General features: G+C 42.4%; 1 protein-coding gene across 1 annotated transcript; it reads left to right on the top strand.

The window, feature by feature from the left end:
• Positions 1 to 34,336: 34,336 nt before the first annotated feature.
• On the top strand, positions 34,337 to 120,780 carry LOC124593977 (zinc finger protein hangover-like). Its single transcript, XM_047132325.1, has 7 exons — positions 34,337 to 34,403; positions 65,254 to 65,667; positions 101,506 to 101,770; positions 114,836 to 115,064; positions 116,029 to 116,181; positions 118,363 to 118,497; positions 120,415 to 120,780. Exons 1-7 carry the CDS (start codon positions 34,337 to 34,339, stop codon positions 120,559 to 120,561), a joined length of 1,410 nt encoding a protein of 469 aa, XP_046988281.1. The 3' UTR covers positions 120,562 to 120,780.
• Positions 120,781 to 144,179: the final 23,399 nt, after the last annotated feature.

Raw genomic sequence — 144,179 nt, 5'->3', positions numbered from 1 at the left:
ATATCTGTATGTTATAGCCAGTCTCTCTGAACCTGCGTTGTAACATGGCAGTAGTGCCAAACGTTTCAATTTCTACACTTTCTGCATTCATATCTCCTCACATCTCAGAAAAGTACGTGTTGCATAAGAGGTGTTGACGTTTAAATAATAACCCTTTGTTTCGTGTTACATGCGGATTTTCATAGTCCTAATGTTATACCACTAGCTTTGGAATATTAAATACACTCCTGGAAATGGAAAAAAGAACACATTGACACCGGTGTGTCAGACCCACCATACTTGCTCCGGACACTGCGAGAGGGCTGTACAAGCAAGATCACACGCACGGCACAGCGGACACACCAGGAACCGCGGTGTTGGCCGTCGAATGGCGCTAGCTGCGCAGCATTTGTGCACCGCCGCCGTCAGTGTCAGCCAGTTTGCCGTGGCATACGGAGCTCCATCGCAGTCTTTAACACTGGTAGCATGCCGCGACAGCGTGGACGTGAACCGTATGTGCAGTTGACGGACTTTGAGCGAGGGCGTATAGTGGGCATGCGGGAGGCCGGGTGGACGTACCGCCGAATTGCTCAACACGTGGGGCGTGAGGTCTCCACAGTACATCGATGTTGTCGCCAGTGGTCGGCGGAAGGTGCACGTGCCCGTCGACCTGGGACCGGACCGCAGCGACGCACGGATGCACGCCAAGACCGTAGGATCCTACGCAGTGCCGTAGGGGACCGCACCGCCACTTCCCAGCAAATTAGGGACACTGTTGCTCCTGGGGTATCGGCGAGGACCATTCGCAACCGTCTCCATGAAGCTGGGCTACGGTCCCGCACACCGTTAGGCCGTCTTCCGCTCACGCCCCAACATCGTGCAGCCCGCCTCCAGCAAGACCGCTACGGTCGCAGGTCCGAATCCTGCCTCGGGCATGGATGTTTGTGATGTCCTTAGGTTAGTTAGGTTTAACTAGTTCTAAGTTCTAGGAGACTAATGACCTCAGCAGTTGAGTCCCATAGTGCTCAGAGCCAGCCAGGCCGCCTCCAGTGGTGTCGCGACAGGCGTGAATGGAGGGACGAATGGAGACGTGTCGTCTTCAGCGATGAGAGTCGCTTCTGCCTTGGTGCCAATGATGGTCGTATGCGTGTTTGGCGCCGTGCAGGTGAGCGCCACAATCAGGACTGCATACGACCGAGGCACACAGGGCCAACACCCGGCATCATGGTGTGGGGAGCGATCTCCTACACTGGCCGTACACCACTGGTGATCGTCGAGGGGACACTGAATAGTGCACGGTACATCCAAACCGTCATCGAACCCATCGTTCTGCCATTCCTAGACCGGCAAGGGAACTTGCTGCTCCAACAGGACAATGCACGTCCGCATGTATCCCGTGCCACCCAACGTGCTCTAGAAGGTGTAAGTCAACTACCCTGGCCAGCAAGATCTTCGGATCTGTCCCCCATTGAGCATGTTTGGGACTGGATGAAGCGTCGTCTCACGCGGTCTGCACGTCCAGCACGAACGCTGGTCCAACTGAGGCGCCAGGTGGAAATGGCATGGCAAGCCGTTCCACAGGACTACATCCAGCATCTCTACGATCGTCTCCATGGGAGAATAGCAGCCTGCATTGCTGCGAAAGGTGGATATACACTGTACTAGTGCCGACATTGTGCATGCTCTGTTGCCTGTGTCTATGTGCCTGTGGTTCTGTCAGTGTGATCATGTGATGTATTTGACCCCAGGAATGTGTCAATAAAGTTTCCCCTTCCTGGGACAATGAATTCACGGTGTTCTTATGTCAATTTCCAGGAGTGTAGTTTCTGTTCTCAAATCGTATGAGAAAATGTAGCTTTCTCGCCTGTTCTTATTTGATTAGAACCTATTTCTTCACTTATGATTGACAGCGAAGCGTGGGGTAGCCCCCACCCCTTCGTCGGAGGTTCCGCCTCGGGCGTTTCTCCCTCGGGCATGGGTATGTGTGTTGTCCTTAGCGTACGTTAGTTTAAGTTAGATTAAGTAGTGTGTAAGCTTAGGGACCGATGACGTCCGCAATTTGGCCCCATAGGAACTTACGGTGAAATGCTTATCAACAGAGCGGTAAAGCGAAGAAAGACAGCGTCTGGGGTACTTTCTATGTTAATTCTGAAAATCCGTTTCGGCGTTCATTCCAGGTCATCTTCAGATTCAAATCTAATTACTCCCAATCGCAGTTCGTCAGCAGGACGCGGACTCAGATGGAACTGGTCTTAACTGAATGCTTGCCCTGCTGGCGACCTAAGATCCGCAGTAATTAGATATGAATCAGAGAATAGCGGTAAATCGAATAAACATAAAAAGTTAGCCACACGGAGTCTGTCTTTCTTCATTGCATTACAAACGGTCACGGTGCCCTCAGACGACACGCATTCAGTTACGAGAGCGAAATAGGCTTCAGAAACACTAGCAAAGCGGCTGACACTGTTTTCTTAGACAGAATCATCTCGGCATTCTCTGCTTTCTTCAGGCAGCACGGCTGTCGTAGACTGTCCAAATGACGGACCACTCTTGTACGGTTGGAACTTCCGCAAGAAAATGGTTCAAATGGCTCTGAGCACTATGCGACTTAACTTCTGAGGTCATCAGTCGCCTAGAACTTAGAACTAATTAAACCTAACTAACCTAAGGACATCACACACATCCATGCCCGAGGCAGGATTCGAACCTGCGACTGTAGCGGTCGCTCGGCTCCAGACTGTAGCGCCTAGAACCGCACGGCCACTCCGGCCGGCGACTTCCGCAAGCACCTCTGTCATAATAAGAGCTGCAGCTCTGAAATAGAAAGACCTGATATTTGCAGTAGGCTACTCTCGCCCTAGTTGCATGATTTTTCTGTCCCCTTGTTCCTCTTGTGGTCGGGTACTTCAGTGTAAGGTTGTCTCACCGTATCAGTAATTTGGTGACGAGAGCGGATGCAAAGATCATACAACGAACACTTACATAAGAACGCCAAGCATCACCCACAACAAAAAAGCGGTGTCATTAAAAGCCTTGTCGACAGAGTCTAGAGAATTTGCACACCAGAACACATAGATGCCAAGTTAAAACATCTCAAGCAGGCTTTCGGAAAAAAGTGGCTACTTAGGAAAAGAAGTAAATAGAAATCTACGCCAGATAACAGTAGACCGAAGGACAAGGATAGAATACAGTGGCGGAAGAACATAATTTTTTACCTTTTATTAAAAAAGTAACTAATCAGCTCGAATTTTTTTTTTTACAGAGATATGACATCAGACCGGTTTTTAGACCAAGCAAATACTTCAAGCCATCAAATCTTTAAAGGATAAACGATCTTCTCTGTCGGCATGCAGGGTATATAAAATTCCGTGAATGTATGGTGTGGTCTACACTGGAACTACCAATAAAAGAGTGAATAGACGGCAGAAGTAAGCCGGCACGGTAGCTCAGCGTGTTCGGTCAGAGGGTTAGCTCCCTCTGTAATAAAGAAACTGAGTTAATCGATCCACAACGAACTTAAACAGATGTCTTACGACGGCCGCCCCGAGCGGATGCAACAAACAAAATCGAACAAAATGAGATTTAAAAAAAAGTAACATAAAGGTTTTCCCTACTAGTAAAAGTAGAAAAATCAACTGTAGCAGAGAATGCCCTTCAGTCGGAGGTGAGGTTTTCCGAAATTAAAATTTTATCTGCAATAACGAAGTATTATCCACAACTGTGTAGAGACGTCATCAAAATGTATAAACATGGTGATAATTTTAATAGAAAATAAATCATTAAATTTTGTGAAACAAAGACAGTAGATTTACGAATCGACAGATGAGTTTTATCTTTGACAGACAACTTTCCACGGTTTGGTTTTATCTGTGACAAGGATTATCTCCGCCGATAACTTGTAAACTTCTTTCACCCCTTCGTTTCACGCTATTTATCTAGCTTCCGACGTCCGACCTGCCAGTCGACTAGAATCAGTAGAACTAGTAGCACCTCTGAAGATGTCCAGCACAGCTGTGAACGAGACGTCAGGAACGGAAAAGCTTCACGAACCACGACCGTGCTGACATGGAGAGCTAGGCGACTTTCAGCTGGCAGACAGCTACAGGTCCGGGTGGTTCGGCGTGACCCCCTTTTTGGCGCGTGGCCAGGGCCTCGGTCAAGGCCGGGCGGGCCGGCAAGTGGAGCTGGATGTCACCCAGTGGCGCGGGAAAGCGTCCGCCCCGCGTCGCATTCCTGCGGCCCTCGTCCTCCGAGCAGAGGCGGCGCAGCGGCGCGGCCACGCCGGCTGGCGCGCTATCGACCGCGGGCCGCGAATCTAGGCCGATCGGATTAGCGCCGCCGCGCCGCGCCGGTCGATGCTGTGGTCGCCACAGGCGCCACGCCGCTGCCACACCGGCCCACGACACAGCTAGGCGCTGCTACCTCTGAAATCGCGTGACAGGAAGGTTTTTCGTCCGTCTAGTGTCGAAAATCTCTCTCTCTCAGTGAAAAGTCCCTTCCGGTTACGTGCTGTGTATGAAATCAATAATAATTAACAGTTAAAAAAAAGTTCAAATGTCTGTGAAATCTTATGGGACTTAACTGCTAAGATCATCAGTCCCTAAGCTTACACACTACTTAACCACACACACATGCCCGAGGGAGGACTCGAACCTCCGCCGGGACCAGCCGCACAGTCCATGACTGCATCGCCTAAGACCACTCGGCTAATCCCACGAGGCAACAGTTTAAAAATTCATGTTCGCAAGATACTGACACTAATTATTTACCAAAGTATGGAGAACTCGCAGAAACCGACCTCGGTGAGGAAATGAAACAGACTTTTTTAAATTCTGAACCACTCCCGCCGGAGGTTCGTGTCCTCCCTCGGGCATAGGTATACTTGTTGTTCTTACCATAAGTTAGGTTAGTTTATGTAGTGTGTAAGTCTATGGACCGATGATCTAAGCAGTTTTGTCCCTTAGAAATTCACAAACACTCATTTGAAATTCTGAAGGTAGCAGGTAAAAAATACAGAGAACGGCATGTTATTTACAAAGGATGCAGAAACCTGACGGCAGTCATAAGAGTCGAAGGGCATCAAAGGGAAAAGTAATTCTGTCAGAGACAGCAAAATACTTAGAACAGCAGTTGAACTTAGAGTACAGTGCCTTGAAAGGAGAATGTAAGAGTAGCACCAACAAAAGCAAACAAATATAGTCGAATTAACTCAGGTGATGCTGACAGAATTGGATTAGGAAATCAGACGATAAAAGTTGTAGACGAGTTTTGCTATTTGGGTTGTAAAATAACTTATGATGGCCTAAGTAGAGAAGAGACTTGCTCATCTTTCTTTTTGTTTCGTTTGCTATCCGTCCAGTGATAGCATTCAACACCTGTCATCATCCTATTAGCAACTATGAGGGTCAGTCGGAAAGAAATGCACACATTAAAAAAAAATACAACTTTTGTTCTCCATCTTCATTATTCACGGAGCTCGTAGAAACATTCTTCCTGGTTGTATTCAAATTTAATACTACCTGTTTCCGCAAGTCGCCCTGTCATGGAACTCGCTCAAGACAGCTGCTGTAGTTGATGTTCATCTGAAGCAACGTCCTGTTCTAGAGCTCCTGTGTTGTGAGAATGACACAGTAACCAACATGTAGGTTGAAGAAAGCGTGTGGGGTGGCGCTGTTGATGGCCGCACAGTAAGTGGCTGGGCAAGCGGATTATCCGGTGAAAGTGGGGACACCAAAATTCTGAACCTCCCGTGCAGTGGTACAATCACTGCCCAGTGCACAGACTCCTGGCGCTGTGCAGTGTATTCACAATCAGCTTTTGGCTTGAAAACGCATAACGGTGAACGAAATGTCAATCCGAATGGGAGTATGAGAAGCGAGTGCGTGCAGAATATTGATACAGTTGTAGCTGATAAAGGTTTGTGCCAGGTGGGTTCCTTGAATTTTGGCGGATAGCCAAAAAAAAAAAAACCACGAAAAACAGTGTACACCGAACTTTTGTAACAGTACGAGAATTCTAGAGATGACTTCCTTGTTGCAATTGTGACGAGAGTTGAAACCTGGTTGCACCACCAAAGCCGAAGAACTTCAAAAACGCTCCTTCAGCAGGAAACGTGACGACTACTGTGATTTTTGATTCATGCAACTGTCAGTTCTGATGTGTATGTGGCAACTCTTAAAAAACTTTCGCTTGAACATGTCGCAATCGACAAAATCGGAAAAAAGCGATGTTTTGCTGTTGAATAATAAGACCACCACATATCGGTGAGAAAACTGTCACCGAGATCATAAGATTCCAGTGAACAACAGTGAGACACCCTACAGCTTTGCTGCGGCACCACGTGACTACGACCACTCCGTTAACTGAAAAAACAGATTAAATCCCTTCGCGTAACGAAATTTGAAGACGAAGACTCCTTTGTGCAGGCAGGAAGACAGTGGCTCGAACGAGATAGTCCCGACGTCTATCGTGCAGCTGAGCGGTCTAAGGCGCTGCAGTCATGGACTGTGCGGCTGGTCCCGGCGGAGGTTCGAGTCCTCCCTCGGGCATGGGTGTGTGTGTTTGTCCTTAGGTTAATTTAGGTTAAGTAGTGTGTAAGCTTAGAGACTGATGACATTAGCAATTAAGTTCCATAAGATTTCACGCACATTTGAACGTTCTACCATGCAGGTATACTGGTCTAGTTTCACCGTGGCTTAAACATTTTTAACGGATGGATATTATGTGGAAAAATGGCAATTTGTCTCTTGAGAAGATATCAACGTACGGTAAAAATATCAAACGTATGGGAAATAAATTGAACATTTAAAATATAGAATATACATATCTTTTGGAGCGTCCTTCGAGCGCTCCTGATTTGAAAAATCGACGTAAATGCTTGAGTTCCAAGGTCATTTACTTGGACTCATCGACAACAAAACGCTGAAAATATATGTTTATAAAACAGCATTGACAACATATCCAGTGAAATGTTGATATGTTGATGGCCACTGCTCACTACTATCGAGAAAAGCCTTACCAATAAGTATTCTGTTCTCAGGTGCGACAATAGATGTTCGATTATCGTAGCAATGAAAACAAAAATGGGGAACCGACGAATTAAGAGGGTAGCTAACGATGAACATCGAGTGAATTGTAGGAGATATTCTCACTGACTCATTAAGTTTTCGTTTAGTAAAAAGAAGTTCACTTTTAAATTAAGATTTTAGTTGGATACTAACATTTGTTGGGTTTTTGGCTAATATCTCATCTTGACCGATGGTAATAATCTTAGAAAGTTTCCGTACACTACCAGAGAATGTATTCTAAGCTCAGAGTATAGTAGAACAACAAAGTTTCCTCCAAAGAAGTAGTATGGCTTCAACAGAGAACAGTCAAATGAAACACCTAATGTTTTGCAAATATATGCCTCTTAACTGATAGATTCCGTCTTCCTTGACTTCTCAAAGGCGTTCAACACTGACATATTTTCAAACAACAACCGAAATATGATGAAAGGGGCAATTTTCACAGTTATGTGATTGGAAGAGTTCTTGGATGACTTAGCTTAAAAACCAGTACATTGCATTAGATTGCCAACCTTCAACAGAAGTGTAATAGATCGCTAATGTCGACAATACACAACGCCAGATAAAATAAGTGAAGCACCCAAAAAGGAGCCGGCCGCGGTGGCCGTGCGGTTCTGGGCGCTTCAGTCCGGAACCGCGGGACTGCTACGGTCGCAGGTTCGAATCCTGCCTCGGGCATGGATTGTGTGATGTCCTTAGGTTAGTTAGGTTTAAGTAGTTCTAAGTTCTAGGGGACTGATGACCTAAGATTACAAAATAGAGCAAAATTTACTAAGAAATTGGCAGTATCAGTCCATATATCAGTGTAACGTTGCACTCCCTGTGTCCTGGATGCATCCGTTGATTCGGTAAGGCAGGGTCCCATAAAGCCTTTGTATCCCCGTCCTGTGGCTATCTGGCCACCAGCTGATGTAATTGGTTGTTGATATCCTGGGTACTGGCATGGGATGGCGTTGACGACCGGGCTGGCCCAACACATTTTGTATGTGGGACAGATGCGGGGATCTTACTGACCACGGGAGTACCCCAACAGTTCAAGGAGACACGGGCCATGGTGGACGAGCGTTGTCCTGTTGAAAAATGGCACCAGGATTACATCACATGAGAGGTAACACGTGGCCTACCGCCGTGTGATCGCAGTTCCCTTAGTCACTACCAGACGTGACGTGAAGTCATAGCTAATGGCTTCCCATAACATGACGCCAGCAAAACAGCTGTACCTCTCGGAATCATAGGAAGAATAGGACATCTCCTCAGGTCGCCACCAAACTCGCCGACCACGGACGTCTGGGGTAGTGCAGAAACCGCTATTGGTTTCTGCACACATTGCGACACTATTCATCAGAATTCCACGCTTCCCGGTCACGTCACCACTCCAAACGCAGACGTTTGTGTTAACAATAGCGGACGGTAAGTCCCTAGTCCGACTGCTGCTCGTCTCCCATCGAACGTGTGGGATGACACAGAACGTTGCAGGGAATCCATTACTTGTTCCCGGATGGCAGGCGCAGATGTGAAGGAGTTAAGATGGCTGGGTGCTCGATACGGCGATTCTCCCTTGTGGTCGACAGGCGCGATAGACCAGAACCTAGACGACGAATATGCCTGTTATTAAATTCCCATGCAGTCCAACAAGGGCCATTGTCACATCCGAATGCCTCACAAACCGAATATTGCGCGATTTGAGCAGCCGGCCAAATGAAGACTCGCAAAGGGGCCCATTCAAACTCCGTCATGCAGTGACAACGTTTCCATACATGAGTGCGCGGCACTCTGTGTTTTCACAGTGATCAGACAACATCTGACGCTCTTCACGCCCCTTACGACCCTACCAGGCCCGGCAACAACAGTAATCACGAGCTACACTAATGCACTCTGGTGGCAGTTCTACCTGTCACACAGAATAGCAGTTCTGATCATTTAATACCCGCCGTTGGTGTGTACGTGTACGGTGTTACATTGATATCCGACCCAGTCTTGTGGGTGCTTCACTTTTTTTGTCAGGCTATGTAGATACATTGTTTGTGATCGAGCTGAAACCGCGTTCCCAGCTGTGTGTCTTGGAAACGGGCGCTCACTACTGTACTCCTTTTCCTGAACGTGCCTAAAGCGCCGAACCAACTTCGTACTACAGGCGTTATTCCACCTTGTCTCCATAGTCACAGTAGATACATTAAGGGCGGAAGGGTATAGTACAAGTCTACTTGACTACGAGTCGACACCAGTGTCAGTTAAATATATACATACTTCCATGAAGACTCACAAACATATGAACAAAAAGCTCACAGGTCGAATGGAGCAAAAGGCAAAGAAACTGGCGGAGAAAGAGCCTGTACCGGAAAGCTGTTACTAGTCACGTAAACAACATTTGGTCTATCAACCAAAATCACACACCTGAGTAATCAGACGACACAAGTGAAGAAACGAATAATGTAATTGAGGGCGAGCGAGAGAGGTGAATGATGGCGAACAGCAGTAGAATGTGGTACCGGGACATGGAGACTTCGGAGGTGAGGATGCGGTCATCATTACGAGGTGCCCTCGTTATTCCGGATGACTATCACAATTAGAGAGCAACAATATCATTAACTGAATATCAAATAAAACACCTTTCAGCCGTCTTATTTTCAGACTGTTACTTTATTTGGCTACCAGTTTCGGCGGTTCACTAAGACATCTTCAGGCCCCTTCGTACAGACAACAATGGTAACAGTATGAAACAGATAACAAAAAGAAGGTGGTGCAAGTCTTATATAAAATGGTAATATGTGTTAACAATATCAAACAGCACAGGGAGTTACATAAAGTTAGAGATAAATTAAGGAATAAAATAAGAGGACAGTCGCACACTGTGTTAACTTTAACTAGGGAGCAAAGTATATAGTCATATAATCGTAAAAAAGGACCTAGTAAACGTTTCTCCGACTAACACGCTGTGTATTATCGGCTCTTCTGGTGCCTGTAGTTCTCAAACTGCCTCAAAATCCCTCCTAAATGGCACGACAATGTTGTCTGGAGAATGACTGTACCAGCCACGAACCGTTGCTCATTGTTTGACACCTCGGCTTTCAAAGAAAACGACCGATTGCGCAGATGGTTCTGCTTTTCATAGCCTACCTAACTGTGCTCATTTGCAGTTTTCGGCAGGTTGCTTACTTCAGTTAGGCTGGAAGACACTGACGTCTTGTAACGGCCAGAACCGCAACTCGGCCGCCTCTCTGATACATACATCTGCGAAGGTCCATTCAGACGTAGCAGAAAGGGATCCCTTAAGACGTAAAACGCCATTTTGGCGAAAACTGCCAACTTATGAACTAACTGCAATTTCGACCAGCAAAATTATAGGCTGTAGCTATATGCCAGGACATTATTACTGCCTACTTGATACCTCTCGTTCGCCCTCGCAACACACATAAAGTATAATCAAATTAAAGTCAAAATTAATTGCTATCATTGCTAGCCTCAAAGGTTTGTTAATCTCTAATTATGCTATTTGTGATGTGGTCTGCCAATTCTGGAGGGTGTGACATCATAACTTCGTCAGACAGCGTCGCTTCGACGTTGTTCTCAACAGGAAAGAATCGTCGCTAGATGATCGTACACAAATGTAGAGCGTCTTGGACGATATTTACACTTGGTTTACCGAAAGAAGCTATCTTTAGGTGGTGTGGTGGTGGTAAATTCCTATAGGGCCAAACTGCTGAGGTCATCGGTCCGTAGGCTTACACACTACTTAATCTAACTTAAACTAACTTACGCTAAGGACAACACACACACCCATACCCGAGGGACGACGCGAACCTATGACGGAGGAGCCGCGCGAACTGTGGCATCGCGCCATAGACCGCACGGCTATCTCGCGCGGCCGAAGCTATCTTTAAATGTAGTTCAATGCAAGCGGATATCCATAAACAAGAGAAAGAAGAATATAGCATTTCTTCCTCATGATCCGTGGAGTAATTGAGCCGAAACCTCTCGGTCGTGAAACAATTCACTGCAGCATTAACAGAAGTCTGATGAAGAATAAAAAGACACGAAGCTTAAGACATTATAGATAAAAAATGAAACTTTACACGGAAAAGCGAGGATCTGTTGCACAGAGTGGAAGGTGCATAGCACAAGAAAACAGTTCACCGTGGATTTAAACATCTGGTGTGTATCAGTAAAGAGTTTTCAGCTGAACTGGAAGGCTTTTGAACGTAGCACGCTCAGGACACTACTCACTTTCCAAAAAAATTGCTGTGGAAGTGAAAGTCATTTTATTGATTTCGAGTATTCACTGAGCAAACGTTAAGGGGTTTAATTCGCACTATAACGACATTTTTAGCAATCTGAACAAATTTATATTTGCATCGGTCGTTACATCTCTGTTCCTGATGTCGCTTAATTATGAGCGGTTGTTGGCTGTGAATTATTCAATTCAACACTATTTTCTTATACGGAATTTTGTCAGCGGGAAGAGGAGACGAGACCCCTCAGTCGGATTGTGGAGTACTTGTTTGTTTCCCAACCTCTCTGCAGTCCATTACGGAGCAAGAGTTTGAGACATCATTAATGGGCATCCCACTGTCAGTTGTGGTCGACAAGTTCGGAGCAGTTAAGTCATGTGCTTGTTCTGGGTTTCACCTTCTTTCTCGTCCCATCTCTACCATAATCAGTAATATCAACATCATTATCAGTGTGAAATACAGTGTTTGATCATAAATGACGTGTTTCACACCAAAAGAAACCAGGGTTGTGAATCAGTAATTAGGGCAACTGACGTATGGGTTAGAGTAGACACGAGAGTGACGCCACGTATCTTCACTTTACATTGGGAAGCTGTACTGAAAAGAATGTGTATTGTAAGGTAACGCCACTTTCCTATTACAACCAGTTATGTCTTTACGACCAAATGGTGGTTATAAGATTCACCATTATCACTAGCTGATCAGTTTCTCGACTCTGAGATAGCTTGTGGAAAAGAATAGCAATGTTTGAATTTTTTGTCTCCTGTTGTCATGTCGTCGCAAGATGGCAGGAAGATAATTTTGAGCCGGCCGCGGTGGTCGTGCGGTTCTAGGCACTGCAGTCCGGAACCGCGGGACTGCTACGGTCGCAGGGTCGAATCCTGCCTCGGGCATGGATGTGTGTGATGTCCTTAGGTTAGTTAGGTTTAAGTAGTTCTCAGTTCTAGGGGACTGATGACCTAAGATGTTGTCCCATAGTGCGCAGAGCCATTTGAACCATTTTCGATAATGACAGAGATGGAGGCTGTTATCCGGTGGGAATTTGCGCAAGGAGTCATCATGATTTCTGATTAGAGTTGATTCAGGTACTACATCAAACGTATAGGGGTTGCTCAAAAAAACGAAAACACTGCGAGAAAAGCATGCCTGAACATAAATGAAGATGCTAGCCAAGCCTGCAGTTTGTGCTGTTCTACTGAGCCACGAACAGCGCCTGAGCAATGACATGAACACGTTGCGTCATTCGTGGTCATAACAGTGTTTTGCGTGGTTGAGAGTGCATTACCTCTGAGCTAAGTGAAATGGAACGTGGGCAAATTATTGATATTCGTATAATGCGTGCTTCCGTAACCAGGGTAGGCGATTTGTTTGGTGTTTCAAGAGGCCCCGTATCGAAGATTTCTGCAAAACACAAGGAAAGTAGAAAGACATCATCCATGACGCCACAACTCGGAAGAATGTGTTAGTTAAATGATGATGGTCGGTCATTGAAGAGAACTGTGACGAAAAATAAGATGAAAATAGCTGAGAAAGTAACGCAGAATTCCAGAATAAGATTTTCACTCTGAAGCGGAGTGTGCGTTGATATGAAACTTCCTGGCAGATTAAAACTGTGTGCCGGACCGAGACTCGAACTCGGAACTTTTGGCCTTCGCGGGCAATTGCTCTAGCAACTGAGATACCCAAGCACGACTCATGCCCCGTCCTCACCGCTTTACTTCTGCCATTACCTCGGCTCCTACTTCCCAAACTTTACAGAAGCTCTCCTGCGAACCTTGCAGAATCTGCACTCCTGAAAGAAAGGATATGGCGGAGACATGGCTTAACCACAGCCTTGGGGATGTTTCCAGAATGAGATTTTCACACTGCAGCAGAGTGTGCGCTGATATGAAACTTCCTGGCATATTAAAACTGTGTGCCGAACTGAGACTCGAACTCGGGACCTTTGCCTTTCGCGGGCAAGTGCTCTGCCATCTGAGCTTGCAGAACTAGCACTCCTCTCTCCTTTCAGGAGTGCTAGTTCTGCAAGGCTTGCAGGAGAGCTTCTGTAAAGTTTTGAAGGTAGGAGACGAGGTACTGGCAGAACTAAAGCTGTGAGGACGGGGCGTGAGTCGTGCTTGGGCAGATCAGTTGGTAGAGCACTTGCCCGCGAAAGGCAAGGGTCCCGAGTTCGAGTCTCGGTCCGGCACACAGTTTTAATCTGCCAGGAAGTTTCATCACGCAGAACTGAATGTCACATTCACGAACTCCTGTCAGCACGGACGGATCTCCATAAGAAGTGAATTACAGAGTGAGCTGGAATTCCAAAACCACTTATCAGTGATGCAAATGCTCAATACAAGAAAACGTGGTGCCGAAGCTCATAAAACCTGGACTATGGAGCAATGGAAGAATGTAATTGGGTCTAATGTGTCTTGTTTCACAGTATTTGCAATTTCTGACGGAATTTTGGTCCCAAAAGTGAAACTAGGCTTGGATTCGGTGATTATTTGTGCAGCCACACGGCGTTACCCCATGGGCCCCGTTGCTATTCTTCAAGGTCGCATTACTGCCAAGGATTATCATTTTCGCTCATCAGGCCCATCCCATGCTACGTTTGTTCGCCAATAGTGATGGCTTGTTCACCCCAGTTCACACAGCTCTCGTCGTCCAGAACTGGTTTCGTGAGCACGAAGATGAAATACCGGATCTTCTGGCTAACATAGTCACCAAATGTCACTATTACTGAGCCTGTGTGGTCTACTTTGGAGAAGGGCGTGTGTTCATCATTGCTACTGAACTTGCCACTGTTTTGCAGGAAGAATGGTATAAGATTCCCTTGGAAACCACAATGGACCTGTATTTACCCATTCCGAGACGACTGGAAGCTGTTTTCAATGCCAGCGGTTTTCGTACACCGTATTAGGCATTGTAATGTGTTGTGTTTTGGTATTTCTATATTCTTGTCCACCCCCTGCACGTTGTGACAGGGATTCGATCACATAAATGTATTTTTTTCAGTATCACGCAGATGGAAATGTGTTTTGTACAAAACCAAACCTTTCGCACCGGGTTGGCTGACTACTGACTTTCAGTGAATGCTGTTAGCTTGGCTATGGAAAGAAGTTACGTTCTATGTGAACTCAAAGAAACTATAGTCTCTAATCACCTCGTGTCGACGGCTCGTTAAAATCTAATCCTCCGTCCTTCCTTTATAAGCAAGTGGACGAAGGGATCGCGGACCGTTTGCTACACTCCTGACAGTGAACCTACCGTAACCAGGAAGTCGGTGCTGGATTCCCGCCCGTTACAAAGCAGCAGGTGGCTGGTGCTGCTTGACCCTCGGTAGCAATTATGATTTCAGCTTAGCTATAAAACGCAGTACAAGCAACTCGGCGCGTCCAACGAACTACACAGCGTTGTTGTGCACCGCGCAGAGCCAGTCACTGCCTTCCAGTTCTTGATAACTTGTTGGTATTCACTTGCCACACTGCACAGCTATCATACTGAGACGTGCGAAACGTACAGACCCGTCACTAAAATAGTTTGTCTTTTACTTATTCGCAGGAATTCTAGTTCTATCTTATACATCTTCAACATCAGGTGTCGAAGAATGAACCTGTAGGTCTGCTCCGGTAGCTAATTTAAAGCTGATGCATCCATCACTTCTGAGGTCATTTCTCGTGTCTTTTTCACGTGTGGACGCAATTTAGAGTCTTCCGAAACAGCGTTTACCAGAACGTTCTATACATAAGTCCAGACCAGATTTTTATGCGTTGTTCTTTTTTCCTGTTAAATTGACTATATCCTGTTCCTATTATCATGCATTAAAGTGTAATCTGCAGCAACATGCAACAATCTTAATTTCGGCTGCCTCAGTTCTCCTCTTCATCTGTTTGCTGACATTGCATGGTTCTGAGCTATATAAAAATTGCAGGGACGGCTAACAGTTCACAGAATTTCAGGAATGCAGTTTTAATATTCTCTTTAAGCGTCACATGAAGACCTTATTGTAAAGATTGTAATTTTCTTCTGATATCGTTCTGTCTGATGTAGACTATGTTTATTCCCAAATATTTTAAATCTTTCACGTGTTTCTTTTGTAATCTCTTAACGCAACCTTAGCTAGCAATAGTATTTTCCATGATTAGACATAATATTTCATCTTCAATGAGAATTTTTTATTTCATTTACGGCGTACTTAATGTATAACTTAAATAGAGATCTCTCTTATACGTTGGTTTCTTACGAGATAGTGCAGTAACGTTTGTAAAGTATGTAGCACACAGAATGAATAACCCAGATAAATAAATACTCGAAGGATAAGCAAGACCAATGTAACAGTAATACGTGGTCAATACACGACTGATGGATCATGACCATGTAAATCCATGTGCGCCCTTTCTTACCTGAGCGGAAGCCACTGAAGAGCCGACAAGTGACGTCGAAATCAGCAAATTCCAATAGTCTCTGCGCCATTAAAGCGATCGGCTTCAGCGTGGTGGTGAGTTCGAGCGGCACAGAATTTATCTGAAAGACGAATTGTCATACAGGATAAGCTTCTACGAAAGTGATACATGTGATGAGACGGTGGATAGAAGAGAGTCACTCACAGTGACTAGTGGCACTGGCCCACCCGTTATGACCACTGTATGGATGACCAGCAACTCGTCCACATGGCCGTAACGGCGTGGCTCATAGCTCGAGTACAGCAACAGATGTGTACGTGCCAGCGTCGACAGTCCGACGCCGACTGTTGCAGGCTGGACTGGTGGCACGAATGCCACTGCGTCTGCCTCTGTAGTGGAGAAACATCTACGCCTCAGACTGTAGTGGGCAGCACAACCGCATCGCTGGCGTACTGTACTGTGCAATGTACTGTCATCCAGTGAGTCCTGTTTCAGCCACCACGACAGTGGAGGTAGTTACGTACTGGATGCTACCATACAGGCTAGTCTGGCACACTAAGTTGTTCAGCAGCACTGCAATTTTGGGGGAGCCGTTCAATAAAACACGCCTTCTCGACTGTAGAGTATTTAACATAAATGTAAAAGGCGGCTGCTACAACTTTGAGTTTTTAGATACCGAGGAATGCGTCTCCTTCAGGCAACTCCACATCTGAACACGCAGCAGGGCGATGTCGGAACACGTGTGATTTTCCAAGCCTTCTTCTTCAAAGGGTACAGCTGCTTCCCTGGCTTGCGTGTTTGGTTTATACACTCCTGGAAATTGAAATAAGAACACCGTGAATTCATTGTCCCTGGAAGGGGAAACTTTATTGGCACATTCCTGGGGCCAGATACATCACATGATCACACTGACAGAACCACAGGCACATAGACACAGGCAACAGAGCATGCACAATGTCGGCACTAGTACAGTGTATATCCACCTTTCGCACCAATGCAGGCTGCTATTCTCCCATGGAGACGATCGTAGAGATGCTGGATGTTGTCCTGTGGAACGGCTTGCCATGCCATTTCCACCTGGCGCCTCAGTTGGACCAGCGTTCGTGCTGGACGTGCAGACCGCGTGAGACGACGCTTCATCCAGTCCCAAACATGCTCAATGGGGGACAGATCCGGAGATCTTGCTGGCCAGGGTAGTTGACTTACACCTTCTAGAGCACGTTGGGTGGCACGGGATACATGCGGACGTGCATTGTCCTGTTGGAACAGCAAGTTCCCTTGCCGGTCTAGGAATGGTAGAACGATGGGTTCGATGACGGTTTGGATGTACCGTGCACTATTCAGTGTCCCCTCGACGATCACCAGTGGTGTACGGCCAGTGTAGGAGATCGCTCCCCACACCATGATGCCGGGTGTTGGCCCTGTGTGCCTCGGTCGTATGCAGTCCTGATTGTGGCGTTCACCTGCACGGCGCCAAACACGCATACGACCATCATTGGCACCAAGGCAGAAGCGACTCTCATCGCTGAAGACGACACGTCTCCATTCGTCCCTCCATTCACGCCTGTCGCGACACCACTGGAGGCGGGCTGCACGATGTTGGGGCGTGAGCGGAAGACGGCCTAACGCTGTGCGGGACCGTAGCCCAGCTTCATGGAGACGGTTGCGAATGGTCCTCGCCGATACCCCAGGAGCAACAGTGTCCCTAATTTGCTGGGAAGTGGCGGTGCGGTCCCCTACGGCACTGCGTAGGATCCTACGGTCTTGGCGTGCATCCGTGCGTCGCTGCGGTCCGGTCCCAGGTCGACGGGCACGTGCACCTTCCGCCGACCACTGGCGACAACATCGATGTACTGTGGAGACCTCACGCCCCACGTGTTGAGCAATTCGGCGGTACGTCCACCCGGCCTCCCGCATGCCCACTATACGCCCTCGCTCAAAGTCCGTCAACTGCACATACGGTTCACGTCCACGCTGTCGCGGCATGCTACCAGTGTTAAAGACTGCGATGGAGCTCCGTATGCCACGGCAAACTGGCTGACACTGACGGCGGCGGTGCACAAATGCTGCGCAGCTAGCGCCATTCGACGGCCAACACCGCGGTTCCTGGTGTGTCCGCTGTGCCGTGCGTGTGATCATTGCTTGTACAGCCCTCTCGCAGTGTCCGGAGCAAGTATGGTGGGTCTGACACACCGGTGTCAATGTGTTCTTTTTTCCATTTCCAGGAGTGTATGTCGCACACTAAGATTCTATACAGCATTTGCAGCTGAGTTAGCTCCCATTTGAACCATAATATACCTTAAAGACATTAAACAAAAACTCGGCCTGTGGCTAGAAGAAATCACGGATCACACCCGTTTACAAGAAGGGTATCAGAAGTAACCCACAAAACTACAGCCCTGCCTCATTGACGTCTATATCTCCCACACTCCTTGAACATACTCTGAGCCCAGACATAATGAGTTATCTCGAATAGGAAGACCTCATCCATGCCAAGAAGAATGCATTCCAAAAATACGACGATCCGAAACCCAAACTGCGCTTTTCTCACGTGACATCCAGATAGCCATTGAACAAGGCAATCAGGTAGATGCAATATTCCTTGACTTCGGAAAGGTATTTAGCTCTGTACCACATCAAAAATTATTAACAAAAGTAAGATTATATAAATGATTCAACGTAATTTGTTATTGAATTGAGCATTTCTTGGTAGGGAGGCCTCAGCATGTTATCCTAGATTACAGTCACCGACAGAAGTAGTAGTTTCTACAGGGGTCTCGTACCTTATCCTCGTGGTCCCTACGCGAAATGTATGTTGGCGGCAGTAGGGTCGTTCTACAGTCAACTTCAAATGCCGAATCTCTTAACTTTCTCAGTAGTGTTCTTCAAAATGAATGTCACCCTCCCTCCAGGAATTCCCACTTGAGCTCCCGAAGCATATCCGTAACACTTGCATGCTGATCGATCCTACCGGTAACAAATGTACCAGTTTGCCTTTGAATTGCTTCGATGTCTTCATTCAATTCGACAGCGCGCGGATCCCAAACATACGAGCAGTACTCAAGAATAGGTAGCTTCCTATATGCGGTTTTCTTTACAAATGAACTACACTTTCCTAAAATTCTCCTAATAAACCAAAGTCTACCAGTCGCCTTCCATACCACAGTCCTCACATGCTCTTTCCATTTCATAACGCTTCGCAGCTTTCCGCCCAGATATTTAAACGACGTGTCGGTGTCAAACAGTACACTACTAACGCTGTATCCGAACATTAAGGATTTGTTTTTCCTGCTCATCCGCATTAACTTACATTTTTCTACGTTATGAGCCAGCTGCCATCCATCACACCAACTTGAAATTTTGCCTGGATCATCTTGTATGAACCTACAATCACTTATCTTCGACATCTTCCTGTAGACCACAGCATCATTAAGGAACAACTGCAGGTTACTGTCCACCCTGTCTGCCAAATCACTTACATGTATAGAAAATAGCAACGATCCTGTCACACGTCCCTAGGGCACTCACCATTGGCTCCAATGAACACACGCCGTCGACGACAACATAATGGGTTCCATTACTTAGGAAGTCTTCGAGCCAGACACGTATCTGGGAGCCTATTCCGTATGCACGTACCTCCGTTAACAGTCGGTACCTTCGTTAACAGCCTACAGTGGGGTATCAAATGGTTCAAATGGCTCTGAGCACCATGGGACTTAACATCTGAGGTCATCAGTCCCCTAGACTTAGAACTACTTAAACCTAACTAACTTAAGGAGATCACACACATCCATGCCGGTGCAGGATTCGAGCCTGCGACCGCAACAGTAGCGCGGTTCCCGACTGAAGCACCTAGAACCGCTCGGCCACAGCGGCCGGCTAGTAGGATATCGAGTCGAATGCTTTTCGGAAATCTAACCACCTCACAGTGGTTTGCAGATTACGTGTGTAGATGTATTGTAGTCGGAAAAACGTCTCGGATACAGTTGTTTAACGCGCACGTCACAATGCTTCCCAACGATAGTTACGGCACGGACTCGCATATAAACCGCATGAAGGGGGGAAACTAACCGGGAATTCTATATTGCAAGCTGCGGCATTTGCAGATCATGATTCGAGCAAATATGGCTTTACACCATACTGGCTTCTCAAAATTAGAAGTCGTATACGATTCTGTAATTATAGTCATTTACATGTTGCTGTGAGTCCAACCTGTGCCAGTTCGTTGAATCCAGTCACTCGTATCCTTCTTGGTGTCCGGTGTTTCACAAACCTAACTGCTCATGAATAATTTTACTGCTGTAGTTGCAATTTTCATTTATTTTCTGGTAAGTCCCTGAGCGACGTCTTTAGTGTTAGATACAAACGAAAAATTCAGTTGTTACTTCAAAGTAACTCAGGTTTTACTGCAAGAAACAGAGTCTTATAATTTATAAATTCATTTGATTGGCAATTTTCAATTCATTTCCGATTATTTTCTCGAAGTACAAAATAAACTGAGAAATTCGGAGCACATGAAGGATTATTTTGTCATTCATACCTTGGTATATCTTAAAGCTAAATCACATTCCAAATAGCGAGTTGTTCTATTGTTGCGCGGATAATGTGTTGCCTCATATTGTTCTTTGACACATTGTTCACAGCAAGATAGAACAAAGCACTATATCAACTGGACAAAGCTGGAGGATGGAATCGAACGCGACCTCGTTGAAGGAAGCAACCCGGCATTCACTACGAGTAAGATAATATTGGCCACTGCAATCATCAGTGTCAGACGGAGAACAGTACATGTTTCCCTGAATACATTTTGCGAAGGGTTACGTGGGTAAATGCTAAGAAGTTACAGTATTGCATTTTCTCGTTTGAGATGTTTCACTTAGCTGCTCAGCTGGTTTACAAAGCTTGCGTTTTACGTAAGTAAACTAACATACTCGTACAAAAGTATAAGGACCGATTGCAATTGATTAGGGGGAACTGCAGATACTCTACTAGATACGTCGGTGCAACAGTTTATTGTTCATCCATGTGTAATCGGGTTTATATGAGGGATATAGTAAGAAAACACCGAACGAGGTATGCAGCTTTTCTGCTGACTAACAACCCCTAAACGCCGTAAACTCAGTGGACGTATAGAGGCAGGTAGCTCGAGTTGAAGGGAATAAGCATTAACTAAGTATTGTTAGAACGGAAGGAAGCTAACCTCAGCATTCTTTTTTTAATTTTCCAAATTACACACAGTCGATACATTACCGCTATCTTGACTAACAGACGTAATAATATTCGCCAATAACTGATAAAAATGGAACACTTTGGATACGTACTTTTGTTAATGACTGTTATGAAATGTGTCCTGGCCGAGTTGATGAACTTTGAGTTTAAGCAAAGCCGACATGTTTGAACGGTGATTATCCCGTTTGCAGCCCCCGTTTCACAGAAGGCAATTAGCGGGGAGGCCGTGGAGCGTGAAGCGCGCCCTGCTACAGTTACACAGTGGGGACACCAGCAGGCAGGCGTCTCTGAGCAACAGCACCAGCCGTGCAGTCCGTTCCGCTCTGTATGGCTCGCGGAAGTCGCAAAACGGTGCGCTGACGTCGGCACTGCGAAGCTCATGTCACCGTGCCGTCCTTACGGCGATTTCCCTTCGCTATAACGCTGTGACGAGGAAACAACCGGTGTTTTCTGTGTTATTTGCACTGTAGATCGCCTAGCTCATCGGACATAATATAAATCAACCCATTAATAGGGCAGACAGGTAGAACAAATGGTCATGTGAATTTCTACCCCTGGCGCTAATCACGGCAGTGAAGTGATGCTTAGGGGGGTATAACGGCATCAGGGCAATAATATGATCCGGCGGTGATACGTGACAGAATAGTAATAACGAGATATCGTGTTTGGCCGTGCCCATGACCACATCGTGAATGAAGAGGACCAATTTATTGATGTATCAACGCGGAATGTCCAGCGTGTTTACAAGGAATAGTGCGCCATTCGCAGTTCTGTAGCACGGCCTAATAACAATGGTCGACAAAAAGTCATAATCGAGAGGGACTGGAGACAAGTGTAAAGCCTTGCCCATGACAGTCGGTTTTAAATCCGACAGAAATTGCTGCTGTCAGTGAATACAAGTCTATCACAACCAGTTTCCGGTCGAATATTGGGAAGAGGACTGTATTAAACGGCTCTTGTTCGCAGTGACACACACACTGAGGTGACAAATGTCATGGGGTACCTCCTAATATCGTGAAGGATCTCATTTTGCCCAGCGTGGTGCAGCTCGACGTTACATGGCCTCAACAAGTCGCTGGACGTACCCTACAAAAATATTGAGCCACGCTGCCTCTATAACCGTCCATAATTGTGAGAGTGTTGCCCCTGCAGCATTTTGTGTACGAACTGATCTCTCGATTATGTCCCATAAACGTTCGATGGCATTCATGCGGGCGATGTGGTTGGCCAAACCATTCTTCAAATCAATAGTGAACAATTGTGGCCCAGTGACATGGCGCACTGCCATCCATAAAAATTCAGTCGTTGTTTGGTAACATGAAGTCCGCGAATGGCTGCAAATAGTGGTCTCCAAGTTGCCAAACATAAACATTTCCAGTCAATCATCGGTTCACTTTGACCAGAGGAACCAGTCCTTTCCATGTAAACACAGCCCACATCATTATGGAGCCACCACAAGCTTGCACAGTGCCACGTTGGCAACTTAGGTCCATGTCTTCGTGGGTGTGCGTCACGCTCTATCCCTACCATCAGCTGTTACCAGCTGAAATCAGGACTTATCTAACGAGGCCACGGTTTTCCAGTCGTCTAGAGTCCAACCGATATGGTTATGAGCCGAGGAGAGGCGCTGCAGGTGATGTCGCGCTGTTAGCAAATGCACATCAGTCGTCTGCTGCCATAGCCTATTTACGCCACATTTCGCCGCACTGACCTGACGGATATGTTCGTCGTAGGTGCGACATTAATTTGTGCTGTTATTTCACGCAGTGTTGCTTTTCTGTTAGCACTGACAACTATACGCAAACGCCACTGCTCTCGGTTGTCAAGTGAAAGCTGTCGGCCACTCCGTTGTCCGTGGTGAGAGGTGATGCCTGAAATTTGGTATTTTCGGCCCATTCTTGACACTGTGGATCTCGGAATATTGAATTCCCTAACGATTTCTGAAATGGAATGTCCCACGCGCCTAGTTCCAAGTACCATTCCGCGTTCAAAGTCTGTTAGTTCCGGTTGCGCGGCTATAATGACGTCGGAAACCTTTTCACATAAATCAACTGAGCACAAATGACAGCTCTCCCAATGCAGTGCTGTTTTGTACGCGATACTACCGCCATGTGTGTATCTACATATCGCTATCCCATGACTTTTGTCACTTGAGCGTGTAGCCGTACACGTCTTGAGCACTAGACAAAACAGAAACTGGACGGCAGTTGAGTGGAGGCACTCAATGTGGCATGATGAACAGTGGTTCTTTCTCTTTTCAAATGACGCAAGGCGTCGAGTGCACCTTTTTCCAATGGTCGTTTAATGCGCAGTGTGTGGAGAGTGTCATTTGGGGGGTGTTATTCGTACCACAACTTGGCTCCAATAATTCTGGTTACCGTGTACATCAACTAGGATGTTTATTTTAACATTCTCGTTGAGCATGCGTTGCTCTTTGATCTCTATTTCCAATGTGAGAGTACTGCGGACACACAACTCCCAATAGGGCAAAAACTGTGTTCACAAGGCTGTATTGATTCGTTGCTCTTTTGACGAACACAAATCGTGTATCTCTTCGAGTTGTCCGCCGAATCAGCCCACCTCAGTCACACAGAAAATGCCCAGGACTATTTGCAATAGCGAGTGAAAAGTAGCAAACATCACCCTCGCAATTTGGTGCCTCTACATGATTTGATCATCAATGAGTGGAGTCTACTGGATATTCTTGAAGGAACCGTGGGCTCTTCTCCTTGTCTAATTGAGGTCATTATCAAGACTGGAGGAAGTGTTACACGATATTTTTAGAGGATGCCCGACACCAGTAGAATCAAAATTACACAGAAGATAGACGATCACAGACTAATTTGAAATAGCACCAGTGTTTGTTGATACTTCACCGATACTCTCCAGATTGTCTGAGGTGTGCATTTCACGGGCAGGTTGACGGTGACGTACTGATGACCCTTCTCTCAAACAGTTCCATGTCATTTCCTAAAATTCCTCTGTGCGCAAAATCTTTATCGAGAACTCTGGCTAACTTCCTGGGCCTTGAAAGACCCAATTACTCATACTTATCCATGACGGTAAATTCCTCCCGGTTACGAAATTCTTATTGCGAAAGTATTCTCCGTCGATTTCTAGTTCTACTTCCTGCTGCACCATACATTAAACGAGTGTCTTCACGTTTCTGTAACGAGTAATGCTCCATTTGTGACAGTCAGTCATGAACTAGACAGAAACAATCTCCACTGTGGCCACATTACAATCGATTGCGTACTGCTTTTCAACGTCGATGCGGAGGTCAGTTGTTTGTTACGGAACAAGAGAACAAGTACGTGCCTCGCACGCATTGCTTATTCAAGATCTCGTATCACATGAAATATTCATTTCCGACTATTGATTCCTCGTTTCCAAACACTCAGTTCAGGATCCTCAGACGTCTGTATAATTTTCATGTTAAAAGCTAGGGACGATCTGTGCGTATGGAAGTCCTCAGTTGATTAAAAAAGGACGGTGATTCAGTAGAGTGCAGGTAGAGGATATTAGATAAGAAGCAGGAACAACATAAGTGCGCGTAGCGTACACTAGTGCGTGAAAAAGCATGGAGGGGCATGTCAAATGGGTAATGATACATATAAAAACCTGAGTAACAGTATCCATTTACGTACCTTAATAGGAATTTTACCTTATCGACAGAACTATGTTCAAAAGACGAAAAAAAAACCAGTGAACGAAGACTGGGATATATTATTTCAGAAATATTTACACTCCCATTGTTGTTAGCTGGAACCGGAATTGGAAGCGAACTGGAAGATAAAAGAATCATGTCTTACAATATCTTCATAAAACTTTATCTTTCTGCTAGTATTTGACGCTCCTTCTGCAGCCAGTCCTTTGGGAAAGCACCACGTACTCATACACATGCCGTGCCTGACAAAAAAGTGAAGCAACCAGTAGGGGAGGAAGAAATGAAATGAAACTTCATGGGTTGAGAGGCTGTGTGATGTTTTGTCTGTGATTACAAAATCGCGCCAAAATCACATAGAACTTAGTAGTATGAAAGCACCCTATAAGTATGACATTGCACCTCCTCTGGCCTACATACGTGCACTGATTGGGTTGGGAAGGGTGCCATAAAGCCGTTGTATTCTCTCGAGATGCAAGCTGGCCAACAACTGTTGTGACGAGTCCTTGACATCCTGGATACTGTTACTTGGATGGAGTCCACTTGCGAACTGGTCCCATAAATCTCCTATCAGGGGCAGACCTGGGGATATTGCTGGCCACTGGAGTACTCTAACATCGCTCAGACAATTCATAGAGACACGGACCATGTGTGGACGAGCATTGTCCTGTTGAAAAATGGCACCATTATTACATCACATGAGAGGTAACACACGATGATACAGACGTCTATGACTTACCGCAGTGTAGAGTTTCCTTAATCAACAAACAACGGACTTGGCGCGAAGTCACACCTGATGGTTTTCCACAACTTGATACAGCTGTGCCTCTCGTAAAAACAGTAGGAATGGGACTTCTTCCCTGGTCCCCGCCATACTCGCCGACCACGGACATACGGGGTAGCGCAGAACTGCGATTCATTTCTGAACGCAATGTGACGCCATTCATCAGCAGTCCATACTTCCCGGCCAGGCACCATTCCAAATGCAGCATTTTGTGTTGCACTGTTAATTACAGCGTGCGCATGGGACGATAGTTCCCCAGTCCGGCTACTGCTCGTCTCCGACCGATTGTCCGGGATGACACAGAATGTTACAGGAAGGCCATAACTTGTTCTAGGTGCGGATGTGAAGGGGTAACCGACCGGAACCTCGACGACTGGTATACCTGCCCTCACATTTCCAAGCAGTCCAATATCGGACCACTGTCACATCCGAATGCCCCACAACTCTTGACATTCCAAGATTCGATCAGCCGGAGAGACACAATGGTCCCCTTTCAAAAACTATCAGGTGCTGACAACGCTGTCGCACACGAGCAGACGGCATTTTCTTGACCTTCAGAGTGATAGTTCAACATCAGACGCCGTTGACGCCTCTTATACAGGGTGATTTGTTCCACCGTGTACTCGTACAAACTCTAGGGATAGATCGGTAAGAGAATACGGAACAAAGGACATGTAATGAATTTATGCCCGGAAATTCATGGTTTCCATGCTAGAGACCAATTATTCAATCATACATTGTTACGAGACTGAAGTCTAATACGCGCTGTACCATACTGCCACAGTTACAATATGTGTTGAAAATGTTTTCAACGTGCCTCAATGCATGGGTGTACGCGCTGTAGCATGTTCTCTTTCACACGTTCACATCGGCCAGGCTGCATCCGAAAAGTGTCAGAGGCAGCATGAATACGCTGCTCCAGTGTCTCCACATCTGGAATGGGCTCTGCATACACAGTACTTTTGAGATGGACCCACAAGCAGAAATCGCACTGGTTGAGTTCCGGTGAACGAGCAGGCCATGCAACTGGACTCCCGTCATCCGATCCATCGACCAGAGAAGACACGATTGAGATGCGTCCAGACGTTAACGGCGAAGTAGACTGGAGCACCAGGAGCCTCATAACCCTTCGAATCATCAATGGCACTTCTTCCAGCAGGAGAGGCAAAGTCACCCGCAAGAAATGCCTATAAACACGGCCTGTTAGGCGACCTAGAAGGAAGGTTGGTCCCAAAATACTGTCGCCAGTTATCCCGGCCTACACATTCCGACTGCACCGATGAAGATGCTTCGCTGTTACCATACCATGAGGATTCTGCAAACTGTCCCACAGGTGACTGTTATGAAAGTTGAAGATACCACTCCGGTAAAGATGGCCTCATCCGTGAACAGGAAGGATGACATAAATTCCGGAATCGTGGTTACCTGATGAAGAAATCGGTGACAAAACTGCGCCTGATGTGAAAAGTCTTACGCTAGTAAGTCCTGTACACGCTGTAAGTGATAAGTGAAGTAACAATTGTCATGGAGAATGTTGCACGCGGTCGTCTGGCTTACCCCGTACTGGCGGGCCAACTGCCTGGTACTGACACGGCAGTCGCCTTCCACAGTGTTAATCACGTTTTCCTCTAAGTCTGGTGTAACAACTTTTCGGGTGCGTCCTTCATGATTTCCTACTCCCTGAAACGACCCTGTCTCAGACAAACAGCGAAACAATTTTGCAAACACTGAATGCTGTGGTTGTTGTCAGTGGGGATAGCTCTCCTGATACAAACTTTCTGATCGCCGCCCGTTGTCATTTGCCTTTCCGTAAGTAAATTCTATGTCGGCAAGCTCTCGATTCGAATATGGAACCATTGTGTACAACGCTGTATCACATCCACTACAAGGTGAATCAGCAAGAGAAGTGAATCGGGCACAACATTACCAGTTACTGTGGCAGGAGAGGGCCCTAGGGCATGACGTTTGAGAAACCATGTATACTGTGTCTGTGGCCGCGTGGTACAGCGCGTATTTGACCGCAGTCTCTGTAACAAAATATGACTGAATAAATGGTCTCTAGTATGGAAACCATGCATTTCCGGACATAAGTTCATTAGACCAATTTCGTTCCGTACCGTCTCACCGATCAGTCCCAAGAGTTTGTGCACGCTGAAAAAATCGCCCTGTATACTCTACTAGGTCTAGTAACAACACTAAACATGAACAACATCAATTCATTCTAGTGGCTGTTGTACCTGTCACAGAGAACTGCTAATGTAATCCAATACATACCCGCCGATGGTGTGTATGTGTAAGACGATACATTGGGAGCCGTGTCTCCAGGGTGCTTCAATTTTTTGACCGCGCTGTATACACTCTGCAAGGCACTGCACATTCAATGCCAGCGGATACTTTCGATAGAGATGAATGAAATCACCGGTTATGTTTCTTCTGCACAAAAACTAAATGAGGCCAAAAATGTAAGCCAATACGTCTGCGTGTATGTATTCTACATGGCTATCTCTTCTCCGAGGCATGAAGTGCGATCTTTCTCTGTGTTTCAGTAGATGCATTAAATTTCTTTAATATAATGGATAGGTCAACTCAAATATAGACTACTCAGTGATGCTTCGTGGGACGCGCTATGACAAAAGAAAACATCGGTTTGGTTATCACAACAAACTGTCTTTTTTTCTATTGCTCGTTTTTTATTACAGAGCGACTTTTTGTCGACCTTCAACTGTGGCACCACGCTATGAGAATAATCATCTAAATTCATCGAAATCGATCAGATATTGGACGAGCATTTTGCTACAAACGTTTTCTTGCACTCCGCGGGGAGGCAAAGACTCGTTTTTGCACGGCCTCAAAGAAAACGATGAGCAGAAATGTTTTGAGCAGTGTAAGTAACGAATGCCAAAGTATATGCCTCAACTGAGTGCTAAATTGAGGCGCCGCCACTAACTGGACATATGCAGTAAATATACATATTATTATATGTTATTATACTTGTATATTTCGTATCAGATTTTGTGTTTGACATTTTGTTATAGAGTCCAATGATAGTTCTGAAGTAAAGTGCTCGTCCGCTGACACTGAGTTAACCAGTTTTGACGAAGCTGGCTACAGCGTAAGGACATAGTTCAAGATCGATAAATTATCGCGCACTAAAACGCTATGACAAACAATTCCTGTCAGACATTTTATCTTGGGAAAGGCCAAAAATATTATTGAAGACTCTTAGAAGATAAGGTCAATATTAAATACAGCTGTACATTCGACGTAAATACGTACAATAATGAAATTTGACGTTAAATACCTGGAAATGTTTTGGTAGAATCGTTTCATTCCTATAACGCCTCTTTTCTAGGTCTCAGATCAGGATTCCATAATCTATATTCAGTCGGGGTAATTAGTGTTTTCCTGCTTCATTATTTTAACTACATGAGAAATGCCAAACTTTAGCAAATCGTACATTACGAGAATAAATTTCACGCTGCATTCTTCATGCTCGTATAGAATACGTTGGACAGCTACTTTCATCTGTTCACTGGTGACAGGAATTGCTACATTCAGTAAACAGGGTCGTGAGGAGGCCCTTCGGCAGCAATGGAAAGAACAAACGACCCTAATCTTCGATAGTAATTCATGCCGCATCACCATACGCGAATGGAGACCCGGAACAGAGATCGTTTCTTCGGACGAGCGGCTGCAGCCAGTAGAACGGTACTTATTCTTAGCTTTGTCTCTATGTCAGTATAGCCTCGTCAATACGGGTATCGCCGCAGACGGGACACTAATATTTGGATTCGGAAGGGCATCTGCTGCAGCAACTCTACACAAGTGACTCAGCTATTCGCTTAACAACAACCGAAGGCCCAGAAGGTGATAAATTAAGTGCGCTGGCGGGTGAAATGGATAGTGATTCTGTGCGGGTTGAAGACAGGCTGGATAGAGCTCTAATGCGTAAATTTAATCGTTTGAGGCGAACCCACCACCTCGTATTCAATGTTCAATGATAGTCTTGACATAGTTTCAGCATCGCAACCTTCTTCCGAGTCTTCATCTTAGCAGTGAAGAGGATAATTCTCACGCAACGTTGTCAAAACATTGTCACCATCGGTACTGAAGACAGCACAATACGTTTACCTAGACGCTTTTAACCTTCATAGATCATTTTCTTGTTCGTGAGTGTGGTTTTTAGACGGTCATTTTGACTCAAGCTTTGTAGATTAAGACGGCGCATTAGTTAATGCTGTGGACTGGCGTTTCGGCAGTCCGGAATTAGACTTTTCATGGTTTCCCTAAATCGATTAAGGAGAGTGCCAACACGTTTCCCTCGTATCCTTGTTCTACTATTCGTTTTGTTTTTCTCTCTAATGACCTCTTCGTCGACGGAACGTTAACAGTGTGTTTTCTTCCCTCCTAACAATTTAACGATTTCAATGATCACTTCGAAGCCGTCGGCATAATATTTTTAGACTGAATTGTATTTAAGGATTAACAATACCGGGTAAACTGTGCATTTTTCTTACTTTTAGGAAGTCAAGTTCACTTATAATTGCTCTTCGATTCTACAATGAACCTATCGGAACATAACCTACTAAAAACTACCAATAATTTATGATATTGGCAGACATTAGCACACGTTTATCAGTACCGTTGTATAGGTGTTTATTGCAGACATGTCGGCAAACGCTTACATCACTCCCTTCAAACGCCGGCCGAAGTGGCCGTGCGGTTAAAGGCGCTGCAGTCTGGAACCGCAAGACCGCTACGGTCTCAGGTTCGAATCCTGCCTCGGGCATGGATGTTTGTGGCGTCCTTGGGTTAGTTAGGTTCAACTAGTTCTAAGTTCTAGGGGACTAATGACCTCAGCAGTTGAGTCCCATAGTACTCAGAGCCATTTGAACCATTTGAACTCCCTTCAAACAATATTACAGCGCTAGCTGAAATTTGATTCGTAAGCCGGACAATATGACTGCCATTCCCTCTACAGTTTTGAGAAAAAATCATGGTGGTGGAAGAGTTCATTTGGAACTAACAAATCAATTTCTATCATAAAATGACATCATTGTCACAGTAACTAATTCATTCTGTCTGGATTAAAATATAAAATTTCTTCACATTACCAGACGACCAATCTTCTTCACACCGTTACTATCAAGAAGCACTACTACACTCTTTGAATTATGAACTTAATTTGCTTCAGATTTATTGTATGATGTAGGCAGATGGACTCCATATTTCACAGAGAACTTTTCAGTCAAGGTAAAATTACCATTCAGTTACATGTGAATATCCTCATCTAACAATAACGATTGCCAATGTGCATATGTGGTTGGTAAACTTGTAGTATTTAATGATTCAGTGTTTCAGGAAATTGAATTTCAGGTATTTATGCAGCTGCCTGCAGTTATAGAGAGCCTAGACGTAACATAATGTTACGAAACCTCTCTTTGCAGTGTTACATAAAGATAAGGAAGTTTTGCACACAGACATAACAATTAAGTTCGAAACTACAGGTCTGTTCTTTGTTGTTGTTAAAAGGTCTCAGCACCGATCTGCTTTCGAACTCATCACCCGATCCTCACTTGTCAGGAGGGGCGTCTTCATTCGCTGTGATAATAGAAATACTGCCACTGACAATCTCAGCATCTTGAGAGCGTGATGACGTCCGTAGTTAGTGATCTCCTCACAATTCATACCAAGATTTTAATCTAATATCGGACGATGATTCGCGATCGGACCCTCTCCTTCACTGAGTAAAGAAGCATTGACTCAGGAGATTCATAAAGAATAATATCGTGATTTCACTCAACTATAAGCGTCTGCAGATGAGATTCCCCTCAATTCTCCTTCTTTTCGCACGCACTTTATATTTGTCTTACTAGTAAAGCATTGTCTTCAATGTAGCTTCATTCCTCCATCGAATGTAACTGCTGTCGTTGCTAATAGTGGCTGTGGTGACGGTCTTCCTACCAATCTAAAGATATTACTCATTATAACTTAGTAGTCTTACTTGTTGGTTATAGGAAGCAGCCTCTCAAAGTATCAACAGTTATCCTGCGTGATTTCTTTCCGGATTTTCCGGCTTGTCTGACTCAGAAAAATTGCATTAATATAGTAGAGCTGTTCATACTTGGTGAAATCATCCGATAAAGGTACCTACAGGTTCGGAGTGCCAGGATACGGTGCGTGTCTGTAGAAACACAAATTGCAATGTATTTTCTTCTGTTTCAGAATAGTAACGACGTTTTACTGCATTAGGAATGCGCCATAGAATAACTTTCTCGTATGTTTTTGTTACACTACACAAACATTGCTTTTCTTATCAGCACTGTTGTTGCGTCTGAAAGATTTGGCAAACAGTATGCACATGAGATGGAAAATATTCTTGTTTCACAGTATAAAAGGTGAACAAGGTATGCATTTTAGAGCCTATTTTTACTAGATATTTTGTTCTTGTTTTGGTTCATAGTACACCTCTAAACGTTGCCTGTCCTAAAATCTTAGTAACAACAATACTGGTATATGTATTCCACTGTCAGACACATCAGAATGATACCTTTCGATTCGTTCAGTTCCGGACCATGGTACCTTACTTCAAATAAATCCCTTCTCCAATATACCTGAAAGTTTGTAACACCATCATGGAATCACCCTGTTTGTCACCAGTTGCCAGTATCAAGCAGACTGATGATAATGCTTTCATAAGCACCCCTCCTATTCCTAATGGATTCTGGGAGACAACTATTTGGAACTGTCGGGTATGTGAATGGTAGGCATAGAATTAAGAGGCCATTTTTTGATGTGCTTCCATTATCAATGTCTCCATACAATTTCTGGGCGACATTATGCAGCGGGCTTAATATAACATACCATTTTCTAGTCATGCCTAATGCCCACTCTGTTCGCTATTGTAGCAGCTAGAATTGGTTTCTCATATCTGGGGAATGGGAGTGTTCCGTCTGGAGATAAATGGAAAGTCTTTATCCTTCTACAGGGGTTGTAGCCTGGGCCAACTGGATTAATCTTAAGGGAGAGTAATTTTCCTATGACAGCCAGTGTTTTCCAGCACCTTGTGGAAGTTAACTTCTGAATATCCTGTCAGGATCGCCAGGTAAACTTTCGTTTCTTCTGCATCTCAAAGTCAGGCTAACATTATTCATGGATTTTCTGTGTCGCTGAAGTCAAATTTTCTCTTGAAAAAGATACACTCGATTTCTGTTCACATCCTTCTCTAACTAATCAAGAGCCCTGTCACTAATGATCTCATCATGGATCATGGGTGGATCATTAAACCCCAATTCTCCTTCCTTCTTTTATCGACAGGACGTTACACTCTAATCCTCTTTCTCTTTCTTTCAAAGTCCACAGATAGTTAAACCGTAGCGTCCTGTTCTCTCCTTTGTTACTAATGCTCAAGAATGCCACTGCCAACTTCAACGGTTTTTGTGGATGCTATAGACAGATGCTATGTTGTTAATCGGATCTGATGCCTAAATTCTTCCGTAACGTACTCATAAGAATATAAAACGTGGCCAAGCAATGTTTTCCTTGTTAGCACTTTCTTCCTCTAGACCAGAGTCTTCAACCACCCCTTGCAAACGATAGCCGACCGGAGTGGCCGTGCGGTTCTAGGCGCTATAGTCTGGAGCCGAGCGACCACTACGGTCGCAGGTTCGAATCCTGCCTCGGGCATAGATGTGTGTGATGTCCTTAGGTTAGTTAGGTGTAATTAGTTCTAAGCTATAGGCGACTGATGACCTCAGAAGTTAATTCGCATAGTGCTCAGAGCCATTGGAACCATTTTTTTGCAAACGATAACTCCAGAGATGGAAGGTCGAATGATCTTGGTTGCTATGCTACCGACCCAGGAGTGCATGCTTCAGTGTAGCAATGTGACACTAAAACTAAAAACGCGTTGGCAGGTACGCTCTAGCTCATGTTGCAGGGCAAAATCATAGAACTACCCTACAGTAAATTCTCCGGGAACTGCAGATTTCGTCGTTCTTTACGCTGATTGTTTGTTATAACTGAACCAGTGAGGACGTTCACGACACCATATATCAACTGAGAAATAAATAACTGCCTGAAGATTTTCATCCACCCATGAGTGCTGCAGCTGCTGTTCACTTTATTACAAGTATACACTTATTTTTAGTAAACAGAATCTCTGGAATGAATTCGTTCTGAGCTAAACATCCATTCGCAAGATTCCTACTGTCTCGGGCCATTACACACGCTAGCGATGGAAGGTATTCAAGCCTTGCTTGGAGGAAATAATATGGATCAAAACGAGAAAAAATGTTCGATAAACATTGGATGTAAAATGCATATCTTAAAAATTGTGGGCACGTAAGGCATCCAGTTTAGACATTTTTGTGTATTTTGATCCATACTACCACCTTCCAAAATACGGAAAGCAAAGAGCTTGCAGTAGAAAAGATGTGTTTCGCAGTAGCAAAGGTGAACAGTTTTCACACCTCTTAAGGCATGCATTTTAGAGCTCATATTTATTGCACTGTTTTTCTTGTTTTGGTCTATACTACTTCGTCTGAAAGTTGCCTACAGTACAATGTTAGCAACAGCAGTGCAGGTATGTATATTTCACTGTCAGGGATATCAGAACGATTTTTGGTTCAAATGGCTCTGAGCACTATGGGACTTAACTTCTGAGGTCATCAGTCCCCTAGAACTTAGAACTACTTAAACCTAACTAACCTAAGGACGTCACACACATCCATGCCCGAGGCAGGATTCGAACCTGCGACCGTAGCGATCGCGCGGTTCCAGACTGTAGCGCCTAGAACCGCTCGGCCACTCCGGCCGGCTAGAACGATCTTTCCCTTAAAACTTTCGTCTCGGTCGTTACCGGACGAGGGAACCTTACCTCAAAACTTACTGCTCTCGAGCACCTCTGGAAGTTCGTAACGTCATCACGTAATCACCCTCACGTCTGTTTCTTCTTGAACTGCGTGGTGTAAAAAATCGTATCACTGTACGGAGTAATGGGGCCAGCAAGAGGGATGTCAGCGGACCGGTATTGGGCAAGTGTGTTAGGCGGCGTCGGCGCAGGTGCGGGACGGGACTTAGCGGCCGGGGAAAGCGGACGCGCCGGTATTTGGTGCGACACACTTGCGGCGCAGCCAAGTGTGCCATGTCCGGCCGACGCGACCTCTGCGGCCTTCCTGCCGCCTTGTCGTCTTCCGGTTCACACCAGGCCTCAGCGGCAGCTTCACAAATCTGCCTCCGAGACCGGAGTCCTCTCTCAAATTTCTCGCACTGACATTCCGGTTTTACAGTAAGTAACTACTGTGCTTCCCGAAGAGCTTGTCCCCAGCGGCAATGCGTGCCAGAAAAGGCTATTGGCGCCAATTCCTTCCTGATCGGTTGAGCGAGGTGACGTAGCGGTAAGACACTGGGTTCGTTTTTGGGAGGACGACAGTTGAAATCCACCGTCCGGCCGTCCAGATTTTGGTTTTCTGTGCTTTTCCTAAACCGCTTAAGGTGAATCCCGGGATGGTTAACTCAGAAAGACACTGCCAATTTCCTTCACCATCCTCTCCGTACCCGAGTTCGTGCTCCGTCTCTACAGACTCGTCGTCGACGGGACGTTAAACACAACCTTCCTCCTTCTTCCGGATAAAGATGTCAGAGGTGAGCCGCGCAACTGTGTCCCTATGTATTGAATGTGGAAATATCAATCGATGTCTATTATCATTAGTTCGTAATCCGTATGAAAGGTTCAGAAACGAGATGAAGTAGATTCAGAATGTAAATTACAAGCAATAAACAACTTCTTCTACATAAACGCTTAAAAAAAATGAGAGACACAACGCGAAGGAATTATCCGCATATGGGACGGAATATGACGTAAATGTACAAAGAAACAAATTATTACAATTTCAGAAAAATTAGACGATTTATTGAAGCTAATCAGTAGCTCACTGGTCCACCTCTGGCCCTTATGCGAGTGGTTATTCTGCTTGGCACTGATTGACAGAGTTGTTGGGTGTCCACCTGAGGGATTCCATTCCAAATTCTGTCCAATTGGTGCGTTAGATCTTCATACTCCCGAGATGGTTGGAGGGCTCTGCCCATAATGTACCAAACGTTCTCAACTGGGGAGAAATCCGGCGACCTTGCTGGCCAACGTAGGATATGGCAAGCACAAAGCAGTAGAAACTCTCGCTGCGTACGGGCGGGCATTATCTTGCTGAAATGTAAGCCCCGAATGGATTGCCATGAAGGACAACAAAACGAGGCGTACAGTATCGTACACGTACCCCTGTGCTATAAGAGTATCGCAGATGATAACCAAAGGAACCCAGCCACGAAATGAAATGGCACCGCGGATCACCATTCGTGGTCTTCGGGCCTTATGGCGGACGACGGTGACGCTGGTATCCTTCTGCTATCCGGAGCGTCTACAGACACGACTTCGCTGGCCATCTGGGTTCAGTTCGAATCGGAACTCATCACTGAAGCCAACTGAACACCGGTCAATAAAATTTCAGGCCGAATGAATATAATGATGTTCTATTCTACTCCATTAGTAGAGCGAAGGAACATTGAATGTCTAAACACCTAAGTACGCGCCCTACTCTCTTACACCACTTTCTCGTGCTTCCTGTGCGAGATACGAGCGAAGTGAAGTATTAGTAAGACACTGGACTCGTATTCAAGAGGATGGTGGTTAAAAGTCAGTTCGGCCATTCAGATTTGGGTTCTCCATGATTTCCTTAAATCGCTTAAAGCAGATGCCACGATAGTTTGTTCAGCAGTCTGAGCTTGATTTGGTTTCGTTCCCAGTGTCCCCGTCATGGACGGGTCGGTAAAACCTAGTCTTCCTTCCAACGCAAGATACACAAATATCGTAGTAAATAGCAGCACAGCCTTCCTCGAATATAGGTTTTCCAAATTTGCCCAATAGGCTTTCGCGAGAGCAACGACATCTAAATGAAATGACACGTTGCCCTGCTCCCAAACATTATCTTCTAAGTTCCCCGAGCATCTTTGGTACATTTTCATGTTGGGCTATACCAGTACAATCCGAGCAGCACGTCTCCGTAATAGTTCGAGGTCATAACTACTCGAGTAGTCTAAAACTGATCCACTTATACAATCTCATATATATTTTTGATACTATATGCATGTATGGGTACTCACTGATGTCGTCAAACAATAAAAAACTTTCTGGGTGATACAGTTCACCCAAACATTTCAGTCTCTTGCCAGAGTTTGCTCCAGGATCACGCATCTTCAGGTACTGAACATAGAGTTTAGGTAGAGCAAAGAAGCCAGATCTCGCATGTTCTCTCGACGCGATTGATTAATAGTGTGTCGCCGGGTCATCCGCCGAGCTGTTGTTTCCATTTTACGAACAATATTTCGACAACTGGCTAGGCTGTCTTCTTCAGGGCTTCGAATATAATCATGAAATGAAATACAATGAGTCCAGTATTGTGGTGCAAACGCCAAGTTTCTGGGAAGTACTATTGAGGAGTTAATCGAAATAAAGATGTCAGAAAACCTAATAAACAGGGAGGGCGATTTCTATTTAAATAACGTTCAGGATGCGGAATTCAATTTATTAAAATCTCGCCGGTCATCATATACATGAGAATTTGAAAACGCTGAGAGAATTTGCGCTTCATGGAATATCAGCGCCGGCTCTAAGAAAACGAATGAGCATCAATGGGCGTAGTGGACATCAGGAATCTAACTCGGCTCTAAATAGCGGCGTAATACCAACAATAGCCACAGTCTGGTTGGAGTCCAGGCAGCGAGTACACATAACAGCAAAACTCGCAACTCGTGAAGAGGACGGATCGGTCGGTCGTCGAGATATTGTGCAGAAAATGGAAACGAAACTCGACAGAACACCCGGTAGCAAGCATCATCAAGAATTCTTCACACCGAAGCACCGATAACCGAAGAGAAGGATAGTGTTCAGTCATTCGAACAGCATACTAGTGAAGAAGATCCCAGCAATGGGGCTAAAACAGTGAGGTGGAGATCCTCACGTTGCATTAGGTTGGACACATGATCTGTTAGAAAGGTGCCATCCTCGTTGACGATACTAATTCCCTGCGGGAGAAGGTAAAGATGTTAATTAATATTTTTCGCCAGAAGTTTGTGAGAACAGGAAAATCCAGAAAACTTGGAAGAAGTGTTTACGTTATCACTTTACGCATTTAGTTCTTTTTCTTCACTACTTGCGGGTGTTGTTCTTTAATTATATAGCAGCATCACTACCTACTCTAAAACAGATGCTTTTTCCATCACGAACTGCTGTAGTTAATATGTAAGTAGCTGTGATTGCATGTGTTGCTTATCAGCCCTTGACTAACAACTTGCCTAGTAATCTCGAGCGTATATAACTGTAGCTCATATTAATTAGCATTGTCGCAATACTTGTCTAGCCATTTTCGGTTCGATAACTGACGATAACCGGTCGATTTAGTATGATCCCCACTCTGTCTCCCTTTCTCTCTTTGTGTCTCTTTCCCTCTTTGTGTGTGTGTGTGTGTGTGTGTGTGTGTGTGTGTGTGGACAAGACAGCGTCTTCAAAGCGTGACTCCCAAGTACATTCCACTTCCAGGTCACACGGCCCTTCATACTCGACGCTCTTGTTCTCAACGGCTTGCGGAACTACTGAGCATTGACCTAGGACAGACACCGTAAGTGACGTCACTATATATGTGCTGGATCCCCCACCCGTCCCTATTCTTCAAAGACCTGCTTGCCACTGAACTTCACGGCATTTAATATCGCTGCCTGTTCGATCCTTGTTCTTTTTACTTGTGATTTGACTTGGTTTTGCGTCAGTGATGCTGAAACGGCAGCTGTCTTATCCATATTTCCCACTAGTAGCAAGTCCAAATGTAGCCTGTGTAGGCAGCAGTAGTTATAGTGAGATGAAGGGGCTAGACTAGCGTGACGCGCTGCGTCAAGGGATTCTTCAAACAGCAATCACCTTTCTTAGATGTCATACTCGAATTTTTCCACTGATAGCCTCACTTGATTAGAATCATTTCAGGGCTCTGGGAGATTTGTGTATCATTCAAATCTTCCAAAAATTATAGATGAGTTACTATTCTTCGAAACAGTGCGTCTACATCGTTTCTTCTTTGTCAAGATAAACTTTATTCATGGCTAGCCTACCGACTGTAGTCGGCAGTATGATTGGAATGAGAACTGCGAACTATTTGTGAATTGATTACTTATGCTCTTCGGTGCCCTGTTTTTCATACTTAAAGATTTCCGTCCTTTCGAAACATTTCGCTGTGTTTCGTGTAGCTGTAGTTTTGTTTACAACGTTTGTGCGGAAATGTAGCACGAACGGCAAACAGTTTAAACAGATGGATAGATCACGTAACTAATGAGTAGGTACTGAACAGAGCTGAGGAGAAAAGAAATTTGTGGTACAACCTAACTAGAAGAAGGGATCGGTTGACAGGACACATTCTGAGATATCAAGGGATCACTAATTTAGTACTGGAGGGAAGTGAGTGTGTGTGTGTGTGGGTGGGAGGGGAGGGTGGGGGGGGGGGGTTAAATATTGTATGTGGAGACCAAGACATAATTACAGTGTGCAGATTCAGAAGAATCTAAGTTGCAGTAGTTACTCAGACATGAAGACGCTTGCGCAGGATAGAGCTGCAGGACAAACCACTTTCCGAACTGAAGACCACAACAACAACATTTTTTATTCCTCCTGTAGAGTGATCGTTTATGATGATATTGCTCAATGTCAGAGACAATGGACTTTAGTAGTTCGTGACCCGCCTGACACCGAAGGCACCACAAGTCGGAATGGGGAAATGATAGGGCAGTACATAAGGCTTCTGCCTACCCGTTATGACGTTGTGTAACGGGTGTTCGCGTGTTACATTGCTTGCGTACTGTTTACTTGAGCTAGAAGCAGGTATGAACCCAACAACCCACTCACTACGTATAGGGAGTCATTTAGAAACAATCTGTAAACATGCTGGTGCCACCAAAAAAAAACAATTATTTGTTCTGGACACAGACTGCCTCTGCCTCTCTCTCACCTCAATTCTTAGATACAAATGCGTAATGCGTTATTAAATAACCAAGCGCTCTTCCGCATTTTACAGTGCTCTAGTTTCTTCCAAGCGCTGACTACTCAGTACCTACTTTCCTTTCACGCAGACTGAGGAATCATGCTTCATTTGTGCATCCCATATGTTATACTTAACTGCATAATCTCGCTTTCTGTAGTTCCTCAGAATTTATCCTGATGTCGATGTAACATTAAACTGATATCTTCCTTTCTGATCTTACTCTGAAAGAGTACGACTCGGCTTAGTTCCTCTAAATCGTTTTAGGCGAAAACCGGAATAGTTTCTCCAGTGAGGTCCTTCCATCGTTCTTCTTCTGGACTGACGCTCGACCACTAGCGGTACTGGTGTTGACTGCTCGTCATATCTGATCGTCCCTCCTCCAGAACGTATTCTCTGCAGCACGCCATCTACTTCCGAAAACGAAATCGTTCTTTCTACGTAGCCAAGCGAACAGCGCGTGGAACTGAAGAATGATATCTTTAAACCCCCTATCAGTTATCCGTCTCTAAAGAGTTTCTATCCTTTCTTTCTTCCTTCGCAAGGACTTGTAACAGAACAGTTTTACAGACGCTGTCATACCAAAATACTCAAATTTCAACACTAGACCACCTTCAAGGAAGTAAAGGAGATTGGTGTTCAACATGCATTCAACGACGAGGGCATTAAAGATAGTGTACAGGTTAAGATAACACAAGTGTGGAAAAAGAAATCACAATGGACTTCTTCCATGATGAGGAGGTCGTCATAGCCCCTCTTAACCACAATTCACCCCTTCTATTGACGTCTGTGCGATGGTGATCAGAACCAAGACACCCAGCGCTCAAACCACGCTGTTTTCTTACGGGTGGGCGAGGAAACATTTCAAAACCGACATGGAAAGACCTCAAGGGGTGTTATAAAGGGTGACAGTGAAATCACTCCTTTCCTGGGACGTTGACTCCCACACATTCTGCGGTCGAAAACGACAGTTCGCAATGCGTTGAGCAACAGGAGGCATTCTTGTCAATCTTTGATATTCTCGCAACTTTCAACTCTTCTATAGGCCATTGTGGGGATGAATCCGCATTTAACGTGATCACACCCCTTTGGAATGCAGTGCGGCAGCAATTTTTGCTGTCGTGTACAGGTTATAACCACCAGGGAGCGTTCATAACCATTCAACGGAATTGGAACGTGATTCTAAGCAGCAAAGGGTACTTTAACGTGCGGGATTAGCCGAGCGGTCTCGAGCGCTGCAGTCATGGACTGTGCGGCCGGTCCCGGCGGAGGTTCGAGTCCTCCCTCGGGCATGGATGTGTGTGTTTGTCTTTAGGATAATTTAGGTTAAGTAGTGTGTAAGCTTAGGGACTGAGGACCTTAGCAGTTAAGTCCCATAAGATTTCACACGCATTTGAACTTCTTTTTTTTTTTTTTACTTTAACATTCTCGTAAATAAACTGGCAAAGGGTATGTGTAATACCCTCCAGTTTGGCAGCATCCCCGGTGCCACCGACGCTACTTTGTTGCGCACCTTACAAACGTACCTGTCTGAAACTTTGAAAGCTGCTCTAGCGCCTGAAAGTAGAAAAACCAATCCAAAGGTTTTCGAAGGGGTTGCCTAGCCCTCAGGCGAAAGGTACATTACTAATGGGCTCAATAGATGTGCGTGGTTGGCACTGAGGGTGTTGCCAAACCGGGGGGCGGGGGGGGGGGGGTCTTAAGGGATCCTTCGCCATTTTATTCATGCGCATGTTCATGTTGCACTCCAGCGTGACCACGCCACTGGAGGATGGAAAACAGGAGGTTTGGAAAATCAAAAGTACCTTTTGCTGCTACGGATTACGTTCAGAGTTCATTAAATGGTTTTGAATGGTCCGTAGTGGCTCCAACAAGTACAGGAGAGCAAAAATTGCGGTCGCACTGTACCCCGAAGGGGCGTGATCACATTCAATGCGGATATTGTAGCACAGTGTCCTTAGAGAAGGTTTGAAATGTCCAAGGGTGCCAGCAGTTTCAATGGTTGCCAAGAACACCTTGCTGTTGCCCACCATACTGCGAGCTGTCGGTTTTGACCGCGAAATGATTGGGAATCAATACCCTACGGAAAGGGGCGGTTTCATTGTCACCCTTTATGAGACCTTTTCGTGCCGATTCTGAACGATGGTGTGTCTGAAATGTTTTGCTCTGCCATCCATAAGAAAACGGCGTGATTTCAACTCTGGGTGTCGCAGTTCTGTTCGCCATCGCAGTGACCCCAAAAGAAGGGGTGAAATATGGGTAAGAGGGACTGTGACACCTTTCCATCATGTGATAAGTCCACGGAGGCGTTGGGCAGAATTGTGATGAAATTTGGTGCCAATGTAACATCATTAACCCACCTGACAGCTCACATGACCTCCCGAGCTGTGGCAATTTATCCCATGTGTTGGCGCCTTGCTGTTGGAAGCGTCTCCGAGTCCATGGGCGAAGTCACAGGATGCCACGTACCATTACAGAGAAAAGATGTAAGCACCTTTGAACCAAATTTCAAACTTAAACGTAGCGATGGGAAGCAATTACGGGGTTTCGAAAAGTAATCCTTTAATTCCGTTGCGCAGTGTAGGTGTGGCCGGTTACTTTTGATCAGATAGTGTACTAAGGGGGGTAGGACGTCAAACGGGCCGACTTGGAGCAGGAGAGTCACCACAGAACATTTTAGTTTCTGCTGTCTACAAATAAATTCATAAAACTTTGTCACCATGACCAGGAAGGATTGAGGACTGACACTCATCGCAGTGGAAGTTCCAAAACGTAGCAAAATACCTTTTTTTACCTGTGAAATTTCATCATTTTTTCACTTATTACTGGCTGCATTTGTTGCTGTAGATACACTTTTCTTCCTAAGTAAGAGAGATTCTTCGATGAATTTTTCATCGCATACAAACAGTAGTTACAGGTGTATGAAACTCTAGAATTTTCCAAATCTATTAAGAAACTGTGGAAAAAATTGAAATAATTGACTATAAAACTTGAACTTTTTCTAACCATGAAGTTTAAAATGTAACAGTTCGTTCATTTTTTCATAAATTAAATAACTTCTAGAGTTTCATAAACCTGTAACTATGGTTTGTATGCTGTGCAAAAGTCATCGAAGAATCTCTCTTACTTAGGAAGAAAAGTGTACCTATAGCAACAAATGCAGCCAGTAGTAAGCGAAAAAATTATGAAATTTCACATGTAAAAAAATGTGTATTGTTACGAAACTTCCTGGCAGATTAAAACTGTGTTCGAGATTCGAACTCGGGACCTTTACCTTTCGCGGGCAAGTGCTCTACCAACTTTTTTTGTAATTTTTTTTCCAAGTTTAGATTGCACGAGTGTTACCACTTTTTTTAAATCTCATTTTGTTTTTTTATTTTGTTCGTTGTATATGATCGGGGCGGACGTCTCATGACACCCGTTCAGGTTGTTCGTTGATCCGTTCACTCAGTTTTTTATTACAGAGGGTAGCGAAACCCTCTGACCGAACACGCTGAGCTACCGTGCCGACTACCAACTGAGCTACCCAAGCACGACTCACGACCCGTCCTCACAGCTTTAGTTCTGCCAGTACCTCGTCTCCTACCTTCCAAACTTTACAGAAGCTCTCCTGCGAATCTTGCAGGTCCTGAGTTCGAGTCTCGGTCCGGCACACAGTTTTAATCTGCCAGGAAGTTTCATATCAGCGCACACTCCGCTGCAGAGTGAAAATCTCATTCTGGAAACATCCCCCAGGCTGTGGCTAAGCCACGTCTCCGCAATATCCTTTCTTTCAGGAGCAGGAGTACTGCAAGATTCGCAGGAGAGCTTCTGTAAAGTTTGGAAGGTAGGAGGCGAGGTACTGGCAGAAGTAAAGCTGTGAGGACGGGCCGTGAGTCGTGCTTGGGTAGCTCAGTTGGTAGAGCACTTGCCCGCGAAAGGCAAAGGTCCCGAGTTCGAGTCTCGGTCCGGCACACAGTTTTAATCTGCCAGGAAGTTTCATATCAGCGTACACTCCGCTGCAGTGAAAATCTCATTCTGTGTTTTGTTACGTTTTTGAGCTTCCACTGCTATGAGTATGAATCCCGAATCCTTCCTAGGCATGCTGTTAAAGTTTTATGAATTTATTTGTAAAAGTATAGACAGTGGAAGTTAAAATGTCCTGTGGCGCCTCTCCTGCTCCAAGTCGGCCCGTTTGACGTCCTATCGCCCCTTAAACTAATACTGTTTCGCAGAGTCCGTCGTTAGAGTTGTGCGTGATGTTATGGAGGCTGACGGCACGGTTTGCGATGTGTTGCAGAATGAAGTGGGTGCTGTGCGTGGCGCTGCTGGCCGCGCTGGCCTGTGCTGTCTGCGACGCCGCCCCCGCTGCCGCCCCCGCCGCCCCCGCAGAATCTTCGCGGGCCGCCGACGACGAGACGGGCCGCCAGCAGGCGGGCGCGCCCGCAGCCTCGACTGACGACGACGACGACGATGACGATGACGAGGAGGACGTCGACCTGGACGACATAACGGACGACGATGACGACGACGACGACGAGGACGAGGGCGCCGCGGCGGCCGCCGACGACGATGACGACGACGACGAGGACTACCTGGAGCGCTTCGTGGAGGACATCCTGGGAGGTGGGTCGTAGCGCCGGCGACCTAGGCCTCTGCTGCGCCCGGATCCAAGTTCGCGGCCCTCCGCGCCAGGCTGCTTACCCAGCCGTGCCCCACACGAGCCACGCGCGTCATCACACGGCCAGTAGCGGCAGTGCTACCCGTCCCGACAGCCAAACCTCAGGTTCTTCACGAGAACGTCTGAACTGTAGGCAATGAAACGGGATTCAGATACTGAACTCTACGTTGGGTAGAATCAGTCATTCCATCCCGATTACCTAGGAAACGTAGGATCAGTTTATTGTAGATCATAAGGATTCCTTCTGCGAAGGGATTACGTATTTATTTACGGTCAGAATACATCATCTCGTAAACTAGTCTCCCTTCTCCACCATTCAAACACATTCAATAACACAGTAGTTGTAACTTATCGCTTAAAACTGTAAGTTATTGTAATTAAGCTTTCGATTCTTTATATACGAGGGTTGTCCAGAAAGTAAGTTGCGATCGGTCGCTAAATGGAAACCACAGTGAAAATCAGAAACATTTTACTTGCAAGAGTCAGATACATTTTCCAGATAGTTCTCTACATAGTCGCCGCTCCGACTTAGACATTTGTCAGAGCGTTATACCAAATTTCCAACACCGTGGTCATAGAAGGCAGTCGCCTGTGCTTTCTGATAATTCTCAATGCTGGTCTATAACCCGTAGCCTGGGCTCAAATGTTGTCTTCGTATCCAGCGTTTTATGTGATACTCAGGACGAGCCAGTTAGGGCTGTGTTGTGGGTGATGGAACACTTCCCATCGAAAAGGTTGCAGGAGAGTCTTCACTGCCCCTGCAGAGTGCGGCTGAGAATTGCCATGAAGAAGGAAGTGCGTGGCAGTTGTGTTAGGCGGGCTGCATTCATTAAGGCAAAGCCTCTCAGCAGGCCCTCCAGCTTGGCGGGAGACATCGTTGTGCTAGGCACCTTTACTAGCTCACAGTGCGCTCACAACTGAAAAGAGCGTCTTGATGCGATCGATGGTCATACTAGAGACACTACCCAACACATCTGTGCAAAGCTTCACCTGCTTTTCACTGTGGTATCCATTTCGCCACGGATCGGGACTTTCTTTCTGGACAATCCTCGTGTAACGATATCCACCGTCGTACGCGTGGTTGTATATTTAATTATTTAAATTCTCTCTTACTCTTCCAAAAAATAATAAAATTCCTATCTTGTTTTTTCTACACTCCGCATTCTGTAGCACATGTGGCCTGCATTTACCTCCAGATAGGAACAATGAGGCACTGAAATGTAGTCACTGAAGAAAAACCGATCTTGATGCATAGTTCTTGATTTGCTCGAAAATGTGTTGTTTGGTGAAAAATAAATTCTCGCACGCAGGTAACAGAATTGGAGTTCCGTGGATTTTAGCAAAGAAGGCTTTTAAATAAATGACACGTCTATGTCGTGCTATATTGGTCCCATCGGTTGAGACGTACCACATTTCCCCAATCTTCTGCATGGTTCGGGTGTTACACTCTTTTTTGCTAACTTCTATCCATAAACACACAATTTTATGATAAGAACATGCGTGCTTTCAACCTCTCAAAGACTGAAAATGTAGCTCCGCTTTAAATAACCTGATTTTTCTTCTGTTGTGTAAATGAGGAAACAAAAACTACTTCCTCTCACCGTAATCAGTTAATTGTTTTGGGACGCTTGGGAAACTGCCCGAGATTCTAGTCCACTAATGAAGCACTATTTATTAACTTATTTCATGTAACAAGCTATACAATCCATTTGTAACTAACAAAACGTGTCAATAAAACGATTTTTTAACTGTGTGTTTGGTGCTGGTTAATACTTCTTCCAATAACCTTTCCTTAACATAAATGATCAGTTCCTGCGAAACGTAGATTGTGCCTCTTTTTGTATTGCAGTGCGTGTTTTTCACGGTATTGTTCGCCTGGCGATTATCTATAGAGTAATGTACAGCATCACACTCAACTACACTCCATTAGTATTTCTTGATTCCGATGCAATGTTACTTGTGTTCATACAAACAATCGGTGACGAAGTGACAAGTGGTGATAAAAATACCTGCAGCGACTGCTCGAGCAGAAAACTACGCACTACAACGCCCTATGCATGAAATATTTGAACTACTTGGAGAAAACAAATAGAGACAGTTTTGAATAAAATTAAAAAATAGCGTGTAAATGAAATTCCTTGGGAATTATATCGTATTTTTATGGATCCTGAAACTGTCATGTTCCGGTCTCAGTAGGCAAGAGTTAAACCAATCAGTACTTAAAAAGTATTAAAAGTCGTACAGCCCTGCCCATGCACTCTAGGTATAAGAAAACATACACACTCAAAGAAAGAGAGTAATTACTTATCTTTCTTGTCTATAGGTTCAAATTCTATTAAACATAATATTTATATGAAAGATTTTTATTATCAATGAAAGGAGATTTAACTGGAGCAGCAATGCGAGAAATGTTACATTTTGTACGAAATTGTTCCATGTATACTTATCAGATGTTCGTTCTGCCTAAACTTAACAGGCGTTATAGGATGTCGGTTCCGCCTTTTTGCAAACACACTGCTTTTTCTTTTTACCCAGACATGTTTCAGCAGCTTTGTGCCATCTTCAGTGGGTTTTTTGTTTACTGAAAAACTGTAAAAAGTGAAAATATTTTAGGTTATAATTTATTTAACAAATTGAGGTCTAAAGAAAGATTTTGTTCGTTTTGCTTCTTAGCGTAATTTTAAATTATGTAGTTTTGCAGGAACAGCTCTATAGTGTCGTGCACTGATAGCTTGTCATCTGTAGACCAAAAGATGTAAATGCAAATTTCGTCGACAGTTTAACACATCCCTTGATTTTGAAAAGCATGATTTTTGGCGTATCAAAATGGTTTGCGTATATATTTGTTACTACTCACGCTTTGTTGTGGCTGATTCTTCTTCTTTGGGTAAAAAGAAAACGCAGTCTCTTTTCAAAAAGGCGGAACCCATAGACTATAATTTAACTGCAAATATGGATAGATAGGACGACAGCTGCAGATCCAAAAGATGAATATTTAACAGGCGTTGTTGTTGTTGTGGTCTTCAGTCCTGAGACTGGTTTGATGCAGCTCTCCATGCTACTCTATCCTGTGCAAGCTTCTTCATCTCCCAGTACCTACTGCAACCTACATCCTTCTGAATCTGCTTAGTGTATTCATCTCTTGGTCTCCCTCTACGATTTTTACCCTCTACGCTGCCCTCCAATACTAAATTGGCGATCCCTTGATGCCTCAGAACATGTCCCACCAACTGATCCCTTCTTCTGGTCAAGTTGTGCCACAAACTTCTCTTCTCCCCATTCCTATTCAATACTTCCTCATTAGTTACGTGATCTACCCATCTAATCTTCAGCATTCTTCTGTAGCACCACATTTCGAAAGCTTCTATTCTCTTCTTGTCCAAACTATTTATCGTCCATGTTTCACTTCCATACATGGCTACACTCCATACAAATACTTTCAGAAATGACTTCCTGACACTTAAATCTATACTCGATGTAAACAAATTTCTCTTCTTCAGAAACGCTTTCCTTGCCATTGCCAGTACACATTTTATATCCTCTCTACTTCGACCATCATTAGTTATTTTGCTCCCCAAATAGCAAAACTCCTTTACTACTTTAAGTGTCTTATTTCCTAATCTAATTCCCTCACCATCACCCGACTTAATTCGACTACATTCCATTATCCTCGTTTTGCTTTTGTTGATGTTCACCTTATATCCTCCTTTCAAGACACTGTCCATTCCATTCAACTGCTCTTCCAAGTCCTTTGCTGTCTCTGACAGAACTACAATGTCATCGGCGAACCTCAAAGTTTTTATTTCTTCTCCATGGATTTTAATACCTACTCCGAATTTTTCTTTTGTTTCCTTTACTGCTTGCTCAATATACAGATTGAATAACATCGGGGAGAGGCTACAACCCTGTCTTACTCCCTTCCCAACCACTGCTTCCCTTTCATGTCCCTCGACTTCTTATAACTGCCATCTGGTTTCTGCACAAATTGTAAATAGCCTTTCGCTCCCTGTATTTTACCCCTGCCACCTTTAGAATTTGAAAGAGAGTATTCCAGTCAACATTGTCAAAAGCTTTCTCTAAGTCTACAAATGCTAGAAACATAGGTTTGCCTTTCCTTAATCTTTCTTCTAAGATAAGTCGTAAGGTCAGTATTGCCTCACGTGTTCCAGTATTTCTACGGAATCGAAACTGATCTTCCCCGAGGTCGGCTTCTACCAGTTTTGCCATTCGTCTGTAAAGAATTCGTGTTAGTATTTTGCAGCTGTGACTTATTAAACTGATTGTTCGGTAATTTTCACATCTGTCAACACCTGCTTGCTTTGGGATTGGAATTATTATATTCTTCTTGAAGTCTGAGGGTATTTCGCCTGTTTCATACATCTTACTCACCAGATGATAGAGTTTTGTCAAGACTGGCTATCCCAAGGCCGTCAGTAGTTCCAATGGAATGTTGTCTACTCCGGGGGCCTTGTTTCGACTCAGGTCTTTCAGTGCTCTGTCAAACTCTTCCCGCAGTATCGTATCTCCCATTTCATCTTCATCTACATCCTCTTCCATTTCCATAATATTGTCCTCAAGTACATCGACCTTGTATAGACCCTCTATATACTCCTTCCACCTTTCTGCTTTCCCTTCTTTGCTTAGAACTGGGTTTCCATCTGAGCTCTTGATGTTCATGCAAGTGGTTCTCTTATCTCCAAAGGTCTCTTTAATTTTCCTGTAGGCAGTATCTATCTTACCCCTAGTGAGATAAGCCTCTACATCCTTACATTTGTCCTCTAGCCATCCCCGCTTAGCCACTTTGCACTTCCTGTCGATCTAATTTTTAAGACGTTTGTATTCCTTTTTGCCTCCTTCATTTACTGCTTTTTTATATTTTCTCCTTTCATCAATTAAATTCAATATTTCTTCTATTACCCAAGGATTTCTACTAGTCCTTGCCTTTTTACCTACTTGATCCTCTGCTGCCTTCACTACTTCATCCCTCAAAGCTACCCATTCTTCTTCTACTGTATTTCTTTCCCCCATTCGTGATAATTGTTCCCTTATGCTCTCCCTGAAACTCTGTACAACCTCTGGTTCTTTCAGTTTATCCGGGTCCCATCTCCTTAAATTCCCACCTTTTTGCAGTTTTTTTCAGTTTTAATCTACAGGTCATAACCAATAGATTGTGGTCAGAGTCCACATCTGCCCCTGGAAATGTCTTACAATTTAAAACCTGGTTCCGAAATCTCTGTCGTACCGTTATATAATCTATCTGATACCTTTTAGTATCTCCAGGGTTCTTCCAAGTATACAACCTTCTTTCATGATTCTTAAACCAAGTGTTAGCTATGATTAAGTTGTGCTCTGTGCAAAATTCTACCAGGCGGCTTCCTCTTTCATTTCTTAGCCCCAATCCACATTCACCTACTACGTTTCCTTCTCTCCCTTTTCCTTCTACCGAATTCCAGTCACCCATGACTATTAAATTTTCATCACCCTTCACTATCTGAATAATTTCTTTTATTTCATCATACATTTCTTCAATTTCTTCGTCATCGGCAGAGCTAGTTGGCATATAAATTTGCACTACTGTAGTAGGTGTGGGCTTCGTATCTATCTTGGCCACAATAATGCGTTAACTATGCTGTTTGTAGTAGCTTACCCGCATTCCTATTTTCCTATTCATTATTAAACCTACTCCTGCATGACCCCTATTTGATTTTGTGTTTATAACCCTGTAGTCACCTGCCCAGAAGTCTTGTTCCTCCTGCCACCGAACTTCACTAATTCCCACTATATCTAACTTTAACCTATCCATTTCCCTTTTTAAATTTTCTAACCTACCTGCCCGATTAAGGGATCTGGCATTCCACGCTCCGATCCGTAGAACGCCAGTTTTCTTTCTCCTGATAACGACATCCTCTTGAGTAGTCCCCGGCCGGAGATCCAAATGGGGGACTATTTTACCTCCGGAATATTTTACCCAAGAGGACGCCATCATCATTTAATCATACAGTAAAGCTGCATGCCCTCGGGAAAAATTACGGCTGTAGTTTCCCCTTGCTTTCAGCCGTTCGCAGTACCAGCACAGCAAGGCCGTTTTGGATATTGTTACAAGGCCAGATCAGTCAATCATCCAGACTGTTGCCCTTGCAACTACTGAAAAGGCTGCTGCCCCTCTTCGGGAACCACACGTTTGTCTGGCCTCTCAACAGATACCCCTCCGTTGTGGTTGCACCTACGGTACGGCTATCTGTATCGCTGAGGCACGCAAGCCTCCCCACCAACGGCAAGGTCCATGGTTCATGGGGGGGCCTAACAGGCGTATGTAAAAGAATAGAAGCTTTCAAATTTGGCGTTACAGAATTATGGAGAAAATTTGACGTTACGGAAGTATGGTGAAAATTGGACGTATAGATCCAGTACTAATGAGGGGGCACTGAATCGAGTTGGGTAGAAATGAGATTTATGGCACAGTTTGGTTAGAAGGTGGAATAGTTTGATATGAAAGATTGAGAGGTAAAAAAAGGAATAGCTAATTCGGTATTGGTGAGATTGGGGGGGGGGGGGGATTCAAATTGTGGGAGTAAGCCACGACTTGAATACAATACTAAGGTTCAAATGCATGCGGATTGCGGTAGTTATGCAGAGATGAAAAGACTTGCACAGGATAAACTAACGAGGAAAAGGTGCATCAAACCAGTCTTCGGGCTAAATATTACAACATGGGCAGCAACAACAACATATCTAAAGGTTTTGTGAAATTTATGAAGGAATACTAGATTCCAGCTAACATGCCGACACAGGAGAACCCCGCCAGGGTAGCCATGTGCGTTAACACGCTGCTTCCGGGGAGACGAACCAGAGGATAGAACCCGGTAGGTGGATTAACTGCAAGAGCCGGAGAGCTGGGCAGCCTGGATGTGGCCTTAAGGCGATGTGTGCGGTCAAGGTGAATACTGGGCTTGTAACAAAACGTTTAGAAAAAACGTTCTCAAACTTTCGCGTGGGATAAAACTTAGACGCAGACAGATGGGATACACTGATTCCGTCCCGGGAGGGGGTGGGTGGAGGGGGCAACAGAAAAAGCATCTGGCCACCCTCTAAGAGGCAAGAAAAACTGACAAGACACTTTCATTTCCTTACGAAAATTGTCTTGTCTGTACTACATTCACGGAAATAACAATTCGAAGTAATTTACCTTGTAAAGCAGTTTGGATATTGTATGGAAGTTGTACTTAATTTACAAAAGTTTCTGTATCTGAAAGAATAGCAAGAGAAATTTAATAGGGTAGTCTCTACAGTCGGACTCACATACGTTAGCATTTATCGAAGAAAATGAATTGTAGAATTAGATGTGTCATTTACTTTGCAAGAAAATATTTTGGGTATTCCAAGGAACGATTATGTAGCAGCTTTTCGGTAGCGTGGCAAATGCTCTCGTCAATTTATAAAGTGGAAATAGAAACACCAGAGGCGAAGAAATCAGAAAGATAATAAAATACACTGAGAAACATAATTAAAGGACCCCTTTTTCGAAACACCGTGATAGTCTTCCATTGCGACGTGTGAGTTTGCACGTTGAGTCAAAGGTGCCAACAACGTATGTCTGTAACGGTGCGAAAGTGTGGCTCCCTGCGACGACACCATTGGGCTCGATGATTATCCAAACAGCATGGTGTGGATACTTGCGAAAAAAAAGGTCAGAGCTCAGAAGTTAAGGCGACGTAGAAGGTAGGTTAACGACATCACTTTGGCACCAGCTTTCACCACAATTCAGTCCAATGCCACCGTGGACTTCTCACATTATGGGAAGGTCGTCACACCCTCTCTTATCCATGTTTCACCCATTATTTTGACACCTCGGCAACACTTAGTGTTGAAATCACACGGTTTTCTTTTGGATAGCCTAGGAAAACATTTCAGATACATCACCACTCAGAACCGACACGAAAAGGAATCAAGATTGGCTTAAATGGCGTCAATGAAACAACCTCTTTCCTTGGGGCGTTGATTCCCGCACATTTCGCTGCCGGAAATGAGCTCTCAGTGCGACGAGCAACACGACAACATTCATCACAACCTTCGACGCTACTAACACCCATGGAGGTTTCAGTCCCTCTCTAAGGACACTGTGGAGAAAATCTGAACGTGATCCAAAGCAGCAAAATGTGCTTATCGTTTTAGAGACCTCCTGTTACTGCAAGCCCTACTGTGGCGTGATCACGAGGTGCTGCGACGTTGATATATGTGTGAATACAATGGAAAAGGCTCCCTCTAAGATCTTTATTTTGGCAACACCCTTGGTAGAACCCATCCACATTTATTGAGAGTTTTAAAAATATGTTTTTACAGAGAAAACCTGCGAAGTGCCCCTAGATGCCTGCAGGAAGGCAACCACTTGACCCCCTCAGATGCCAGTTGCCTGCCTGCAGGCGTCTGGAATACTTCGCAGGTTTTTTTCATAACGGCTCTGAGCACTATGGGACTTAACATCTCAGGTCATTAGTCCCCTAGAACTTAGAACTACTTAAACCTAACTAACCTAAGGACAGCACACACATCCATGCCCGAGGCAGGATTTGAACCTGCGACCGTAGCGGTCGCGCGGTTCCAGGCTGAAGCGCCTAGAACCGCTCGGCCACCAACGGCCGGCTCACAGGTTTTGTCTTTAAAGGTATATCCTTAAAACTTTCAATAAATGTGTGTTGGCTCTACAAAGGGTGTTGCCAAAATGAAGATCTTAGAGGGAGCCTTTGCCATTGTATTCTCACTTCTGTCAATGTCACAGCCCTCTGTGATCAAGCCACAGCAGGGTGTGAAACAGGGCAGCTGTAGAAACAAAATCAGTCTTTACTGCTTCAGATCATATCCAAATTCCGTAGAATGATTTTCAATGGTCCATAGTGGTTCCATCCTGTACACGAAAGCAAAAATTGCATCATGCTGCATGGCTACGATCTTGTTCAATGGGTATGCATCCCCACAATGTTCTCGCGGTGGGGGGGGGGGGGGGGAGGGGGGGGGAGGGAGGGGGCTGTACGTTTTGGGATGTCAGCAGAGTCGAAGGTTGACGTGAATTTGTCCTGCTCCTTATCACACTGAGAGCTGTTTAGACCGCGAAATGTGCGGGAATTAACGCCCCAAGGAAAAGGAGTGGTTTCTTTGACGTCTTTTATGCTACTCCCTGAGGCCTTCCCGAACCTGATCTGAGCGGAGGTGTGTCTACAATCTTAGAATCTTTTCTCCAGCCACCCACAAGAAAACCGCATGATTTGAAGGCAGGGTGTCGCCGTTCTGACCTCCATCGCAGAGGCTTCAAAAGAGCAGGTTAAATGTAGTAAGAGGGGGTGTGACGACCTTCCCATCACGTGACGTTGGGCAGAATATCGGTGAAATGTGGCGCCAAAGTGACGTCATTAACCCGCCTTACACGGCACATGGACTTATGAGCTCTGGCCCTTTTTTCGAGTGTGTCGACAAGTTGTTTGAACTGTCGTCGAGGCTGGGGCGACGTCGCTGGTCGCCATGCTTTTGCAGCGTTGCAGAGAAACGTTGTAGGCACCTTTGAGCCAAATTTCAAACTTGTACTTCGCAATTATGGTGTTCCGGAAAGTGGTTCTTTAACTGTGTTGCACAGTGCAGATTATAGACACGTTTATCGCGCCTTTGAATGATGCACGAAATCATGAATAGCAGCTGAGTTGTTCACACGTTAGTGACGCGAGGAGATCACTTTTTGAAATTTCAACAGAGAAATATCCGGTAACAGTTTTAAAAATTCTAAAATCCAGAAACTTCCCGGTAGATTAAAACTGTGTGCCGGACAGAGACTCGAACTCAGAACCTTGCAAGGTTCACAGGAGAGCTTCAGCGAAGTTTGGAAAGGGGAGACGAGATACTGGCAGAAATAAAGCTGTGAGGACCGGTCGTGTGTCGTACTTGGCTAGCTCTGTCGGGCGCCCCCTGTAATAAAAAAAGACTGAGAGAATGGATCCACGATGGACTTGAACGGGTGTCATGTGACGTCCTCCCCGACCAAATGGAAAGAACAATAAAGGCAAAGGTCACGAGTTCGAGTCTCGGTCTGACACATACTTTTAATCTGCCAGGAAGTTTCATACCAGTGCACACACCGCTGTAGATTGATGATTTCTTTCCAAAATTCCAATTTACACTGAAATTTCAATTCTCGATCGCCTTATCCTCTGCAGTACATGGTTTTCAACAACATTCAAAGGTACGTCGAATGTTCCTCTAATCAACTTTACTTCTATCTCTGAGAAAAATCGTTTCACAAAGCATTTTATTGTTCTCTTCCTTTTATTTATTTTTAAGTCTTGCTGGAGATAAATAAAATGTTCAGTATTCTGTTATTATTAAGAATATGTGGATCAAGACAAAGAAAGTTTCATTTTATGGTATAATTTGCCATTTTTCGACACTTCATTTACTTAGCTAGCAGCAGCTGTTCGTGAAATATTTCAGTTTTCCCCTCAAGTCACTAATTATGTTAGCTCAATTATTTTGATTACTTTCAAGCAATTAATCTATCTATCTCTCTCTCTCTCTCTCACTCTCTCTTTTTTTTTTTGCAAAACTAAACCTCATTCTGGTCAATTTCGTACCCCATTTGCCTATTTGTCCGTTCCCCACTATTGGTGTGGCTACCAGAAAAGTATTTTTAGCGCTCTGCGAAGCGACATTTACTTTTGTCCGAAATGTCTTATTTTATCTGTAATGTAGAGAAGTGAACCAGGAACTTTTTAATACGTCAAATACAGGTTATTTTGTGTCACACTTGCTACATACGACCACAGTCAGGTCTAGAAATTTCTTGAGCTGAGTAGCAATGTAGTTAATAATTTGGCACTACAGGTTCCCTTGTGTAATTATAATTTGCAATGATCAGCAGGCACAGTTTCAGAAGGGTGAGTGGGATTTTTAGAGAGCTATTCATTTAGAAATTATTAAACGTAAAGATCACGGAAGTCAAAGATGAGAGAGAGAATCTCCATATTCCGTTGGACAGATTGTTTGACTGGCTTGTCACGGTTAAATGTTGTACAGTAGCATCAGTAATTTTTTCGCTGTTTAAACGTATAAGCAGTTGACTGTCCTGTAGTCCGCCCCCGGTAGCTCTGAGTGGTCACCGCGAGACTGTCAATCCAAAGGGCCCGGGTTCGATTCCCGGCTGGGTCGGAGGTTTTCTCCGCTCAGGGACTGGGTGTTGTGTTGTCCTAATCATCATCATTTCATCCCCATCGACGCGCAAGTCGCCGCAGTGGCGTCAAATCGAAAGACTTGCACCAGGCGAACGGTCTACCCGACGGGAGGCCCTCGTCACACGACATTTTTATTTTTACTGTCCTGTAACTCAGAAATCATATAAGGCTCAATGTTGGACAGTAGGTAACTCTTGCTGACGCTCATACTCTTTGGATACTACTTTTGTCTTTGAAAAAACCACGTTGAATAGATTACAAAACCGGTTTTAGAGACCATTAAGACATCAATAGCCCCTCATTGTCAGTAATGAGACTGTCACAGAGTTAATGTCACTGTTCAAGCTCACAAAACAGCTGGACACTAATGCAACACGACAAATAATTCCTAAGTAATGGAATCAGTCTCATTTCTTTTTTGACACATCAAGTAAAATTTTCAGAACACTAGCCAGTTAGACATTCGCCAAAGGAACTAATCCATTCAGCTTATCACCTTGCAGCTTTTACGGACACGTGTAACACGTAGTGAAAATTTACAGAATTCAATCTGAACTGCAGCTGTTAGTTGATAAATTGACCAGTTTTTCGATAAGGGGAAGATGACCTTCGATATGTTTGACATCGGAAAAAAAGCTCTGCAGCATTGTAATCGTGTATAGGTGCTCAAAGAAAATTTGTGTCACGACAACTATATTCACAAGCGAAATGACCGCTTTTGACAGAAACCATCTGCCTCATCGAGCTGATAAAGAAAGACTGCTGCCTTAGAAGTGATAAAACTTGCACATTATACTAGTAGTGACCGCTACCTGCTTCGTACCATAGCCGTCACATTAAAACCCCTCTCGTAACGTAAGTAAAACTAGAGGATGGTGGTATATGAGAAGAGCTTTGGTGAATTCCATGAATAATGTAGGAGGATTAGGGTTCAACGTTCTGTACCCGTGGAGCAAATTGCACGAAACAGCAAGATACAGTACGGCAAAAGTTTGAATCAGCCGGACGAATAAGAAGAAGAAGAGTAATTCTCCGATGGCGAAGCCAAATCATCTATTATATTCGTTAAGGCTAAATATTGAAAACCCAAATACTTCCCCCCATTTCGTAACTCCGTTTTATAAATTCTCTCCCTCCCTCCCTCCCTCTCTCTCTCTCTCTCTCTCTGTCACACACACACACACACACACACACACACACACACACATACAAAATACAAACTACACGTCTCCGTAACTCACAGGACGCCACCTAAAACGGTTATACTTTCCAACAGGCGCGTTAGGCATGTTATTCAGTTATTCATAACGTATACATGTCACCTACAGCTTAGGTCGAAAACTTTCAGAGCATTCCTTGTAACAAGAAAATTTATTATATGTGCATAAAAGTGCGAGTACTTCCTTCATTCCAAAACAGAGCTAAGCGATCAACGGGTACAATGTATCAGCTACTAAAATCGTTAATATACAATTATTAATCGATATGAAGTAAGAAGTAGTTGAACAACCTCCTGAGAAAGCTGACGCATTCCTCTCATGTAACAACGTCTAATGCAGCTTTGGACTTACTTCATTTTTAAGACAGCCACCATTCTAGGTTGCATTCCACTGGATGAAAATAAGAAGAAAGTAATGATGCCCCATTAATATCAAAGTAGGGGTCTATATTTCTTTATTAACATTTGACCATCTTGGTCAAATAAACCATTGACTCTTGGCTTTACAGCTAAATCAGTGCAGGTTGTTGACCATAACAACAGTTTTTCAATTGCTGCTGCTCTTTGCACTTCAGAAATCATAAGGAATTTTGTCACAGAAAATTCTCCTAAGCTGAAAATCAATAACTATAGGTTCCCTTAGCCAGTACTCTCAGTCAGAAAATCAATATAAAAGTCCCCACAAACAGTCGTTCTATAGTTAAGTCTGCGTAACCTTATTAAAAAAATGTTTCCAGCTGCTTCAGAAAGCTTAGGTAACATCCTCATGGTGGTCCGTAAACATTAACTATTACAAGTATGTGTATTTCCTATCCTCTTTTGTGGCACAGCATTCGAAGAACTGTTCTGTAGGATAATCATTAACCGGAAAGATCTGCTACAGTTAGCTTGCACACTTCAAGAAGAATCCGATCAATTTCAAAGATTTCTATATGACAGCCTGATATGTAGCGATCTGCTTTCATCCCATATATCCTTCCAATATCCTATTTGGATATAGGAGGTTAGTTCTTTTTATTAATGAGGCTTCTGATGTTTTCGTTAGCTGTGCAAATAGTCTGTTACCAGAATCATTCAGATACAAACAAGGCCTTGTGTGACGTACATCATTTACATCCAAGTTACGGAAATACTGAAAAACATGAACTGGTAGCCCCCTTGAAGATGAAGGACAATTCTCCTGCAAAAGTTCACTTACAGGGTTTCGGAAACCAATATTAAGTGAAGCTCCAAAAGTAAGCTCCCGTAGGAATCATGAAGACAATATTACACTGACTGCAGCGTGCACCGAGGTCTTTTCACGCTCAATACTCAATTCAAACAGAAAGAAACCCCGACACATGGTGTTGTGCTAGGTGTCCTTAGCTATGCATTTCGTTGCGGTTTTTCAGAGATTGTATGCAGATGTAAAAGATTTTTAGGGAAGGAACAGCCTTGTAATGGTGTGGTAGAACTTTTCTTTGGGGAATTTCATATCGGACCTTAATAGCGCCGCTACCCCAATGCTTTGTGTGACAAGTAACATCACGGGATAACATCTCGACACTCAGCGTTGACTTTAGCTGCTGCACAAGCTGTCAGATGTAGGTCACGCCTCTTCCCACGGTCTGGTAGCTGCTGGCGCGGAAGTCCCGGGTTCGATTCTCCTGGCGTGGAACGGGGTCCTCTAAATCTCGCGAAACCAGCAACTAGATGAGTGCACTTTTTATTAAATAAATAGTGAGACTAACATGAAGGGCGCCAAAATATTGACACCATGCAAGGAGCCAAAGACCATTCTTTTATTTACTTACTAGACATTCACAAATTCTATTCCGATTGAGCGGGTTTCGTGCTATATTGTAGTACATTACTCTGTAAAAAGCATTTGCAGTCGTCTGTGGTTCAAGGACATTGACTTCATGCAGCACATAATTGGATAATTGATGACTAGTATTTGTTAGTACGTCAGATAGGGTCTGGGAGACAGAGTCTTGCCCGCGCTAAAAGTGTTGCGGTGGAAACTGGAAACTTTAGACGTCAGAAGCAGCTTTACATTCATTGCGAAATTTGTTCTCAAAGACATTAATGGGTGATCCATGATTTTGGAGGTAGAGGCCCCCGAGCTCGATGATGTCTATAAATCAGATTAAATGGAAGACATGACCGATTCTGGACTTTCTAAGTGTTACCAGCCTACTATTTTTCACTGTGGAAATGATTTGAGTGTGCACCTGAGAGCTGAAATCTCTCATTTTTTTATACCAGTAACGCACAGTTAAAAGATTACGATACATGGCTGGGAGCTCTGTAATCCACTATCACGTTCTGCCTCTGTGGCAGAAAACAGGAACATCAAAAGTTTTAATGTACGAGAAAATAGTGTTCTCAGTTTTAGTAGAATAGCAGGAACGCTGCAGCGATCATAGTTATAATGAGTTGCTTGTGTGCAGCCTAAAATGAAGGACTCTGAGATACTGAGGCTCACTTCGTACTTTTCAGAGTTCCGAAACTCAGTCGGTAAAAACGGGAACCCTTACAGGATCGCTTTTTTGTCAGTGTGTCTGTCTGTCTGGTCAATTGTTAACAATCATTTTTCTCAGGAATCGGTAGGCATATCAAGTTGAAATTTGTGTCACATACTAAAGGCTGTGGTTCCTTGACGGAGCAAAAAATTTAAGCTTCTAAGTCAATGCAACCAAGAGATCAGTCATTTGTGTCACATATTTTGATACTCGCAAATCCACTCATTAAAACTTATAGGGTACTTCCCGTTGACCTAGAATCATGAAATTTGCCAGGAAGCAAGGTTACACAGTACAAGTAAAGTAAAAAGAAACCGAAAACTATTAATTTGTAATTATATCACACGAAAAAACATTTTTGTCATTTTTTTTTTGTCCATCTGTCTGTCTGTCCGTCTATTAAGACCTCATTTTCTTAGGAACGAGTGGGCGTATCAACTTCAGATTAATCTCACACGCATAGGTTTGCCGTTCCTTGGTAGTATGAAACATTTAATCTTTTAAGTCAGTGCTATGAAAAGATATGATTATTTATGTCACATATTTTTATACTCGCAAACTCACTCTTCAAAACCTATAGGAAAAGTCCCATTGACATAGAATAATGAAATTTGACAAGAAGGAAGATTTCAAAGTATAACTAAGACAAGAAATTCTAAAATTGATAAACTGTAATTATATCACACAAAAAGTACCTTTTTGCCGTTGGAACTTGCATTGCGCCCATAGAAAAATATTACTGCGTGCAAATATAAAATATAAGTTGAAGTCCTGATTTAGTAAGTAAACGAAAATATTTTATTAGATCTTCTCCCTCTACATGTATAAACTGAAGTCATCTGCTCGCTTCTTTACGTATGTACGGCTAGTCTCAGGAACTACAGCAGAAATTTTGATTCGGACTTCCAATGCCCGCGACCGATATCTCGCCAGTATCGATACCGATAACAGGCGAAAATCGTTGAGATTCCCGTTTCCCGGGATGGAAGAACTACTTATATGCATTAAATTTGTACGTAGCCCTCAGTGCATGAGACCAACTGGCCAATTTTAGTGAAAATCGTCCCTAAAGTTCTAGAGGCGTAGTTGTCTCAGAATTGACTGGATCGATAGATAACTGAAAATTAAGGATTTTTCGTTATCATATAAGGGGTTCAAAACGCATATCTTCTGAGAAATCGAGAAAACTGACTTTGCGAAAGCCGCTTATATACCAATTAGGCTAGCAGCTGCTACGGCTCTGGCAGAGCGACCAAGGCTGTAGAGCGAAGGACCTGTCTTCGATTCCCACACGCGTTCTAGTTTTTTTCGTATACGTTTTTCTCGGTATCGAAATTGGTAGGAATAGGATGGTTAATAACATAAATAAATCAATAAGGAATAATTCTAAACCTGTGGATGCAATAATGATCTGTAGTATCATTCAACTTTCAGAAAGAAACTGGTACACCTGCCTAACATCGTGTAGGGCTCCCTCGAGCACGCAGAAGCGCGGCAACACGACGTGGCATGGAGTAACTAATGTCTGAAGTAGTGCTGGAGGTAGCTGACACCATGAATACTGCAGGGCTGACCATAGATCCGTAAGAGCACAAGGGAGAGGACATCTCATCTGAACAGCACTTTGCAAGGCATCCAAGATACGCTCGATAACGTTCATGTCTAGGGAGTCTTGCGGCCAGCAGAAGTGTTTAAACTCAGAAGAGTATTCCTGGATCCACTCTGTAGCAATTCTGGACGTCTGGGGTGTCGCATTTTCCTGTTGGAATTGTCCATGTCGGTCGGAATGCACAATGGACATGAATGGATGGAGGTGATTAGACAGGATGCCTACGTACGTGTCACCTGTCAGAGTCGTATCCAGACACATCAGGGATCTCATATCACTCCAACTGCACACGCCCCACACCATTACAGAGCCTCCACCAGCTTTAACAGTCCCCTGCTGACATGCAGGGTCCATAGAGACATGTGGTTATCTCCATACCAGTACACGGCCATCCGCTCGAAACAATTTGAAACGAGACTCGTCCGAGCAGGAAACATGCTTCCAGTCATCAACAGTCCAATGTCGGTGCTGACGGTGCCAGGCGAGGCGTAAAGCTTTGTCTCGTGCAGTCATCAAGGGTACACGAGTGGGCCTTCGGCTCCGAAAGCCCGTATCGATGATGTTTCGTTGAATTGTTCGCACTCTGACACTTGTTGATGGCCCAGCATTGAAATGTGCAACAATCTGCGGAAGGGTTGCACTTCTGTCACGTTGAACGATTCACTTCAGTCGTCGTTAGTCCAGTTCTTGCAGGATCTTTTTCCGGCCGCAGCGATGTCGAGGATTTGATGTTTTACCGGATTCCTGACATTCGCGGTACACTCGTGAAATGGTCGTATGGGAATATCACCACTTCATCGCTATCTCGGAGATGCTGTGTCCCATTGCTCGTGCGCCGACTATAATATCACCATCAAACTCCCTTAAATCTTGGTAACCTGCCATTGTAGCAGCAGTAATCCATCTAACAACTACGCCAAAAGCTTGTTGTCTTATAGTATATAGGCGTTGCAGACCCCGCAACTGTTTGAAGGAATGTCAAGGCGTGTAATAAAGTGGATAAAAGAGCCATTGTAAGTCTATCAGGATTAAAATTTTAAATATTCACTATCCAAGTTCTTTGACGAATATAGAGGGTCTTTCACGAGTCCTATCACAGGCTTCAAGGGTTTGTAGAAGGGACTAATCAGATAAAGTTTTAACTGGGAATCCACGTCTCAAGCGTAGCGCTTGGATGTAAAATCGGTTTGAAGGTCGGATCGAAGATCAGATCGCGGTACGCAAAAAGCAGAAACAGTGATCTCTGACATGTGCACTCTACAGAAGCTGTTCCGTCGCATGCCCGCGTACGTAGGATCCACACCCTGGCGCGCGTCCGTGAAGCACCGCAACCAACCCTCATAGTTTCTCGCAGCCGTTGTTGGACGAAAACGGCATGTGATGGACGAAGGCGACCAGAATTCGTTCTCGATGCATGCGTTATGCGTCTGTTGCATTTCGTACCGCACCATTAAGTGGGAGTTTTGAAAGGGATCTGATCTTCCATCTTTTTTTTCATTCAAATGGTACATTTCCGGACTCGGGTTTCTTTCATAACATTGTCTAATTAGTTCCCTCTACAACCCCTGGAAGCCTATAACACGAGTTGTAAAACCACCTCTATTTACCTACCTTGTTGCTATTCGTTGTTGATTTATTTACTTCGTGAACCGCTTATCACCACCAATTTCGATACAGAGAAAAATACATACGAAGAAAACTGCAGAATGCATCTAGGAATCGAACAAATACCCTCCGCTTCTGACCCAGTTTCCTTGGTTGCTCGGCCGGCACCTCTTTCTTTGACAGGTGTTAATCTTACGGGTGCATAACGACCCAGCCAGTTTTCATCCGATTGCGTTGCATAAACTTTAGTTCTAATTTTCTCAAAAAAATGAGATATAGTGAATTCAAATATTTTAGAGCCCTTCATTTTAGATGTTACACAATTGGTCTGCCAAACACAAAATGAATATTGTGAAAAAAAAAGAAACGTACTTGTGCCATCAGCAGTATGTTTATTCTCTACCGATTTCAATCAGTACAACCATCTTCACAAGAGAAAACTGTAAGGTACAAGAAAGACGCACATAAAGTATGTACAAGCATAATACAAAATGAGTCATTAAAAAGCTCATATTATAACAATAGTACTTAGACAGTGCACATCATTTGATCAAAAATATATTCGTCAAATATTACCCTCTATTTATTCAGAATGTTCTGCAAACCAATCGCGAACGATTTTGACCTGGTGAATTGGCACTTTGTCATCCATAAAAATTTCGTCGTTGTTTCGGAACATGAAAGTCATAAATGGCTGCAAACAGCCTCCAAGTAGCCGAAGATAACCATTTCGTCAATGAACGATTCAGTTGAACCAGAGGACCCATATAAACACAGCCCACACCATTATGGAGCCACCACTGCCTTGCACAGTGACTTGTTGACAAGTTAGGTCCGCGCCTTCGAGGCAGCTGCGCCACACTCGAAGCCCACCATCAGCCTTACCAACTGAAATCGAGACTCATCTGATCAGCCAACGGTTTACCAGTAATCTATGTCCAAGAGAGGAGAAGACCTGCAGGCGATGATGTGCTGTGTCGGTCGTCTGCTATCAAGGCCCATTAACGCTAAATTATGCCGCACTGCCCTAACGGATACGATCGTCGTACGTTCCACATTGATTTCTTCGGTTATTTCACGCAGTGTTGCTTGTCTGTAAGCACTTACAACTCTACACAAACACTGCTGCTCTCGGTCGTTAAGTGAAGGCTGTCGGACCCTGCATTGTAAGTGATTTGAGGTAAAGCCTGACATTTGGTATTCTCGGCACACTCTTGACACCGAAACTGAATGTCCCATGTGCCCGAATGTCCCAGCTACCTTTCCGCGTTCAAAGCCTCTTAATTCCTGTCATGCGTCCATAATCACGTCGGAAACATTCACATGAATCACCTGACAACAAATGACAGCTCTGGAAGTGCACTATCGTTTTATTCCTTGTACACGCGATGCTCCCGCCTCTGTATATGTACACTACTGGTCATTAAAATTGCTACACCACGAAGATGACGTGCTACAGACGCTGAATTTAACCGACAGGAAGAAGATGCTGTGATATGCAAATGATTAGCTTTTCAGAGCATTCACACAAGGTTGGCGCCGGTGGCGACGCCTACAACGTGCTGACATGAGGAAAGTTTCCAACCGATTTCTCATACTCAAACAGCAGTTGACCGGCGTTGCCTGGTGAAACGTTGTTGTGATGCCTCGTGTAAGGAGGAGAAATGCGTACCATCACGTTTCCGACTTTTGATAGCCTATCGCGATTGCGGTTTATCGTATCGCGACATTGCTGCTCGCGTTGGTCGAGATCCAATGACTGTTAGCAGAATGTGGAATCGGTGGGTTCAGGAGGGTAACACGGAACGCCGTGCTGGATCCCAACGGCCTCGTATCACTAGCAGTCGAGATGACAGGCATCTTATCCGCATGGCTGTAACGGATCGTGCAGCCACGTCTCGATTCCTGAGTCAACAGATGGGGACGTTTGCAAGACAACAACCGTCTGCACGAACAGTTCGACGATGCTTCCAGCAGCATGGACTACCAGCTCGGAGACCACGGCTGCTGTTACCCTTGACGCTGCATCACAGACAGGAGCGCCTGCGATGGTGTACCCAACGACGAACCAGAGTGCACGAATGGCAAAACCTCAATTTTTCGGATGAATCCATGTTCTGTTTACAGCATCATGATGGTCGCATCCGTGTTTGGCGATATCGCGGTGAACGCACATTGGAAGCGTGTATTCGTCATCGGCTTACTGCCGTATCACTCGGTGTGATGGTGTGGGGTGCCATTAGTTACACGTCTCGGTCACCTCTTGTTCGCATTGGCGGCACTTTGAACGGTGGACGTTATATTTCCGATGTGTTACGACCCGTGGGTCTACCCTTTATTCGATCCCTGCGAAACCCTACATTTCAGCAGGATAATCCACGACCGCATGTTGCAGGTTCTGTACGGGCCTTTCTGGATACAGAAAATGTTCGACTGCTGCCCTGGCCAGCACATTCTCCAGATCTCTCACCAATCGAAAACTTCTGGTCAATGGTGGCCGAGCAACTGGCTCGTCACAATACGCTAGTCACTACTCTTGATGAACTGTGGTATCGTGTTGAAGCTGCATGGGCAGCTGTACCTGTACACGCCATCCACGCTCTGTTTGACTCAATGCCCAGGCGTATCAGGGCCGTTATTACGGCCAGAGGTGGTTGTTCTGGGTACTGATTTCTCAGGATCTATGCACCCAAATTGCGTGAAAATGTAATCACATGTCAGTTCTAGTATAATATATTTGTCCAATGAATACCCGTTTATCATCTGCATTTCTTCTTGGTGTAGCAATTTTAATGGCCATTAGTGTATATATCGCTACTTTTGTCACATCAGTGTACGTAATCTGTATATAAGAGTGATGGGACCCTCACTAATGGAAGTGATGCGCTGTCATTTGCAGATGACGACGACGATGACGATGACGACGTTCCAGTGCAGCCGGTGGTGGCCGCGGCGCCAGCGCAGCCCGCCGCCCCCGCGGCCGTCGCTCCGGTGCAGGTAGCGCCTGCCGCTGCCGCCCCCGCCGCCGCCGCAGCCGCCGCCGCCGCCGCAGCCGCAGCCTCCGAAGAAACGGCCGCCTCGGCGGACTACACAGCGCCGGGTGAGCAAGCGCAGCCGCTGCAGTACGACGACGCGGAGGCAGACGCCGAAGCGGACAGCCAGGCGGAGGCGGAGTCCGCCGAGGAGGCGGCGGAGGCCGTGCCCGACGCGTCGGAGGTGCGCCCGGAGGCGGTCGCGGCGCCGCCCCCCGCCGTCCAGGAGCCGGTCGGCGCCGGCGGCGACGACGACGACGATGACGACGACGACGATGACGACGACGACCTGGGCGTCGGCGACCTCGACGAGGACGACGACGACGACGATGACGACGACGATGACGAAGACGACGACGAAGACGACGACGATCTGGACGTCACCGACGACGTCATCGAGGCGAAGAGATCACGTGAGTCCGCAAAAGCCAATCTTGCCTGATTACGCGCCCGGTCGCGGGGCGCCCGGCGAACGTACGAACACTCTCGCGCGTCTCGTTATTTATTTTAATTTATATATTTATTTTAAATATTTATTCGACGCCTACGTGTGGAAGATGAGAAGTGAGCGGTTGGCTTCGCAACTACGGAAGAGACACGCGTGGACTTCTCACAGACTACCTTTTTTTTTGTGGTGCGAAAAGGGCGCTACCTTTGGGCTGAAAATAACTCGACCAAAGTAGAAAGACTATTAACCTTCTTCTGTTGCCCTGTACACTCGGAAATCTGTGCTGCCTATAATGTACGCATGGAGGATGAGTCCTGGTTTCGCGACCAGTAAATGTCACGTTGTGTGGTGACTGTAGATGCTCAGGGATCTAATGTGTACATTTTTACTGACTGAATCCGTGTAATGTGTCAGAAATTACAGAGTGATTCAATACACAAATTTTAATCAAAAAATGTGTTGTTATTTGAGCAGAAACATGTACCTGTCGAAAACCTCAAACTACTAAGCGGCGTGACATCTACTAATTCACGATAACTGTTCTTATAAGACTAATAATCTACTAACGACCATCTAGCACATTTCAATGTAACACTGATAAAACAGTACGAACATTTTAACCCATAAACATAAACATCTGGTTTCGGCATGAAATATCACTTCATTGTTTATTAGCTGTGTAACTGGCTTCTCATCTAACTGTTTTCGAATAACTGAGGGTGCTTCGATTTGTTAACACTTGAAATTCGGATACGCCTTCGTAAATATGTCCTTCTTTTAATCAAGGAAGTTCAGTATAGTTTTCCATTTGTCCTCTACCTGAGGTTGTGAAACTGTTGGTTATTACCGTTCAAAATTTCCTGCGAACGATTGCATGTTTCCCTGGTTGCGACAACTGTCACTGGCTAAAATCTCTAATATTAAAAGACCCATTTTTAATCCGCCTATAAATGCTTCTAACTACATATGAAATGTATTTCACAGTTCAATTCTCTTCAGATTCCAATTTGTACTCCTAAACTGTCATAGGAAAGGGACGAACATTTCCTTAACACAGAATAAGTCAAGGATTCTCTCCCTCTCTCTTTATTTCTTTTCTTGTCAGTCAAGTGATGTCAAAGTTTTATCATTTCGATCTATAGGCCGTTTTGGTCCTGTCTTGCAGGGCAATTTCTGTTAGCCTGGGTAAGATCATGTCAGTTTAGGGCTACGTGCAGTCAGGAAACTTCGTATTTTTTTCTTACTATTTACAACTTTCTATCTGTCATGAACTACACGTTTACTGGAAGATCAAATAATAAAATTTGCAACACGAAAGAGACGACAGGTCTTTCAATGGGATAAAATTAAAAGAATTGCTTACAGCTCTCACTGAGTTTATTACATCAACGAACATGTACGGTTTAATCATTATATTTGAACTGCTCTAGTACGATTTGTGAACCGACTGAAAGCGTTAACTCATCACTGGCTCCTCTTCCTCCTTTCCAAAGATCACAATGACTCTCCCACAATGACAATAGCAGTCCAGAAAATGGATGTAGTGCAAACTGTGGCCTTAGTACAAGTATAATATCGTAGCTGGAAACGAAGTTGTTTTGCTCTTGGAGGATCAGTGGCAGAAAAATCCAACCTCCATTAGAATCTCAAGCCTGCGTCCGTTCTCTATTTCTACAGCAATGCTGGCGGCCACTGGCGCAAGACCAAACTTCAAGTCGCTTCTTGAGGTATGCTAGAGACAGCAGTTTTAAACTGTTTTAAATCGGTGGATAACTGCCAAGTTTCCTATCCTCTGGGGTTCATCCCAGTCGGTACTAGAAATTTTTTTCCCTCTAACTTTCATCTGAGGCAATAACATGTAATGTGAAACATGCGAAGTTGTACTGTGGTTCGGAATCCATGATGAACTGTAGGTATCCCTGTAATTTGTCTGTGTAAATCAGTTCAAAGATGGGGTAATGCAAGAGCATATCACTTGCAATAGAAGCATGCCTAGTGAAACAGTGCGGTATTGAAACTAAGCTTTAGGTTGAGGACAACTTAATATATTTTAAATGACCAACACGGATCATGCTCAGCTAAGACTTATAGTATATCAGCATTTGACGTTTGAGTTGGTTTAAAAACAACTTACATTTACATAGTACCTCACTGGTGCCTGTTAGAATAGCGTACGGTCCTCAACATTTATATGCAGCCAAAGAAACAGAACTGCCGATCACAGAGTCCATACAAGAGGCTCAGGTGCTTCTCCTGTTCCTTTTCCCCCACTTCTGCGCACATGATTTATTTAGAAGAGCTCATATACGATCACTTATTGCGCAGAATCGTCTGTTTCGACTTCTTCGGCTGGCGTCTGTTTCATTGATGATCTGCCGCTTCACCACCACTACTAGCTTACATTCTCAAAGAATTATCCTTCATCATCCATGATGAGAATATCAGCCACTCGCGCTGACGAAACGCCTGCTTATCAGTCAAACAATCATCGGGAAGAACCAGAAGAAATCGCTTCCAGGCAACAAGCAAAGAATTCGCAGTGAAAGTCGGATTGATTACACGTGAATCACTTGCTTCAACTGGTGGTGTTTTTCAAACGAAGGCGCCCGTTTTCAAACAGAGCTGCAATAACGTTGCATTGCATGATAGGGGTTGCCTGAGGGGAAAAAACCTCTTCTCTATAAGAAGCTCCTTCTTTTGAGTTTGTCAGAAACATCAAGACTCATTCCGTACAATCCAGCATGTTCTCTCCCCATTCCTTGTAAGCTCACCGTCAATTTTTACGAATGAGTGCGTTGTATAAGCTGCCGCACGTTACTCGATTATAGGAGGAGGATTTTGTGATCTGTTGCTAGACATACGTAATTGCGATCTCAATCTACAACGACCAATCATTTTCTTCTGAAGCATTGTCTAAAAGGAGGCGAGAAACGTGAAAATGAATGCATGGCTCTTTCTCATCGGCGCTTGTGCCAGATTGTATTTGCTCTAACCTCTAACTTCAGTAAGAGTGTGGCCACCGCCGTCGTTCCTGGAGAATTGGACAGTCCTATTAACAACAGCGAAGTTAAAACTGTGACCTTATAACTGACACCTTGTGCTTCCTGTTACTAACAGAGAGTGGTGACTTGGCTTCGTACGCTTCTAACGCCTGACTAACACTACACTGACAGACTGGACCATCAGACACCCAACAGACTACCGCCGCCAAACCGCCAACCGCCAACCACCAGGTAAGTCCGGACTCCAGCTCAGCAGCATCGTCACAACATCTTCGGCGGCAACCTCGAGGTAAGTGACCAACACCTGTTACAGGACACCGAGAATTCAATAAGGACGTCGTAGATATACATATACACACACTATCCGATCAGTAGTATCCAGACTCCTTCGCCTTCATGACGACGCGAACTCTGCTGGCCACACTATCAGGAGCTGTCTGAATGTCTTCGAAGGAATGGCAGCTCATTCTTCCTCAAGATCCGAAACCAGAGAAGGTAGTCATGCTGGACGCTGGGGTCTAGAGTGAAGTCGACGTTCTTACTAATAGGGGCTCTCGGCAGGCCAGTCTATTTCTGGGATATTACTGTCCACAAATCATTATCTCACAGATGCTGCTGTATGACAGGGTGCATTATCATGCTGATACAAAAAATCATAACAACGAAAAACACGCCCATAATGTTACACTACCTCCTCCGCACTTAACTGTTGACACTATACATGCAGGCGTGTAACGTTCTCCAGGCATTTGCTAAACTCAAACCCTTCCATATGACTGGGGCAGGGTATAGCATGATTCATCACTTCAAATTACTCGTTTTTAATCATCCACTGTCCAGTCCTCAAGCTTCTCTTGGCACTGACTACGCAAACGTGTGGCCTGCGAGGAGCTGCTCGAACATTTTAACCCATTCTTTTTCAATCCCTGCGCACAGTCATTGTGCTAGCTGGTCTGCTGGTAGCACTCTGAAACTCACGAGTGATTCCTTCCACTGATATTATGCAATGCTCGACAGTCCCTTTCCGTCAGTACATGACGTCTGACTGGTCTTCATTTTACTGTGGTTGCTCATTCGCATTTCCATTTCACAATCGAATCACCAACAATCGATTTGGGTAGCTTTAGAAAGGTTGAAACGTCTCTGATTGATCTGTTACTCTGCTGACATCCAACGACTAGTTCACACTCGAAGTCGCTGGGGTGCCCTGACCTACCAATCCTGCTGTTACTTCTTCTCTACTGACAACACAATACTCCCCTCCTTCTTTTGTACTTGCGGGTCCACCTCTCGTGACGTGTAAAAAATGGTTCAAATGGCTCTGAGCACTATAGGACTTAACATCTGAGGTCATCGGTCCCCTAGAACTTAGAACTACATAAACCTAACTAACCTAAGGACATTACACACATCCATGCCCGAGGCAGGATTCGAACCTGCGACCGTAGCGGTTGCGCGGTTCCAGACTGAAGCGCCTAGAACCGCCTGGCCACACCGGCCGGCTCGTGACGTGTAGTTGTCAATTCCACATCACATAGGGGTGTCCCGATACTTTCGATCAGATAGTGAACATACCCAGCAAACCAATGTACAGTACTGGCAGAGTGTAGTTCGCCCCAAAATTAACGGTTTACTGTCCCATTACATTCGCCTATTGAGGTCTCTATGCCAGATATAAGATGCTGACGGCAGAATGGTGGCACTATCTTTCTCGAATAAAAGTTCTCTAATTTGGATAAAATCGTTTTGGGCATTAGGCCGCGTAATTATGAAACACTAAAACAACTTCCTTTAGGTTGAAACTTCCTGGCAGATTAAAACTGTGTGCCGGACCGAGACTCGAACTCGGAACCTTTGCTTTTCGCAGGCAAGTGCTCCACCCAAGCACGACCCACGACCCGTCCTCACAGCTTTACTTCTGCCAGTACCTCGTCTCCTACCTTCCAAACTTTACAGAAGCTCTCCTGCGAACCTTGCAGAACTAGCACTCCTGAAAGAAAGGATATTGCGGAGACATGGCTTAGCCACAGCCTGGGGGATGTTTCCAGAATGAGATTTTCACTCTGCGGCGGAGTATGCGCTGATATGAAACTTCCTGACAGTTTAGGTTGTTTCTCGCTTTATCTCCTGGTATTCACCAAAGAATTTTCTTCCTCCAACTACTATCCATTCGTGTAGCTGCGTGTTGTGCTCTCTCCCGCTTAATTTTCATTACGGTCATAGTTATATCTTGTACTCGATATTCGATGTTTAAGTTAATACCTGAAACGTGGCAGTTGTTGGTTGTAGTACAGTATAGAGGGAAGATAGATCTCGCCATATGAAAATCAAACAGACATTTGGAGAAAAGAGAAGCAGCTGTGTGATTATCAAGAGCTCAGACGGCAACCCAGGACTAAGCAAAGAAGGGAAAACCGAAAGGTACAAGGAGTATATAGAGGATATACAAGGAAGATGAACTTGAAGGCAATATAATAGAAATGGAAGAGGGTGTAGATAGAGATGAGATGGGCGATATCATACTGCGAGAAGAATTTGACAGAGTACTGGAAGACCCAAGTAGAAACAAGGCCCCAGGAGTAGACGACATTCCTTTAAGTTATTGAGACCCTTTCGAGAACCAACCTCATGACAAAATTATTTGTTGTACACGATATATGGGATAGACTGTACACCCTCTGTCCTAAAGAAGAATTTAATAATTCAAAATGCGAAGAAGGCTAGTGCTGACGTCAAAAATAAGGTAGACATCTTTGTCTCAAATAATTCACTGCCACAGCGAAGTTACATAACGAGATAGCGAGAAAAGAAAAAAAATCTTTTCGGGCGTTCATTGTAGCCTGTTTTTCCGGGTCACCGCGAGGGTGAGGAAATGCGATCATTACTAAGTGTGTTTCTGTCCATGGAGTGTATTATGTAATGAAACAGGACATCAGTCCGATGGGTCATATGGCAGTCACAGCGCAATGATGCCATTTGTAGTACCGTTGAGGCGTCCGTTGGTATGAAAGTTTTCATTATACATTCAAACCCGAATGGCTTCCGGTTGAACTAATTCTTTGAAGTTTCCTCTTCCTTAGACATAGTTGAGCACTAATTGCCATGATCTAGTTTCTGTTTCGAACTATTTGAAGATTTTTATTAAAAAAACATAATTTTTCGGGAACGGTCTAAAAACAAAAATTTTCTCTTTGCGTTTCGCCTTCTATCTGAGTTAGAGTTATTCGCTGCGTTATCGTCCGTTAGAGTTCAGATTCTATTTTCACGTCCTCATCAGCGTCTGTTAAGCTCCAAATGCACAACGCAAGAACAGGTGAACGATCGATGAGACCTACTTACTGCGTGTAATAACTGGAGGGTGAACCGGCCAATAATCGCGCAGACTCTGCCGCGCCTGCGCACTAAGGTGATGTGTTCACTCCCTCACTGTTTCACTGTTACGAAACGAACGAATGCTAATTAAACAACAGTAAAGAGGTCTCCATTGGCGACCACGATGATTAGCGTTCGTACACTTTTTTTTTTTTTTTTTTTTTTTTTTTTTTTTTTTGCTACTGGTACGGATATTCCTTGAGACAAGGCAAGTTTAACTCTACCATCGGCAATAATTCATTAGAGCAGACTTCCCTCTATGCGTTAGTTTGAGCTTCGCTTGTTGCTCAGCATCAGTGGCATACCGAATTAACTCTGCCAAACGTCCGCTCACGCGTGGCACACACTCGAAAGTCACGAGTCACGAAAGGGAGCACAGTGCGTCGGGCTGCACGTGAAGCCATGCATCCCCAGAGTCAGGTGTAAGAGCCTGAACAGACAACACATTGTTCAACACATTCTTGCCGTTGCGGAAGCCCGCGAACAACAATATGTTTGCTTAACATCTGTGGTATTCACGCTACACGTACTATTAAGGCGTTCAGAGTTTTTGGGTGGTTTACACTTCCAATTTTCGCTCATTCTCATCGCAATTTTCAGTCAAAATACCCCGTATTTCATGGTTCAATCAACAAGATCCAGTTTTTATTGTTCGGAAGTCAAACTTGAGAATTTGTTCGAGAGAAGGATGATGGAAACTGTCATATCCGTATCTGGAGCTGCTGGCTTGCTACTGAATGAACAATGTCAACTGTCTGCGAAATGGCTTTATATACCAGAATTCGAAGCTATGTGTTGAAACTTATTTTAGATTATGCTGGCGGATCTTGGAAACAGTGGAATGGGGTCTTTATCCTTTCCTCGCTAGAAAGTGTGCCGCACAAGTGGCCGAAATAAAAAAAAATTCAATATCCAAATATGATTTCTGAATGAAATGCCAGTTGCATAATATTTCCTCATATAGGGTGATCCAGCTACCTCTACCTATCGGTTTTATGCCATCTTAAACACCTTCAAACACCACTTGCACAATTTTTACATTCCCTCCTTCGCAACGGGCAAACTATTAGCGCTACGGAAAAAATAAATAGGACCTTTTTGTAGAATATTTAATGCAGTTTTATTTTGTACTGGGATACATTTTCGCTATAGGGCGGAGATTTCGAACTATTCAAGAAAAACGTACGAAAGTGCCCTTCAAACACGTTTTTCATGAATAACTTGAAGACTGTGGCTTCCAACGAAAACACACCCCAGTGCAAAACTTAACTACATTAAACTTCGTACAAAAAAGGCCGTCTTCATTTCTTAAGGACTAATAGTTTGTGCTTAGAACGCGAGAGAATGTAAATATCTCGTGCTTGGTATCTGAAGACATTGCAGGTTGCATAAAACCTATAGGTAGGAGCAGCTGAGTCATCCCGCATACAGAATGCAGATGACATTACTCTTACCCGCACTGTACAGTTGCGCTGAAATAGTAATCAATTGCATATCTGAGTATGTACAGAACTGATCCAAAAAGCAAGTACCGTTCGCGCATGCCTCCCACGCATCTGACAACGCGATGGTCGCACTTGCGCAGTTGCATCCTTCAACTCGAGAAAGAAATAGCTTATCCATTTTGTTTCACTACGTTAACGTTTGAGGGCATTCTTTCACGGTAATCACGTTAAAAACTATGCATCGGTCGGTCAGCTGTGAAAGAAGTGCCGTTTTCAAGTTTATGAATGTGACAGATGTTCGACTGTGAGAAATTTATCATCAGATAAGTGAAACTTATGGAGAGAACGCGATGAGTGAGGCAGTGTCCGAAAGTGGGTTTCGATGTTTAACGAAGGAAGGGATAATGTCCAAAAGGAAAAGGGCAATGGACGCCAGCTATTGATTACCGTAGTATTGGTGCGCTGCATCCACGAACAAGTTCGTTGCAAAAGGCGAATAAATATTTATGATGGGTCGTGATCTATATTACACAAAACTGTGACTGAACACAAAGGCACCGATACGATTGTTTGTGAGGAAGAGAGAGAGAGGGGGGGGGGGGGGGGGGGGGGGGAGGGGGTAGATCTCGGGATATGGTGTATTTTTAATATTTTGGAAGACGAATGGCGACTTGTGAGTAGCCACAACAAATTTTCAGACCCCAGTATGTTAAAAACCTGTGTATTACTGACTTTTAAATCTCTTTTTTAAAGGAAAACACCGAAATGCACTTTTTTTCTTTCCCTGGGAGCTAGGGGGGAAGGGGAGCGGTTCCCCCCTTGCTCGTAGGTACGGGCGCCCTTGACTGAACATTTGCACTACAAAAAAATCATGTGCGCGATGGGTACCAATAACACTAACTGTTGCTCAAAAACGGAAACGCATGGGAACATCCTTGGAGTTTTTCCGGCGTTATGTGACTGAAGGAAATGATTTTTTGAAAAGGATTGTCACAGGCGATGAGATATGGATTTGTTACGAGCCATCTGAAACGAAACGACTGTCACTGGAATAGCGGCATACTGATTCTCCAAAACCCAAAACAGGCACCTCTATCTTCAAGAAAAATCGTGTGCACTGTGTTTTGGGACTGTCGAGGATTTTGTTAGTGGACTGGATGGAACGACACGTGACAATCTGTGAGACACTGAAGAGTTACGGCGCGTATACGTGACGGGCGAGGACTACTGACTTGCGGTATTATTCTCGCGCATGAGACCGCGTTACCGCATGCTGCACTCGTAACGAGGACGCTTCTTGATTCATTTCGCTGGGAACAATTCCGTCGCCTTTCTTACAGTCTCGACCTAACTCCATCCGACTTCCATTTGCTTTCCCATCTCAAGCAATCTTGCCAGTTAGCACTTTGCAAGTAATGGTGAGATCAAGGTAAACGTCCAAATCTCGTTCAAGTCGCAAGCGGCCGAATTCAACGAAGCAGGTGTGTTGCAGTTAATGACAAGGTATAACACATGCCTCATTCGCATGGTGAATATGCCGAAAAGAAGTTTACGGTGTTTTTTGTAACAAAATACACATGATGACAAATTGCTGACCTTCTCTGATATCCAAAGAGTACTTGCTTTCTGCATCAGCTTTCTACTACACTTTATGCCAGTTTGACGTTTGTTGAATGTGACGTTCATACTGTTGCAGTTTTAATGGCCAGCAGCATAAGATTCTTGTGTTACATGATATTGAGGCAGAAGCCAAGAATCAGACTATGTCCAAATGATCGTGAAGGAACGTGTAGAGCCTCTAGTTGTCACAGCCAGACATCGTACTGCTTCAGCAGTTAAATCTGCACCTGCAGACGTACGAAATAGATCCATAAACGTATTCGGTTTCCGTAGCAGGTGACGCATTGGGTGCGTGACAGGTGTGGTGCGCGGCAGGCGGTGCCCTCTAGCGGTATGGGGGGAGGGGGGGGGGGGCAGCCAACCAGCCAGCAGGTAGCAGCGGGACGTCGACCTCTGCTCGTTGTCCCACATCGGGATAACGGCCTCCGGCACCTACAGCCGCGTCTCGAGTCGATATCACTCGAAGCACAGCCATTCACTTTTTACCCTTCCATTTACGCCGCTGCGTAAAGGAGGCACGCCGGAAGAAGTGATTGGCGGTTTAGATATTTTCGAATGAACGTTCCACTAATCTCGGGGCGTAGAGGAAAACAGCAACATCTGAGTTATTGTCTCAGCCACATTGAGGTCATGAGACACGAAGCACTAGCACGGTTTTTGACGAAGACCGGGGGGGGGGGGGGGGGGGGGGTCATCCGTAGTCTTATTGAAAATAAATAAACAAATTAAAAGAATCCGTCGTTAATGCACACACCAAAACAAGTTTTGCATCACCTCGGTTCCGAGAGTTCCGAAAATTGTGCAGAATATTTGAATAGAGAGCAACATAAACGTCATTTCCGTCCTTTTTATTGCTCATGAAAACTACACATTGCATGTTGTACCCCCAGACAGCGAGATCTTCAGAGGTGGTGGTACAGATTGCTGTACACACCGACACCTTTAATACCCAGTAGTACGTCCTCTTGCATTGATGCATGCCTGTATTCGTCGTGGCATACTATCCACGAGTTCATCAAGGCACTGTTGGTCCAGATTATCCCACTGCTCAACGGCGATTTTGCCTAGATCCCTCAGAATGGTTGGTGGTTCACGTCGTTCTTAAACAGTCCTTCTCAATCTATCCCAGGCATCTTCAATAGTGTTCATGTCTGGAGAATATGCTGGCCATTCTAGTCGAGCGACGTCGTTATCCTGAAGGAAGTCATTCACAAGATCTGCACGATGGGGGCTCGAATTGTCGTCCATGAAGACGAATGCCTCGCCAATATGCTGCCGATATGGTTGCACTATCGGTCGGAGGATGGCATTCACGTATCGTACAGCCGTTATGGCGCCTTCCATGGCCACCAGCGACGTAAGTCGACCCCACATGCTACCCCAAAACAGCAGGGAACCTCCATCTTATGCCCTCGCTGGACAGTGTGTCTAACGCGTTCAGCCTGACCGGGTTGCCTCCAAACACGTCTCCGACGATTGTCTGGTTAAAGGCATATGCGTCACTCATCGGTGAAGAGAACGTGATGCCAATCCTGAGCGGTCCATTCGGCATGTTGTTTTGCTCATCTGCACCGCGCTGCATGGTGTCGTGGTTGCAAAAATGGGCCTCACCATGGACGTCGGGAGTGAAGTTGCGCATCATGCAACCTATTGCGCACAGTGTGAGTCATAACACGACGTCTTGTGGCTGCACGAAAAGCATTATTCAACATGGTGGTGTTGCTGTCAGGGTTCCTCCAAGCCATAATCTGTAGGTAGCGGTCATCCACTGCAGTAGTAGCCCTTGGGCGGCCTGAGCGAGGCATGTCATTGACAGTTCCTGTCTCTCTGTATCTCCTCCATGTCCGAACAGCATCCTTTTGGTTCACTCCGAGCCGCATGGACACTTCCCTTGTTGAGAGCCCTTCCTAGCACAAAGTAACAATGCGGACGCGATCGAACCACAGTATTGACCGTCTAGGCATGGTTAAACTGCAGACAATACGAGCCGTGTACCTCCTGCCTAGTGAAATGACTGGAAGTGATCGGCTTTGGACCCCCTCCGTCTAATAGGTGCTGCTCATGCATGGTTGTTTACATCTTTGGGCGGGTTTAGTGACATCTCTGAACAGTCAAAGGGATTGTGTCTGTAATACAGTATCCATAGTCAACGACTATATTCATGAGTTCTGGGAACCAGGGTGATGCAAAACTTTTTTTGATGTGTGTAATTTGGTGAAGACAAGTAAACCAAAATTACAACTTCGCTCATGCGGTGCGAACGTCTTTTTCAGTGTGATATGCTGCGGAGGTAAGGTTAAAGAAAAACCAAGACTTGCTCATAGCATTCGGCAACCTAGAAAAAGCGTTCGATACTGTGAAAACGTACAGGATTATCAAAATTCTGAGAAGAATAGAAGTAAGCTGCAGGGAAAGACGGCCTATATACAATATGTACAAGAACCAAGAGGGAGCAATAACAGTGGAAGGCAAAGTGTGAAGTGCTCGGTTTGTGAACGGTGTAAGACAGAGTTGCAACCTTTCACCCCTACTGTTCAATCTACAGGGTATTACAAAAAGGTACGGCCAAACTTTCAGGAAACATTCCTCACACACAAAGAAAGAAAATATGTTATGTGGACATGAGTCCGGAAACGCTTACTTTCCATGTTAGAGCTCATTTTATTACTTCTCTTCAAACCACATTAATCATGAAATGGAAACAGAACGTACCAGCGTGACTTCAAACACTTTGTTACAGGAAATGTTCAAAACGTCCTCCGTTACCGAGGATACATGCATCCACCCTCCGTCGCATGGAATCCCTGATGCGCTGATGCAGCCCTGGAGAATGGCGTATTGTATCACAGCCGTCCACAATACGAGCACGAAGAGTCCGGGGGTTGCGTAGACAAGAGCTTTCGAATGCCCCCATAAATGAAAGTCAAGAGGGTTGAGGTCATGGAATTGGTCCGCCTCTACCAATCCATCGTTCACCGAATCTGTTGTTGAGAAGCGTACGAACACTTCGACTGAACTTTGCAGGAGCTCCATCGTGCATGAACCACATGTTGTGTCGTCTTTGTAAAGGCACATGTTCTAGCAGCACAGGTAGAGTATCCCGTATGAAATCATAGACGTGAATCGAGAAAGTAGAGTACATACTGACGAAACTAAAATGAGCTCTAACATGGAAATTAAGCGTTTCCGGACACATGTCCACATAACATCTTTTCTTTATTTGTGTGTGAGGAATGTTTCCTGAAAGTTTGGCCGTACCTTTTTGTAACACCCTGTATACATCGTATAAGCAATAAAAGAACGGTTCAAGAGTGGAATAAAAATTCAGCGTGAAAGGATATCAGTGATAAGATTCGTTGGTGATATTGCTATCCTCAGTGAATGCGAAGAAGAATTATAGTTTTTGTTAGAGGGAATGAACAGTCTAATGAGTATAGAATAAGGATTGAGAGTTAAGCGGAAAAATACAGAAATAATGAAATGTAGCAGAAAAGAGAGTAGCGAGAAACATAACGTCAGGATTGGGGATAACGAATCAGACGAAGTTAACGTATTCTGCTATCTTTAAAGCAAAATTACCTATGACGGACGAAGCAAGGAAGACGTAGAAACAGATCAGTACAAGCCAAGAGCGCATTCGTGTCTAAGATAGGTCTGCCGGTATCAAGCATTGGCCTTAGTTTGAGGAAGAAATTTCTGAGAATGTAAGTTTGGAGTACAGCACTGTGTGGTAGTGAATCATGGACAGTGGGTTCAAATGGTTCAATATGGCTCTGAGCACTATGGGAGTTAACATCTGAGGTCATCAGTCCCCGAGAACTTAGAACTACTTAAACCTAACTAACCTAAGGACATCACACACGTCCATGCCCGAGGCAGGATTCGAACCTGCGACCGTAGAGGTCGCGCGGTTCCAGACTGAAGCGCCTAGAGCCGCTCGGCCACTGCGACCAGCCATGGACAGTGGGAAAACAGCAACAGAAGAGAAGCGAAGAGTTCGATATGTGGTGCTGTAGAAGAATTTTGAAAGTTAGGTGGACTAATACGGTAATGAATGTGGATGTTCTCCACGGAATCGGCGAAGAATGGAAAATATGGAAATGACCTCCATGTACTTGAGGGAACAGAGGGTAAAATGTGTAGGAGAAAACAGAGATTGCATTGGCTCTGAGCACTATGGGATTTAACATCTATGGTCATCAGTCCCCTAGAACTTAGAACTACTTAAACCTAACTAACCTAAAGACATCACACAACACCCAGCCATCATGAGGCAGAGAAAATCGCTGACCCCGCCGGGAATCGAACCCGGGAACCCGGGCGTGGGAAGTGAGAACGCTACCGCACGACCACGAGATGCGGGCAAACAGAGATTGGAATATATCGAACAAATAATTGCAGACGTAAGGTACAGTGCTACTCTAAGATAAAAAAAAAATGTCGTATGAGCAGGGCCTCCCGCCGGATAGACCGTTCGCCAGGTGCAAGTCATTAGATTTGACGCCACTTCGGCGACTTGCGCGTCGTGGGGATGAAATGATGGTGACTAGGACAACACAACAGCCAGTCCCGAAGCAGGAATTGAACCCGGGCCCTTAGAATTGACATTCTGTCGCGCTGACCACTCAGCTACCGGAGACGGACTACTCTAAGCTCAAGAGGTTAACGCAGGAGAGGAATTCGTAGTGGACCGCATCAAACCAGTCAGAAGAAGAACGAAGTTGCGAATTGAGGTAAAAAGTTTGTTTACTATCACTTTAAAGCGCATTAAATGTCGTCAGGTGTCATAAAATGTCAGTCCAACGTATTTGATATAAATAATACCATGTCAGCAATAACAAAATGTAATATGTAATGTGCTATTACTGCCGTAGTCAATAAAAGCGTCGCAAGTAGATAATGATATGGTCAGTGTCGTAAATTGTGAAAAATGGGGTTCGTTACAGATCGCTGTGCAACGTTCGTGTCGATGGGTACTTCGAACCGCTAACAGCGTATTTATGTCTTATTTCCTTTCGCGTCTTGAGCGAAGGAAAAAAACTATCCACGAGCGGTAGCCATTAAGTTTTAACTATTATCTCAAAAGATTCACTTTCTTTGTTTGTTTGCAGTTACATGTCTGCTGTTCTGATAAACACTGAAATTTCCTTTGCATAGTGCCGTAGCAAGCCGCGAGAGTAGCCAAAACAAAATGGCACTGTCCGCTGAAACAAAATGAAATGTCGTGTGGCGAGGGCCTCCCGGTGGGTAGACCTGATCGCCTGGTGCAAGTTTTTGAGGTGACGCCACTTCAGCGACTTGTGCGTCGATGAGGATGAAATGACGATGACTAAGGCAACACAAACACCCAGTCCCTGAGCGGAGAAAATCTCCAACCCAACCGGGAATCGAACACTCGCCCCCCGGCACGTAAGCCGGCGCGCTGTCTTCTCAGCTACGGTGGCGGACACTGTTCGCTGATAAAGTCGAATTGGTTTTGTTTGCAGTAGCGGCGTGTTGCAGTACGGTGGCACATACATTTCAGTGTGTACCGGGACTGCAGAAATGCTTTTCTCATGCTCCCTACGCGAGTATGACAGCGGAAGAATTGCCCAACACTTTTCTGCGTACTTGTCAAGCTTGCAAGTTATGCTTTTCTCATTCTCCCTACGCGAGTATGATAGCGGAAGAATTGCCCAACACTTTTCTGCGTACTTGTCAAGCTTGCAAATTACACGCTGTCCAGTCACGTTAAAGTGACCACCTCTCGAAAACTCAAATAGCCGCCTTTTGGAGCGAGGACCGCTACCCAACGCGCAAGAAGAGAGTTAATGGGGATCTAGAAGGTACCATCAGGGATGTGGAACCATGCCGACTCCAGTGTCGTAGCCAGCTGCGTTGGGTTTCTCGGTTGAGGATTCAAGGCGCAAACAGCCCGGACGAGATGGTCCCACAGATTACCAAATGGTTCAAATATCTCTGAGCACTATGGGACTTAACTTCTGAGGTCATAAGTCCCCTAGAACTACTTAAACCTAACTAACCTAAGGACATCACACACATCCTGCATGAACCGTTCCGACGATTGTTGCAGGGCGTTTGCTTCCAGACGTTTCACACCATACACGCCAATGGGCATCTGTCCGATGGAGCATAAAACGTGATTCATCTGAAAAGGCCACTTGTCGCCACTCAGTGAACGTCCATTTCCGGTATTGGCGTACAAATTCCAGCCTCCGTCACTGAAGAACAGCAGTATGGTTCCAAGAAACGGGCACCTGCTGTGAAGGGTCATAGCAGCAACATTCGCTGAACGGTCGTTGAGGAGACACTGTTGATAGCCCTCGGTTTATCTAGGCGGACAGTTGCTCAACAGGTGCACGCCTATTCGTCCTTTCACATCTACGCAGCCGTAGTTCTCGCCTGTCATCCACGGCTCGTGGTGCACCACAGTTGCCTCGGAACCAGTTTTGGAGTTTGAGTTAAAAACTTGTAGATGCTCTGTCCACTGCTATGTTTCCATTTCCTGTATGTATTGTAGTTTTGGTGCTGTTATCTTGTGAAACCCTGGAGACCCTTATGAATAACCCTGTATTTATGAAGACCCTGACTAACCTTGTAATGGTTACGATGAAACGATACGTTTCTGTTTCGATACAAGTAAAAAAATAGTTTTTTAGAATGTAACTTTACAACTGTGCCCCCTAGTTCGGCTTCTAATGCCGTTTTGAATGTAATATTTATACAACAAATTTATGTGGAACGAATAGTGTTACAGGTCACTGTCTCTAGAAGCCATATGAAGTAGATCAGACAATGCACAGAGAAACGAAAAAAATATTTTATATGACGACAAAAGGCGGTCATCTACGCTAAAAGAACAAACACACAGTTATAAACATTCCCTAGCACTAATTTCTTAGCTTATAGCTACTACATTGTTTCGAAATGACCTTTGTACTCTTCACACCGCACAGGCACTGATGTCATCAGAGATGAATTTAATGCCATTCTTTCTAGTTGTATTTAAAGGGACGATTAACTGTGAATCATTCAGACACTGATGAAACTGTATATCGAAGACGCACCTTGGAAACAAATAGTACATTCATCCACGCGAGTGTATACAACCAAAAATCTACTTCCAGGTGTGAGTTGATGGTTTTTTAGCCGGAGCCATTTTCTGTAACATTCTTCGAGTTTGACATACCATGACGAAGGCCACGTACGCTATTGACTAGGATTTCGGTTAATTTTACAGTATGGTGTGATCTACAGACGATTATTACGGAAATTGCAATCATACTTCGATTGAAAATTTCTATAATTCACTTATGTATTAATGACCTGTCGTCACGATAATTGTCCGCCCCGATAGCTGAGTGGTGAGCTCGGCGGTCTGTCACGCCAAGGGGCCCGGGTTCGATTCCCGGCTGGGTCTGAGATTTTCTCCGCTCAGGGACTGGGTGTTGTGTTGTCCTCATTATCATTTCATCATTATCAGTGGAAGGCAACGGGAAACCACCACTGGCATCATTTCCCCAGACGCTCATGCGGTGGACCTCTCTGGCGAGGCTTTACTCATGACAAGACCTGCCGTAAGGCACAAAGTTAAGTCACGATATATAGGGAAAAACCTTATAGCCCCACCACAGTTAATCTTAAACCACGTTTGCGGCCTTCCGACAGAATCATTCTTTCACCCCACGCACAAATATCTTGAGAACATATGTTAGACATCAGTCTGGCACAGGGTGGGGCAACAAAAGTGGCCCAGAGAACATAGTTCCAGAGCACAAGGAAACACAGCAGAGGAAATGAAATACGGTATTAACCTGACTATAGCTGGTTCTGAAGGTGACCACAATTCATGTCTTGGGACTTCTGGGCATTTGTCAGCAAGTTGCCGAAGGCGTATCGAAGCAGCACTGCTGGAATTGCTGCGATCTCATCCGAAATGTTCTGCCGCAGTTCTTGAAGACTACGAGAGACGTTGCGATACACCCTAGACTTGAGGGCTCCCCACACAAAGTAATCGCATACTGACAGATCAGAAGGCCAGGTTGGCCAGCTACGGCCGCGATCAGACTGACCGCTGCTAACACCTCTGTCAGACGTGGAGACTGTGTAAATGTGCTCCAAGATTCGGCAGGCTGAAAGGGCAGTTACTCCCTCCTGTTGGAAGTAATGTTGGCCTTTTCCTCATCCGTTAATACTGCCACAGATAGTTTCAAAATGCTGGAAATGTAACGCGCGGAAGTCAGCGTCTGATGAAAGAAGATGGGACACTGCACACCAAACACCAGCCTTCTAATCACGCAATAGTGTTTCGCAGAAGTTATGAGGATTCTCCGATGCCCAGAACCTGTGATTGTGTCAGTTGACATAACCACTCAGGTGAAACCAAGTTTCGTCCGACATAAAGAACAGAGCCATGTCCGTGCCATTCATTGTTGCTCAGTACACAGCCACTCACAAAACAGGAGGCGCTGTGGAGCGTCTGCTGGTTTTAATGCATCAATAAAAGACACTCGGTAAGGATGCATGTGCAGGTCCAGATGGAGTATTGAGCAGGACATTACACTTTTAAAAGCTATTAACGTTAGTTGACATTGCGGATTCGACTGATGCTAAATGAATATTATTTTAAAATTACGGGTGAGTGAGCGGGCCGCACAAGTAACCGATTTAGACCGCATCCGGCTCACAGGTCGTAGTTCGACGACCACCGCTCTACGGCTTATGCTTATGTATGCTGTATCACTGATCAAAGGTGTCTGTTACTGCTCATTAATAACAAGAATGAGACAAATACGAACATATCATTTTAATGTCCAACCGAGTGTGTCCAATATATACCATTCCATTTCTGATGTAAAATGAATTTCCAATGAAATACGGATCCAGGTAGCATCGTTATTCTCTGCTTTCGTCGACAACAGCACCCTGCGTCTGGCACTCAAATTATAGGCAATCTTTCTGACCGTGAAGTTACTCGCATTGCAGCACGGAAAGCGCTACGTTCAGTATTCCATGCTGATCCCCTTTTACCATCTACACGACGGGACAAATCAAAGTGACCAGACTAGTGTTTACGACTGGACGTGAATGCATGCATATAACCACACCTCGTGATGCATATACCATGTGTACACCCGCCACGTGGTCCACACCGGTTCAGAGTATAAGCTGCGCTGTGTCAGTGTGAGTGGAGCAGTGCAAGGGGACGATGATACTCACAGTGGAGCAAAGTGTTCGTTGCGCAAAGTTCCGTAACAACACTGTCGTGTACAGTTGTTTGATGAGAAGTTTAATGGTGTCAAAGTGCCAGCAAAGACTGCCACACAACATGAAACTTCCTGGCAAATTAAAACTGTGTACCGGACCGAGCCTAGAACTCGGGACCTTTGCGTTTCGTGGGCAAGTATCATCTGAGCTACCCTGGCACGACTCACGATCCGTCCTCACAGCTTCAATTCCGCCAGTACCTCGTCTCCTAACCTCCAAACCTCATCTCCTACCTTCCACAAGGTAGGAGACGAGGTACTGGCATAAATGAACCTGTGAGGAGGCGTCGTCAGTCGTGCTTGGGTAGCTCAGATGGTGTGGCTCCCCCAGTCGAAGGTTCGAGTCCTCCCTCGGGCATGGATGTGTGTGTTGTCCTTAGTGTAAGTTAGTTTAAGTTAGATTAAGTAGTGCGTAAGCTTAGGGAACTATGACCTCAGTAGTTTGGTCCCATAAGACTTTACCACAAAAAAAATGCCGGCACGGTAGCTCAGCGTGTTCGGTGAGAGGGCTGCTCGGCCTCTGTAATAAAAAAACTGAGTAAAGGAATCAATGATCAGCTCGAACGCATGTCTTCTGACGTCCGCAGGGTCAAACGCAACGAAAAAAAAAAAGATGGTAGAGCACTTGCCTGCGAAAGGCAAAGGTCCCGAGTTCGAGTCTCGGTCCGGCACAAAGTTTTAACCTGCTAGGAAGTTTCATATCAGCGCACACTCCGCTGCAGAGTGAAAATCGCATTCTGTAATGCCACACAACGTTTAGTCCGAAAATGGCATCAGACAGCATCTATTTTGAACAAGTCGGAAAACATTCCTAAACGTGGCCGCACACAGCAAGAAATGTGGCTGCATTTCACCAGAAAATGCTTCAAAGCCCTACCAAATCAATCCAATGCCTGTTGCAAAAGACCGGCATAACACGTCGATCATGCAGACGAGTATTCCTCCTGGACCTTCACATGCGTAACTACAGAGTGTCTGTTATTGACGCATTAAAAAGAAAAAAAGCAGATGCTCCTCACTGCCTCCAGTTTTGTGAATGGCTGTTCACTGAGTAACAATGAATGGCTTGGACATGGATCTGTTCTGTATGTCTGATGAAATCCGGTTTCGCCTGAGCTGTTATGTCATCTCACAGAATCAAAGGTTCTGGGCAGCGCAGAATCCCCATAACTTCCACAAAACACCATTGCATAATTAGAAGCCTGGGGTTTGGTGTGCAGTGTCTGTACACCGTCCCATCTTCTTTCATCAGAGGCTGACTTCGTCGCGTTACATTTACAACATTTTGAAACCATTTGTGGCAGTACTAACGGAGGAGGAAAAGGCCAACAGTTTCTCCCAACACGATGGAGTAACTGCCCTTTCAGCCTGCCGAATCTTGGAGCGCATTTACACAATCTTCATGGCTGACAGAGTTGTTAGCAGAAGTCGGTTTGGTCGCGGCCTAGCTGGCCACGCTGGTCTCTTGATCTGCCAGTATGCCATTACTTTGTGTGAGGAGCCCTCAAGCCTAAGATGTATTGCAGCAGAACATTTCCGATGAGATTGTAGCAATTCCAGCAGTGCAACTTTGATCCGCCTTCAGCAGTTTGCTGACAAGGGCCCAGAAGTGCCAATAGGTGAGCTATGGTCACTTTCAATGTCTGCTATAGTCAGGTTAGCACTGCATTTCCTTTCCTCTTCTGTGTTTCTTTGTGCTCTGGAACTCTGTTCTCGGGCCACTTTTGTTTGCCCCACCCTGTAGATAACTGCATCATGTGCTAAAATTCTGGGGTTACTATTAACATTGTCTGCATGGTCATTAATGTACAACGTGATCAGCAAGGGTAGCAAATGCACTTCCCTGGGGCACAGCTGAAGTTATTTCTGCATATATCGATGACTCTTCATCCAAGATAATATACTGCGTCCTCCCTACTAAGAAATCCTCAACCAGCCTGAAATTTAGTTTGATACGTCACTAGTTGAGGTATTCTGACATTGGCCTCTCAGTATATATATTGTTTACTATCGTTTCTTGTTAACAATATCAGCCTATTACCAAGAATTAGCAGCTTTCACTCAATTAATGCTGGGCAGAAATCCAATCTGCATTTGGATCGCACTTCTTTGACTCTTGTGCAGAAAGGTGTGCAGTATACTGCTGCATCCATTTCCGATAAGCTACAACAAGAATTCAAAAATCTTAGCAGTAATCCAAGCGCTTTCAAATGGAAAATGAAGAGTTTCCTCATGAGTCACTCCTTTTATTCTGTTGATGAGTTCCTTGAAAAATTAAGCTGATTCCTATATTATATTGTGGATTGCATTTACATAGACATTTTATTTTATTTCTTATTGCTTTTATGTCGTAATTTCGTGAACTGACACGTTCCATGACCTCGAAGATTTGCTCCTCAATTTGGACCTACGGGACTAGACGTGTAAAATAAAAGATAATTAAAAGTCATGTGATCGTACTTTTGGTAATAAGCGTAGGTGTGGTGCTGCATCAAACGCTTTTCGGAAATCAAGAAATAGCGTATCTACTTGACAGTCTTGATTCATGGCTTCAGGATGCAATGTGAGAAAAGTGCAGATATATAGACATGCAGACCGAACAAGAAATTAATTCTCCCTGTGAGATATCACGGTGGTACTGTAATGCCGCTTCTGGCCTTGACAATGGCGAGGAAGAGAGTCAACAACATTCTATGTGTATGCCGCATCCAGATGAGGTTACTCACTGATAATGAAGCACCAAATTACAGGGATGTCGACCGCTACGTTTCACCAGCTGTTCTACATATCCTCAGGCATTACGCATGGGTTCAAGGCTGAGTGATACACCGGACCATTCAGTATGAAATAGGACGGCATGGTGGCTGGGTGTTCGTCGCACCAGGAAAATATGCATGCAGCCCCATCTGCAAGGCTGTTGTCATCCTGGAAGAGGGGATCATTCATCCTGAAGACGCAGAAAAAAAGACAATGCTTGGTCATCGAGAATGATGAAGTTAACGTCTTTGTTCATGTTCGTGGTAATCCGAATAAGTGGACCCAAGTCATGGTACTAAATCAATCCGAAAATAAACAGAACTATCTGCAGCCTGAGCAGCATCCTCTACACAGTGCAGTCCAAAAGCCTCATTAAACCGTTAGCGCACTCGACGTGTTGAATAACTTATAAACGGTAAAACTGCGCGTCGTCGGAGCACACTACAAGTGTCAAGTCAGGTACTGTCAGTTTCTGGTTTTTGACCTACTGCACACATCAGATTTACGTGTCATTGTGAGAAATGGCCTTTTGTGAGGTACCCAATTCAAAATTGTCCGTTGCATACAACTACCTTCACGATGTTTGCATGGAAACTGGTTGACACTGACCTGCATTCATTGACAGCAGCATTTTTTGTCGGGATTGACAAGGAGTGACACACCTTTCCAGTCTAAATCGGTTAGAATATTTTTATGGTCACTGTTCTTAGGTTGTGTTACATGACAGCGAGTGGTACAACATTCCTTGCAGACACGCTGTGCTGTCTCGTTGAAACACCGAAAATAGGACAACTCCATTCACGGTGTGGTCATCGGTACGTCCACACACGATAGCCCCTTTCTACCATTCTGTCACGTCCCCATTTGACCCGTCTTACTGCACTGATTCCGTACAGTCGACTGTCACATACACACCGCTTCATTCTCCCGACTTACGTCAGCGATGGAGTCTCACGTGACGGCCTGCCAGAAGTTCTACGGCATCTACAATGCTCCAAAATGACCATTGTGCTCTTTCAAGGCGGTGACTAATATTCTGCCCGAGGAGCTTAACTATCAAACCATTTACATGACTCAGGCTGGGGCAAATAAAAGTGGCCCAGAGAACAGAGTTCTAGCATACAAAGAAACAAAGCAGAGGAAAGGAAATACAGTACTAACCTGACTATAGCAGATGAAGTGACGACCATTCATCTGTTGGCACTTTCTGGCTCTGGTCAGCAAGTTGCTGTCCGTCCCCGGTAGCTGAGTGGTCAGCGCGACAGACTGTCAATCCTAAGGGGCCGGGTTCGATTCCCGGCTGGTTTCTCCCCTCAGGGACTGGGTGTTGTGTTGTCCTAATCATCATCATTTCATCCCCATCGACGCGCAAGTCGCCGAAGTGGCGTCAAATCGAAAGACTTGCACCAGGCGAGCGGTCTACCCGACGGGAGGCCCTCGTCACACGCCATTATTATTATTATTAGCAAGTTGTTGAGGCGGATCAAGACTGGACTGCTGGAATTGCTGCAATCTCATCCGAAATGATCTGCTGCATTTCTTGAAGACTATGAGGGATGTACTGATACACTTTAGATTTGAGGGCTCCCGCGCAAAGTAACCGCAGACTGTCAGGTCAAGCGACCCGGGTGGCCAGCTAGGGCAGCGATCAGACTGAACTCTGCTAACAACTCTGTCAGGCGTGAAGATATGTAAATGTCCTCCAAGGTTCGGCCGGCTGTATAGGCAATTATTCCGCCCTGTTGGATATAACTGCCGGTCCTTTACTTCTCCGTTAATGCTGCCACAAATGGTTTCAAAATTGTAATCCCTCGTCCGGACTACTTTTGTTTACCCCATCCTGTACCTTGACCTGTCACTATCACTACCAATATTCGCACACAAAACTAGTGTTGCTATTAACAGTTGTATTCCTGCCTGCTATACCGTGCTGGACAGTTTCTCAAAGATGTCATCCCAAAATGACGACTACTCCGAAATGGTTTTATTGTGTGTTGGCGGATGTGACCTTCAACATAGTTCCGTAAGAAGAAACTCGGCAAGTCCCAGTTTTCCATTTGTACTTCCGCTGTTCGAGCAGGGTCCTCAAAGCTCACTGCAAGTAATCCAGTCAGCAGCGACAGTCGCTGCACACTTAATGCTGTCTGCAGTTATCGATGAACGTGCGAGTCATACGGACTGCGCCTTTAAAGAGTTAGCGAGAAACGGATCCTGCAGCGACCGTTGACCTCAAATGTCGACGTTGGCGATTGAAGAGGTGGCATTCACTGCACAGTATTCAGCACGTGTCGTGGGCTTTTCGACATTTCCTGTTTCCTAACATATCTGCCACCATACATAGTTCAGTCAAAGTCAGCTGCTTCATGTCTAAACTTGCTAAATGCGACCACAATATAAATATTAAGTTGAGTAAATTCCCCTCTATAAAAGTTTATGTAGACAGAATCAATGAAATATGTAAGCAAGCAAACAGTTAAGAGGCTAGATACGCATTGCATGCGCTAAGATATCACTGACGAAAAAAAAAGAAAAGAATAAATTTTCGAAATGCTTTCTTTACAAATGCTGAAAAATAAATTTTAGGTAGTCTTTCGGAACATTAGCTTGTCGAAAATGATTAAAGCCCCCCTTGATAAATAATTAAAAAATAATTTCTTTTTTAATTGGCATCTGAGAAGGACCTAATATAGCTCTTATCGTACATATAAGGTTTAATACATTTTAGAACAATATGCACATAGGATTTGATACAAGGCACATCAGCATATAATTACAGTAGAATCTTCTTAAAAGTTGAACTGCTCTTCTAACAAAAAGGCATACAAATGTCTTTCAAGCGTAGCAGTACGGTTACACATGTCAGCAAACGTTGTACATAGTAGGTGATTCGTAGCGCTGTATCTGTTCGCGGAGCCACAAAAGGTGTGGTTATGTAGTTGACATCCTCTCCTTTATCGCAGTCACACACTGAGGATGCGGCCAACACAGAACGATGTAGATGCTTCCTGTGAAAGAAGTGGTTGAAAGTGAGGCGCTTTATAGTGTTCGTGAGTCTTCAGAAGCATCGATTTTTCTCATACCGTAAGTTAGTAATCAGCAGCGAGTTTACTTTGGCATAACCTTTACCTTTATTCTCGGAGATGTCTTGCCATTCTGTGTCCCTTATCTCTCTGATTATTAGCCTGACAACGTTTAAAAAGTCTGTAGTTGGTAATTCCATGTGTTCCATCTCTCTGTAATGGATGGCTGCTTTATTTAGCTTGTCTACTGTTTCAGTGCCAGGATTGCCCCAGTGTGATTTTATCCAGCACAAGGTAACATCCTGATTCCTAATTACGACCTTTGATATCAGATTCGTTATGTCATATGCTATCGGATGGTTGGATTGTCCACTATCTAAGTGCCTCAGCAGATCTAGTATTGATCTGCAATCAGAAAGGATGACGAACTTACAACCTACGTGATTCTCAGCGTACAGAGTTGCTCGATATATAGCTAAAAGCTCAGCTGTTATAATTGTTAGTATACTGAATCTCATTCCATTATGACAGTTGCTATCCCCGTCAAAAATAAATGAACTTACTCGCAGATATGAATTAAACGGATATAGTACGAGGATAGTGTGAGGTTGGACTAAAACAAATTGGTGCACAACTTGCAATCGCCTCAAGCGCTAGTGGAGTGTAGTGTAGCATCAGCTTGGTTGATGGTCGTTGGTAAAACTTGGTGCAGTACATAATAACACTGAGGGGCTCGGCGAGTGTAAAGTTTCCATCAGCACCGACGGTGTCTCATGCTTTCACTTTATAAGACACCGTGGAACCGTTTAAAATTTAAACCTAGACATGGTCGCATGACAGAAATTGTACATTACCACTTCTACTCCACCGGTCATTCTACAGCTATCTACCTTCTTAAAAGATGTTGGCTATAGTGATACTCCTACTCCTGATTCGAGACCATCTTACATTAATCATCTTAGCCATGGATGTGGAGAAGGGGAATGGGGAAAGAAATTCAAGAATGATTGATGTGCTGTTGAAATAGAAATGCAGGACTCCTATAAAATCCAAGTCGTAGACGGCTAAAGCAACAATATTGACAGACAGTGTCTACTGATAATGTTTGACGTATGACAAAGTGAAACAGGTGAACTTTTTTAGAAACCATGTTACCATGACCATGTACTTTCTATCAGCGCTCACAGTATTCACAGGGCCTTATCTGCTTAAGCATATAGTATAATATAAAATACAGAATTGCAGAATGGCAGTATTTAGCAATGATTACAGCAGAACAATATGTTTTCTCACTGCAATATAGAAGAATGCACTGAAATGACATAAATGATAACTGACAATCAAACGAAACATCTCCAACATGAGCAACAGAGCTAACGACAAAGATGCAAAAGGAACTGAAGGAAATACTTGCAGGCATCTCGTGTCAATTAGAGGGTAAACTTCTACAGGTTCCGTAGTGACTGAGGTAATGTTTTATTAAGGTTAGGACTTCTTTTAGTCGTTTTGTTAGAATCTGTTTTTAGGTCTCGATGGGGCATTACCTAAATGTTACTGCTGAGTGTAGCTGCTCTTACAAACAGCAGTCCATACAAGCAAACCAATTGCGTCTTTACCTGTGGTTACTCATACTTTAGGTACTGGGGCTATGCACGGTTCTGTTTAAAAAGACCGGCCGCAGTGGCGGAGCGGTTCTAGGAGCTTCAGTCTGGAACCGAGAGACCGCTACGGTCGCAGGTTCGAATCCTGCCTCGGGCATGGATGTGTGTGATGTCCTTAGGTTAGTTAGGTTTAAGTAGTTCTAAGTTCTAGGGGACTGATGACCTCAGATGTTAAGTCCCAGAGTGCTCAGAGCCATTTGAACCATTTTGTTTAAAAAGAATAGTTTGATGTAATCATAGGGTCAAGCCGTGAACGTCTGCTTTCATGCCCCACAGCTAATTTGCTGCAAATAATAACCTGTAGCTGTAATGCTGCAGTCAAGTAGTCTATGCATTGGCTAGAATTTCGAGTGAATAAAATACACAGAAATATAAAATAAAAGATAACTGAATAATTTAATAAAAAGGGTTCTACTCTAACGTCTGTAATTGATGTATACGACAGAGAATAATGCTGGATAATGTGAATTCAAGAACTTTCCGTCTTCAGGCCACGAGTGGCCTACCGGTACCATCCGACCGCCGTGTCATCCTCATGGAGGATGCGGATAGGAGAGGCGTGAGGTCAGCACACCGCTCTCCCGGTCGTTATTATGGTATTCTTGACCGAAGCCGCTACTATTCGGTCGAGTAGCTCCTCAACAGGCATCACGAGGCTGAGTGCACCCCGTAAAATGGCAGCAGCGCATGGCGGCCTGGATGGCCACCCATCCAACTGCCGACCACGCCCGACAGTGCTTAACTTCGGTGATCTCACGGGAACCGGTGTAGCCACTGCGGCAAGGCCGTTGCCATATTAGGGTAAAGTACAGACAAAAAATACCCTTATCAAATGCAGTAAAGTTAAAGGTTCAGAGTACAACATGATGATTCACAAATTAACGCACTTGATACGAAGATACTCTGCCTATTCTCAGTTTCATAAATCAAATGGTGAAAGCCCTACTATGGAGCATATTCAGACCTAGCGAAACATAAAGTCCCCTCAGAAGTATGATAGCGACCGTTCACTGCCCAGGAACAATCACCTACATGACTGAATAGCACACGTTCCTTTACACAGGTCTTCCTTCTTCCACAACTCCACGCAAAATGTCCCGAATCGCTCCCTTGAGCTTTTGACTCGAAAAGCCCCCATTTCCATTTGACTCCAGTAGAGTTCCGCCACTGTCCAACTGTCATTGGCTGAAGGCCATCCCCACCGAAAATACATCACTCTACAGATATGATTTGATTTAACATGGCCACTTCCTGGAATAAACAACAACATTTAAATAAAGACATGTTATAAACATTCTTTCACACTCAGATAATTTACAATAATTATAAATAAAGGTTTTTCCGTAAAAATATATGCCAGAATTCTTGTGCAAGTGCGCTCATGTTAAATGACTGTAGATTATCGCTAAACATTATTTAAACAATCATTTATGCCTTTTTAACAGAAGTATCTTTCAGTTTTCTTTTCAGTTGTAGTTTCCGTCAACACATGCCATTGGCCGCTTTTAAATTAGCGCAGTTTTTTAATAGCACTTGCACTCAACATTTAAATGAAATTATTGGCAAAATAGTAAACTATTCATTAAATAAAAAACAAGTATAAAAAATGTGAAATACTCATGCTGCATTCATTTGCTGTGTAAAAATGGAGAATATGATGTTCTGACAAACATTTGCATAATGAAAAAGAGGTAAAAAAACTTCGTAAATCAATAAATAAAATAGATACAGATATGTAGCTTTCAGTGATAATAGCTGTAGTACAATGCTATCATCTGGGGTATCGTTTGTTGAAATCGTATGAAGGGATTAAAAGTTGTTAATTCAGAGGTTCTTTGTGTAAATGTTTATTCACTGTGAAATATTAAATCTGCAGTTTTAAAGACATTGAAATATAGTTGTGTCTTTTGATAAGCCGCAATTTTCGGAAATCGCAGGTGTATTCAGATTTTCACTAACATTTGACTGTGCGCTATTGTCGAATCTCAAATAACTGTAACTTTGTCATCTTTAAGTTTTTCTGACACTCCGCCATTTCCTGGAGCATCTTCTGCACAGAGTACCTGCGAATAACAGCTGTTGAAATTCCTAGCTTTGGGATTTTTCCCCACATCTGGTCTTCGCTAACGCACGTGGCTCTAGCGGAAATGGCAGCCCGTCCAGCCGCATTGTGCTATCGGCAGTAGGGCTGCACACCTTCACAAACAAATTCAACTTACATTGTACCAGTTCTAGGCGGCCGACTAGCTTCCCTACATACTCGTTACATTACATCGAGCTAAAATTCAGTTTGTATAGTAAGGGCACGTATAACGCCCATTCTATTAAGTATGTGGGCTAGTATGATATCCGTGTATAATATTATATGTAGTTGTAATTACCTCTCCAAATCTGTTCAGCAGTTGCCCATATAATTCCTCCACACTACGGTTTTGATTCCTCACAAGGTAAGCAACGTTGCAGAGGGAGAATCTCATCTAATGTTACAAACAAATGGGCTTGCTTTGGAAAATCACTAAAGATATACAATATTCATCAGAACAGTCAAAAACTTGATGGCCTACTCTCACAAACAGGAAACTGTGCTGGGAAAGGACAATAATACTTGACAAAGAGGGTAATACCATCTGATGCCCTGTGGTGACCTATGATAACAGTGGTGACACTTAGGGCTACTCACAAGAATTTCAGTTTCTACTAATAGAGTATTACAAAGAGGAATTGTTTGAAATGGACAGTTAGGTGCTGGTGCTACATGAGTTGTGCCATACAGAGAATGACAATGGCATCACCAGACTGTTTACAAGAGATGCATTTGCTGCTAACAGTGTATAACAAAGTTAATGTTGCTTCAGTATTACTGCATGCTATGATGATTTGCAAAGATCTAAAATCAATGCACATTTTTATTTTAAGATACTAGCTAACATTATCATAGAGTGCTTGATGCAGATGCTGATTTAGATTCTTCAGTGATACATCTCTTAGTTTTCCAGATGCACTGTAGGTCAATTGTGTGTTTGTTCCTTTTAGTAGTTCACAATCAAGTCACCTACTTATTTATGTAATTAAACTGATATTATGTTTATAAAGACATTATTATTGGCTTAATGTTAAAGACTAACCAGGAAAGAGAGGGAGAGAAGTTAAAAAAAAGAGAAATAAAAAGAAGGCCAAATTGCATCTCTAATAACATTATTAGAAGTACAGTTCTAATGACATAACCGTTGAGGAAAAGGTCAGCAAATATAAAAAGAGAGAGAAACTGAAAAAAATGACAAGTTTAAAAAAAAAGGCCAAGATGCGCATGACAGCTTTCGCTCTTGTTTCACAATATGTAATCAATGAGTGGTCCAAATCAATAAGTTATTTTGACCTTTAATCTTCAATATTTTACTGTTGGACAGTGTAACATTTTATTTAAATTTCCACACCATAAATTGAGTGTCCACTTATTATTCCAACCATTCTTTTCATGTTTCATGCTTGAATTGAAACACTTTCATTCCTAGATTATAATTTTCAAAGAGATTATTTTATCCCAGCGCCATGCATTATTGAGACAAACACAGGCAAGATTTTATACCATTTCTCATTGCACAGATAGATTTTTCAGGTTGTGACACAAACATCATCAACCTAATTTCTATGGTTATTGTAACAACTGGGAAAACACTGTGCTTAATATTTTCTAATGTGGATTACATTACCATAATTATTTTGCATTACTGGTGGAAGTTATAACTATGGCATAAAACACTAAGTATAGAGATTATCATGTTGACTGCTGTTTATTTAGGAATGTACCATGTGATGACCCCCCAAAAAAAGTTCATTCCATGAAATGACAGTATCTCAGGGATGTGTTGATCATATCAACAATACCTCTTAAACTATGAGACTGTAAATAAATTTGATTGCAGACAGCAGCACATAATCAGGTGATCATAAACTGTATGCTACCACCTTTCTCTCCCAGTTAGATGTTTTGTAACAAATGAGCTCTTTTTATACCTCTAGACTTTCACCTTATTCCTCTAAGTTTTATTTCACAGCACTACCACTGTTTAAAGATTTTTTATGGGAAAGTTAATTAATAATATCATTTGAAATTGTCTTTATGTTACATGCTCATATTTTATTTGGGTAATATTCCATTGTTTCTCATCTTTCAAAAACCTGGCTTACCTTTTCCTCTAATTTCTACAATTCACACCTTTCCCATTCTAACAATCCGAGGAGTTGATTCATAGTAAGTAGACTATATTTTCATCAGGTTTTGGGCAAAAAAGTAATCATCTAAGGGAAACATCATAACCAGGTATGTGGATCTATTAATAACATAAATTCAATAAGTATTTTTTTTCAAAAGCAGCACAAGTGGTGTACTCAACATAGACTATTACCAAATGAAAGAAAAATACATATAAATATTATGTCAAATGTGTCCAAATGAATGAAAAGTACATGTACATTTTATCTGCAGAAACAGCTTTACTTTCCAACAGTTGATGATGCAGTATTGCCACATTTCTAGTAATACTAATGAAGATATCTTATAACCATTATGGTGTTTGAAATTATGAGGAATCTACCTAGCTGAGTCTTCTGAACAACAGAATTATTTTTTGTCTTTTGGTGGTAACACAATAAGAAATAATAAAATTTCTACTATGAATTCATTCTTACGGATATTATGATGAACAACAGAAATCTAGAAATTTGTTTTTGACCCTTTCCAATATGTAAAATTGTGTCTAATGACAAAAACTACAAATAGATTTTATATCATTTCTAGAATTTAGAAGGTGCTCTAATTCAGGTGTAAAGATTTAAGACAAAATGTCAACAGATATAAAACTGCAAGTTACATATCTATAGAGCTTCTACAATAACCATCTATCCATCCATCCATCTATTCATTCATTCATCTAAATATGATCAACCTTTTCATGACCCTACAAAATACATGAGCTGCAATTATTTAAATTTTTTTAAATACCTGTTGTTCCATATTATTAAAGCAATAGTTTAAAGGTTTAAAAATTCAGCAACACTAGTCCACCAGCATACATTACACAGTAATCATCATGGGTTGTGCAAAAATATGTTTCACTCATGTGTATAACTATTAAACAACAATACCATTCATAACAGCAGAGATACAAGTTAAATAAAAAAGGAATAATGATTATCTTTGATGAGGGGGTACCTTTATTTGAGTGGGGTTGGAGATACATTCCCTTTTTATGAATATTAATTCTAAAATGAAATGACTTCTGTTTGTTTCAAATAAACTAGATCTAATAAAATAATACAATATACATCTAAAACATTGAGTGAATGGTATCATAAAAAACTACAATGTGCAAGAAAGATTCCCTGTCATCACACACTTAACACATATTTGACATTGTTTATATAGTTGCTGAAATTTGAGAGTGAAAGATATTTTGGAATCAGTTGAACCGTGTATATCACATCTTTTAATGATTGGTAAATGTGATGCAGATAGCTGTGTACTATAACTGTGATGTTTGTCTACCCTATTCTGACTCAAACTGATATCGTCAGATTTCAGTTTTTGTGATGGTGATTTACAAAAAATATTGAATCTCAGTGGTGTGACACATGTTAACTAAATTTCCTCTATTGTTGACCTATGTAGCTTGTTTCATATCAACCAGTGTGAGCAACAGAAATCAGTTATAGACCTTCTGTTTGCTCAAATGTTTGTGAATGACAGTGTTAAAATTGTCCTACCTAATATTAAATTTCTCTAATGTGAGTCTTAGAAATTCTCATCAACCACAATATTACATGTTAATGTGCTCACTGACAATTATACCACTATCAATAGTTTCTTTTCCAAATGAAAAGAGTACGCGTAAGTCACAAACATATTTTATGCTCTGTACACTTGTGCCAATATGTTCCCATAGATCTTCTTCAAACAATCTGTAATAAAATTTGATGTTTGTGTATTGCTCAATTGTATTATGACGAGACTCTTCTTACTCTGTAAATGCGACTGGCCACAGCACATGAATATGCTTCAGTTTAGTGTGTTCAGTGGTTTGTTACAACTGTCAAAATCTGTCTCTGTGCAAACTCCTTTAACACATCAAAATTTCTGGCAGGTTAAAACTATGTGCCATAAAGGGACTCAGAACAGTGGACTTTGCCTTTCACTTGCAACTGCTCTACCAACTAGAGGCAGGAGACAATTTACGGATGGTAATAATGCTGTGAGAGCGAGTTGTGAGTCATGCTTGTGTAGCTCAATTGGTTGAGCACTTGCCTGTGAAATGCAAAGATCTTAGCTGCAAGTTCTGGTCCAATACACAGTTTTAATATGCCAGGAAGTTTCATATCAGCTCACACTCCACTGCTCGTGAAAATTCATTCTGGACCTTTAAGACATGTTGGCATTTGGATATCAGGCAGCTCATTGTACCTTTTAGATGCAACATGTACTGCCCGAAAATTGTTACTGGACTATTTTATTCCTGTACATCTTGACTCATTACATTTTGCAAAAAATACTCCTTTCCTGAATCTCCAGAATGTTTTGCAAGTCACATGTGGAACAATTCAATGCAGAGCTTAACAGATTGCGGCAGCATGTAAGTCAGTAACACATGGAACATTTCAGTTCCATTTGGCTGGTATATCCCATAAATTATGGAACAGTATCCACACAATCCCTGCAGTTTCCAGTATTCACAACAGACTTCTTTTAGAATAAAAGAGAAAAAAAGCTACAGAGTAAAAGTAGTACTACTTTGTGCAGGTGGTACCACACAGTTCATAAATATTTAAAGAAAGTCCTATTTTGTACTACCAAAAACTGCTGCTAAAAGAAATACTTCTTCACTATCAGTTTGGGATAAAATGATCATCAATGAACACCATAAAATGATTACATCAATCTGTACATTGTCATAACTATATATTCTGGTGACAATAATGACAGAAGATATTATAAAACCTTCAATTTTACAATTAATACACTCAAAGTAAGTATTATGCACAAAAATTTAATATGTGAAACAATAAATAAAGAACACATGAAACATAATAAAATGTCCACCAATAGGAACAAAAAATAATAACAAGCACAGGTATAATATTCTTTGACTTGCCCTAGATTAAATAACAAAATCTAAAAACATCAGCTAAGAATCAGATTAAGAGAAAGGCAGATATTCAAGAAAAATTATGTTATTTTCAGATTAGCATGACAATTAAACAATGGCCACTGTACACATTAACTTGCAGCTTGAATGAATCACATAAAAAACTGTATTTTGTTCTGAAACCTCTGCTGAGTGGGTCAGTTCATTTGTTTTTCCTATTAAAGGTACATACATTGATGAGACTGCCACACCAGAAGAACAAAGTGAGTGGCCATTACAAAAAATTTTCGTGCAAACATCAGTCCAGCTTCCAAAGTGACATCGCCTCTTACTAAGTTTTCTCTTCTTCCACAAGATGACAACAACATTTATGAAAAGATTATGTAACATCAGTAGGACCTTATTGTAAAGCTGTTTTGTAATGCCATTTAGCCTGAAGATGAGGTATAACCCCCGAAACATGTCACAACATAAATAAGTAATACAATAGTTGACGAAGTTTGTGACTGATAGTGGTAATTTAAAAAAACCTTTACATATTTCTTGAGACAGTCATGGTTGAAAAATAGTCAAAATGGCTTCAAATTCTATTATTTAGTTGTTTCACTACGTCAGTTTTTTTTTTTTTTTTATCTTGTGATCTGGAAATACTGGGACAGTGCTCAAATGGTTTAAATCATACCTAACTGGAAGAGTGCAGAATGTTGAAATAAGCAGTTCACATAATATGCCAAAAACTGGTGAGTTCTCAAACTGGGAAACAATCAAGAATGGAGTACCGCAAGGTTCGGTCTTGGGTCCTCTGCTGTTCTTAATATATATTAATGACTTGCCATTCTATATTCACGAAGATACAAAGCTGGTACTTTTTGCCGATGATACAAGTGTAGCTGTCACACCCAACAGACAAGAATTAACTGGTGAAATTGTAAATGATGTTTTTCAGAAAATCATTAATTGGTCCTCTGCAAATGGGCTCTCAACTTTGACAAAACACAGTACATTCAGTTCCACACAGTAAATGGAATGACACCTTTAATAAATACAGACTTTGATCAGAATTCGGTAACTAAGGTAGAATATTCAAAATTTCTAGGTGTATGCATTGATGAGGGGTTGAACTGGAAAAAACACGCTGAAGATCTGCTGAAATGTCTGAATTCAACTATTTATGCTATTAGGGTCATTGCAAATTTTGGTGATATACATCTCAGTAAATTAGTTTACCATGCCTATTTTCATTCTCTGCTTTCGTATGGCATCATATTCTGGGGTAACTCATCATTGAGCAAAAGAGTGTTCATTGCACAAAAGTGTGTAATCAGAATAATTGCTGGAGCTCATCAAAGATCATCCTGAAGACACTTATTTAAAGAGCTAGGGATCTTCGCTGTAGCCTCACAATATATATATTCACTTATGAAATTTGTTATTAACAATCCGAACGAATTCAAAAGTAATAGCAGTGTACATGGCTACAACACTAGGAGAAAGGATGATCTTCACTACTCAAGGTTAAATCTAACTTTGGCTCAGAAGGGGGTACATTATGCTGCCACAAAAGTCTTTGGTCACGTACCTAATAGCATCGAAAGTCTGAACTGAAATATAGCCATATACCATTTAAAAGGAAATTAAAAGAATTTCTTAATGGCAACTCCTTCTACTCATTAGATGAATTTTTGGATGTAGTAAGTGGGTAATTTCCCCACCCCCTACAAAAAAAAAAAAAAAAAAAAAAAAAAAAAAAAGTGTCATGTAATATTTTGTGTAATGTAATATCTTGTATAGACACCTTTTATTAACCTGGCATGTTCCACATCATTACAAACTGTTGTATTCATGATCTATGGAACAAGTACTAATCTAATCTGCAAATGAATACATACACACGCTTCAGAGCCAATTTTTGTTTGCTGTGCCATCAATTTTGACATAACGAGCTCATGCAAAACTTTTGGTGCTGTGTGTACATAGACCTATGCATTTTAAAGCAATATCATTTTTTTCAGTGTTACAGCATAGTCATGAATTGTGCTGCATAATCACTCTGCAGTATTTGCAGCTGTTGTGTTACACTATCAAAAGCCACTGGATTGCCCTTATGTTGGCTCTCCTCCCTTTAGTTGTATTTATTGGATTTACTTATTATTTACTGGTAGGAGCCACTGACATTAATGGTCATGCATTAAATCAGATGCCACACAAAATAATCTTCAGTATGCACAAGTATAACAACAATGCTAACTGGATATCTTTTGCACTCGATCAAGGGTAAAAAGCATAATCAGTGAATGAATGTGAGTACTAACTGCAAAAAGATTAGAGCGAGAAGGCCAGACGTCTTTGTTAATGCTAAATCAAGAATTTTTATGCCAAAATTATCTTAGGAGAGAGCAGCAATATATGTTCTGTATCAGCTGTATTATAAGCAGTTAAAAACCATTATTTTATTTTCACCATATCATGAAAATTACCACTGAAAATTTGTTATTTTATTTTGTTTCATTTTGTTTTATAGGAGCGATGGATGGTAACAATGCTGTTCCACCTATTTATATAACTAAGTACAATCGTTTTGTGGATAATATCTTAGATCGAATAAATCAGGTTCTGCGGAAGAGTTATGATCCAGTTAATGTACGTTTACATTCAAACAACAACACCAAGAAAAATGGCACAGCAAGTAGTAGTAATAAAAAGAAAAATGGCAACAAAAAGAAGAATAACAGTGTTCGCAGACCAACTAGTGGGCAACGAAAACCACATATTACAGGCAGAAAAAGGTAACTTATAGCTAATTTTTGTACTTTCAATACCTAAAAACATCAAGCAACTAAGAAAATGTAGTAAATATGTTATTGGTGTCTTTATTATGTTTTCAACAAAAATAATCAATTTTTGACAATGTAATTGGAATGATAAAAAAAAATCTGCTACAAGTAGCAGCAGGAGTAAACACATGTAAGAGTTAAGGAAATGTGCAAGCTTTCAGAGCCAGTGGCTCCTTCTTCTGGCAGAATGGCTGAAGGGGGAAGAACAGGAATGAAGCAAAAGAACAGCCGAGGATTAGGAAATGGGGAGAGTTATGGAAAAGTCACCCAGAATGCTGCATCAGAGGAGACTTACTAGAAACTATAAAATTACAGAGAGCCAGATTGGTTGGTCAGTTCTTAGCTTTAGAACAATTATTTAAGTATTGTCAACAGACACATTTAAAACTTAAAAATCAACCCTGCTTTCAAGACTATTAGTTTATTCCTCAGTGAGCAAACAGGGATTTGTATGCCAATTAAAGCCAGTAATTGAGAAAAATATTTTCTGCCTGAGAATATTAACCTATTTTCTTTCTTGTAAGAATATCCTCAGTAAGAGTGCAACAGCAACAGTACCTTCTTTCATCCCTGAGGAAGGAACTAATAGTTGCAAAAGCTAAGATTAGTTTTTTTTTCTTTTAAATGAGTTTTTTAAGAGTAACTGCAAATTGTTCTTGAATATTATGGCAAACATTCAGGAAATCAGGTTCCAGCAAATTATTGTGCTTACAGTGAGATATTTCACAATGTAGTTCTGGTGTTGGTTCATATGGGCTGTGGACCTCATATTAGTTAAGGAGGGAATGAAAGAGAGTTTACTGACACCTGATCATTCTGTGGGCTTAAAATCTGTCAGTCACACTGCTTGCAGTTGTTTGAAAAACACATTCATTAGGAGAGACTGACTTGCTCATGTAGCTTGATGCAGAGCACAGAGCACACTAGCTTAAGAGAGAGGAAGGTCAGGCAGAGCAGGGATGAACCTTTACACCAGATTAACAAGTTTCTTGGATAATTTTGAAAACCTTCACTCCTTTTTGTCTTATGAAATTATCTGCTGGTGCACTGAACCTAAAGTAAATAAAATGTTTATACAGAGGAAGCAAGTAGTAACAATATTATGTAAAGTGGCTGCACATCTTGCACAATTCTTGTTAAGGGTCTTCAGATTCTTACACTCACTTTCCAATGCAGTTGCTCCTTAATCGTTTTTGTTGCTGAGAATAAAATTAAGTTTCAACTGAGCCTTGATGTACACAACCACAATTCAAGATAAAAACTATTTTAATGTAGTCTTTCCCTCTTTGTCTATGGTTTTAAGTGGACTTATGTGCACTGGTGTCCGCTCTGGTAGCTGAGTGGTCAGCGTGACAGACTGTCAATCCTAAGGGCCCGGGTTCGATTCCCGGCTGGGTCGGAAATTTTCTCCGCTCAGGGACTGGGTGTTGTGTTGTCCTAATCATCATAATTTCATCCCCATTGACGCGCAGGTCGCCGAAGTGGCGTCAAATCGAAAGACCTGCACCAGGCGAACGGTCTACCCGACGGGAGGCCCTAGCCACATGACATTTCCATTTGTGCACTGGTTGAAGATATTCAACAAGCTCCCATCTAACACAAAAGAAGAAGTTGTGAACTCCACCTAGTTCAATAGAGTGTTAAAAACTAACCACACACACACAAATTTGAAATAGCTCTTAATTATATGGCAACTAGTACTTTTCATGAAAATCTGCATCATGAGTAGTAAAGTACTTCAAACAGAATTCAGTATTTACAGATTGATGTAACCATTTTCTTTGAAGAATGCCAGTGTAATCAAGTAAATATTAAGCTACCAATAGGAGATAAACAGCTGCCATTTAGTATAACTTGGGAGACAGCAGTATTTTTAAAGTAGTAGTTTTCTTTCTAAACTATCAGCTAAAATTTATCTGGCATAAGCATGACATGCCAAGCAGCATAGGAATACTCGAACAGTCCACGAGTATACTGCCGGTTCATAGTGTTCAATGGGCACAATATTTCGGCGATCAGACATGTCACTATTGTCAGGTGTGCTGACGAACTGAGCTCCTGAGGGTCGGCGGCTGATTTAAATCCCCTCCCCCCACGGGCCGCTCTCTCCGCCATCCGTGCCTGCGCCCGTGCGCTGGCAGTCGCGAAGACGTGGGTGTCGGAATCTGTCGTAGCATCGATTTGCTTGCTACGTCCGCCCTGGTCGCCAGTTCATACTTCTTGCTGAGAGTCTTCTTAATTACATTCAATGCTGGGTCCCAAGCCTTGCTGAGATTGTAGCCACAATCCTGGTTGATAAGGTCTTCCCTGCACCAGGGAAGATCTTATCAACCGAGATTGCGGCTACAATCTCAGCAAGGCTTGGGACCCAGCATTTAATATAATTAAGAAGACTCTCAGCAAGGCAGGGAAGATCTTATCAACTGAGATTGTGGCTACAATCTCAGCAAAGTTTGGGACCTGTCATTGAAAATGTAATTAAGAAGACTCTCAGCAAGAAGTACAAACTGGCGACCGGGGCGGACGTAGCAAGCAACTCGACGCTACAACAGATTCCAACACCCATGTCTTCGCGACTGCCAGAGCGGCCCACGGAGGGGGGGGGGGGGGGGGGGATTTAAATCGGCTGCCCATCCTCAGGAGCTCAGTTCGTCAGTGCACCTGACGATGGCGACATGTCTGATGGCTGAAATATTGTGCCTGGAACCAGCAGTATACCCGTGGACTGTTTGAGCAACAAATACGCTGGGAGAAACTGAAGAATCACAGCATAGGAATAGTTTATTGTTAAGACAGTGTAAACATTAAGTTAAAATGATTTGCTTGTCTTCTGTTAATGTGTACCTTGATTTGTTCCACATCTCTGAAGGTTCCACTGCTTGAAGGAGCTACAGAACACAACAGTTGAGTGAATGAATGAGTACGTGAGTGAATGATCTGGGAAACCAGCCACACAAGTATTGTTTTTAAGCAGCTTCCCTCATACTCATTTAGGTGAATGCTGAGCTGGTTTGCAATGCTCTGCTACGGAAAACAACTATAAAAATAGTTAATGTTAGGTACAACTTCACACACAATAGTAAGGAGAGGTTGGCAACAGAGTGGTGTGGCAACTGCCATCATAGGAAAGCTGGACAGGAGCTGAGATGATTAGGAAACGAAACATCACAGTAAATGGAAGAAATAGTTAACTTGTTTTTCTCCAAGTGAATGAAGATTCATTACAAATAATGAAGCAAGAAACAGAGTCCAGCTCATCAATGTTAACAAGGGAGACTATCACTGTGTTAAGCAAGAACTATGTCATAGGAGCTGTGACTAGAAACCATCCACTTAGCACCTGTAGTGAAGTGGCTCCAAGTGCAAGTGAGCCATGTGTTTCCCACTGGCTGTCCTTTATTGTGGCAGCAGAGTGCGTTCATAGTCCAGAGCTGCTGGAGGCAAGGCTCAGCAGGTGTGCACCATTGGATCCAGCTGATTTCACACAACTGCTAGTGGCATCTAATGGAAATTTGCAGTTCTGCTACCAGCTGTAGAATTCCAGTGGGATGGTATTGGTACATGATACCAGAGTTAAAATGTGACACCATACAGAATGAAGGTTACACAGCACAGAAAGATACATATATAGCTTCTTTTCTGTGTTTACTTCGTAGATTCTTACTTAAATTGCGTGTGAGTTTCGTATAGGAGGTGTAATTTCGAGTTTTAGTTACTGTAATCGTAATTTCAGGCAGATTGTAGCGCAGTCGTTAGGCATTTGTACAGGTTAGTTCATACATTCTTTGCGTGTTTCCCTTGCATTATCTAGGCATGGACTCGTGTTTCAGTAACTGTTGTTCAACATCGATTAGAATGGACAAGGACTGTGATTGCTGTGTTCGGATGAGGGCTGAGTTGGCATCCCTTCGCTCACAGCTGCAGGCAGTGCTGACTTCGGTTGCACAGCTTGAGGCTGTTGCCAATGGGCACCACTGTGGGGAGCCAGACTTGGGTATCATAGGGATGTCAACCTCGTCCCGTCTGTCCCCAGATCGGTCTGCCACTGTGGTTTCCCCGGTTGCTGCCCGCAGTGGGGCTGAGCCCTTGCCTGTGATTGATTGGGAGGTCGTTCCAAGGCATGCCAGGCAGCGAAAGATGTCCCCAGAGGCTGATCAGAAAGCCTCCCCGGTGCATCTGACAAACAGGTTTCAGGTACTGTCTCTGGCTGAGCCAGATGCAGCTGCCTGCCCTGTTTCAGAGGATGATTCTCAGCCTTCAAGGTCCGGGCAATCGCAGAGGGTGGGCTTATTGGTAGTTGGGACCTCCAATGTTAGGCGGGTAATGGGGCCTCCTAGGGATGTGGCAGCTAAGGAGGGGAAGAAATCCAGTGTGCACTCCGTGTGCATTCCGGGTGGAGTCATTCCTGATGTGGAAAGGGTCTTTCCGGATGCCATGAAGAGCACAGGGTGCAGCCAGCTGCAGGTGGTGGCACATGTTGGCACTAATGACGTGTGTCACTTTGGATCTGAGGAAATTCTCTCTGGATTCCAGCGGCTATCTGATTTGGTGAAGGCTGCCGGTCTTGCTTATGAGATGAAGGCAGAGCTCACCATCTGCAGCATCGTTGACAGAACCGACTGCAGACCTTTGGTGCAGAGCCGGGTGGAAGGTCTGAATCAGAGGCTCAGATGGTTTTGCGACCGTGTTGGCTGCAGATTACTTGACTTGCACCATAGTGTGGTGGGGTTTGGGTTCCGCTGAATAGGTCAGGAGTTCACCACACTCAGCTGGCAGCTACACGGGTAGCGGAGGCTGTGTGGCGTGGACTGGGCGGTTTTTTAGGTTAGAAGGCCTCGGGAAAGTACAGGGTGGGCTGCTACCTCAAAGGGTGCATGGCAAATACAGGACGTGCTTGGATCAAGGAACAGTCGGAATTTTAGTTGTGCTGGGAAAGTCCCTGAGCTTCAAGCGCTAATAGAAAGCACAGAAGCTAAAATCATTATAGGTACAGAAAGCTGGCTAAAGCCTGAAATAAGTTCTGCAGAAATTTTTACGAAGTCTCATACGGTGTTCAGGAAAGATAGATTAGATTAGGCAGAATTGGTGGTGGAGTGTTTGTGCCATTCAGTAGTGGTTTATCTTGTAGTGAGGTCGAAGTAGATACTCCATGCGAATTGGTATGGGTGGAGGTTATACTTAACAGCCGAACTAAATTAATAATTGGCTCCTTCTACCGACCCCCAGACTCCGATGATATAGTTGCTCAACGGTTCAGAGAAAATTTGAGTCTTGTAACAAATAAATACGCCAGTCATACGGTTATAGTTGGTGGGGACTTCAACCTTCCCTCAATATGTTGGCAAAAATACTTGTTCAAAACCGGTGGTAGGCAGAAAACATCTTCCAAGATTGTCCTAAATGCTTTCTCCGAAAATTATTTCGAGCAGTTAGTCCACGAACCCATGCGAATTGTAAATGGTTGTGAAAACACACTTGACCTCTTAGCCACAAACAATCCAGAGCTAATAGAGGGCATCATGACTGATACAGCGATTAGTGATCACAAGGTCATTGTAGCTAGGCTCAATACCATTTCTTCCAAATCCACCAGAAACAAACGCAAAATATTTTTATTTAAAAAAGCAGATAAAGTGTCACTAGAAGCCTTCCTAAGAGACAATCTCCATTCCTTCCGAACTGACTATGCAAATGTAGATGAGATGTGGCTCAAATTCAAAGATATAGTAGCAACAGCAATTGAGAGATTCATACCTCATAAATTGGTAAGAGATGGAACTGATCCCCCATGGTACACAAAACAGGTCCGAACGCTGTTGCAGAGGCAACAGAAAAAGCATGCGAAGTTCAGAAGAACGCAAAATCCCGAAGATTGGCTAAAATTTATAGACCCGCAAAATTTGGCATGGACTTCAATGCAAGATGCCTTTAATAGGTTCCACAACGAAACATTGTCTCGAAATTTGGTAGAAAATCTGAAGAAATTCTGATCATATGTAAAGTACACAAGCGGCAAGATGCAGTCAATACCTTCGCTGCGCAGTGCCGATGGTACTGTTACCGACGACTGTGCCGCTAAAGTGGAGTTATTGAACGCAGTTTTCCGAAATTCCTTCACCAGGGAAGACAAATGGAATATTCCAGAATTTGAAACACGAACAGCTGCTAGCATGAGTTTCTTAGAAGTAGATACCTTAGGGGTCGCAGAGCAACTCAAATCGCTTGATACGGGCAAGTCTTCAGGTCCAGATTGTATACCGATTAGGTTCCTTTCAGATTACGCTGATACAATATCTCCCTACTTAGCAATCATATACAACCGCTCTCTCACTGATAGATCTGTACCTACAGATTGGAAAATTGCACAGGTCGCACCAGTGTTTAAGAAAGGTAGTAGGAGTAATCCATCGAACTACAGACCTATATCATTCACGTCGGTTTGCAGTAGGGTTTTGGAGCATATACTGTATTCAAACATTATGAATCACCTCGAAGGGAACGATCTATTGATATGTAATCAGCATGGTTTTAGAAAACATTGTTCCTGTGCAATGCAGCTAGCTCTTTATTCGCACGAAGTAATGGCCGCTATCAACAGGGGATCTCAACTTGATTCCGTATTTCTAGATTTCCAGAAAGCTTTTGACACCATTCCTCACAAGCTACTTCTAATCAAGCTGCGGGCCTATGGGGTATCGTCTCAGTTGTGCGACTGGATTCGTGATTTCCTGTCAGGAAAGTTGCAGTTCATAGTAATAGATGGCAAATCATCGAGTAAAACTGAAGTGACATCAGGTGTTCCCCAGGGAAGCGTCCTGGGACTCTGGTGTTCCTGATCTATATAAATGACCTGGGTGACAATCTGAGCAGTTCTCTTAGGTTGTGCGCAGATGATGCTGTAATTTACTGTCTAGTAAGGTCATCCGAAGGCCAGTATCAGTTGCAAAGCAATTTAGAAAAGATTGCTGTATGGTGGGGCAGGTGGCAGTTGTCGCTAAATAACGAAAAGTGTGAGGTGATCCACATAAGTTCCAAAAGAAATCTGTTGGAATTCGATTACTCGATAAATAGTACAATTCTCAAGGCTGTCAATTCAACTAAGTACCTGGGTGTTAAAATTACGAACAACTTCAGTTGGAAAGACCACATAGATAATATTGTGGGGAAGGCAAGCCAAAGGTTGCGTTTCATTGGCAGAACACTTAGAAGATGCAACAAGTCCACTAAAGAGACAGCTTACACTACACTCGTTCGTCCTCTGTTAGAATATTGCTGCGTGGTGTGGGATCCTTACCAGGTGGGATTGACGGAGGACATCGAAAGGGTGCAAAAAAGGGCAGCTCATTTTGTATTATCATGTAATAGGGGAGAGAGTGTGGCAGATATGATCGTGAGTTGGGATGGAAGTCATTAAAGCAAAGACGTTTTTCGTCGCGGCGAGATCTATTTACGAAATTTCAGTCACCAACTTTCTCTTCCGAATGCGAAAATATTTTGATGAGCCCAATCTAAATAGGTAGGAATAATCATCAAAATAAAATAAGAGATATCAGAGCTCGAACAGAAAGGTTTAGGTGTTCGTTTTTCCCGCGCGCTGTTCGGGAGTGGAATGGTAGGGAGATAGTATGATTGTGGTTTGATGAACCCTCTGCCAAGCACTTAAATGTAAATTGCAGTGTAATCATGTAGATGCAGATGTAGATGTCATATGTGGCTGTGAGACTGGCAAGCCATCACTTGCCAGCCACTATGAACAATGTTTTGGCATAAGGTTGAAGCAGCATCAAATGACATACCTACATTTATCACCAAAGGTCAGTTCAACTTGATGCACCACCAAGCTAGACCCATAGTTGCTGCCACAGGTGACAGCTCTGCATACTAAATTTTGCACCATTTATACCCTCAAATCACCTACCAGTTTAATCATGTATTCTACTTACTATACTGTATATGCATAGGAACTAAATTTTTATTATTTGTTGCCCTTTCTGGTGCTGAAATGTTAATGGCCTGTGGTGCATATCATTCTTCAGATTATTCTTAGTACTGTGGATACTGAACCTTATATGTTAGTGTTCTGTTCACTTAAATTCTTTTCTTCACCCTGTTACGTCTTCTGCTCTGCGCTTTTAAGTGATTCTTCCTAACCGCCCACCACTTAGAATTTTCTCACTTAATTTATATTATTTCTTCCTGAGAAGCTAATATTTCAAATGTGCTTTTCCCTGCAGATTATATGTGACAAGTATGGTTATAAAATACAGAAAGCATAATGGATATGGCATGTTACTAACGATTTGTTTAGCTAGCCTGCTTTAGACTTTTTGATGTAGTCATTCTGAATAGATAAAACAAATAAGCTTTACACATTTACTGTTAAACATGCTGTGGTATGAGGCTAATCAAATTGATACACTAAAGTTTTCTGTGAATAATTTGTCAAGAGTCTACAGAAATGTTACCTCCTTACTATTAGTGTCCCTTCTCAGAACCATTTTCATTGTTGTGTGCTGAGTGCTGGAGTGACTGCTCTGTTGTAGAGATATCTGCTGATTGTTCAATTTAGTATGTTGAGTCAATTCTCATTTACTTTCAACAGTACAGTTATTTGGTTAATAATTTAACTTCATAAGTAGTACAAAATTCCTTTTTGTTTTGATCACTTAATCAGCTGTCTGAATATTGAGTATCAAATTTATACTCTATATCTGACAACATTACATTACAGGAATTTTGTTATTGTAGATGGGCATACTTGATCATGGCAAGCTACAGCAAATATATAATCTCCTTGACCCAAAATGTGTTGAAGTAATTTAAAAGATGTTGTTTGAAGAGGACAATAATGAACCTGAAGATGATGTAGTCTCAGATTGTATTGAAAAAGCTCAAGTTTAACAATAAAATTCAGAAACAGATGAAGATGAGAAACAAGTATTTGAAAAGAAAATTATCATTACTGTATTGAAAGGTGCAAAGATAAAATGGAATTAACTTCCACTATCACAGAGAGTAAGTTTTATCACCTGCAGTATTATTCAGAAGTAGCTTGGGACTATAGGTGCAGCAAAAATGCCCTTTGGATGCTGGAATTGCCCCATAGGAGATGACTTTTGTCCATTATAGAATGTGTACAAATAGCATGTACAATATTACAAGAAATATGCACAGTTGACCCATGCTTGATATGATAAATATGAGTGGAATCAATACACAAGTGATTCATTCTGGTAACAATGAAAATTTTATCAGAAGAAAAGGATTCCTAAAACAACTACCTCCTGCATTACTTTTGTCTCATTTGATTTTTATACATTTGGACACCTCAGGTTTGCATGCAGATTGTCAGCAGAGGTTGAAACAGTACCAACCAATATGAGAAGAAGATGCAGAAGACAAGAGCAGAAATGCAGAAAATGGAATTGGGGTCAACAGGAAAAGTTGCAATATCCACACTGTAAAGGAAAAACAGAAAAAAATAGTTGCAAAATATGCCAAAAGCCAATCTGTTTAATCCACAGTGAAACTTTTTGCTCTGATTACAATTACATTCCTCATTTGTTACTGTAGTCCAATGGTGGTAATGAGACAACTGAATGGTTAATATTTGTATTGTTGTACGATTATGCTCTCTTTGTCTATCCGTTCACATATTTGCAATTCGTAATATAGTAAATAAGCAATATGATCAATTTGATATTCCACACATGATCTTGGTAAGGAGAACGACACACCTCATAGGTGGCTTAAGTGAACCACATTTTGTTCCCATAGTTCCTTGTTTGTGGGGGTAATAGTCAGCCTACAGGCCAGGGGCTGAATCATCAGTTAGTCCTAGGGCTTCTTCTCTCTAGGGTTTCTCCTCTAGTAATGATCTGAATATGTGAAAATTGCCAATATACACCATGATTTGGAGTTCCTGATGAACTATAACTGACTGTGTAAGTATGGCCAAAGCTCAGAGAAAAGCTAGAGCACACCATTTCCAACAAGAACAATACCCAATTAAGCACTTTGATACTCAAACCTCCCTTCAAAGTTAAGCACAACTGCATCCCTTTTTTAGTTCTTTCCCAGTATCTTTCTAGTGTACACACTTCTTTTTCCTTTGATTTTGAATCTACTGTGTTAGTAACAGTTGTTACTTTGTTCCTGTAAAAATCTATTTTGTTTCACTTGTTACTAGTCCTTTTTTTTTTGTAGGGGAGGTTGTGCTGACAAATAATTGTTAAGAAAAAAAATCAATACACTGCACCACTTCCGAGATATTTATCATAGAAATTAGCCAACCAAGTCAGCAAATATGCAAATTTGAGAAGCCTGCCAGAGACAGTCACCAGACTTATCCTTCATTTAGTTTCCTCAAACCAAACAAATGTAACTTTTGCTCACCTAGCTCATATTTATCACTTCCAAGAAAGGCACATTTTAACTTTTAATGAGCATTTGAACTACTTGTAACACACAGACCCACAGATGTCTGTGCATTACTGCATTTTAGCATGTGCAAGTGCTTGAATTTGTGCACACAACAACCTGATGGCTAACTTCAATGATAAATAACTCAGAAATGATGCATCATATCAAACTTTTTTCTTAACCATTATTTCTCTGCACAACCTCCCCTGCAACACCCTTACAAAACTTCTATACCATTTCTGTCCACCCTGCATATTTCCTTTGCCTTTCATTTCATTGCTAAGCAATTCTTCTAATGTACCTCTTGCCACAATGGATTATTTTCATAAAAGTGTGTAATGTTTTTGTTAACTGGTGGTGTCAGATTCACAGTTCATTACAGTAGCAACTCATTTATTCATCGTATTCCACTGATTCAATATCATAGATACTCAGGGCATGGGACAAGTCAATTTATACACAATCAAAGTGAAGAACCTGTCAGAAACCACATTAGTAGTTGTCCTTTATGAACTGCTATGAACTAATTGTGTTTACACAAAAATAATTCTGTTTCTTTAGTTATATTACATAGCCGATAGCTCCCGTTGGTGGCTTAATATCTGCATGACCCCATTGATATGTATCTTAAAGCAACAGTTGTCTACATCCCTTTATACACCAAACATTGACCCACCTCCATAACCAAGACTGCTAACATATGTCTGTGCAGCAGTGTTGACCCAGAGATAAGCCGGTCTGAATCCCAGAGGTGGACGAAATTTTTGCAGCCAGTATTTGGCCACCAAGGGACGAAGAGGTGGTAGCATAAGATTCCTGATCACCAGTCCTTGCATCACTGTCCTGGATTAAATTATAAACCTCTCCACAGTGCCTCATGAAGTGAGGGCAAGTGATGTTAAGAGGTGGTCAATCCATCAGGTGGGGATATTAAGCTTGTCAGCCTTGAGGAATAGGCTATGTGCGGGCACCAGGTTTCACCCATTTTCTATCATCATCATACAAAACTACACTATACACTACACTACATGTGCATCCATTATGCTCATCTACATTCCACAAATACATATATGACACATCTCTCACATACCCACAAGCAAAGGGCTAATGTGCAGGTAGAAGGACACGCTTTCCAACCAGGTGGCTGAAACCACCCTGTCAATAACGCCAAACAACATTTAATTTTTTTAATTTTAGTGAGCATTGCTCTCTGTCCTGTAGCTAAATATCTTACTGAAATTGAGGCCATTAGAGACAAATTACAATTTCATATTGGACAATAAAAGGCCAGAGAATCAGCTATAGTCTTTTTGTTGGAACCATGTGTAATGATACCTCGTCCCGCATGTAATTGACATATTGTTAAATAACTGATGTTATAGTAGCACAGTTACAATTACATTAGTGATTACCAGACACAGAAGTGATTAAGATCTATTATAAGACATGGGTCTGAGAACTAATTTGTGAACTCTGCTCATCACTAAAAGTCAATCACTGAAAACAGACTCATCTTTCTCTTTGTTTCTGTAGGTGTTGTTGTTGTTGTTCATTGCACTGAAAGTAAATGGGATATGATTTCAGAAAAAGGGATCTTGGGTCTTGGAAGTGATTAAGAACAATATGTTAATCTTCCTATTGGTCCGAGTATTGCGGCATAATTCTTTCATTCATTAAGTCATCAACAAAGGATTTCTGTCTTGTACTTAAATCAATGTAACCAGGTATTAAATGTAACTTATTTAAAATAAAACACCATATAAGGTTAAATTAGTATGTATTCACCACATTTGAATAACCACGAAAGAACATTTTCACACATCATGAAACTTCTCTCCATTGTAGCTCACATCCAACTCTCTACTACTACTACTCGAAGATGCATAGATTTATACTGACAGATCACAGAGTCTCATTGATATTGATTTTTCAACACAGATGATACATTATATGTGGAATAGCTTACAATACTAATTACTGTGTTTAGTTAAGTTTGTATAATCAATTGTAGTTCTGGATAGTCTTTCATAATAACAGGAAATAAATAATTAAGACATAAAAATATGGATTCCCAAATACTGAAATAAACCAATGATCATACATTAAAAATTATGCATTACCAATGTTGCAAAACATTATAACAGTAAAAAGTTGTATTATGTTCACTGATTGGTTACAGCTGTGTTGCCATCAGCTGTACTCCACAGTCACACAGATTTAATCTTGTTATGCATGGTAGTGTTCACATGATGTGATTATGTGAACATTTATTTAAAACCTAATTTAAGATATATGAATGCTGATTTGAAAATCCCATTTTTTCTTAATACATACCCAGTGTCTTATCCAATGCACAACCTAATTTAGTATCTGAGGCATATTGTTCAGCAATGTTCATGTGGTGTAAAATGTGAATGTCTGTAGCTAGGATCAGATAAAAATTGAATGTACATTTTGTTTTCAATTGCACTTGTCCCATATTTTATGTGTATATATTTACTAACAGAACGCCAGTCAAAACTAGTTCTAGAGAAAAATTATTTCTATGTGAGAGTATAAACTAAGTTTCTTTTTTCTTAATAAATGAATCCTCAGCAACAATGCAACAGTACCTGATGAATCACTGAAAACATCAATGGTTGCTGTGTCAGAACAGCTGAAGGACTACCAACAAACTATCACAGCGACTGTAGAATCAACAAGGTTACAGACCAATGTACTAGCAAGCACTGTGAGACCAACATTAAGCAGCCGAGCAAGACCACCTCAGAAGAAAAAGCAACCACAGACAGCACAGAAGGCAGGAAATAAGACTAACAATAAGGTACTATGCTTTTTGCAGTAACAGTCATAATATATGTACCCCAATCTTGAATTTACCAAAGATATACAAAAATATATACTGTTGTTTTTACATTCCTCATTTATTATGTAATGAGAGCTCTTGTTCAACACTTATTTATGCTCAGAAGCACAAAAAAGTGGAAGGAAAAAAATAACTGCAGAAATTTGCTAGTGAAAAGGTACAGAGGTGTAATTGTAAGAACTATGCATAAACTGAAGCCAGATGGGTTGTGGGTACTAAGCATGTATGTTCAAGTAAATTTCTGTCATAATGTTATGAGATACTGGCATTGGGATGAAGCCTCTAAATCATCCATGTGATGAACCAAGCACAGTACAAGCAACCTCATTTGTGACTTAATTCTCACTGGCAGTTCAGTAGTTTTCATGCTAACATGAAAAAATTAGTATGTTAGCACACCAGCTGATATACATTATCTCTTTTGATGAAATAGGTTTTATCACTGACTGAGATATTGTGGAGCTGTGGAAGGTATCAAAACAGGTATTACGTGTTACGTGAGAAGAGCAGTAGCATTGTGAGCCTGTTTTCACAGGATGACATGAAAAATGTGTTAACTGCTTTTATAGAAAATTTGGTTGACATATGTCTGGCTAGAAAAGCATTGCATGACAAGAACTGCAATCATACTCTGTTTCTAGGAGGATCAATGTATTCTTAGTACATAGTCAGCATTGCAACAGATACATTTGCAACAAATGTCAAAACTGCATTGAATGGAATTATCCATCAGGTCCAGATTCTATTAATATGTCCATTGTTATCTTTCACTTCTTTGTCTGAGTTCTCATAAAATATCAGTAATTTACAATGAAGTTTGGTCAGAAGAAATTTCATTACAAGCACATTTTACTTTGAAATTATAGCACTATGCCCTGTCTGTTATAATAAGTTTATCAAACTTGAACTCTTTCTTTCACAGACTAAATCCAACAGACCTCCAACACGTGCAACTCTCTATGGCCTTGCTTCCATAAAACGTGATGGAGATGTAACAGTCAACATGATGAGCTCTCACACAACCATAAAATCACGATTCAGTCTGGGACCTCTGATGCTTAAAGTTGAACGAGAAGTAAGTAAGAATGTAAAAGTATGTTCAACTAACATCACTGTACAATATTATGACAAATTGCATGGACATTTACAACAGAATAACAACAACAAAATGTTCCCTGAGAAGGCATTGCTACAATACATGCCAATTGGTACATTTCTGTCAAGGTTTTTGTCTACAAATGATCCAAACATAAATACTTTTGGATTAAAGTAGATCAATCACCAACAAGCAGAAGCATTGAGCGAATGTTAGGCACACACAAGTAAAGTTGCTATCTTTCAGAGTAATCCTTTTGTGAGCTAGAGTAAAATACACACACGCATGGTGCCAGCTGGATGAACATTGCCAGTGATGCATTTCAGCAGATGGACTAGGTTGTGGTGGAGATAGTGTCAGATCGGGTGGGTAGTGGATAGAGAGGTCGGAGGGGTGGCAGGTACATGGGCTACGTATGCGATGCACAGTTGTTGTAGCTGGTGGGGAGCAGCACCTGCTGAAGATGATGTGAATTTGGAGAAGTGACAGAATGGATGAAGGAGAAATTGTTAGGTGGAGGGTGTGAGGACAGTGGTTACCAGAGACTGAGGCTAGGATGTTTACAGGAGAGAGGATGTGTTGTAAGGATAGCTTCCTTCTGTGTAGTTCAGAGAAGCTGATCATGGTGAGATGGATCCAGATGGCCTAGATTGTGAAGTAGCTATTGAAATTGAGCATTTTGTGCTCAGCTGCATGTCATGCCAATGGGCAGTCAACTTTGTTCTTAGCAATAGTTTGGCTGTGGCTATTCATCCTGGTGGACTGGCGGGTGGTAGTCATGCCAACAAAAATAGCTACGCACTGTTTGCAGGAGAGTTGGTGTATTACATGATTGTTTTCACAGGTAGTCCTGCCTCTGATGGGGTAGGGTAAGTCTGTGACAGGCCTGGAGTAGGTGGTGCTGGTTGAGTGGATTGAGCAGGTCTTAGTGCATGGTCTGCCACCAGGACATGATCCTTGTGGCAAATGGTTTTGAATGAGAGTGGCATAGAAATGGACTAGGAAGTTGTGTAGGTTGGCTGTGCAACAGAACACCACTTTAGGAAGAGTGGGAAGGATCTTGGGTAAGATGTCCACCATTCCAGGGCATGATGAGAGATAATCAGAGCCCTAATGAAGGATGTGGTTCAGTTGCGCCAGTCCAGGATGATAATGGGCGATGAGGGAGGCACCCTCTGCAGTGGATTCTTGTGGTGGTGCAAGGATTGGGGTGTATGAGGACATGGCATGGGAAATTTGTTTGTAGACTAGGTTTGGGGACTATGCTTGTCTGTAAAGGCTTCTGTGAGATCTTCAGCATACTGGCCAAGGGATTCTTAACACTCAGCGTACATTCTTAATGGGTGACTATGCTGTATGGTAGGGATTTTTTGGTGTGGAAGGGGTGGCAGCTGTCAAAATGCAGGTACCGTTGGTGGTCAGTTGGTTTAGTGTGGACAGAGGTGTGGATGGAACCATCAGAGAGGTTAATGCCCAGGATGGTGGCACATTGGATAGGAGAGAACAGTTAAAATGGATAGGAGAGAATGTGTTGAGGTTGTGAAGGAATGTGGATAGAGTGTCTAGGCCCTGAGATATAATGAAGATATCATCAATGAACGTGAACCAGAATAGGGTTTGATAGTTTTGGAAAGGTAGGAAGGTTTACTCTAGATGGACTACAGAATGCTTGGCATTGGAGGGTGCCATGCGGGTTCGCGTGCCTGTGCTACAGATTTGTTTTTATATTCCTCCTTTGAATGAAAAGTAGTTATGAGTCAGAATATAGATGGTAAGATGTATAAGGAATGAGGTGGCCAGACTTTTACAAGGTGTAATCTAAGACACAAAGAATGAAACATAATTTAAAAATTCAGAAATGGGAATATGTCATAGTTTCATAGCCTTAAAGTTTACCTCTAGACATTTGGTGTGAGTAACAGCCTTCTAAACGCATTGTGGTGGACACTGAAGAACTAAGCTTATATCTAAATCCTGAAGACCACATTACATAATGAGAAAACGGATAATGATGGTACTTAAAATAAGAAAAGATTGATAATAGCTATTTGTTGTTCATAAGGCAAGAAATTTCATTGGAAAACTTTCACTTCTCATTTCTAACTTTTTTTATTGGAACAAATAAGAATATGCAGCTAATCTTAATATATTTATTTACAGTTTGGGAGAGGAGCCAAGAAAGACATTCGTAGTGCTGTTGCCACAACAACAGAAATGTCCGGAAAATTAAATTTGAGGATAATGAATGGTGGCGCAGCAACTCTGCATTCAATCAGGGTACTTCAACCAAAACAGGTATGATGGTCTAAATTGTGAGCAATGCACCTGGTATGATTGCATGGGAAAACTGAACACAAATAAGTATGGCTGATGAGTTTGAAATATGTTTTTCACTTTTCATCCCCTGTCTCTTACACTGATTTCAACATCAGCTCCCTAGCCAATCATCTTGCATCCAAATAATTAACCACTCATTTAAAAAACCTAAGTAAATTGAGGATATTTGCATTATCTTTATTATTACCATTTTAACTTTTTATACATGTGTAAGTAAACAATCAACAGGAAAAGACTCCGTGAAAGTAACGTAGACTACCTGACAAAAATAGTGAAGCACCCAGAAGACATGTTTGAATGTCATTGTATCTTTGTACACATACACACCATTAGCAGGTATGTAAATGATTAGTGACAGGTAGTGTCAGTGACAGTTAGAATGGCCATAAGAGTACCTTAGTGCTTTTTGTGTTTAATATTGTTACCAGGCCTGGTAGGGTTGAGGTGTATGAACAGCATCAGATGTTGAGTGATCAATTTTAAGGACATTGAGATGTAACACACTTGTGTGACACAGCATTATCAACACTTGATAGAGTTTAAAAGGGGCCTTATTGTTGGTCTCCATTTGCCTAGCAGGTCGGTTCATGCAACATACAAATTTGGAGGGCATTCGGATGTGACAGTGGCCCGATGTTGGACTGCATAGGAACACAAGGACAAACATATTCCTGTCAAGGTTCCAGTCAACTACATCTGACCACTACAAGGGAGGATCACTGTATTGTGCACCAAGCACATTGTAACCCTTGACATCTGAATCTGCCACCTGAGAACAAATAATGGACTCTCCGCAACATTCTATTCTATCTAATCCTGCACCATAGCTCGGAGATTAGCAGCAGTTGGTCTTTGGAATTACTGTCCCTTGTGTAGGCTGATAACTCCACAATACAACAAGCTGCTATTAAAATTGTGGCCCTTGGTTATTAAATTTCTGAAGATGCTCACTTTTCTTTAGTGGCACATGTCGGGGAAAGTTGTATGTGACTTGCGCCTGCTCCACAATTTTTATTTCTAACACTTGCCATTCCTCCTTCAGGAGATACCTGTGCTCACCACCAACTTCTGTGTTAAGAGTGGTGCCATGACCAGGAAGCAATAACTGCTGAGATCAGTGTCGTATTGTGTTCAGTGCTGAATTGTGGTTCTGCTTAATCACTGATGACCCTTTTCAGTGAGTTTGTTGGTGATCTGGGGAGAGGTTCCATTATTACAACGTTTTGGAGAGGCACAGTTGTGGTACCCCTGGCATCACAGTGTGGGCAACGACTGAGTATATGACTTCAGGTTAGAGCTTCCAGCAATTGAGGCTAACTCTAATGGCACAACAGTACATCACGGACAGCCTGCATCCTCACGTGTTACCTCTCATGCAACAGTAATGTGATGCCATTTCTCAACAGAAAATTGCCCATCAACACATGGCACATATCCCCCTGAACTGTGTGCATGATGTTGAGGTACTCCTATGGCCAGCAAGATCCCCAGATCAGCCCCCAATATTACATGTCTAGGACCAGCTTGGATGTCATCTCTGTCCCAGTACCAGTACCCAGCACATCAAAGACCAGTTACAACAGTAGTGAGCCACTTGCCTCAGAAGAGATACAATAGCTTTATGACACCCCTCCCAACTGAATCAGGGCATGCATCCAGGCCAGAATGGGATGTTATGTCATAGTGATAAGTGAGCTCTTACTGCCGAATTCTTAGTGAACTTGATTCAATTTTGTAACCACTGAAATAACATCAAATATGCTCTTAACTCATGAAGTTTCAGTTTGTCCTCCCCTTCTGGTGGCCTTACATTTTTTGTCAGGCAGTGTATTTACTATATGAAAAGTGGGTTAATCATATATGTTAATTTCACAGGTACGAGTTGAGAGTGCTGATAACCATGATAAGACTCGTGAATTTATTTGGCGCCGTTCCAGTCACATTGCTCATCTTGTATCACAGAAGTTAACACGAGCAGCCAAATCTATGCTCCAACCACCGCCTACAGTTGTTAAGTCCTGAAATGATTATAATGATTCTCTGAAATAAGCATTGTACCTGCTCACTCAGTGCAAATGAGGCCTGGTTATATTAACCAGCTCTAATGTGTTGCATTTTATTTTGTACACTGAAATCAGTTCAGGACTAAATGTGTCATGTGTTTCTATTTATTTATTTATTTATTGTGTTATGTGTTTCTATTTATTTATTTATCTATTTATTTATATACTATTTGTAAAAGTATTTTTATACATTTGTATAAATGACACATGATAATAAAATATCTTGAATATATCAGTAGATCTGTTTTCTATGCTTTTATCATCAGCTGTGATGGTGGAAGAACTTAGATACTTCAATGGATCTTTCATGTAGCCTGTATTTACTGCTTTGTATGAATACTTCACTATTATTTCTTAACTGCAGAAACAGATCTAATTAAAAAATAGACAAAACATTATTAATTAGGAAAAAATAAGTGTTACACAGATTTTAAAAGACTTTATACAAAGGAACTGAGTTACTGTTTATCACAATATTTATACAATGGAACTGTGGGTGAAAACATTTGCATTTGAAACGGCTGGTACACATTTATCTGATGAGTAGGAGTGGCATGCTCCTGATCCATTGTAAAAGAAAACTGAAATTCATAATATTATTAGAATATTTGTTGGCTAGGATAAAATTTCTCATCTACTGTGCATCCTTGATAAACTTCTTCCCATTGTTGATCCCATAAATTCTCTCCATGTGCTATTACAAATTCGCAGTTTATGATTCCATGAAACTGTTGTTGTTGTTGTTGTGGTCTTCAGTCCTGAGACTGGTTTGATGCAGCTCTCCATGCTACTCTATCCTGTGCAAGATTCTTCATCTCCCAGTACCTACTGCAACCTACATCCTTCTGAATTTGCTTAGCGTATTCATCTCTTGGTCTCCCTCTACAATTTTTACCCTCCACACTGCCCTCCAATACTAAACTGGTGATCCCTTGATGCCTCAACACATGTCCTACCAACCGATCCCTTCTTCTAGTCAAGTTGTGCCACAAACTTCTCTTCTCCCCAATCCTATTCAATACTTCCTCATTAGTTATGTGATCTACCCATCTAATCTTCAGCATTCTTCTGTAGCACCACATTTCAAAAGCTTCTATTCTCTTCTTGTCCAAACTATTTATCATCCATGTTTCACTTCCATACAGGGCTACACTCCATACAAATACTTTCAGAAATGACTTCCTGACATTTAAATCTATACTCGATGTTAACAAATTTCTCTTCCTCAGAAACGCTTTCCTGGCCATTGCCAGTCTACATTTTATATATATATTTTGCTCCCCAAATAGCAAAATTCCTTTACTACTTTAAGTGTCTCATTTCCTAATCTAATTCCCTCAGCATCACCCGACTTAATTCGACTACATTCCATTATCCTCATTTTGCTTTTGTTGATGTTCATCTTATACCCTCCTTTCAAGACCCTATCCATTCCATTCAACTGCTCTTCACTTATTAGTTAAATCTGATTTGTTATGACTCTGTGTTGCCAATGTCCGAACTTGATACTCACATGAACCATTTAATGAGGGTTTCACACCTGTTTCATGGAAGATTGTTGTATTTAGAAATAAATTAGAAATAATTGTATCATATCGTTCTGTTCTTGTTCTGAATGTTACTGTGGGATCAAATCAAGTCAGGCATCATGAAATTCAAGTGTCTTCAATCGGAACTACCTATGATCAAATAAATATTGAACTCTCCACATACCACTAGTTCCAACTTATTTCCTCTAAGTTTTATTAGAACCCTCTCTAGTTGCTTAATGAAACTGGAAGAATTTGCTGTACTAAGTCAGTATATTGTAAGAAATGCTATCTTGTATGTTTTCAGGTCTATTACTGAAGTACAGGAATCAAAGAGTTGTTCAGTGCTGTACTCATTTATGTCAATATTCTGGGACTTTATTTCACTTCTGGTGTTAGCTGCTTGCTTCTGTCTTACAATGCACACCTACAGTAAAGTGACACTAAACTGTATCCACTATGGTGCATCTGTTCATTTCTTTGTCTTTCAAATGATGTTCTGTTAGGCACAGCAGAACTGTTGAAATACCTTTAAATTATTCAGTTTCCTTCAATGATATGAGAAGTTCATCTTTCTTGCCAGAATAAAGAACCTTGTTAAAGGTTCTTTATTCTGGCAGAGAAGTTTAAATTTATTATGATCACTACCAGTAACTTTTGTGTTGTCCAAGCTGTCATTTGCTGTTTCTACACTGATTGTTGCAACTGTGTCTATAATTATTCAGCAATTCTTTCTTTTGGGAGAATTTATGGAAAAAAGTTCTAGTAAAAAATATTGGAAATCACAATGACTGGACAGACAATGTTCAGATTACACAGAACGTATCAGAAATTTGTTATGAAAGAGAAGTTCAGAAGTAGATCATGTTGTGTGCAGTGCAACTATGTGAAGATTGATGCATTATACACACACATATGTGACTGCTCCATTCTGCTGAATAGATCCTGAAGCTCTGGATTTACACATTCAACAGAATGCTTCATCCTACATTTGTTGCATTGATCAAAGGATGACACAATCTATAGATGGGTGTGAAGAGAATTGTCAGCTGTGTACCTGATGCTGTCCTCCACTGAACAGATGAGCTCACAGTCCAAACTGTTCTTAGCATCCACAATAATCACTCTATAACCTTCTTTCCAAGATTTTTCTCCAGAGAGCCCAAGACACAGATGATATCTTTGCACATGCAGTTTTCTTGAAAGAATTAGTTACTTGGTAATCCTTGATGCTGTTTGACCTATGTCTGTTCCATTTGTGGTTTTCAGATTAAATTCAGCACATATCACACCATCAAATTAATAATCTTTAGCAATCACCATAGAACTGTCCAAATTCTCAACATTGTATATTGAAAACCATGGTAATATAAGTACTGCCTGCTCATGTTAATCATTGGTGTACTATTGATATTTTTAGGTAATAATTCATTTTGAATATGCGACTAAATATCTACAATGACTATACTCAGTTTTGTGTGAGAGATCCTATGACTCATTTCCTTTTTATCAAATGAAGACACAAAGTCTGTAAACAAGTCTTCAATCATGTTTGGCACTTTATGAATGGCTGTTCTGGTTGCATATGCTATACACAACGACCAGTTTCAGCAGCATCTGCCATCACTGGGTCTGTTACAAGCAGAAAATAAAAAAAAATATTTATGTGACAAAAGGGCAAGCTATACAGAAGACCTAGTGATACATAGAAACATTATGAAAACCAATTCCAATATGGAACATGGGGAGAGATTTGTGGAGAGAAGAATGGTGTGTGATGACAACACATTCTGTAGTTAATTTGTTTCTAAAAGATTTTTTTCAATAGGCTGCTTTGATTTGCCTGAGCCAGCTGCACCCTGCATCCTCTCTCCCCCTTTCATCCACCATAACATGGCTAACAGTCATATTCACCAGCCATACACACCATTAAGAATATTATGATTCCAGTATTATCTCAAACAGCCTGTGCATATATGGGTTTATGATAAGTGGTGGTAATGGTGTGGGAAAAGGATGTATCCAAAGGGTGGAGAGGCAGGTGAGGTGTTCCAGGGAGTCCAGACCCTTCCTCTCACCTAAAAGAAATTACACATGATGTAGATGCTGTGTAGTGAAATTAAAAGACATTTTTATTTTCAGTTCTATGACGAAAAAGGGATATCCACTATCAGTAGTCAGCAAGGCCAATGCTAGTTTTAAACTGTCTTTACAGTTTTAGCACTATAACCTGTCACCCATTGCTGTTTTAGCCAGGACCAACTACTGGCCTTGCTTGAGTTCATTTGTTATTTTGTTAATCAGTTCAGTTCTTACTTGCAGTTGAATTTAATGTAAGTGCTACCATTTACTGTTTTTGTGGTGTGTGCTGTCATAACAAGAAAGAAGAGGGAAATTGATGTTGATTCACTTGCTAACATTGCAGGTAATTCAAAAATATGAACATACTACTGCAATAGCCAAATTACCTATCTATAGCAGATTAATGTTAGCACTGGAGCCTATATTTGGAGGCTGGTAGAACTTTGAGCCTGCAATACTTCAGTATTTCACAAGGCAGTGGAGTAGTAAATATCAGAACAAATAACATTAAATTAAAATCAGTGCATAAAAATACATTTGTCTCTGTTGCCCAAACATCATGTTGATGAACAAAAATATTGCCCAAATAGTGATGGTTGCAATTCTTTAAAAAAAATTGCTCAATACTCTCATTACTAGGCCAAATGGCAAAATATTGCACAATATTGTCACATGTGTGGTATTCATTTATGAAAACCAGTACCTACATGGAACAGTGGGAAGGGGTTCATGTAGAGAAGAAGGGGTATGTGATGATAGCACATTCTATAGTTCGTTCATTTTTAAAAGAGTTTTTCAGTGGGCCACTTGAATTCATCTGAGCTGGCTGTGCCCACTGAAAAAATCTTTTAGAAACAAATTAACTACAGAATGTGTTGTCATCACACCTTTCATCCAGTACCTATTTACGCTCTTGTGCAATTCCAGGCACAACTAAATCTTAAATATACTGTCATTTGTGCACTATCAAATGAATAAACATGCACAGTTAAAGGAAAAACATGCACTGTCAGAATTCAATTTTTTGTTATAATGAATTTTATTTTATTTTAAAACAATATACAACAACCAGTTTTTCCAAATTCTTGCCTGACCTGGGGTAGCTCTGCATGTTGAGATGCTGAGCTAGCAGTCCCTGAATTTGGGAGGTGATATGATTATCCATCTACCGGCAGCTTTGAAAATGTTTTTCTGTGGTTTTCCATTTTCAGTTTAGGCAAACCAGGGTTGGATTCGTATGATACACCACAACCAATTCCTTTCAGATACCTTTATTTCCTGACAGTTTCCAATTCCCTTAAAGATGCAGCCCTCCACTTAAATGAAAAGAGCTGCGTCAAAGATGAGCCAAGCATCTCTTTGGAGACTCCTGGCGCTAAAAGCCATATGAAAAATAAATAATAATCCAAATTCTCCTCATTTAGGCTCACACATGTCTCACAGGACATTCTTTAATGCAGAAAATGATTTTTCTTACATTACAAGCAATTTTTTCCACCTAAAATTATCTAGCTTCTCTGTCTAACAGTGATCTCTTTATTCCAAAAGTCCTTTCAGTAACAATCAAAGTGTACAAAAAATTATTGCTTGTGTATTCTAGATCACTTCCTTAGCTCCAATCCAGACTAAAGAAAAGAAGTAGACTGTAAAATGACCTTGGAGGATGAAGGAAGACTGGAGCATGACTGCTTCTTAGCAATTTGCCAGAATACAGCATTCCCAAGAAACGATTATACCCCTGCTTGGTGAAAACTCCAAAATCATTCTCAAGCTAAATGGTTTATCATTCTTTATGAAAATTTATAGAATAAATGAAAACTATGAATCTTTTTAAGCTTCTCTTTAACAAAACAGTCCCCCCTTGACAAAGTCCTCACTATCTCCTTGCCTGGGGACATTTTATACTTATACAAACCATAAATATAGCCTGCAGAGGGCACTAGTGTTGCAGTATATTTAGTAGTTTAAAAAGGATATGCATAATTAATTAAAGTGATTTCATGTAGCAAACTGTGTGCCTGACAATGAAAGCAGAATGTAGAAATCAAATCTATACTTAAAATCTTTTATAAGGTAATAAAAGACTTTTAGTAGAAACCTCCTAGTATGACTAAGTAAATAACACAACATTGTGTGAAAACAGTAATAAAATTAGTAAAAAATAATGTAGACTCTATTAACAGAAACCTTTCAGCATGACAAAGCATGTGGGAAGATTGTCAATGAAACAATAAATATTTAACTAAAAGTCTGGATAGTCATAATACATTCAAAGTAGAATCCAGCTGGCTCCACTCGGAACATCTCTGTAAGCTGTTTAGTTTTCCTGTAGAGTTGCTTGCAGAAGGAAGTCCCAGTCTCTATGTCACCAGAGCCTCATTCACAAGGCTTCGCACTGAGTAGCAGCAGTGTGTGTGATCCTGGTCGTACTTGTAAGTTCCTGTATTAATTAAAGTAGGCATTCAGCTTACACTCATTCTGCTCATTCAGCAAAAACACCAGTTGCCATTTACTATATATGTAGATCTCAACTTCCTCTAATAAACAAATTCCTTTAGTTTAAGGACAAGACAATGCCCAGTCCTTGAAATAGAAGAAGGAGGAGGATGAGGAGAAGCAGAAGGAGGAGGAGATGGAAGAAAGCTCTCTGCCATAAATCTACACTAATTTGAACCTTATATCTGTCTGAATTTTGTCAAATAATATTAGTTGCTCCATATGTCATTTGGGTATTTATGTTTATCATATTAAACTGAAAATTCAGATTAATGAAAAAACATGCCAGCCAAGAACCACAATCAACATAGACAAAACAAGAAGAAGAATAGCCAGAAATGCGCAAAAAGCTTATTTATTGTCACACTAGTGAATTTCATATTCACCGATGACTTCACCTTGGAAGGCATGACTGACAAATAAATTAGTGGATCAATCTATGTGAACCAGCATGGCCCTGCCCTACACCAGTCTTCTCATATGCTGCGTGGAAGTGACATTCGTCAACACCTGGAAGCTGTATCACCTGATGCTGCATAGATTTATTCATGGTATATTTACGGTCTGAGCGCAGAGTAAATAAGAAATCTTCCATTTCCCACAACAGCTTAAGTCTTTCTCACAATTCAAATTCACCTGGTCCTTCCTCATATCCAAATTGATCTTCCTCGATGTCAACTTCCAGCCCAATAGTGCAACCAGTAATAATACTAATAACTTCATTTCATCAGCTGACAACTCTTCCTCTTCAAATGCTCCCTTACGTGCAGCAAAGCAATTTGTGACAAAAACATATAACACTCAATCACTCAAAAATAATATCAGTAACATTTCTTAGGCTTTGCTGTCATGCAGATTTTGCATACAAACAAATTTCTCAGGCAGATTCCTCCTCTGACCACCTGATAAACATAGCTCCCAGTTTCAGTAAAGTCAAAAGAAATTCTAGAATCCTGCACCATCCAGATCTTGAATGCCTCTTCACATTGCTCTCCCAAGATTACAAATATCTAAAGTCAAACCCTAAAACAAGTTAATTTCTCCCTGGTATCCTTTCCATACCATCTGTTGTGTCATTTACTCAATTACTTCTTTAGTTTTATTCTTGCCCCACCTTCCTCAACATTTTTTTACCTTCTTCCTCACAATGATTTTCCTGACATCTTTTCTCATTTCATCCTATTTCTTAATTCTTTCCTCCTTTCATTTCTCTTCCTCAATAATTCATCCTTGCTTTTCACTGGAAGAGAGGAGAGGGAAAAAACAGACTGTCAGTGGTGGATGACAAATTAGGATTACTACTGTTAACAATTTCTTAGTTCTTGTGGATGTCCATTTCAAAGTCCATTTTAAGTTTTTTTTCAAGCTCATTGTTTTTAATAGTAATGATCAGGTTTAGCTTGAGTGTTACAAAACAACATGAAGATCACAGAAATAAAAGCTTCTCAAATTGCCTATGTAATTCACTAGGACACACCAAATCTTGTTATCCCTTTGTTAAAACATACAATATTGTTGGTATTATTCAAATATTATGCTTGTTATAAAATTAGAATAGAAAATAGAACATTTAGTAAACAGAAAAGTACAATTCTCAAATTACAGAATGAACTGAGCTTATAAGCCTATAGGACATGAACTATACATAGACAAACTGGTAATATTAAATAAATAATCTGCAGAAATATACTCTTCAAAACAAAGTTTGTTAACAAATTATTCTTTGTCTGTAAAGCACACACAGTCTCTCACATACAGCTTCCATGATCAGACACATAGAGGAAAATATTATTCCTACAACTAATACACAGATAATAGGAACAACATTCTTGATTTCCATGACATTGCTTTCAACTTCCAACTGGTGAGATGATGTATCACGAATATTGTAAAACATTAACATATGATTCAGTAAACCAGCTCCTCTTAATATCTGGATGCTGTAAAATAAGTAAGAATATTGTTACAAAATTTCTCAATAAAAATATAGCCAGGTACTTGTTTTTGATCTAGCTATGCATGAAACATATCACCATAAGATATTAAAAGACAAATTGTTTGTGGCGACATTCTGAAATTAACACTGTGGCTGTCTCTCCCACACTACGATTTTCATAATACTGCAATGTCTCCAACTATTTTTCTGTACATAGTTCATTAACAGACATCTTATCTTATATGTTCTAAAATGATACCACATTACTGCAGTTCAAAAAACTGATAGGGATAGTCATAAGGCTTTAATTACCACCTTGAAAAAAGTCAACCTCCAACCATTAAGCTTGGTGATGATGTAAGTTCTTCTCTACATACTCACTCTGCAACAAGGCATATTTTCCTCACTGGAAGATATTTAGTAGGAACCTGCATCTTGGCTTTTCAGGAAACATTTCACCTTGAAAATCCCCTTCTCATCATTCTGAAAATGCCTGTCACACAACAGTTTTTTTATCTGAGGAAACAGGGAGAAGTCACTGAGTTCCTCATCAGGAGAATATAGGGGAGTAAGACAAAATATGATAGCCCAAAAACAGCAGCAGGCGTTATTGAATTCTGTGCAGAATGAGCTGGGCCATTTCATGAAATAAAAACACTCCCATGGACAGTTTCCTGTGAAGGAGAATTTGCCCCTTATGAGTATAATCTGTTAGACTACATCATGGCAGTCACAAAAAGCACTCAGTCTCACCTTGGTCAATGATGGTTGGGTCTTCAGCTTTTCTGCTTGCTTGCTCCTTGTTTTGGGGTCAGTGATATACACAACACTCACTCTTTGTGATTAGGTAGCTAAAGAAATCATCTGTCTTGGGCTGACACTGTTGCATCATTTCTGTTACTGTCTCAGATGTGCAGGCTTTTGAATAGGTGTGAGCAGCCACAGAATACAGCAGACACCGACCTTTGTCACATCAAAATGTAATGCAAGACATTAGAAACTGATTCATGAGTGGTATTTATTTTTACCACTACCATCTTGCTTGTGATAAGCCAGCTTTTGACCATCAGGGCCTTCAGTTGCCCTTTGATTCCCAGTTCATCTCAGACAGAGATGGTGTACCACTTCATTCTTTGTCATTCAGATGTGTTTGACCACACAGGAAGTTATGCTCCACCTAACCACTATGTCAAAAGAGGGTGCATTGTTGCCATACATTTACATCATCTCATCATGGATTGTTGCTCCATTGATTCCCTTCAATGGCTAAAAATGAATTACTTTATCCTGCACAATACTCCACTTTATCAATGGGCTGTGCCATTTTGTTTTCATTCCTCTCTGCAAACAATGATTGCACTTTGTCACAATAATGGATATTCCTGGATGGAAAAGTACAAAAATAAGGGAAAGGCAACCACTCCCCATGACTGTCAAATGTGTGGCACACAGAAACATGTAACAGAAAACAGTATTCATATCAGCTTTCAAGTTCTTGCTCCTTTCCTACTAAAAGTACACACATTTACACACCCAATTACACAGATGCCCAGGTGCACACCTCCATGAAAGTGGATCTCACCGTTCCCAAGGAGTTTGCATTTGAGTGTCTGTATTTTGTGTGTGACCACATGTAGTATTACTATAAAAAGAGCAAGAGCTGAAAAACTAGGTGAATACTGTTTTCTGTTGTGTGTTAGTATGTGCCATGCATTGGTCAGTCATTGTTCTTTCCTTATTTTACACAGTGGTTGCACTTTATTGTCTATACTTCCGCCCACAACAAAATGCACTACTTCTGCTAAAGCACATGTCTTAAGAAACACATTAATTTCCTTAACTCACAGTTCCTATGACTTATATCATTTTGACTGTGAACATTAATTATTCAGCTGTTATTTTCAAGTAGTAGTGGTGGTTGTTAAAGGGACTGCAGCTGTTGAAAGTGGAAGATCAATTTCTTATTAACTTACAAATTTCATGAATTTGGCCGACATGCCCATAAATAAATAAATAAATAAATAAATCATTTTAAAAATCACATTTCTCAAGAAACTTAAAATGACAATAAAATGACTAAAATAACTCCAATCTTGCAGGCATCGATGGTGGCCCTACAACAATCTTAGAGAAGAGTGCTCTAAACACAGTTGCAGTACTTAAACACTTATGTGACTGCTCACTTCAAGCAAGCTTATCCCCAATGCTTTGAAAACATCTAAGGTAATTCCAATATATAAAAAAATTTGGATAGAGAATGTAAAAACTACAGGCCCATCACTATTTCCTCCCGTATTTCAAAAGTATTAAAAAAGGTCAAGTCGGCCAAATTCATGAAATTTGTAAGTTAAAAAAAAATTGATTTTCCACTTTCAACAGCTGCAGTCCCTTTAACAACCACCACTACTACTTGAAAATAACAGCTGAATAACAATTCCCACATACTGGCAGCAACAGCTGAACTCTTTGACATAAGACTGGCCCTGATACAGAATCTTGACAATGCATTATATTCTCAGTATTATTACAATATGTAAATGACAATGATAAAATAACACAAATAATTTCACATGTGATATCAAGGCCAAGAGAAAATAAAAACATGTTTTTAATTATCTGTTTTGTGAATTACAAAGCTTTTAGTGCTAAAGTTCATAAAATGAGTCTCTTCAACAACACCGCAGGAGATGGAGGCTAGTGTTGATATCCACAGTGTTCATGCAAAAAAAAGTGAAAATTATACCAATAAAAAGAGCACGTGTGTGAATTGTAGTGATGAAATCAGAAAGTTAAATGATCATGTAAGTAGTCTGCAGCTAACCATTAATATCCAGATGAGCAAACTAAAAAAACTTACATCTTAAAAGTGTGTACCAACAGCAAATTTGCCTCACAGTAACCTCAAAATTTCAGGCAAAGTGATAAACAAAGTGCCATATTCTCAACAAAGCTTATTACATGAACCTAATATCGTGTTCAAAAGCAGATTCAGTGTGCAATCAACTGTGCGAGATAAGAAACATTGCGCATGTGATAATACTCATTTGTGAGCTGAATGTGAAACTACAAATATGCAGAGTGATACATCTGAAAGAATGCTTAACAACTCAGTTACTGTCATGAAATAAAAAGAGTCTGAAAGACCTGAACTCTTGTGAGACTTAAATACCAGGTGTTTGTCCAGTGCTGATACTAAATGTTTGGGCTATAACACTGGTGGCCCTTCTAAACATGCAAAGAAACCTGAATGAAAAAAAAAGTAGTTGTTATGGCAGACAGTCATGGTTGTGGATATGCCCACCTTCTGAATGGTCAATCCAGTGTACAAACAATTGCTTACATAAAGCCTGGTGCTTCTATGTCGGAAGTTTGGAAGCATGTACAATCCACAGATATTGCTGACTTATCTTCTGAAGACTTTGTTGTGCTATAGTGGGTCAAATGACGTGTAAAAAAACGAAACTCACAAAACAAAACAAGAATTAAAAGGTGCTTAGGACAGTTGACAAACACAAACGTTTTAGTGCTGAACATCCCACACTGGCATGACTTACCATCTTGATCATGCATAAATAAAGACATAATCAAAGCTAACCAACAAATTTCATTCCTTTGCAAACATTTCCAAAATGTGCAACTCGTAAATGTTAACAATTTTGGGGGCAGATTCCGCACATTACATGGATTGCACATTAACAATATGGGGGAAAAACTGCTTGTCAAAAAAGCAAAATCATCCTGGATTTGGCCCCCCCCCCTCCCGCTACCCACTTGATTGCCCCCCCCCTCTCCCCCATTGCCCCCCTCCCTCCTCCCAAAGTTCAAAGGAAACAACGTCAGCAAGACTTCAGTCACCAACATCAGCAGCAAGAAAAGGTGCCTCCAGTATTCAGTCACAGCAATAACAATGAATGCAGTAACAGCTCCACCAATTGCAGACCCAGCTCCAATACCAGCAGCAAAATCATCAACAGTAACATCAACAGCAGAATTAACAACTGGAGCAGCTGAAAAATTAACAGGGGAGCCAGACACAGAAGAAAATTCTGCAGTCGATGATAACAGAAGAATAAGTGCAGTATGGAAAAGAAAAGATGTACTCCCAGTACACCTGAATGGATTTTTATTGACAAGATAAAGGTAAATGATCATTTAAATATGCCACAGTCTAAAAAATCATTTAATTTCATGCTGATTCATCAAAATGTCCAATTAAATCAAAACAAATTAAGTGAACTTGAAATTTTATTTACTGATAAGTTAGAAAACGCTTCTGTAATGTGTATAACTGAACAATGGCTGCCTAAAGATGCAATGTCACTCACAAAACTTCCAGACTTAATCTTTCATCATTCTCTAGAACTACATCTAGTCATGGAGGGTGATGGATATTTGTTAAAACTGGTACTGATTACTGTAACATAAAACCCATTGAACTGCTAGCTGAAGAGAAAGGTTTTGAAGCATCTGCAGTTAAACTCTCCTCATTAAAATTAATAATCATCTGTGTATATAAGAGCCCTGATGGGAACTTAAATGATTTCTGTCATCAACTAGAAACAGCTTTAAATACTATACAAAACTTCAACAAAATAGTGATAATATGTGGAGTTTTTATTATTGATTTTCAAGAAATCTCAAAAGACCAACAAAGCATAATGGCCCTACTGGAAACATATAACATAAAAGCCACCATACATTCTCCTACAAGAGTTACACTCAACAGTTGATCAGATATTAATAATCACAAATGTAAATCACAAATTCTACATCTACATCTACATCCATAATCGGCAAACCATCTGACGGTGTGTGGCGGAGGGTACTTTGAGCAGCTCTATCGGTTCTCCCTTCTATTCCAGTCTCGTATTGTTCACAGAAAGAAAGATTATCGGTATGCATCTGTGTGGACTCTAATCTCTCTGATTTTATCCTCATGGTCTCTTCGTGAGATATACGTAGGAGGGAGCAATATACTGCTTGACTCCTTGGTTAAGGTATGTTCTCAAAAATTCAACAAAATCCTGTACTGAGCTACTGACGGTCTCTTTTGCAGAGACTTCCACTGGAGTTTATATCTCATCTCCGTAATGCTTTTACGATTATTAAATGAATATGCTGGAAATCTTCATACTGGCTTCAGTGACCACTATGCACAGTTTATTGTTTTATGCACCCCAAGCAAAACAAATGAGAAAGAGGGACTTGTAAAAGAAACAAGAAAATTCAGTAAGAAACAAACGTTTTTATACAGAGACTAAGTGAAGAAACTTGGTACAAAGTGTGTACTTGTGAAAAGACCAGCAAAAAGTTTGAAAAATTCATGGAAATATTCATGTCATACTTCAAAGCTGCATGTACATTTAAAAAAATGTCAACTTAACTTCAAAGAGAAAAAAATGAGTTACTACAGGTATTAGAATCTCTTGTGCAGAGAAGAGAAGATTGCACAATACAGCAAAGACACAGAACACATCTCATGAATTTCATTATACCTGAAGAATCACAAGAGGATGCTCAAAAATGTTGTAAGGAAAACTAAAACAATGGAAAATGACAAATACATTGAAAATTAGAAAAAACAAATCTAAAGCTATATGGGAAGTTATAAAAAATCAAATAGCAAGTGAAACCAAACAATATAAAAATATAAACTTATGTTACGAAGGACAAATTATTTCTTGCTCAACAAAAATTGCAGAGACTTTCAACAAATATTTTGTAAGCATAAGTAAACAGTTGGTGAGTGGACCGGAAGAACACAACAAAATATCAACTCCATCATCCAATAGCATAAGAAATGTTTCTACATCATTGCCCTTTCACCCACAAATACAGAAGAAATTTTATCAGTTATAAAAACCTTGAAAACAGAGTACTCATGTGAAATTGATGGAGTACCAGATGTGATTATTAAAAAATTCTGTCTTGGCTTGTAGCTGAACCCATGACACACTTGTGCAACAGCTCACTGGCATCAGGAACCTTCCCTCCATGTTTAAAAACAGCAAAACTGAAACCACTGCTCAAAAAAGGAAATGCAGAAGACATTTCAATTATAGGTCAATAGCTCTACTGCCTGTATGTTCAAAAATTTTATAAATTTTTTTATAAAAGATGATTTCCTAAATAAACATAAAATTCTCTCTCCCTCACAGCATGGTTTCAGGAAAGGCTGTTCAACTGAGAGTCCAATATTTGAATTTCTTCATGAAATCTATGCTAAATTGGATGAGACTGAGTTTGTGACAGGCATATGTGTTGATTTATCAAAAGCTTTCGTCATTGACCATAATGCTCTACTGCAGAAGCTTGACCAATTAGGAATTAGAGGTATATCCAATGAGTGGCTCAGGACATACCTTGTGGCCGCAAACAGGTGGTTGAAGTGCAATATACTGACCATAACAAAATCAGCTACTACTACTCAGGATATGAAAATGTGAAATACAGCGTCCCTCAAGGATCAGCAATAGGACCCATTGCGTTTCTCCTCAATGTCAATGATCTTATATACAATAAGTATTGCCAAACTACCTTCCAATTTGCAGACGATACAAGCTTCCTTATTAGGGGAAAGCAGAAGAAAAACTAAAAGACTCTGCTATCCAAAGAATGAACAGTGTAGAGCAGTGGTTCAGCTATAACAAGCTATTTATAAACAAAGAAAAGACAGTAGCACTGAACTTCTACAATCTAAAAGGAAGGTACCACCCAAACATACAAATAGGACTACGGGACAGAATTCCTGAAAGTGTTGACAGATCAAAATTTATGGGATTCTGGCTCCAGAACAACACAAAATGGGAGGTACACATTGAATGTCTGCAAAGAAAACTAAGCAAAACCTGCTATATGACAAGGATCTTAAAAAGTTGTTGCAGCAAAGCCAGACTGTTAAATGTATATTAGTCCTATGTGCATTCTGTAATTAAATATGGCATAATCTTCTGGAGTAATGCAACAACAAATACTTAACTTTTCATATAAAAATTTACAATAATCTGCCTACCCATATTAAATCAGTAAATAAACTCAGTAGTTTTAAGGCTGAACTAAAGGCATATTTAATTGATCATTGCTATTACAGTATGACAGAGTACCTAGAAACCAAACAACAAAAATAAAGATGCATTATGAATATTCTACTGTGTGTGTTGTCTCAAATTTTTGTTGTATACATGATTCTTTGCTAAATTACTTAAATATCTAGTCCCTAGGAATGCAATACAAATTGTATTTTATGTTTTAAAGACATAACCATGTCCAATATCCTTGTATATATTCTATACATGTAGGATTAGAAGGACTAAAATAAATAAATATTACAATATGTAAATTTTCACTATTATTAAATCAGCATTTCAGTTTCTCACAATAACGGTAACTCAAATGTCAAATATTTATCATTCTACATTAAAAACAGTGTTCCAGTGCATTCTAAAGACTAGTAATGTAAAGTCTGTTTAGATAATGATCATTTAGTTCAGACAGCTTATAAAATTTTATTAAAGTACTTTCTTCTGAAGTTTAATTTTTGACATTAGCATTGCCGTAAAATGGTCAGTATAAGTTGACAATTAAGACATGACCTGAATATATGTAATTAAATTATAGTGTGTTGTGATCTTTAGTAATCACATGTATTGATAAATACAGTTTGTGATCATAGTCTGTTACACTACAAGCTCCATGGTTAATGTGCTGGTGTCAGCAAACACTGATAAAACTACACTTTATTTTTAGGCCTGTCTATTTTAATTCATGGAAGTAGTGTCAAGTCAAGGCAATTCTCTTCTCAGAAGGGACGCTAGAAGAGGTTGTTTTCACTGATTTACGATGTCATTGTAGCTATTTCTCCACTGCTACCTTTACCAATATACCATGAAATTTTTGAATATGTCTACTACTCCCTTTATTTTATTCAAGCAAAAAACATTAAAAATAGGTGGTAAGTCATCAGCACTATCATCTATAAAACACTATACACAAAAAATATCATAATTACATTTAGTAAGTCTACAGAGCCAGCTTTGTGTACAGACTCATACAAAGATTCACTAATTTCAACAATCATGAAAAGGATAGATTGCTGCTCACCATAAAGAAGGTACAATGAGATGCAGATAGCCAAATTAAAAGACTGTTGCAGACTGAGCTTTCAGCCAAAACCTTCTTCAGAAAAGATAGGAAAACACACACAGATTCACACAAGCAGCACACCTGACACACACATGACTGCTATCTCCGGACTCTTGTCAGAAGGCTACTCTTGCGTTGAAGGAAAGTAGCGATCTGGAGTGGGGCCACAATGGGGAAGGGATAGCAGGGTACATGTGGTGGGAGAGAAGAGCACTGTCTAATGGAGCACGCAGGGACTGGGATGCAGCGGGACAAGATTGCCAGGCAAAATGTTGTTATAGTTGTGCTGTGTGAGGGGCAGGGGAGGGGGGGGGGGGGGAGGAACAGGAAGGGGGAAGAGACTGGTAGGTGAATTGGCATAGAACAGCACACAATAAAGGTGAGGGGACGTGAATTGGTAGGAGGTTATAGAACAGAGGTGACAGCGAATGTGTTGTAAGAATAACTCCCATCTGCACAGTTAAAAAAAGCTGATGGTGGAGGGGAGGATTGAGACGGTTCTGGTTGTGAAGCAGCCATTTATATCAAACATGTTATGTTCAGCTTCATGTCGTGGCACAGGGTGGTCCACTTTGTGCCTGGCCATAGTTTGGTGGTGGTCATTCATCCTGGTTAACAGCTGGTTGGTAGTCACACATGAAGACAAAAATGCTGTGAAATGAATGAAGCAGAGCTGGTAAATGACATGGCTGCTTTCATGGGTGACCTGGTCTCTGATGTTTTAGGATAAGTGTGTGACAAGAGTAGAATAGGAAGTGATGTGTGGGTGGATTGGGTAGGTCTTGCACCTGGATCTTCCACAGCAATATGATCCCTCTGGTGAGGGACTGGGACTGGGAGTGGCATAGGAAGGGACTAAGATATTGTGATGGTTGATTGGGTGATCAAACAACACATTATGAGGGGTGGAAAGGATCCTGGATGTGATGTCCCTTATTTCATCATGATAGATAACCAAAGCCCTGATGAAGAATGTGGTTCAGTTGTTCCAGTCTGGGATGGTATTGGATGATAAGGACGGTGCTCCTTTCCTTTCTAGCTGGTTTTTGGGGATAGTAGGAGGTTTGGGGGTCTGTTGGGATATGACAAGTGAAATCTGTTTGTGGGTAAGGTCTGGGGGATAGTACCCATCTGCGAAGGCCTTTGTGAGACTTTCAGCATACTGGACAAAGGAATTCTTTTCACTACAGATACACTGTCCTCAGTGGCCAGGCTGTAAGGGAGGATTTTTAGTGTAGAAAGGATGGCATCTGTTGAAATGTAGGTATTGTTGGTGGTTAGTGTGTTTAATGTGGACAGAGGTGTGGATGGCACCAACAGAAAGGAGATGATCAACACGCAGGAAGGTGGCACACTGGGTTGAGGAGGACCAGGTGAAGCAGATGGGAGAGGTTGTGAAGGAATGAGGACAGAGTGCCTCGGACCCGAGTCCAGATAATGAAAATATCATCAGTGAACCTGAACCAGTCCAGCTGGTTCTGGATTTGAGAGGCTAGAAAGGATTCTTCTATATTCCAATAAACAAGTTTTTATAAGATGTTGCCATGCAGGTGCCCATGGTGATGGTTGATTGGGTGATCAAACAACACATTATGAGGGGTGGATTTGCTTGTATACCTTCCCTTCAAAGGAGGAGAGGTTGCCACCTTGCCACCTTGGTGCACTACTATCCAGCACTATCCTACCCACAATGTTCCTCTTCTTCAACTCCTCATAGCACCCAAACCCTTCCTAGCTCACCTTTCAACTTGCCACATCCCCCAAAACTCCCTACCAACACTCCACTAAATCCAGAGCTGAAGAAATCATAGAAACCTGCTGTTAAACTTTCCACCAATATCCTCAGCCCAACTGAAGTTTCCATCCTATCCAAAGGGCTCACCTTCAGCTCTACACCGAAATTTAACCATGTTGGACTTGTAAAGATCCACTCTCCTCCTCAGGAGCCCTTCAATGGAAATACTTCTTTGCCATCTATCTGTGTACCAAAACCAACCTAATCCCAACATTGAATTCTGCCTCTCACAGTTCATACCACCATTGAATCACGATTCTCCACCAACCCCCCCCCTCCCCCCTCCCCCTCCCTCCCCCTCCCCCCCCCCTCCCCCCCAGTCACCTTGCACTGATCCAACCCCTGATGACATCCAGACATTCCTTACTGTCAACCTGGCTTGGCCTGTAGAAAAATGTAAGTTAATGCGGATAAGTAGGAAGAACAAACCTGTCATGCTCTGATATGGTATTACTAGTGTCCTGCTTCACACAGTCAAGTAATTTAAATATCTGGGCATAATGTTACAAATCAGTATGAAATGGAATGAACATGTGAGAACTGTGGTAGGGAAGGTGAACGGTCGACTTTGGTTTATTGGGAGAATTTTAGGAAAGAGTGCTTCGCCTTTAAAGGAGAGTGCATACAGAATGCTGCTATGACCTATTCTTGAGTACAGTTGGAGTGTTTGAGATGAGACTGAAGAAAAACATTGAAGAAACTCAAGGGCAGGCTCCTAGATTCGTTATCAGTAGGTTCAAACAACACATAAGTGTTATGGGCATGCTTCGTGAACTCAAATGGGAATGCCTGGAGGGAAGGCAATGTTCTTTCCAACAAACATTATTGAGAAAATTTAAAGAACCACCATTTGAAGTTGACTGCTGAAAGATTCTACTGCTGCCAATATGCATTACACGTAAGGGCCATGAAGGTAAGATATGAGAAATTAGGCCTCATATACAGGCATACAGACAGTCATTTTTCCCTCACTCTATTTGAGAGTGATATGGAAAAGGAAATGACTAGTAGTGGTACAGGGTACCCTCCGCAGAGTATCTATGTAGATGTAGATCATCTTTCCCCAAGTACCTTCCTAAGAACACCAACCTTTCAGCAGGAGAAAGGATAGGCACACACAGCCTCCAACCTGGCACTCACCTGCAGACCAAGGTTCTGCCTCTGCCAGTTGTCCACTTATAAAGTCTGTCAGAATGATCCCATTCCAGAAGTCCAGGATAACCCTCAGTCCCTACTTAAAGCCTTAGGCCCTTCTCAGAATCCCTCCCTCGAATCCATTTCCCTCCTCACCACTGTGACACCCCACACAAACACCTTCATGCTCCTCAAAATCCACAAATCCAACAATCTTTGATAACCCATTATAGCTGCTTATTATGTCCCACTCCTGCCCCCCCCCCCCCCCGCCCCCACACAGCTGCCACCCCCCACCCACAAAAAAGAATTTCAGCTTTCATTGACCAACACCTCCAACTTATTGCCCAAAATTAATTTACCCTCCCACATCAAAGATACCAACTACTTCCTTCACCAGCTCTCAAAAATCCCCACCCCTTTACATCCTGAAACCCTACTAGTCACTGTTGATGCCACTTGTCCACACACCAACATCCCTCATGCCCATGATCCTGCCACTATTGAACACTACCCATCCCAACATCCTTCAGATTTCAGACCCACTACCTCATTTCCATACACCTTACCAATTATATCCTGTTTCACAACTATTTATCCTTTGAAGGGAAAGTATACAAACAAAGTTGCAGCACAGTCATGGACACCTGCATGGCACCCTCCTATGCTAAGCTGTTTATGCTCCACCTAGAGAAAACTTTTTTAGCCTCCCAATACCTCAAACCCCTGGTCTGGTTCATGTTCACTTATGATATCTTCATGATGTAGACTAAGGTCAAGACACCCTATCCTCATTCCTTCACAACCTCAATATCTTCTCTCCCATCAACTTCTCTTGGTGCTCCTCAACCCAGCATGCCACCTTCTTGGACATTGATGACCTCCTCTCTGATGGCTCCATCCACACCTCCGTCCACATTAAACACACTAACCACCAACAGCACCAGCATTTTACAGTTACCACCCCTTCCACACTAAAGAATCCCTCCCATACAGCCTGACCACCCAGGAATGGCATATCTGCCGTGATAGGAAATCCCATGCCCAGTATGACTTCACAGTCACTCTCGCCCAGAACTACTCCACAGATTTCCTATGCCATATCCCCACAAACCACCAATCCTCCCACCAACCCAAGAACCAGCTACAAAGTAGCACACTCTTCATCACCCAATATCACCTCAAATTGGAGCAACTGAACCACATCCTTTGCCAGGGCTTTGGTTACCTATCATCATAACCTGACTGCTGCTTTCATTCAATGCAACAGCTGCAGTCTGGCCAGAGCAGCCAGGGATAGTGGTCATGTGTGCATAGAATGTGCCTGCTTGTGTGAATTTGTGGGTGTTTTCTGTTCTTTTATGAAGAAGTTTATGTGACAGCTCAGCTTGTAACAGTCCTTTCATCATGCCTGCCAGCAACTCATTGTGTCTTTTTTATGGCACCGAAACCTATCCTTTTCATAACTGTCAATATTCCAATCTGGGTTTCCCATTGTTAGATTCAGTTATTCAGTTTTATGAATAACAGAATTGCTAATGATTACTTAATAACCCCAATGGATGTGCAAATGGCAGATATGGAGGTACTGATATGAATTTCAACACCTATGTCCAGTGGGGGACTGTTTACTATGTGTTATTAATTATGAATTTATGGTTTCCACCACTGCTAGGTTTAATAGAACTATAATTGCTTAACATGTGCTTATTGGCGACTTATCACTTGGAATTTATTCAATTTAATCTGGAACTATCTCATAGTAATTTCTGTTGTGGGTCAAATAAATATAATGCCAAGAACTTTTACTGTGTCATTTGTGGTCTAATACACAACTTTAATTTGTTGATAAAGAAATTAATTTTATTCAACATGCATTCTTGACCATAAGTGAAGCCTACAATGGATTATATGAAGACATCAAATACAACAGAACACACTTGCACTATTCTACTTATAGATCAAATAGTCAAAATACACATGCTTGTAACACATCAGTCTTCACTTATTTTTATGAGAAATGCTAACCCATCATGTTCTTATTCTCATGTAACCTACTTGCATACTTGTTATGCCACTGGGGACTCTATATTCAATTGGATCTGTTCCTTTTGTATTCACAAAATCTATTGGGTCTCTGTTGTTTGTGAATGTGTCTAGGTTACTGTGGTTTTCAGTGTGGCAAGATCTCTTGATATAATTTCAATCTCCATCTTTCTCCTCCAAATTGCAATATATTTTGTGGACTACCACCTACACAGGGAGAAATTACCATTGTAATAAAATAAGAGAGATTATAGCTTGCACAGGATTTAGGTGTTCATTTTTCCCACACTCTGTTTGAGAGTGGAAAGATCAAGCAACAGTTTGAAAGCAGATCTATGAACCCACTGCCAAAAACTTTAGTTTTCATTGTACAGTAATGAAATACATGTGGGTATAAAATGATATAAATTTTAATGCCTAACAAAACTCAAAGAAATTGTGTTCATATGCAAAGTCAGTGAGACACCAAAATTAATGCCCAAAGACACATGAATGGCAAGAACAGAATTTGAAGCTGAGATCACTCCACACTATGCTCAGTGGTTGAAAGAAAACACAGGTATAATATTAGTTAAATCCATCTGTTGTACAATATTTTGCGCACAAGTATCTCAAACAGAATGATCTCCTCCATTCCAAGAATCAAGTATTCCAAAAACATTGGTCATGCAAAGTAAATCTCACATTTTGTTCATAATGTGCCCCAAAAGCCACAGATCCAGGTCATCAGGTAAATGAAGTATTTCCTGCCTTCCAAAAAGGATATTATTCAGTACCGTACCAATGCTTGTTAGTGAAACTATGATTTTATGGGTTATCAAAGGAAATTTATGACTGGACTGAGAATTTCTCGGTAGAAAGTAAATTACATTGGAAGCTCTATGTGACTGTTTGTTGATATTGCTGCTATACAGAAAAGTTACAGTGCTAGAAAACTGTAGTGAAATGCAGGAAGATATACAGATGATTGATGGATAGTGCAGGGATTGGAAGTTGACCTTCAGCATAAACAATTTAATGTATTGTGCATAAATAGGTAAAAAGTCCTATTATTAAATGACTACACAAGAATACTGACAGTATGGGAACAAGATACGAATAGCAGTATAGGGAATAAACTGTCCCCAGTAATATCCGCACATACATATATTTTGACAATTATCATACAAGTGCACACAGTACAAGGTATAAGAACAGAATGAATTGACATGGTGGCTCAGATGAGTGACCTGAGTCCCAAAGATTAAAGTTGTCTATGGTCATTATGACCTATTGATACCACACAGATCCCCCCGGCAGCATGGAGTACCGCATGTGAGTCTTGAGGGAAGACCATGTGGGCATTGACACTGTTGGTGGTCGTACAAGCTGGTAGATGCATGACTGGGACCTCCACCCCGACTGGGGTGGGATGTGGAGGTGGGGCAATGGGAGGCAGATCCACCTTGAAGTTATTGAGCCAGCAAGGATGGATGATGCAGCGGCCAGCCTGAGAGCAGGCGGGTTGAACGGCGGATGGCGGGGTGTAGGTGTGGCAAGCCCAGATGCTAATTGAGCTGTCTGGCGAGATGAAGGCGCGAATTGTCATTGGGTTGCACTCACAAGGTAGGGGTGAGGCTATGCACAAGACTGACGTTTAACTGGTCGTTGGGTGGTGGGGCTGCGGTGTCCATGAGTAGAATGAGAACTCGGTCGTTGAGAGTCACAATTGAAATGTTGTCCACGTGGTGTGGGGATACGTTGTAGTGCAGGGTGACTATGGGAGAGGGTGTCTCCATAGTCAATGAGGTAGCAGCGAAACCAGCACATGGGGTGGAGGGTGACATGTCTTAGAAACTCGCAAAAGACGACAGGGAGGCGTCAGGTGAACACAAACGGCATGGTGGCCCGACGAGGAACATTGTTGGACTCCATGGCAGGAGGGAGACTGGTTGGAGAGTCAGCAGAGGGACATCAGGGTCCATGAATGCTGCTTTAAGTCGGTGCAATGAAACAGTTTGCGGACTGTCTTTGACGATGACGTCGAAAGTTGTATCGCCCCGCCGGAGGACTTTAAAGGGGCCGAGATAAGGTGGTCGCAGAGGTTGTCAGCCCAAATCATCTCTCTGCATTACTTGGGAGCAAGTGTTGAGAGCGGTTGGCACATAAGTGTCCGGCGAGGAGTGACTGATGGGAGGGTGCAGGCGTGCATGTTTGAAGTGGGTACGCATGTGACTTATGAAATCCAGGGAGGGGGTGAGGGGGTGGGGGGAAGTCTTCAGAGACTTGTGGCTGAATGAGTTCCCCTGGTAGGAAGGGGTTCTCCCCGGAAGCGAATTCTGAGATAGTTCCTTGTAAGTCAGGCTTCAAAGTTGAATGGAGGCCGAGCAGTACCCTTGGAAGTGCTTCGGACCAGAGGCAGTCGTGGCACCTAAGCA

The sequence above is a fragment of the Schistocerca americana genome, chromosome 2, assembly GCF_021461395.2.
Source record: "Schistocerca americana isolate TAMUIC-IGC-003095 chromosome 2, iqSchAmer2.1, whole genome shotgun sequence".
In the NCBI taxonomy this organism is placed as follows: domain Eukaryota; kingdom Metazoa; phylum Arthropoda; class Insecta; order Orthoptera; family Acrididae; genus Schistocerca; species Schistocerca americana.
This window is presented reverse-complemented; position numbering and strand designations above follow the sequence as displayed.

Excerpts from the sequence above, each read along its gene's own strand:
- LOC124593977 (XM_047132325.1), top strand. The coding sequence starts at position 34,337 with ATGGGGCCAGCAAGAGGGATGTCAGCGGACCGGTATTGGGCAAGTGTG. Across the intron at positions 116,182-118,362 it reads TGCTTAAAGTTGAACGAGAA|TTTGGGAGAGGAGCCAAGAA; the intron begins GTAAGTAAGAAT and ends ATTTATTTACAG. Across the intron at positions 118,498-120,414 it reads GGGTACTTCAACCAAAACAG|GTACGAGTTGAGAGTGCTGA; the intron begins GTATGATGGTCT and ends TTAATTTCACAG.